The sequence below is a fragment of the Panthera leo genome, chromosome C2 (genome assembly GCF_018350215.1).
Source record: "Panthera leo isolate Ple1 chromosome C2, P.leo_Ple1_pat1.1, whole genome shotgun sequence".
In the NCBI taxonomy this organism is placed as follows: domain Eukaryota; kingdom Metazoa; phylum Chordata; class Mammalia; order Carnivora; family Felidae; genus Panthera; species Panthera leo.
Genome location: NC_056687.1, coordinates 122,336,811 through 122,480,989, shown reverse-complemented (window position 1 = coordinate 122,480,989; position 144,179 = coordinate 122,336,811). Strand labels below are relative to the sequence as shown.

The following is a 144,179-nucleotide window of genomic DNA, read 5'->3' as shown; positions in this document are numbered from 1 at the left end:
GATGTCCACTCTAACCGCTGTTGTTTAACATAGTGTTGGAAGTTCTAGCATCAGCAATCAGACAACAAAAGGAAATCAAAGGCATCAAAATTGGCAAAGATGAAGTTAAGCTTTCACTTTTTGCAGATGACATGATACTATACATGGAAAATCCGATAGACTCCACCAAAAGCCTGCTACAACTGATGCATGAATTAAGCAAAGTCACAGGATACAAAATCAATGTACACAAATCAGTTGCATTCTTATACACTAATAATGAAGCAACAGAAAGACAAATAAAGAAACTGATCCCATTCACAATTGCACCAAGAAGCATAAAATACCTAGGAATAAACCTAACCAAAGATGTAAAAGACCTGTATGCTGAAAACTATAGAAAGCTTATGAAGAAAATTGAAGAAGATATAAAGAAATGGAAAAACATTCTGTGCTCATGGATTGGAAGAAGAAATATTGTTAAAATGTCAATACTACCCAAAGCTATCTACATATTCAATGCAATCCCAATCAAAATTGCACCAGCATTCTACTCGAAGCTAGAATAAGCAATCCTAAAATTTGTATGGAACAGCAAAAGGCCCCGAATAGCCAAAGCAATTTTGAAGAAGAAGACCAAAGCAGGAAGCATCACAATCCCAGACTTTAGCCTCTACTACAAAGCTGTCATCATCAAGACAGCATGGTATTGGCACAAAAACAGACACATAGACCAATGGAATAGAATAGAAACCCCAGAACTAGACCCACAAACGTATGGCCAACTCATCTTTGACAAAGCAGGAAAGAACATCCAATGGAAAAAAGACAGTCTCTTTAACAAATGGTGCTGGGAGAACTGGACAGCAGCATGCAGAAGGTTGAAACTAGACCACTTTCTCACACTATTCACAAAAATAAACTCAAAATGGATAAAGGACCTGAATGTGAGACAGGAAACCATCAAAACCTTAGAGGAGAAAGCAGGAAAAGACCTCTCTGACCTCAGCCGTAGCAATCTCTTACTTAACACATCCCCAAAGGCAAGGGAATTAAAAGCAAAAGTGAATTACTGGGACCTTATGAAGATAAAAAGCTTCTGCACAGCAAAGGAAACAACCAACAAAACTAAAAGGCAACCAACGGAATGGGAAAAGATATTTGCAAATGACATACCGGACAAAGGGCTAGTATCCAAAATCTATGAAGAGCTCACCAAACTCCACACCCGAAAAACAAATAACCCAGTGAAGAAATAGGCAGAAAACATGAATAGACACTTCTCTAAAGAAGACATCCAGATGGCCAACAGGCACATGAAAAGATGTTCAACGTCGCTCCTTATCAGGGAAATACAAATCAAAACCACACTCAGATATCACCTCACGCCAGTCAGAGTGGCCAAAATGAACAAATCAGGAGACTATAGATGCTGGAGAGGATGTGGAGGAAGGGGAACCCTCTTGCACTGTTGGTGGGAATGCAAATTGGTGCAGCCGCTCTGGAAAGCAGTGTGGAGGTTCCTCAGAAAATTAAAAATAGACCTACCCTATGACCCAGCAATAGCACTGCTAGGAATTTATCCAAGGGATACAGGAGTACTGATGCATAGGGGCACTTGTACCCCAATGTGTATAGCAGCACTCTCAACAATAGCCAAATTATGGAAAGAGCCTAAATGTCCATCCACTGATGAATGGATAAAGAAATTGTGGTTTATATACACAATGGAATACTACGTGGCAATGAGAAAGAATGAGATATGGCCTTTTGTAGCAACGTGGATGGAACTGGTGAGTGTGATGCTAAGTGAAATAAGCCATACAGAGAAAGACAGATACCATATGGTTTCACTCTTATGTGGAGCCTGAGAAACTTAACAGAAACCCATGGGGGAGGGGAAGGAAAAAAAAAAAAAAAGGTTAGAGTGGGAGAGAGCCAAAGCATAAGAGACTGTTAAAAACTGAGAACAAACTGAGGGTTGATGGGGGGTGGGAGGGAGGGGAGGGTGGGTGATGGGTATTGAGGAGGGCACCTTTTGGGATGAGCACTGGGTGTTGTATGGAAACCAATTTGACAATAAATTTCATATATTAAAAAAATAATAATAATAAGGAAAACAAAACAAAACAAAACAAAAACCTCCCAATAAACAAAAGTCCAAGATCAGGTAGCTTCACAGGGAAATTCTACCAAACATTTAAAGAAGTGTAAATACCTATTCTTCTCTAACTATTCTGAAAAATAAAAGAGGAAGGAAAATTTCCAAATTGATTCTATGAGGACAGCATTACCCTATTACCAAAACCAGATAACTACCAAAAAAAAAAAAAAAAAAAAAAAAAAAAAAACTATAGGCCAATATCTCTGATGAACACATATGCAAAAACCCTTAACAAACAAACTGAATCCAACAATGCATTAAGGAAATCATTCACCATGATCAAATGGGATTTATTCTCAGGATGTATGAGTGGTTCAGTATCTGCAAACTAACCAATGTGATACATCACATCAATAAGAGAAAGGATAAAAAAACATGTGATCATTTCAACAGATGCAGAAAAAGCATCTGATGAAGTACAACATCCATTCATGATAAAAACTCTCAACAAAGTAGGCTCATGGGGAACATATCTCAACATAATGAAAACCATAGAGAAAAAATATCTAGCATACTCACTGGTGAAAAACTGAGAGCTTTTTCCTTAAGACTGAGAACAAGACAAGAATATCCATTCTCACCACTTTTATTCAACATAGTACTAGAAGTCCTAGCAACAGCAATCGGGAAACAAACAAATAAATAAATAAAAGGCATCCGAATTGGTAAGGAAGAAGTAAAACTTTCACTAATTGCAGATGACATGATACTGTATCTAGAAAATCCTATGGACTTCACCAAAGAAACTACTAGAACTGATAAATGAATTCACTGAAGTCACAGGATACAAAATCAATGAACAGAAATCCATTGCATTTCTACAGACTAATAACGAAGCATCAGAAACAGAAATTAAGAAAATAATCCCATTTGTAATTGCACCCTAATAATGAGATATCTAGAAATAAACCTTACCACAGAGGTATAAGGTCTCTACTATGTAAACTTTAAAACACTGATGAAAGAAATGAAGATGACACAAACAAAGGGAAAGACATTCTGTGCTCATGGATTAGAAGAATATTGTTAAAACGTCCATACTACCCAAAGCAATCTACAGATTTAATGCAATCCCTATCAGAATACCATCAGCGGTTTTCACAGAACTAGAACAAACAATCCCAAAACTTATATGGAACCACAATAGACTCTGAGCAGCCAAAGCAATTTTGAAAAAGAAAAGCATGGCTGGAGGTATCACAAGTTATAATTCAAGTTATATTACAAAGTTACAGCAATCAAAACAGTCTGGTACTAGCACAAATACAGACATAAAAGAGCCCAGTAATAAACCGACAACTGGATGGTCAATTAATCCTCAACAAAGAAGGCTAGAATATGCAATGGGGAAAAGACAGTCTCTTCAACAAATGGTGCTGGGAAACTGGTCAGCAACATGCAAAATAATGAAACTGGACTACTTTCTTACACCATACACGAAAATAAACTCACCATGGAATGTGAGACCCGAAACTGTAAAAAATCCTAGAAGAGAACACAGGCAGATATGTCTTTGGCATTGGCCATAGAAACATTTTTCTAGTTATGTTTCCTGAGGCGAGGGAAACAAAAGCAAAAATGAACTTTGATAATACATCAAAAAAATTTGTTGCACAGGGAAGGAAATAATAAATAAAACTAAAGGCAACTTATGGAATAGGAGAAGATATTTGCAAATGACATATCCAAGAAAGGGTTATTATCAAAATGTATAAAGAACCTACACAGCTCAACACTCTCAACAACAAATAATCCAACTAAAAGTGGGCAGAAGACATGAACAGACATTTCTCCAAAGAATACACCCAGATGGCCAACAGACTCATGAAAAGATACTCAACAGTCACTCATCATTGGGGAAATACAAATCAAAGCTTCACTATTGCCTCACACCTGTCAGAATGGCTAAAATCAAAAACATAAGAAACAACAAGTGTCAGCAACCATGTAGAGAAAAAGAAACCCTCTTACACTGCTGGTGGGAATGCAAACTGGTGGGGTCACTCTGGGAAAGAGTATGGAGTTTCCTCAAAAAATTAAAAATAAAAATATCATATGATGCAATAATCACACTACTGGGTATTTACCAAAAAATCACAAAACACCAAATCAAAGGGATACATGCACTCCTAGGTTTATAGCAGCATTATTTACAATAGCAAAATTATGGAAGCAACCCAAGTATCCATCCACAGAGGAATGGATAAAGAAGATATGGTATGTATGTATGTGTATATACATACATATATACACACATACAATGGATTATTCAGCCATAAAAAAGAATAAAATCTTGCCATTTGCAATAATATGGATGGAGCTAGAGATTATAATGCTAAGAGAAATAAGTCAGAGAAAGACAAATACCGTATGATTTCACTCATATGGGAGCATTTAAGAAACAAAACAAAGGAGCAAAGAGTAAAAAAAAAAAGAGAGAGAGACAAATCAAGAAACAGATTCTTAACTATAGAGAACAAAGTAATGGTTAGCAGAGGGGAAGTAGGTGGAGGCATGGGTCAAATAGGTGATGGGGACTAGGGAATGGACTTGTTGTAACGTACGCAACTGACAAATCACTACATTGTATACCTGAAACTAATATAACACTGTAAGTTAAATACACTGGAATTTTTTTTTTTAAAAAAGAGCTGTGTGCTAACTGGGGTGGAACGCCTGAATTTTCCTGGGAATAGGGGCACATGCTCACCCTGCACTGTCAGTCCCTCTTAAAGGCCACCTGGGCTCTGCAACAGGACCCCAGGAGGATTTGATCTGTACACAGGGAAAATTTTAACCCAAGACAGATGGGTTTGAATATATTCTTCCCCTGAAATAATCTTCCTGGGCAGAATGCTAAAGCAGACTGCCCTGAGGGTGCTTCTCCCATGGTGGAGGGGAAGTGTGAAGAAAGAGCCTAAGAATGTGCCCACCCAGGATGATGGCACAGTTTATATGCACATCGTATGGTATCCAGGCTGTACATTTCCTGGGATGAAAAAAATACTTCCCCCAAACAGGGCCTTCACTTTTAAACAAAATCATGTGCCTTAAAACATCCCCCAAATCACAGAACTCAGGGCTTCCAGACTCTCATTTTAACTAATACAGTAAAGAGAGAAGGAAAGAGGGAGATAAGAGGGGAGGGAGGTAAAGGTAAGAAAACCAGCCCTCTACCTTCTTTGGCTTTTTTACAGATTTGACTGACTAGAAGATGGTAATTCTCATCCAGAAATGGTAGATAACACTATACATTTTTCTAGATTTAGATGTAAAAAATATTAGTAGTAATCACAAAGAAATAAGTGAGAGATGGGAAGACAAAAGCAAAAGCAGGTACTCCAAAGAAACTCTCAGTTAAAAACTAACTGGATAGGGGCATCTGGGTGACTCAGTCGGTTAAGTGTCCAACTTCAGCTCCTATCATGATCCCATGGTTCATGGGTTCAAGCCCCACATCAGGCTCTGTGCTGAGAGCTCAGAGCCTGGAGCCTGCTTTCCATTCTGTGTGTGTGTGTGTGTGTGTGTGTGTGTGTGTGTGTGTGTGTGTGTCTGCCCCTCCTCCACTCATGCACTCACTCACAAAAATAAACATTTTTAAAAAGTTAAGAAAAAAACTGGATGGGATGTTATATAATCTAAGTGATCATTTCTCCAAAAATACTTCATTATAAAAAGCAGTGTGTGTGTGTGAGAAAGAGAGAGAGAGAGAGAGAGAGAGAAGAGAAGAGAAGAGAAGAGAAGAGAAGAGAAGAAAGTTAGTTAACACTTGAAATATTCTGAACAGGAATCCCCACTCCAGAGAAAGTTGCTTAAACTCTTTAGATATCTTTATTAAAATCTATACGGGAAGTTTGTTTACCAGCTAAAAAGAGACCAGAAATATTTTTTTTTCAGAACCCAATATAAAAATGGACAAAGAATATGAACAGACAAGTCACAGAAAAGGAAACCCAAGAGGCTAAAAGGCATATAAAGATACTCTCAAACCCATTAGCGATGATAAAAATGCAAATTTAAACCAAAATCAGACTCACAGACCCATCACTGGCAAAAATTAAACAGCTGAATCCTACCGATAGTTGCTGGAGTCCAGAAATAATTGTGCATCACTGGTGGGAAACACAGCAGGGACAGCGCTCTGGAGAGCAAGTTAGCACCATTGCCTGGGCCCCAGGAATTCCCTGCCCATGATCCCAGACACTCGCTCAGATCTACACAGGAAATGGGGGCGCTGGGTACAACATCCTTCCCTACCAGGGAGCTGAGGCTGTCTGCAGACACAGATGAGGAAGTGAGGTGGGATGTGAAGCAGGGTGGGAAATGTCACACTGGACTTAGAGACCAACTGACAGATAGCATGTGTGCTCTCCAGCCTCTGTCTCCCTGCTCTTTCAGGATAGAGGCAAGCACTCATTCCTCCAGCTCCTGGAGGTACTGACCACTGATGCTCTTACCTGAGTCCCTCTTAGAAAACTGTTCTCAACCAAAGCAGCCCCTCACTCCTGTCCACCACCTCAGCACTTCCAAGGCACCTCTGCCTCAAATAAGATGTTGATGGCTTGCAGTCTGGCCCCTTGTCTTAGGTCAGGAAAACTTTGCTGAATCACCCCAACTCCAGAGCCCCCCACTAGATCACTGAGATTTGCACCACAAATCAGGGGCTCCCTCTGCCCAGTCCTGCCTCCGTCCCCTCCAAGGGGTTGACCCTGGAGCATAAAACATTCCTAATAAACTCCCTTCATGTTAATCTCTATCTCAGAGTCTGTGCCCTGGGAAACCCAACCTAAGACACATAGCAACACAGGTGGATCATGTAAAAATAGCAAAAAGGGAGGGAAAAAAATAAGTAACAGAATGAGATCCTAAGCCACTAGAATAAATGCAAATTAACAATAGCTGCACACAAAAATATATGTGCTTTTAAGAACATGTACAGATAAGAGAACACACATTTACACATTAGACGACTTGCCTATGTGAGGAAGGAGGGATCCAGAGTGGGAATGAAGCCTTGAGCCGAGACCAGTGAAGACAGCAGGACATGAGCTGTCGGGCTCACTAAGTCAACACTTTCACACCTGCAGTTCACATTACTACTATTACTAATAACAGTAAACTAATTTGAAGTGATGAAATGAGGAGTGGTTCTTGATATGTGACTGCCTACAGAGATGGTTTGGGTCTCCATGGCCCCTGTGTTAACAGGTAAGCAAGCAAACGCAACAGCCTGCTTTCTTCAGAACAGCACTGAGGTCTAGAGTCCCATTGTCTCTGTGAACCCCCACTTTCCAGAGCACTCCATCCAGTTGCTCAACTCTATGGCTGGCTGGTTCTGCCACTGAGTATCTTGAGTACCTCTGGGCCTCCCCTGAGGTGAACGTGCCACTGAAGACACTCATAGAAATCACTAAGGATAAGGAGGGGGCACTTCCTTATGTATAAGCATAGCTCATGTGACTGTTGTCTAACTTCTTATACATTCACTGGAATTGAGTTTAGAAAATTCTTGTTGTGATAGTTCTGCAACAAAATTGTGAGGGAGAGAAATATAGCCCCACTAAACTCTAATTACCAGACACAACCAGTGTTTGTCAAAAGGACCTGGTAAATACTGAATAGCCTAATCAGCTGTGTGGCAAAGACAGGCCATTTCCCAAATCCCTTCTTCTTCCTGGCAAGCAGTTCCCAGCACCCCCTCCTCACTACAGGGCCCCAGTTAGTGTGGTCCTGTGATGAAGTTCTAGCCAATGGCACGTGCACAGAAGTGATGCCAGCCACCCCAAGTCTGGCCCTTATAAACCTGCTGTGAATAGTTTCCTGAGTTCTTCCCCTCCTGCCACCAAATGCAGATTAACATGCATCCTTGGAAGCAGAAGTGGCCAACAGCAGAACTAGAAGATGGAGCACTAGACGGAGAGCTGCCCACTGATCAAGAACACGTGCTTAGCCAAATGTCCATTGACTGATGAATGGATAAAGAGGATGTGCTATGTGTGTATGTATGTGTGTATGTGTGTGTGTATATATATATATATGCACACACAATAGAATGTGTATGTGTATATATATATATTCATACACAATAGAATATTACTTCGTTATTAAAAAGAATGAAATCTTGCCATTTGCAACAACATGGATGGAACTAGAGGGTATTATGCTAAGCAAAGTCAGTCATCAGAGAAAGACAAATATATGACTTTACTCACATGTGGAATTTAAGATACCAAACAGATGAACATAAAGGAAGAGAAGCAAAAAATAATACAAACACAGGGAGGGATACAAACCATAAGAGACTCTTACATACAGAGAACAAACTGAGGGTTGCTGGAGGGGTTGGGAGTGGGGGGATGGGCTAAATGGGCAAGGGGCATTAAAGAGGGCACTTGTTGGGATGAGCACTGGGTGTTATATGTAAGTCAAGAATCACTAAATTCTATTCCTGAAATCATTATTACACTACATGTTAACTAACTTGGATGTAAATTAAAATAATAATAATAATTAATAATAATAATAATAATAATAATAAGATGAGAACACATGCTTTGGCTCTTACATGAGCAAATTCAAAAGGAATTAAAACATAGAACAAAGCTAGGAAAGTTAACATTTCATTGTCTATTAATCATTCTATACGCTTCAGCTTGTGTGTTAAGGCTTCTAGCATTTCCTTAATTAGGTCTGTTCACCTCGTCCTTCTCACCCCACAAATTAACCAAAAGAGTCCTCATTTTATTTTAAAATAACCAAAGCTCCTTTTACTTAAAAAGAGAAAAAGGATAAATACTCAGGTGTCAAACAGAGAAAGCTGTAAGAACAGAGCTGAGAAGTGCTCTAAGATAGCTGTCTTTTTGGGATGAAAATCCTAACAGTGGCCAATTATAAATAAAATGAAGAAGGTTACTCATGCACTGGTCAAATAAATACGTGCATGTGAAGTTTTAAATTACAGAAGTAACTTTAATTCAGGTAAGTTCAGCAGCCCTTGCTAACTGCCTCTTCTGTATCCAGTCCCACATTCTCACTAACAGAACAATTCAAACCATCCAGTCTCCCAGCCCGGGCTGCTAAACATGACTACTTCACTCAGTTCTGGCCAATAAGATGGAGCTGGGGAAGACCCTGAGGAAGATATTCTTGCCTGAATCTCAAAACAAGGCTGTGGGGGCCCATGGGTGGCTCATTTGGTTAAGTGTCTGACTCTTGATTTTGGCTCAGGTCATGATCTCACTACTGTGAGATCGAGCCCCACACTGAAGCCTGCTTGGGATTCTCTCTCTCTCTCTCTCTCTGCCCTTCTTCCATTTGCTCATGCATGCACATGCTCTCTCAAAATAAACAAACATTTTTTAAAAACTTAAAAATTTTTTAAAAAACACAAAAAAATAAGGCTTTGTAAGTAGGTAGCCTTTGCCTTTCCTGTTCTTCCTGACTGCTGCCAGAACATGAGTGAGAAGCTCTGAAGGACAGCAGCCACCTTGTAACCACACAACACCCAGCTCACGGCAGAGGCGGGCATGCCGAGGATGACAGTATGGAGCCATGCAAAGAAGCCTGAGCTCCTGGCAGCTGTGCTGAGCCACAGCTACAGCCTGGATCCCTACTGCCTTCCTTTTGAACCCCAGCTTTTTGTGATCTGTTCAGCCAACTCAGTTGAGTTTCTCTTATTTGCTGACAAATGGGTTCCTGATACCATATATTAGTCTTTCTGCTCATTTTCAAATACAAAGAATACTGTTTTTAGAACATAGCTGTGAACTTAATGCTCTATAATTTACATAAATGTTCTATAATTTATAGTTTTAAAATGATATTAAGAGATTATAAGTCTCAAAGAGAGAGCAAGACATTGTCTGATAAGTAAGGGCTTCTCCTATATATGCAATATAAAATATAGGTAATTGAAGGTCTAAAACCTCATTTGTAAAAATGTATTTTAAGAACTTTTAGAAGAGATTGCTGGGAAGATGGCAGAGTAGGACAACCCTAAGCTTACCCTGTCCTATGGATACGACTAGATAACACTCATATCAGTGTCAACAACCCCACACACTAAATGTCAAGAAGATGTCACACTGAACAGAGTAGGAAGGGTGGAGATGCACTGAGAACTAAAGGGACCCCGGGGACTGTTCCCAAGAGGGAGGAACTCATGGGCAGGGACAGTGGAGAGAAATAGACTGTCACACTGGAAAGCCCACAGAGGGAAGACAAAACCCATAGCATTTGGCCATGAAAACCAGAGGAGCTGAACTTAATGAGCTCTTAAAGCCGGCAGGACTTAAAACCTGGAATTTTACAAAAATCACCCTTGCTCAGCTCTGGGAGAGCTGGGAGGGCAAGAAGAAATGGAGCTGCTGCTCTTAAAGAGATAACAAAACAAATATCCCCACAGAAATGCAGCACAGAAGTAGCAGTTTGAAAAACGTGTGGGGCAAGAGAAGGGAGAGTTGTTTATTAATCTCAAAGCTAGTCCTAGAGGGATAAAGATCATTAGGAGACTCCTCCGGGAACAAAGGAGAAGGCCAGTTTGATTTCCCTCCCCTGCCCCACAGTATAAACACAGCCAAGTGCAAGAACCATCACAGTACCAACACTTGCTATCTAACTTTGAGTCCTGCCGCACCCCACCCTACTTTGGTCCTCCTCCAATCTGGCTTGCCTCAGCCCTGGTGCTGCCGGTTCCTTTCCTCAGAACACCAGTGCAAATCTTTCTAACACCACACTTCCCTCCCCCACACACTTTGCAGAATGATGCCCTCCAATATATTCTTGGCTGGAGCCCATCCAAAGTGGTTGCATACCCTGGCAGTGTGCAAGCAGCCCCAAAAGTGACTAGACTGCTTCAAAGTGACTCCTACCCTGGGGAGAGGGCAAGAACCACACATACCAGTCCTACTCCTGCCCCAGCAGTGGACTGCCCCAGCAAAAAGCTGGTCTGACTACAGGCCCTGCCCACCAAACAAACTTTCTCAGACAACAACACAGGGCAAATCCCCTGCAGTTTGGTTCTACTGCACCTCTGGAAAATGCCTGGTATGACTCAACTCAAGGCCAAGGAGGCCCTAGACTGGTCTACTAATACCACAGAGACCAAGACTGCACACAAAGGCAAAGAGAGCCACTTCAGACAACTGGACTGAAGGAAAAAAAAAAAAAAAACAGTTCAGTCACAATAGCAGGGCACAAGCAACACATAGAAGTGACACCCCCAAAGCACCAGGTCCTGGTGAACAGGGGACACTTCACTGTAGAGCACTACAGGACCTCTTTTTCATAAGGCCAATACTTTCAAGAGGAAGAGACATAGCTGACTTTCCTAACACAGAGAAACAGACATAGAGATTTAGACAAAATGAAGATACAGAGGAGTATGTCCCAAATGGAAGAACAGGACAAAAACACAGCATGAGACCTAAGTGAAACAGAGAGATGTAATATGACTGATAGAGTCATTAAAATAATGATCACCAAGATACTCAATGGACATGAAAAGACAGTGGAGAACATCAGTGAGACTCTCAAAGAGATTAAAAAAAATAACCAATCAGACACAAAGAATACCAGAAATGAAACTAAAGATACACTGGATGAAAAAAATAGTAGACCAGAGGAAGCAGAATAAAGGGTCAGCAACCTATAGGACCAAGAAATAGAAAGTAATCAAGCTAAACAGATGAGAGGAAAAAAACTGCAAAATGAGAGTAGACTCAGGAAATTTTGCAACACCATCAAGCATAATAACATTTGCATTATAGGGATCCCAGAAAGAGAAGAGAGAGAAAAGGGAGAAAATTTACTTGAAGAAATAATAACTGAAGTTTTCCCAAACCTGGATCTCCTCCAGATCCATGAGATAGAAACCCAAACAAAATCAATCCAAGGAGGTATACTACAAGTCACAGTAATTAAAATGGCAAAAGTAGTGATAAAGAGAAAAATTTTAAAACAGCAAGAATAAGAAAACAGTTACATACAACAGAAAACCCAAAAGGCTATCAGCTGATTTTTCAGCAAAAAGTGTGCGGGCCAGAAGGGAGTGACAGGATATATTCAAGGTGCTAAAAAGAAAAAAAAAAACACACTGCAACTAAGAATTCTCTATCCAGCAAGGCTATCATTCAGAATAGGAGAGAAAGAGTTTCCCAGGCAAACAAAAGTTGAAGGAATTTATGATGACTAAACCAGCACTACAAGAAATGTGAAAGTGGATTCACTGAGTAGAAAGTAAAGACCATAAGTAGAAGTAATAAATGTAGGAAGCACAAAAGTAATAAAAGTAAGTATATCTAATAAGATCAGTCAAGGGGCTCACAAAATACAAGAGTGTGAAGTATGATACCATGTACCTAAAATGGGGGGGGGGGGGCGGGGAGGAGTAAAGAATGGGTTCTGACATAAGGAACCATTAACTTAATATAGATTACTGCATGCAGAAGGCATTATATATAAACCTAATGGTAAACACAAATCAAAAAACCAGAACATATACGCAAAAAATAAGGAAAAAGTAATCCAAGTATATCACTAAAGAAAGCCAACAAACCATGAGAGAAGAGAGCAAGAGAAGAAAGGAACAGAAAATAACTACACAAACAACCATAAAACAAGTAACAAAATGGCAAAGAGTATTATCTATCAATGATTGATATCAATAATATCTACTGTAATTATTATCTATAATTATCTATCAATAATTACTTTAAATGTAAGTGGATTAAATGCTTCAGTAAAAAGACACAGGGTGATGGAATGGATTTAAAAAAAAAAAAAAAAAAAACAAGACCCATCCATATGCTGCTTACAAGAGACTTGTTTCAGACTGAAAGACACACACAGTTTGCAAGTGAAGGATGGAAAATCATTTATCATGCAAATGGAAGTAAAACGCAAGCTGGGGTAGTAACACTTATATCAGACAAAATAGACTTCTTTTTTTTTAGTCTTATTTATTTATTTTGAGAGAGAGGGAGAGAGTACAGTCTGGGGAGGGGTAGAGAAAGGAAGAGACAGAATCCTAAGCAGGCACCCTGTCATCAGCACAGAGCCTGATTCGGGGCTTGAACCCACAAACCATGAGATCGTGACCTGAGCCAAGCTCCAGAGTCAGACACTTAAATGACTGCGCCACCCAGGCACCCCTTGAACAAAACAAACTTTGAAACAAAGACTGTCGGGGCACCTGGGTGGTGCAGTCAGTTAAGCATCTGACTTTGGCTCAGGTCATGATCTCATGGTTCTTGGAGCTTGCTTCATATTCTGTGTCTCCCTCTCTCTCTGACCCTCCCTCATTCTCGTTCTCATTCTCTCTCTCTCTCTCTAAAATAAATAAACGTTAAAAAATTATAAAACAAAGACTATAACAAGGGACAAAGACGGACATTATTTAATCATAAAGGAGATAATCCAACAAGAAGATAGAACAATTGTAAATATTTATGCACCCAACATAGAATCACCCAATACATAAAGCAGCTAATAACAAACATAAAGGAAATAATGTAGAGTAATAGAAAAATAGCAAGGGACTTTAACACTCCTTTTACCATCAATAGACACATCATCCAAATAGGAAATCAACAAGGAAACAGTGGCTTTGAATGACACATTGGACCAGATGGATCTAACATATATTCAGAACATTCCATCCTAAAACAGCAGAATACACATTCTTTTTAAGTGTACATGAAACATTCTCCAGAATAGATCATATACTAAGTCACAAAGAAAACTTTATCAAAATCAAAAAGATCCAAGTGACACCATGCATCTTTTCTGAGCACAATGTTGTGAAACTAGTAATCAACCACAAGAAAAATTCTGGAAAGACCACAAATTCCTAGAGGTTAAATGCCATACTACTAGGAGTGTCTGGGTGGCTCAAATGGTTGAGCATCCAACTCTTGATTTCGGCTCAGGTAATGATCATAGGGTTGGTGAGATCGAGCCCTGCGTTGGGCTCTGTGCTGACAGTGCAGAGCCTACTTGGGATTCTCTCTCTCCCTCTCTGTCAAAATAAATAAACAAACACTTAAAAAATACCATACTAGTAAACAACAAATGGGTCAACCAGGAAATAAAAGAATAAAACTATACACAGAAACAAATGAAACATAATGCTCCAAAATCTTTGGGATGCAGCAAATGCTACTCTAAGAGGGAAGTTTATAGCAATACAGGCCTGCCTCAAGAAGCAGTAAAAATCTCAAATAAACAACCCAACATTACACCTAAAGGAGATAGAAAAACAACAAACAACCTCAAACCAGCAAAAGGAAGGATAAAATAAAGATGAGAGAAGAAATAAATTAAATAGAAAATAAAAAAATAGAACGGATCAATGACACCAGGAACTGGTTTTTTGAAGAGATCAACAATATTGAAAACTTTTAGCCAAACTCATCAAAAGAGGGGGGGGGGGATTCAAATAAAATCAGAAATGAAAGAGGGGAAATAACCAACAAAATAAAAATACAAAGGATTGTAAGAAAATATTATAAAAAATTATATGCCAACAAATTGGACAACCTAGAAGAAACTTATAAATTCTGAGAAATATAGACCCTCCCAAAATTGAATCAGGAAAATATAATTTTAACATGCCAATTATCAGCAAAGATATTGATTGAATCAGTAATCAAAAAATTATCAAAATTAAAGTCCAGGACCACACAGCTTCACAAGTGAATTCTACCAAACTTTTAAAGAAGAGTTAATACTTATTCACAAATTATTCCAAAAAAAATAGAAGACAAAGGAAAAATTTGAAATTCATCCCATGAGCACAGCATTACCCTGATACCAAAACCAGTTAAAGATACTACAAAAAAGAGAACTACAGGCCAATATCTCTGATAAACAGAGACATAAAAATTCTCAACAATATATTAGCAAACCAAATCTGCCACTACAGATTAAAAAAAAATCATTCCCCACAATGAGGTGGGATTTATTCATGGGATGCAAGGGTGATTCAATATTCACAAATCAATTTATGTGAGATGATATATCACATCAACAAGTGAAAGGATAAAAACTATATTATCATTTCAATAGAAGCAGAGAAAGCATTTGACAAAGTACAATATCCATTCACAGTGAAAAACCCTCAATAAAGTAAGTGTAGATGGAAGATATCTCAACTTAATAAAAAAAACCCACATCTAACATCATACTCAATGGGAAAAACATGAGACTTTTCCCCTAAGATCAGAAATGAGAAAAGGATGTCCATTCCCACGACTTTTACTCAACAGAGTACTGGAAGTCCTAGCCACAGCTATCGGATAGGAAAAATGAATAAAAGCCATCCAAATTCGTAAGGAAGAAGCAAAACTGACACTATTTGCAATGGCATGATACTATACAGGAACCCTACAGATTCCTCCCAAAAACTACTAGACTGATAAATGAATTCACTAAAGTCACAGAACACAAAATCAATGAATACACAGAATACAAACTGCACAGAAATCCAATGCATTTCTATACACTAAAAATGAAGTGGCAGAAAAAGAAATTAAGAAAACAATCCCACTAACTGCATCAAAAAAACTGGAGATACCTAGGAATAAACCAAGTAGGTGAAAGACCTGTCTGAAAACTATAAAACACTGAAGAAAGAAATTGAAGAGGACACAAAGAAATGGAAATACATTCCATTCTCATGGGTTGGAAGAATAAATATTATTAAAATGTCCATACCACCCAAAGCAATCTACAGATTTAACACAATCCCTATCAAAACATCTACAACATTTTTCACAAAACTAGAACAAACAATTCCAAAATTTACATGGAACCACAAAGGACTCTGAACAGCCAAAGCAAGTTTGAAGAAGTATAGCTGGAGATATCACAATGCCAGACTTCAAGTTATGTTATATTATAAAGCTACAATAATCAAAACAGTCTGATACTGGCACAAAAACAGACACATAGATCAACAGAACAGAATAAAGAGGCCAGTAATAAACCCACAATTAGAGAGTCAATTAGTCATCAACAAAGGAGGCAAGAATACACAATGGGGAAAAGGCAGTCTCTTCAACAAATGGTGCTGAGGAAACTGGTCAACTACAGGCAAAAGAATGAAACTGGACTACTTTCTTATACAATACACAAAAATAAACTCAATATGAACTAACAACCTAAATGTGAGACCTGAAACCATAAAAATCTAGAAAAAAACATAAACAGTAATTTCTCTGTTGGCCATAACAACATCGTTATAGACAGGTCTCCTGAGGCAATGGAAACAAAAGCAAAAAACAAGTATTGGGACTACATCAAAGTAAAAAGTTTCTGCACAGCAAACAACCAACAAAACTAAAATACAACATACTGAATGGGAGAAGATATTTGCAAATGATATCAATAAAAGGTTAGCATTAAAAATATATAATTAAGATATACCTCTCAATACCCAAAAAACTAATAATCCAATTAAAAATGAGCAGAAAACATGAACAGACATTTCTCCATATTCTTCTTTTAGAAGATATAAAGATGGCCAACAGACACATGAAAAGATGCTCGACATCACTCATCATCATGAAAATGTGAATCAAAACCACAATGAGATACCACCTCATACCTGTCAGAATGACTACAAAAAACTCCACAAGAAACAACAAGTATTGGCAAGGTTATGGGGAAAAAGGAACCCTCTTGCACTGTTGGTGGGATTGCAAACTGGTGCAGCCACTGTGGAAGATAGTATAGAGGTTCCTCAAAAAAAGAAAAAATAGAACCACCATATGAGCCAGTAATTGCATTACTGGCTACTTACCCAAAGAATAGGAAAACACTAATTTGAAAAGATATATACAACCTTATGCTTATTGCAGCATTATTTACAATAGCTAAATTATGGAAGCAGCCCAAGTATCCATTAATAGATAAATGGATAAAGATGTTGTATAGATACAATGGAATATTTATTCAGCTATAATAAGGAATGAAATCTTGCCATTTGCAACAACATGGATGGAGCCAGAGAGTGTTCTGCTAAGCAAAGTAAGTCAGAGAAAGATAAATACCAATGATTTCATTCATATTTGGAATTTAAGAAATAAAACAAATGAATAAAGGGAAAAAAAGACAAACCAAAAAATTATTAACCACACAGAACAAACTGATGGTTACCAGCGGTGAAGTGGGTGGGGGAATTGGTGAAATAAGTGAAGGGAATTAAGAGTACACTTATCTTGATAAACAATGAATAACATACAGAATTGTTTTATCGTGACATTGTACACCTGAAACTAATAACACTGCACATTAACAATACTGGAATTAAAATAAAGATTTTTTTAAAAACTTCATTTAAAGAGTTTCCTTAGATGGGGCACCTGGGTGGCTGTTAGTTGAGCTTCTGATTCTTCATCTCAGCTCAGGTCATAATCTGACATTTCATGAGTTCAAGCCCCATGTTGGGCTCTGCACGAATAGTGTGGAGCCTGCATGGGATCCACTCTCTTCCTCTTCCTCTATGCCCCTCCTCTGCTCACACACAAGTGCTCTCTCCCTCTCTCAGAAATTTCTCTCTCTCTCTCCCTCCCTCCTTCCTTCTCTCTCTCTCTCTCTCTGAAATAAATAAACTTAAAACAAGTTTCCTTGAAAATAAATATATTCTGACAGGAAAAAAAGAAATACATGCAAGTATTTGTAAAGAGCTGCAAGTTCCTGACACAGGGTTCCTATACCCTTGTATTTTCTTAATAAGAGCATGTTTTGTTCTTTTTTTCTTTTTAATTTATATCCCAGTTAATTAGCATATAGTGCAATAACGATTTCAGGAGTAAAATCTAGTGATTCGTCCCCTACATATGACACTCAGTGCTCATCCTAACAAATGCCTCCTTAATGCCCTTTGCCTGCTTAGCCCATCCCCCCACCCAAAACCCCTCCAGCAACCTTCAGTTTGTTCTTCTGTTTTGTCTCCCTCCATGTTTTTATGTTATTTTTGCTTCCCTACCCTTATGTTCATCTATTCTGTATCTTAAATTCCATGAGTGAAGTCATATGACATTTGTCTCTCTCTGACTTATTTCATTTAGCATAATACACTCTAGTTCCATTCACAATGTTGCAAATGGCAAGATTTCATTCTTTGTGATTTCCAAGTAATATTCCATTGTATATATATATACCACATCTTCTTTATCCATTCATCAGTCAATGGATATTTGGGCTCTTTCCATATTTTGGCTATTGTCGATAGTGCTGCTATAAACATTGGGGTGCATTTGCCCCTTCGAAACAGCACATCTGTATCCTTTGGATAAGTACTATCCAAATCCTTTGGACAAATTGCTGGGCCATAGGTAGTTCTATTTTTAATTTTTTGAGGAACCTCCACACTGTTTTCCAGAGTATCTGCACCAATTTGCATTCCCACCAGCAGTGCAAAAGTGTTCCCCTATCTCTGCATCCTTGCCAACGTCTGTTGTTGCCTGAGTTGTTAATGCTGGCCATTCTGACAGGTGTGAGGTGGTATCTCATTGTGGTTTTGATTTGTATTTCCCTGATGAGTGATGTTGAGCATTTTTTCATGTGTACATTAGCCATCTGGATGTCTTCTTTGGAGAAGTGTCTATTCATGTCTTTTACCCATTTCTTCACTGGATTATTTGGTTTATTGGGTGTTGAGTTTGATAAATTCTTTATAGATTTGGATACCAGCACTTTATCTGATATGTCATTCTCCCATTCCACTGGTTGCTTTTTAGTTTTGCTGATTGTTTCCTTCAATGTGCAGAAGCTTTTTATCTTGATGAGGTCACAAAAGCTCATTTTTGTTTTTTGCTTATCTCTGGAGACTTGTTGAGTAAGAAGTTCCTGTGCCCAAGGTAAATGAGATTTTTGCCCACATTCTCCTCTAGGATTTTGATGGCTTCCTGTCTTACGTTTAGATCTTTCACCCATTTTGAGCTTATTTTTATGTATGGTGTAAGAAAGTGGTCCATGTTATTATTTTACATGTTGCTGTCCAGTTTTCCCAGCACCATTTGCTGAAGAGACGGTCTTTATTCCATTGGATATTCTTTCCTGCTTTGTCAAAGATTTGCTGGCCATATGTCTGTGGGTCCATTTCTGGGTTCTCTATCTTGTTCCATTGATCTGTGTGTCTGTTTTTGTGCCAGTACAATACTTTCTTGATGATTACAGCTTTGCCATGCCTCCAGCTTGGTTTTCTTTTTCAGGATGCTTTGGCTATTTGGGGTCTTTTCTGATTCCATACAAATTTTAGGATTGTTTGTTCCAACTCTGTGAAGAATGCTGGTGTTATTTTGATAGGGATTGCTTTGAACACGTAGATTGTTTTGGTTAGTATCAATATTTTAATAATATTTATTCTTCCAACCCAGGACCATGCACTATTTTTCCATTTTTTTGTGTCTTCTTCAATTTCTTTCATAAGCTTTCTATAGTTTTCAGTGTATAGATTTTTCACCTCTCTGGTTAGGTTTATTCCTAGATATTTTATCAGTTTTGGTGCAACTGTAAACTGGATCAATTCGTTGAGTTCTCTTTCTGATGCTTCATTATTGGTGTATAAAAATGCAACTAATTTCTGTACATTGATTTTATAACCTGCTGTTTTGCTGAATTCATGAATCAGTTCTAGCAGTTTTTTTGGTGGAATCTTTTGGGTTTCCCACATACAGTATTTGTTGTCTGTGAAGAGTGAAAATTTGACTTCCTCCTTGACAATTTGGATGCCTTTTATTTCTTTGTGTTGTCTGATTGCTGAGGGTAGGACTTCCAACACTATGTTGAATAACTGTGGCGAGAATGGACATCCCTGTCATGTTCTTGACCTTAGGGGGAAAGCTCTCAGTATATCTCCATTGAGGATGATACTAGCTGTGGGTCTTTCATATATAGTTTTAATGATCTTGAGGTATGATCCTTCTATCCCTACTTTCTTGAGGGTTTTTATCAAGAAACGATGTTGTATTTTGTTGAATGCTTTCTCATGAAAAAGCATGTGGATCATGTGGTTCTTGTCCTTTTATTGATGTTATGAATCACAATGATTGTTTTGTGGATATTGAACCAGCCCTGCATCCCAGGTATAAATCCCACTTGGTCACGGTGAATAATTCTTTTAACGTATTGTTGGATCTGTTTGGGTAGTATCTTGTTGAGAATTTTTGCACACATGTTCATCAGGGAAATCGGTATGTAGTTCTCCTTTTCAGTGGAGTCTGTCTGGTTTTGGAAGCAAAGTAATGCTGGCCTCATAGAATGAGTTTGGAAGTTTTCCTTCCATTTCTATTTTTTGGAACATCTTCAAGAGAATACATGTTAACTCTTCTTTAAATGTTTGATAGAATTCCCCTGGAAAGACATCCGGCCCTGGACTCTTGTTTTTTGGGATATTTTTTTATTACTAATTCAATTTCATTCCTGGTTACAGGTCTGTTCAAATTTTCTACATCTTCCTGTTTCAGTTTTGGTAGTTTATATGTTTCTAGGAATTTGTCTATTTCCTCCAGATTGCCTGATTTATTGGCATATAATTGCTTATAATATTCTCTCATTATTGTATTTCTGCAGTGTAAGTTGTGATCTCTCCTCTTTCATTTGTGATTTCATTTATTTGGGTCCTTTCCTTTTTCTTTTTGATCAATCTGGCTAGGAGTTTATCAATTTTGTTAATTCTTTCAAAGAACCAGCTCCTGGTTTCATGGATCTGTTTTTGTTTTCTTTTTTCTTTTTTTGTTTGTTATCATTGATTTCTGCTCTAACCTTTAGATTTCTCATCTTCTGCTGTTTGGGGGCTTTATTTGCTCTCCTTTTTCCATCTATTTAAGGTGTAATGTTACACTGTGTGTCTGAGACCTTTCTTCCTTCTTTAGGAAGGCGTGGATTGCTTACGACCACCTTTGCTGCATCCCAGAGGTTTTGGGCTATCATGTTATCATTTTCATTGGCTTCCATGTACTTTTTAATTTCCTCTGTAATTTCTTGGTTAACCCATTCATTCTTTAGGAGAATGTTCTTTAATCTCTAAGTATTCATGGTCTTTCCAAATTTTTTCTTGTGGTTGATTTCAAATTTCAAAGCACTGTGTTCTGAAAATATGCATGGTATGATCTCGGGTTTTTTTGTTGTGTTGTTTTTTTTTTTTTTTTTTTTTGTATTAGTTGAGGGTTGATTTGTGTCCTGTATGTAATCTATTCTGGAGAATGTTCCATATGTGTATTCTGCTACTTTAGGATAAAATGTTCTGAATATATCTGTTAGGTCCATCTGGTCCAGTGCATCATTCAAAGCCATTGTTTCCTTGTTAATTTTCTGCTTAGATGATCTGTCCATTGTTGTAAGTGGGGTGTTGAAGTCCCCTACTATTATGGTATTATTATCAATGAGTTTATGTTGATTAATTTATGCATTTGAGTGCTTTCACTTTGGGGCACAAATGTTTACAATTGTTAGATCTTCTCATTGGACAGATCCTTTAATTATGATATAATGCCCTTCTTCACCTCTTGTTACAGTCTGTATTTTAAAATCTAGTTTGTCTGATATAAGTACGGCTACTCCAGCTTTCTTAGCATGATAGATGGTTCTCCATCCCCTTATTTTCAATCTGAAATTGTCTTTAGGTCTAAAATGGGTCTCTTGTAAGCAGCATACAGATGGGTCTTGTTTTCTTATCCATCCATTTCTGATACCCTAAGTCTTTTGATTGGAGCATTTAGTCCAGTGATATTTAGAGTACTGAAAGATACAAATTTATTGTCATTGTGTTGCCTGTTGAGATGGAGTTTCTGGTGGTGGTCTCTGGTCCTTTATAGTCTTCCTTGCTTTTGGTCTTTTTTGTTTCATCCTTTCTCCTCTCAGAGAGTCCCCCTTAAAATTTCTTGCAGGCTGGTTTAGTGGTCACAAACTCCTTTAATTTTTGTTTGTCTGGGAAACTCTGTCTCTCCTTCGATTTTGAATAACAGCCTTACTGTATAAAGAATTCATGGTTGCATATTTTTCCAATTCAGCACATTGAATATATCCTGCCACTCCTTTCTGGCCTGCCAAGTTTCTGTGGATAGGTCTGCTGTGATCCTGATCAGTCTTCCCTTATAAGTTAAGGACTTTTTTTTCCCTTGCTGCTTTCATGATTCTTTCCTTGCCTGAGTATTTTGTGAATTTGACTACGATATGCCTTGTTGATGGTTGATTTTTGTTGAATCTAATGGGAGTTCTCTGTGCTTCTTGGATTTTGAGATCTGTCTTTCCCCAGATTAGGAAAGTTTTCCACTATAACTGACTCACATAAACCTTCTACCCCTTTTTCTCTCTCTTCATCTTCTGGAACTCCTAGGATTCAGATGTTATTCTTTTTTAATAAGTCACTGAGTTCTCTAATTCTTGCATTGTGCTCTTCTGCCTTAGTTTCCCTCTTTTTTCTGCTTCATTATTCTCCATTATTTTGTCTTCTATATCACTGATTTTCTGCTCTGCTCCATCCACCCTTGCCACCATTGCATCCATTTGAGACTGCATCTCAGTTATAGCATTTTTAATTTCATCCTGACTAGATTTCACTTCTTTTATCTCTGCAGAAAGGGATTCTATGCTTTTCAACCCCAACTACTATTATTATCATGATTCTAAATTCTAATTCAGACATCTTACTTATATCTGTGGATTAAGCCCCTGGTGGTCATTTATTCCTGTTCTTTGTTTTGGGATGAATTCCTTCATTTTGTCATTTTGGAGGAAGAAAAAGAATGAAATAATATAAAAATTAAAGTTTCAAAATTAAAAATACATAAAATCAAATACAGGAAGGTAGATCCTAGGTCTGTTTTGTTCTGGTTGTTGAAAGAAGCTTGATAGAATAGAGAAAACAGAGAAAGAAAAGAAAAAGAAAAAAAGTAGAAAATAAGATGAAATGAGGTAAAATAGAATGTTAAAAATTACCAAAAAATTAAAAGTATAGTACAAAGAATCCAAAAAAATTTTAATGGAAAATAAAAATGTTTCTCTTTCTGTATCCAAGAAAAAAAAAACAATTTAAAAGCAAAAACAAAAACGTATAGATGAACTAGCAAACAGAATAAAACCTGAATGAAGTTACATCTAGTTTCCCCTAGAACTCAAGCTATGAAGCACCCTATAGTCTATACAATACACAGTCAGAGAGACTTGTGGTGCTCCTCTAGGGCATGTGCTTGGAGAGCACAATTGGGTGGGGCTAGCTGTAACAGTTCCATTCTCCACTAGGTGGTGCTGATTAGCTTACTGGGGTATACCAGTAATGAGCATGTGCGCTTGTATGTGCACGCCCAGGAGAGGTGAAAATGCTCACACCCAGCTTCCTAGTTTCTGGCCCAGGAACTCTGTGCTCTCACTGACCAGCAACCAAGCACCCCACCCCTGTCTCAGGCCTCTGTTCACTCCACACTTCTACACTCTCCGTGTCCAAACCATCAATCACCCTGCCATGCAGCACCTCCCTCCTGAATCCTACCTCATATGGGGCTCTCACTTCTGGGAACCCTGCAGCTTGGACCTGCTCTGACCCTCAGGGGGAGTGCCTCTCTGAGCAATGGCCAGATACCAGCTTGCCCCAGAGAATGCTCGTGCAATCTGCCTGTGGCAGAGGTTCAGAGACTGTGGTTGGGTGCTGTGGCTTGCCTCACAAAACTTTCATGCCATCAGCAGCGGCAAAGGTTCAAAGATTATGGAAAATCACAACACACAGCCAGCACCAGGTTTCACCACACCGAGCATCTTTGTAGAAATACCAGCAAATGTGGCTGTCCTCTAGGGTCTGCTGGGACCTCTGCCTGTGGGGAGGCTGAATGCCCTCCAAGCAGGGAAACCACTTCTCCCTGTGTGGCCCATGAACCCCTCAAACCTCGCTGCCTGCTCCTGGGGATTTGCCCCTCCTTCCCACCAGGGCACTGCCAGGTATTGGGCTCTGGAATTTCTGACTCTGCTCTTGTCTATTTATAGAGTCCTAACAGTATTGAACCCCCCTGATTTCTCCTCATCAATGGTTTTAGGGAACAGATTTCTTATTCAGTCCCTGTGAGTGTTTCCATTATTTCTTTCCAGTTACTTTTCGGGGGAGTTCTTTTCCTATACTCTTCCAGTGTGACAGAGTCTCCCCCCCTTCTCTGTCCTCCCTTTGCAAAAACAGCTCTCAAACCTCAGTGGCTTCTCCCTCCGCCCCAGCTCACCTTTCTGTACTGCATACCTGCCAAGTTCTATGGCTCAAGTTATGCAGATTATTCAGATCAATTTCTGAATTGGTGCAAAATGGTTTGGTGCTGATCTAACTGCATTTCAGGGATGAGAGAAGCCAAGAACTTCCAAAGCATGTTTTGTTCTAATATTCGGTCTTGGACCCTGGTTCCTGACACAGGACTCCTAAATCCCTCGGAATTTCCTGGGTGAGAGGATAGTCTTTTGTTCTACTTAGGTAACTTGGTGGGCTCCTGGATGGGAGCTGCTCACCAGAAAGACCGAATAATGATTAGAAGCTTGGAATTTTCACCCCAGTCCCCATCCTCTGGGAAGGGGAGAGGGGCTGGAGATTTGAGTTAATGGTCAATCAAGCTTATGTGATCCTCCATAAAATTCTCAATACTGGGTTCAAAGAGCTTCTGGGTTGGTAAACACACCTGCATGGCAGGAGAGTGGCACACTCCAATCCCAAAGGGCTAAGAGCTCCTGTGCTCAGAACCCTTCCAGGCCTCACCCTCTCTCTTCATCTGGCTGTTCATTTATATGCTTTTTATATTCTAATAAACCTGTAAACCTAACAGTTTCCCAGAGTCTATGAGCCATTCCAGCAAATTATCAAGCCCAAGGAGAGGGCTATAGGAACCCTGATTTATAACCAATCAGAAGTACAGGTGACAACCTGGGACTTGTGATTGGCACCTGAAGTTGGGCAGTCTTATGGGACTGAGCCCTCAGCATGTGGGATCTGATTCTGACTCCAAGTAGATGGTGTCTGAATTGAAATGAATTAGGGGCACCTGGGTGGCTCAGTCGGTTAAGCATCCAACTTTGGCTCCGGTCATGATCTCACGGTCGTGGGTTCAAGCCCTGTGTCAGGCTCTGTGCTGACACCTCAGATCCTGGAGCCTGCTTCAGGTTCTGTGTCTCCCTCTCTCTCTGCCCCTCCCCCACTCACGTTGTCTCTCTCTCTCAAAAATAAATGGATATTAAAAAAACATTCGAATTGAAATGAATTACAGGACACCCAGCCAATGTCACAGAGAATTGTTTGATGTATAGAAAACCCACACATGTGATCAGAAGTCTCCTGAGTGTGTGAGTAAAGGAGACCCAAAGGTTGGGGGGGGGGGGGGTTCTCTTTACATAAGGCCAAAAATCTTTTTTAAAAATGATCAAAGTGTCACTTTCAATATTGGAAATGGTAGATTCTGGGCCCAGAAAAGTAAATGAAACTATCACCTAACTTTTCTTAAAAAAAAAAATCTTACCTATGAGCTTTGTTTTCTCTAAATGATTAGGAATTCCAGACATAGAACTTGGTACTGAATGCTTTTCCTTCCAAATAAAAATGTATTGTATAATAAAACTGGGAAATTTAACATTTCACGGTCTAGTAATTTCCTTATAAATTAGAATGAGAAAAAAAATCTGTTGGTGAATTAAGTTTTTGTTGAAACTCAATTTCTTATAAGTGACTGTGTTTTATCTCTGTAGTATTTGTGCACTTATTACAGAAAGCAAAGATAGAAACATATCATGACATATATAAATTATGCTAAGATTGGGTTTTACCACAAAAGCAAAATAGCTAAAACTTTTTTTCTGTAATTTTCTGAATTTCCTATACTTATTTTCATATAAAAATGACAATAAAAAATCCTCTAGTTACTCTTAATTAAATTAATATTGGAAAATATAGAAGTGGAATGTCAATGTGGTATTACAATTAATATTACAAATATGATGTCAAAATTTAAATTAAATTACTAGGGTTTTAAAAAAATAAATTGCTTCCAATGAAACCAGACATTGTAAAATGATACAGATGCATTTCCATTTGTATTTGTTTAGATAATTTGCAACGAAAGTATTTCATGAATACTTGTTCATATTAATTGGAAGGTATTTTCTTATTGTTTTGTTTCTATTTTCCGACCTACATTGGTTTGGGGGACTTTGGATTTATACAATATTGGGTGTGGCAGAGATACACCGCCCACCATATATGGATGTAATCCTCCACATCCCAACTCCTAGGCAGTTAGATGGGGTTGTGTGACTTGTCTGGGCCAAAGAGCTGGTCATCAAAGCAATACATGCCCTTCCGGGACAAAGCACTATAGAGCCAGGGCATGATACAACAGCTCTCTTTTTGTCTGTCCGGTGCTTGAGGAAGCCAAGTGTTCCAAATGGTGGAGCTTCAAGATGATGTACCTTCTGTCAGCCTGGATCCCTGAATAGCCTTAGGGGGCCAAACTCCAACGGACCCTATCCCAGATAGGAATTATGACTGGGAAATAAACTTCTGCTGTGTTAAACTACATAGCATTATTCTAATTAACTGAGATAATGAGTATCTATACTCCTCTACACAGAATACAACACAAAACTATTATTCCAAGAGTTAAATATTGTCATTAGTAAATTCAAATGCATGTGCAAAGTAAATTCACATTTTAGGCCATAGAGATACCTACAGGATCATTGTAGGCAAAACCTCAACATTTTGTATTTATTCACATTCTCTGCTAGTTTCAGGAAATGTCTGCCTTAGGTACTGAGAACACTATGGTTGTGTAGTCCCTCTGAGACAAAAATAAAAAGAGAATGCAAGTGGTGGAAGTAGTTGGCCCCTCCAATCACCAGATGCTGCCAATGTGGAAAATCACGTGGAACTGTAAAAAGGAAAACATGCTTGCTGTCATCTGGCTTTCCCCAAGCTCTGCCTCATCCTCTCCTTTTCCAGGTCATGCCCAAATTCAGGAAAACTTCCCTGGAGACTGATCTTTCTCCTACACTTTACCATTTTCTTCCCAGTGTCTTACAAACGCTTCTCTTCTCTGCCTTCAGTATTAGTGTTTTCAGGGTTTGGTGCTATGCCCTTGATTCTCTCACCTCCCACTGACTCCTTCGAGGAGCTCATGCCTGCTTCTGGCTTCACTGACTTACAAAAGTCATCACTAGGGCAGATTTCTCACCTGTGCGGTGGGTGTATTTGAAGACCCTTCACGGGGCATCTTTACTCTAAGAACCTCAAGCAGCTCATCATCTTATCTGCTTCTCTTCCTCTGTCCCCTCATTTGACATCACCATCAACCCAAACACGTGGGTTGTTACCCTTGGAAATCCCCACTCATCCAAAGGTATTTTCCCCCCTCACTCCTTATTTTTTTTCCTAAAAAAACAAAAAACAAAAAACTACTACTCTACTCATATGCAGCCACTCTCCCACAGGCTACGCACCAACCTAGTCTCTCCCCACTCCAATTCCACCCTGCTTCAAGTGAGCCTTCTAAATGCAAATCACACCTGCATCTTCCAGTACCTCCCAGGGCCCATCCTCCCTTTACCATGGTCTCTACGTCCTTTGCCATCCCCCCTCTGCTTTTCTTTTGAATCTCTTTCTTCTCCTCTCCTGGCACTCTGAATTCCAGCCATACCAAACTGCTTGTTCATCTCTGTACTCTGCAAACACCCATACCTCTGGGCCCTTGCTCTCAATGTGCCCTCTACCTGAAATGCCTCTCTCGTCTTTTTATCCAGCTAAGCACTAGCCACCATTTGGGTTTCAGCTTGGACACCATAGCCTCAAGGATGCCTTCCCTGCCCTCTCTCCTGAGCTAGGTCCTGCCTCTCTGACTCTCCACTGCCCTGGCTTCCCTCTGACACAGATCCATCTTATCACCCTGCGTGGCCTGTCTCCTAGCCTGGCTCCCTTGCTCCTTCCCTCCTGTATGAGCTCCTATGGGCACCTGAGGTGGATTCCCCAACAAAGCTGAGGGTGCTTTCCTCAATGCTCCTCACTTGCCTAGCCCCTTCCCAAGACCCTGACAGCAGCCCCAACAATGTGTTCTCATGGTCACATGATTTGTCCAAAATAAGATATGTGAACATAATCAGTTAATAATGCTATCATTCACCAGCTGACTTCCTCTCTGGGTCATTTCCCTTCCTGTAGGTGGCATTGGAGCAGCTGTGCAATCAGTTTAGTGGGTATTTTACAAAAGGGCTGGGTGGTCACTTACTGCCCACTGTGCTGATCCCTCCAGCATCTTGTACAAAGGCACAAGTCCAGAGATGACATGTATAAACATGATCCACAGCACCTGGGGGTGGAAGAGAAACCAAGTTCAAAATGCATGGAGTCAGAGCTGGTCTCTTAAACACTCTTACCATCACAGGAAGATTACAATTATAAGTAAAGGCTTCATTGCCTATCCACCCTCTCCTAGGCAGTGCTATCCTAGATAAAGATGTCTCTCTTCTCAGAATACACCTAATAATGTTGTATATACAATGATAAAGTTGGCATACATTTTAAAATTATTTGTTATGGGAATGTAACAAAATAAATTTTATAATTCTTGTGCTATAGGGCACAAACCTGCAGCAATAATACAAACAGAAAACATGTCTATGTAGAAAACAGCTTTATTTAAATGTCCCCGTGTATCAGGGCATATCTTAGTATATCTGACACAATTTCTCCTCTAAAAAATCAGGAAGTTTCAGATAAAATTGCATACAAATTTACCACGGATGCAGGAAAATGGCCTGAAGAAATTTGCCTGGCTAAACTCCTACACAGTCAATGTAGATCGTATAAAAATAAGTTGATTTCACAATTATGCAAATACAAAGTACTAGCATTTAAAAATATATTTGTATTTCTTTGTGTTCCTTAATTACAGATTTTGTGTATTTTTTGAGAAGTAATGATCATTCCAAAACTCATACAACAGAAAGGAAGTATCCTAACAGAAGCCAAAAATATCAACTGAAAGACTAGCAGAGGCCTCAAAACGTCTAAACTTTTTTTTTTTTCAGCTGGAGAGAGAAAGAGCACACGTGTGCGCACATGCACGCGCAAGTAGGGAAGGGCACAGAGAGAGAATCCCAAGCAGGTTCCCCACCGTCCACACGGAGCCCAATGCAGGGCTCAAACCTATGAGCCATGAGATCATAACCTGAGCTGACGTCAGATGTTTATCTGACTGAGCCACCCAGGAGCCCCAAAATGTCTAAAGCTCTTACACCGCACTAGATTGAAATGCTGACGTTCCAAATGAAGATAAGGAAGGCATCATGGTATCCGAAAAGTGCAGATCATGGACTAACAGAAGAGATTAAATATATATATATATATGAGGAGGATCAGAACACTACCAAACAAGAAATAAGCAGAAGGAAATACGATCCATATACTGGACATAGAGAAGTTTTCCAAATTTACAACAATCCTCACATTTCCATGACATACTCTAATGATTCATGAGGATGAAAAATGTTTTCCTAAACTACCGATAACATACAGCAATGTCTGATAAACTATGCAAGAGGGGAGACTGAATCACCTTTCTGTCCTCACAGAAAACATTACAAAATTGTCCCCATCTGAATTGACAATCAAAGAATACGCAATCAAAATAGGTTAGTAAAAAAATTTCCAGAGCTGCATCTGGCTGTTAATTCAAGCACATTATTATTTGCCTGTTTTTGTCAGCTTTTAAAATCTGCAATGTCTTTCTTCCTCTAAATAAACATGTACTTTTTACCTACTTTTGTGTTCATCATCTTGTATTATTTTCACCAAAGCTGGGTCCACTGCCAGGTGCATTGGGACTCTGTTTCCATGTTTCTCTCCACTGCTTCACCCTGTGCCTCCCTCAGGAAAGCAAACGGCCGGCTTTGTGAGCCAGCTGTACTGTTACTGCCCTAGCTCGAGTCTCCTTAGGTCACTCCTCAGTTTCCCACTCTGCCAACGTCCAGTCCTTTCTTGCCCCAAGGGCTGTGATACCTGGACCTGGGGAAACGCCAGGTCAGAGTGCACACACAGCTGTACAACAGAGAGGAGCAAATACCCTGGGAGCTCTGGTTTTCATGTCCAGAGCCCAACAAAGAGCCCCACCTCCGGGACTGAATCACTGCAGTCAACCCAGCATCACAGAATTGAATAATCGCCTGTAGAACCCCCCTGCTCTGTGCTCCCACTCTGGACAGTCTACAAGCTCGTCTGCTTGTTCATGAAACAGGGCTCCTCACGGTTTGCTAAAGAGGGAAAAACTCTCTCCCCCTCTCCCACCACCACTTCCTTGGAAATGTAAGCTCAGTGAGGATGCTCAGGCCTGCATCTGGCCAGGTCCTCAATGCCACTCTTCCTGCTGGCTGCCTGAGTCCAAGACAAGAGCTGTCCTCCCCCTTGAAGGGCTTTTGGATATTGTTGAAACCATTTTCTCCTGGGTGCGTTTAAAAGGACCCAGGGCATTGCTTAATGGCTTGCCTCAAACAGTATCTTCCAAAGGGAGGATACCGCTGAGCAGAAGCCATGCGTGGAGCCAGGCCTCCACTACACGGACCAGTTCCACAGGCCAGCACAGAAAAGGCCTTTCACACGGAGTATGCAAACGTCAGAAGGAGCTACAGCCTGTGCACGGACTGTGCCTCGCCTTTCCTGCTCTGCTAGTAATTACCAGGGGGCACTTCTAGTAAGAATAGCTCTAGGGCACAAGCACAGCGTAAGTGCCTTATTTTTATGCTTATTCTTCTCAACAACCTTTGAGTTTGTACTATTATTAACCCCATTTTGCAGATGTGGAAATTGAAGTCCAGACGGACTAAGCGATTTGCCCAAGGACAAGCAGCTGGGGATGATATTAAAACAGACATTTAGACCCTGTGTTTAACATTATTTTCTTAATTATAAAATAACAGTGATCACAGCAACCTCATGACCACACGTGTACTTGGTGCCAGCCCCTGGGCAAGGCGATGGCAAGTCACAGTGAGAAAGATATTTTCTTTGCCCAATGCCTGTAAGGAGCCCATGGGGTGGCAGGTGGGGACAGACACAGACATTTGAGGAGGGGATTTACAACACAGGGAAAATGCAAATACAACGTGTGTTAATGGAAGGAGGCCTGGACAAGTAAGGAAATACTCCTAATGCAGGTCTAAAAGAGAGCTATTGGGGCACCTGGGTGGCTCAGTTAAGCATCCAAAACTTTTTTAATGTTTATTTATTTTTGAGAAACAGAGAGCATGCACAAATGGGAGAGAGGAAGAGAGAGGGAAACACAGAATCCTAAGCAGGCTCCAGGCTCCAAGGTGTCAGCACAGAGCCTGATGTGGGGCTCACACTCCCGAACCGTAAGATCATTACCTGAGCCTAAGTCAGATGCTTAACCTACTGAGCCACCCAGGCGCGCCGAGCATCCAAAACTCTTGACTGCAGCTCAGATGGAGATCTCACAGTTTATGGCATGCAGCCCCTCCTCCGGCTCCAAGGCTGTCAGCACAGAGCCTGGTAGGATTCTCTCTACCCCTCCCCCACCCCTTCCCTGCCTGTGTGCTCTTTCTCTCTCTCAAAATAAATAAACTTCTAAAAGAAAATAAAAGGGAGGCGCCTGGGTGGCTCAGTCGGTTAAGCGTCCAACTTCGGCTCAGGTTATGATCTTGCCTTTGAGCCCCACATCGGGCTCTGTGCTGACAGCTGAGAGCCTGGAGTCTGCTTCAGATTCTGTGTCTCCTCCTTTACCCCTCCTGTGGTCACGCTCTGTCTCCGTCTCTCAAAAATAAATAAACGTTTAGAAAATATATATTTTTAAAGAAAATAAAAGGGAGCTATTTTGTTTCCCATAGTAATTCTCTACAGAAGTCCTTCTGAATTACATCTACAATTGAGCTGATTTTATAGAAGGATGCGACAACAGAGAGGTACAAAACCAGCATCAAATCTTCATTTCTATGTGTCTTTCCTCATTATTCTTCATAGCAACTCCCATTTCTTTTATTACACCCATTCAATTACCACCATTTCCCAGGCTAAAAAAAAAAAATACTGAAGCTCAAAGAGATAAGGGGACCAGGGCCAGGTCACACAACACAACTGACATCTGAATGCCCATCTATAAAACTGCCAGGTCCACCCGTTCTCCAGCACCGGCACTGTCTTTTTTTCCAGAATACAGCCGTTACACCACCAAGGGACCAATGCAGGGCCTGGGACACGACAAACTCCAGGCTGAATCCGGAGATTTTGAGTCCTGCCCTCCTCCTGCTCAACCACAGCTGTTTCACCTCACCAGGCCCAAGATTCATTGCCACCGGCATTTGGGCCTGAGCTCAGCTCTCTGGGGACCATGCTGGAGGAGCTCAGTGACTCAGGGCCTCCACTCTAAATTCCTATTAAGTACTCTAGATTTAATAGCTGCTATTAATACAAATTATGCTTCATTAAGCGTGAAGCTAAGGAGAACTCAGCTCGGAGGCTCCAGTTCAATACAGGGCTGAAGGACAAACAGAGCAGCTATTTTTAATACTGGCAATGTCAGTGGGGAGAGAGCAGACTGACATTGCATGTGCCTGTCGCTACTGCTGAAATTGAGTTTTTCACATTTTCACATAAATATCTCTTGTTTTCAGCTCAAGGTGTATAACAGAGGTAAACCTTTCCAATTCTTGAGGGATGGTAATACCCAGAACATTCTTCCTTTCAGAAAACATTTTTCTAAGAAACCTGAGAAGGAGGGGGGAGGGAGGAGCTCTCAATAGGTCTTCTGGCAGACCCTGCCCCACACCTCCCAGCAGGCTCCACCTGTCACAGGCTGGGGGATTAGCAAGGTCTGTCCTGCTGCCCTTGCAGTCACCTTGCTGGTTGTGTAGGGGTCTCCAGAGGCAACTCAAGAGTAGGCAAAAATCATACCCATGGCATGCTTCTAGATTAGGGTCAACAAAGATTTTCTGTCAAAGGCCAGAGACGGGGTGCCTGGGAAACTCAGTCGGTTAAACTTCTGACCTCAGCTCAGGTCGTGATCTCACAGTTCATGAGTTTGAGCTCCACGTCTGGCTCTGTGCTGACAGCCCAGAACCCACTTCGAATCCTCTGTCGCCCTCGCTCTCTGTCGCTCCCCCTTTCTCATGCCCTCTCTCAAAATAAATAAACCAAAAAAGCCAGAAACAAACTATTTTAGACTTCATGGGCCCGGCGATCTCTGTTCCAACTATTCAACCCTGTCATTGTAGCACAAAAGCAGCCACAGACTACCATAAAGGAATGAATGCCCATGACTATGCTCCAACAAAACTTTATTTACAAAAATTGGGGGGGTGGGCCAGATTTGGCTCCCAGGCTATAGAGTCTCCTACCTCTGTTTCAAATTTTCTGTTCCATCCTAATGTTTTTGCAATGGGTCTAAACTTAGTCTTATATAAAGTTCTATCACCTCACCTAGATCTGTTTACTCCCTACAAAGTTGCAACCACTGGAATTCATTAATAAAAAACTCTCTACAGGGTACTAGTACAAGATTATGGCATAATCATGTTTGGATTCGTTGAATTTACTCATTATCTCCATTATGCTCAATGAAGTCTGAGATACACATTCACGGGGGTGCAATTTGCTTTTGCTGAGAAGTCAGGGTGCATGCTTTTATATTTTGTATAGCACATGATCATTTTTATTTGTTCTAAGAACCTGCAATGGGTTCTGCTCATGAAATTCTCCAGTTCATTCACTGTAGTAGGTGTATTAGTCACGGTTCTCCAGAGAAACAGAGCCAATATATATAATGTTGGTTCATGCAATTAAGGAGACTGAGAAGTTCCATAATCTTCCACGTACAAGCTAGAGAAGCCAGGAAGACCAGTAATGTAGTTCAAAGGCCTGTGAGCCACAGAGCTGATGGGGCAGATTTCAGCTGAGTCTGAAGGCAGAGGACAGAAGATTGATGTTTAGTTCAGCCATCAGGCAGAGAAAGAATTCTCCCACCCTCTGCCTTTTTGTTCTATTCAACTCCTCAGTGGATTAGAGGGTGCCCATCTATGCTGAGGAGGGCCATCAGCTTTACTCTACTCATTCAATTTCTTCTAGAAATGCCCTCACAGACACCCCTAGAAATGTTTAACCATCTGTCTAGGCATCGAATGGCCCAGTTCAGTTGATGCATAAAATTAACCATTTAATAGGTTAGATACTTGTTCGGGTAATATTTATTTCCACATCCTTTGGAGAAGTTCATTGCCCTGGAGTTTGATTTGATCTGCCTTGGCCAATGGGAGGTCAGAGTACATTAAAGGACAAGAGGCTTAAAATCACAGAGTTGTGCCTGCCTTTCACTAGAAGGATGTGCCAGTAAGGTGGTAGAGTATGTGAGGAACAGGTCTACATAATCCTCAAAAGGTATTTTTTTAATGTTTGTGTATTTTTGAGAAGGAAAGAGTGAGCAGGGGAGGGGCAGAGAGAGAGGGATAAACATAATCTGAAGCAGGCTTTAGGTTCGGAGCTGTTAACACAGAGCCCAGAACGGGGCTCAAACCCACAAAATGGGAGATTATGACCTGAGCCGAAGTCAGATGCTCAACTGACTGAGCCTCCCGGGTACCCCCTCAATAAAAGGTATTTTAAAAAAGAATGCTTCAATAAGATTTCCAGGAAAAAACAAAAACAAAAGAAATTCTTTAAAAAGGACTGCTAGGCCAGATGCAAAACTAGTTACTGTTCTACAGAGCAATAAAACCATAATCTGTGGGGGGTTTGTTTTCTATCAAGCAGAACTCAAGTTAGCAAGTAACTTTACAATGTCTGAGCTTTAATAAATGGTAAAACACAAGGTCAAACACAGGAACATCTCATAAACAATAATTCTTGGTTGAGCCTGTTAATTTAAGATGTCCCATATTTTTGCCTTATTTTCAAGCTTCAAGAAAACTTTCTTTACCCTTGTTTGAGGGGTACACTGCAATCAAGGAGAACAGCCTTGGGTTATAAAGGAAACACGGTATCCTGAACAAGGAAGCCCAGGAACGCCTTAGGTAGAGCAGACCTGGTGATGCTCCTGCTGATACATCACACTATGCAGATAAACTACGCTTGTTGCCTTGGCTATTCCACCAGGAGCAGGGGATGGATGGGAAGAAACCCTAAGGAGAAGGAAGACCAGACTCATTCTCCTATCCTCATGGCTTTTGAGGATTGCCCTGGACTGACCACTGTGGTAGCCTGCAGCTCTGCTGGGTTCCTTGACCTTGGGGCCACCTAGAAGGATGTGCTGATACAAATGTGTTAGGATGAGTGGTCAGCGGCTTTTACTGGCTTTACTCTAACTAGATGTCACCAAAGCAAATAATGTAACACCCCAAAACCTTCACAAAGATGCAAATAATCACAAATATTTTATTGTTTCTAATATTACACTATCTTTAGTTCTTTCCCTTCCTAGTGACATAACATCTCAGAGGGAATTAATGGGGCACACGTCAATGCTGAACCTCACTTAGCCTGTCAGACCCAGGCAAAGTTAAGTGCACTTAGATTTATCTTGGTAAATGGATAAGCATCATGAAGACCTCACACACCCAGAACAGGTATAAGGGGTGCAGGGAAGTTTCCTGAATCTCTCAGGGCTCTACCAAAATTCATATGTTTCTTCTCAGTAAACTGAAGACCAAACTTTTACTGCAAAGGGTCAGACAGCAAATATTTTGGGCTTTGAGAGCCACACCATCTCCAGTACAACTACCCAATTTTGGCGATACAAAATGTAAACCCACAAATAACTGTAATTGAGGTCCAGTAATTCACAACAGGTGGCAGGCTAATCTGGGGCCATAGTTTGCCAACCCCTATTCCAGACTATAGCAGCCTCCCTAAACCAACAGGACAAAGCCGCCTCCCGTGGTTGCACAGCCCTGATACGCCCACTTCCTACACCTCCGTACCTGTGTCCCTAAAGCTTAAAGCAAAATCAACTCATGGTTGCTTTTCCCACCATCTGTGGGAGCTCATCATGTACAAGCAATTAGCACAGAGGTGAGGGGCTGCACACAACATTACCTCCTTAAAAGTGGCCAAGGGAAAGGAGAAGGCTCAGAAACTGCTGCAGCCTGAGTGGCTGGGAGCTACAGCCCCACTCACCAGAGGGCGACTGGACCCAGTTATGGCCCCCAAGGCCAGGCTCAGCGGCAGGTGCATGGGTGGAGCCCCGAGGGGCTGTAGGGCGGAGGCAGTCCTCGGCCAGCCCTACACAATGGGCCAGCGGCGACACTGACGGGGACGTGAAGGTGGAAGCAGTCAGAGGCTGGGATCGGGCTTGAGCAGAAGCCCAAAGCTGACCGTCCTGGAAGGACCCCTGGACTGTGAGGAGGGGGTAATGCTCCCGCGGCAGCAGCCAGAGCCCCTCTTCACTTAAACAGCAGCAGACCCGAAGTTGGAAAAAACTGGCAAAGGAGACGTCACACAGCCCTATCACTACCTACCTTCAAATATCCTTAAGGGTGCCTGGCTCAGTCGGTTGAGTCTGAGACTTCCCCTCATGTCATGATCTCATGGTTGATGGGTTCCAGCCCTGCGTTGGGCTCTGTGCTGACAGCTCAGAGCCTGGAGTCTGCTTTGGATTCTATGTCTTCTTCTCTCTGCCCCTCCTCCATTTGTGTGCTCTCTCTCTCTCTCTCAAAAGTAAATAAGCATTAAAAAAAACTCTAGTAAATTGCACAAAACTAACTTGTCTTGGGGGAAGTGGGGTGGAAAGAAAAAAATTCTGGAAACAAGGCCTTTGAAATGCTGAACTCCAATTCCCTTGGAAAAACTGCTAGTAAACAACGTGTACAGAACTTTCTTTTAACTTTGAAGGAAAAGGGAGAAATTAATTCTGAAAACAAAGCCTTTGAAAGAAAGTCTTGGAAACAGCCTCACCTCTGCTCCTAAAACTCAGCCCGCCAGTCTACAAAAGCCAGGGATCAACAAATACCAGCAGGTTAAACTAAGTAAGTGCCTTGTTGTTCTGATCTGTAACATAGGCCTTCCCACGGGAAAGAGACAAAGCTCTGATTCCCCTCACTCTCCAGCCCCCTCCTCACCCCATGCCCATGAAGTTCCTAATGGGCAAGCAAGGCGGGTTCATGGGTCAGTGTATTCGTATCCTACCTCTGTCATTTCCAAGTAGGAAATCACGTACCATTTAAATTAACCAAGACTAAATATTGATCCTCACAACTGCCATGATGAAGCCAGTTCAAGTTCTAAGTGACGAAAATTCATGGTTTTAGGGGTGATTTTGGAATTCTAATCTTATGGAAGGTCCATTTGCACTACAGTCTCGGACCTCAAATGTTAATAAGCTGAATGTACAAGTGTGGTCTTGTAACTTGAACATTATCTTGTTGAGAGTGTTTGTGTCTTGTTGATTGGAGCTTCACCTGTTTTAAAACTAAGTCCAATGTGTATCTTGTTGAGGGTGTTTGTGTCTTGGTGATTGGAGCTTCAGCTAGTTTAGGCCCGAAGTGAACGTGCATCTTGTTGAGGGTGTTTGTGTCCTATTGATTGGAGCTTTGGCTGGTTTAAGCCTAAATTGAACGTGTATCTTGTTGAGGGTGTTTGTGTCCTGTTGATTGGAGCTTTGGCTGGTTTAAGCCCGAAGTGAACGTGCATCTTGTTGGGGGTGTTTTTGTCCTATTGATTGGAGCTTTCGCTGGTTTAAGCCGGAAGTGAACGTGTATCCTGTTGAGGGTGTTTGTGTCCTGGTGATTGGAGCTTCAGCTAGTTTAAGCCCAAAGTGAACATGCATCTTGTTGAGGGTGTTTGTGTCCTATTGATTGGAGCTTTGCCTGGTTTACACCCAAAGTGAACTGTATCCTGTTGAGGGTGTTTGTGTCCTGTGATTTGAGCTTTGGCTGGTTTAAGCCCGAAGTGAACATGTATCCTGTTGAGGGTGTTTGTGTCCTGGTAATTGGAGCTTCAGCTAGTTTAGGCCTGGAGTGAATGTGTATCCTGTCGAGGGTGTTTGTGTCCTGGTGATTCAAGCTACACCTGGTTTAAGCCTAAATTGAACGTGCATCTTGTTGAGGGTGTTTGTGTTCTATTGATTGGAGCTTTGCCTGGTTTAAGCCCAAAGTGAACGTGTATCCTGTTGAGGGTGTTTGTGTCCTGGTGATTGGAGCTACACCTGGTTTAAGCCTAAATTGAACGTGTATCTTGTTGAGGGTGTTTTTGTCCTCTTGACTGGAGCTTTGGCTGGTTTAAGCCCGAAGTGAACGTGCATCTTGTTGATGGTGTTTGTGTCCTATTGATTGGAGCTTTGGCTGGTTTAAGCCCGAAGTGAACCTGCATCCTGTTGAGGGTGTTTGTGTCCTGCTGATTGGAGCTTTGGCTGGTTTAAGCCCGAGGTGAACGTGTATCCTGTTGAGGGTGTTTGTGTCCTGGTGATTGGAGCTTTGGCTGGTTTAAGCCCGAAGTGAACGTGCATCCTGTTGAGGGTGTTGGTGTCCTGTTGATTGGAGCTTTGGCTGGTTTAAGCCCAAAGTGAACGTGCATCCTGTTGACGGTGTTGGTGTCCTGTTGATTGGAGCTTTGGCTGGTTTAAGCCCAAAGTGAACCTGCATCCTGTTGAGGGTGTTTGTGTCCTGTTGATTGGAGCTTTGGCTGGTTTAAGCCCTAAGTGAACGTGCATCTTGTTGATGGTGTTTGTGTCCTCTTGATTGGAGCTTTGGCTGGTTTAAGCCCGAAGTGAACCTGCATCCTGTTGAGGGTGTTTGTGTCCTGCTGATTGGAGCTTTGGCTGGTTTAAGCCCGAGGTGAACGTGTATCCTGTTGAGGGTGTTTGTGTCCTGGTGATTGGAGCTTTGGCGGGTTTAAGCCCTAAGTGAACGTGCATCCTGTTGAGGGTGTTTGTGTCCTGCTGATTGGAGCTTTGGCTGGTTTAAGCCCGAGGTGAACGTGTATCCTGTTGAGGGTGTTTGTGTCCTGGTGATTGGAGCTTTGGCTGGTTTAAGCCCAAAGTGAACGTGCATCCTGTTGAGGGTGTTTGTGTCCTGGTGATTGGAGCTTCAGCTAGTTTAGGACCGAAGTGAACGTGCATCTTGTTGATGGTGTTTGTGTCCTATTGATTGGAGCTATGGCTGGTTAAAGCCCAAAGTGAACGTGTATCCTGTCGAGGGTGTTTGTGTCCTGGTGATTCAAGCTACACCTGGTTTAAGCCTAAATTGAACGTGCATCTTGTTGAGGGTGTTTGTGTCCTATTGATTGGAGCTTTGCCTGGTTTACACCCAAAGTGAACGTGTATCCTGTTGAGGGTGTTTGTGTCCTGGTGATTGGAGCTACACCTGGTTTAAGCCTAAATTGAACGTGTATCTTGTTGAGGGTGTTTGTGTCCTATTGATTGGAGCTTCGGCTGGTTTAAGCCCGAAGTGAACGTTTATCCTGTTGAGGGTGTTTGTGTCCTGGTGATTGGAGCTTCAGCTAGTTTAAGCCTCACATTCATATAGGTTATAAATGATGATGCTCTTCTTTATCCTTCTGGCCCACATCTGTGAGTTAATTTGTGTTAGTTTGATCATTTGCCCAAGACACAACTCACATCCCATAATTCCAAATAGACAGAGGACAGGGACTTGGATCCAGACAGCATTATAGGGGTTCCTGGGTGGCTCTGTCAGTTAAGACTCCGACTTCAGTTCAAGTAACGATCTCACAGTTCATGAGTTTAAGTCCCATATCAGGCTCTCTGCTGTCAGCACAGAGCCTGCTTCAGATCCTCTGTCCCCCTCTCTCTGCCCTTCCCCTGCTTGTGCTCTCCCAAAAATAAATAAATATTTTTTTTAAAAAGATAGCATTGTACAAATTGGTGTGGCCACTCTGGAAAACAGTGTGGAGGTTCCTCAAAACATTCAAAATAGACCTACCCTATGACCCAGCAATAGTACTGCTAGGAATTTACCCAAGGGATACAGGAGTACTGATGCATAGGGGCACTTATACCCCAATGTTTATAGCAGCACTCTCAGCAATAACCAAATTATGGAAAGAGCCTAAATGTCCATCAACTGATGAATGGATAAAAAAATTGTGGTTTATATACACAATGGAGTACTACGTGGCAATGAGAAAGAATGAAATATGGCCTTTTGTAGCAATGTGGATGGAACTGGAGAGTGTTAGGCTAAGTGAAATAAGCCATCCAGAGAAAGACAGATACCATATGGTTTCACTCTTATGTGGATCCTGAGAAACTTAACAGAAACCCATGGGGGAGGGGAAGGAAAAAAAAAAGAGGTTAGAGTGGGAGAGAGCCAAAGCATAAGAGACTCTTAAAAACTGAGAACAAACTGAGGGGTGATGGGGGGTGGGAGGAAGGGGAGGGTGGGTGATGGGTATTGAGGAGGGCACCTTTTGGGATGAGCACTGGGTGTTGTATGGAAACCAATTCGACAATAAACTTCATATATTGAAAAAATAAAAAAAATTTTTTTTTAAATAAAAAATGAAAAGATAGCATTGTAAGTACATCATTTGAAGCTTTCCTTACCTCCAATCTGAGCACATGTTAATGACAGATGAAATATAAAAATAAATATAAAAAAATTATAGCCAAAATCAAGATGACTGTGTCTATGGATGTGAATTGGAGGAGAAATCCAGAGTGGTGACTAAAAGCTGGAACCGCTGTCTTGCTAAGCTCTCAATGAGTCTGGGATGTCTGAGAGTTTTGTTCTTGCACAGCAGGCAGGCAATATATGCGTTGAACACCAGGTGAAGGACCCAAATCAGGCTCACTGCTCAGGGCTTCTGGGAAAGGTTTTCTTCCAAATAAAGCATTTGTGGGGGAAAAAACTGCTGTCTTCTGCTTATATCTCCCATGTTACTTGGGATGTTATTATGCAATGACATGATGCCAGAAGCTGAGACAGCCTCTTGCAACTGCTGAAGAAAAGGAAAGATACTGACCTGGAATCCTGATGTTGTTGGACCACTTAATGAACCTGGGACCACCCATCCTCTGTACTCCTAAAGTCAGTAATACATTTCATATGGTTTAACCAGTGTTGGTTGGATTTCCTCCTACATGAAGTCAAATGCATCCTCATTGAAATACCTTCCAAGGATAGGGAGGTGGGGCAAGACCTCCCTCTTAAGATGAGCCTGCAAACAAAAATTCCAGTACAAATGAGGAAATCAAATTCGATAAAAGACTCAAAACAAAATACACTAATAAATTACCAAACATGAATTTACTCCAAACAAAACTAAAATTATAATCTAAAAATGGCTTTAAATAATATGTCTAGGATCCTCCGTGAGAAGAAATGATCAATAAAGAGACAGAAATTATGAGACAAAATCAGGCAGAAATTAAAATAACAATAAACTATTGAAAAAATAATTTGAAACCCTGAAAATGAAATCTATACTCATTGAAATATACTTAATAGGCAAAGTGTACAAGAGACTGGACACAGTGTGAAAATGGACTCAGAGGAAGTGAACTGTAGGAAAACCATAACAAGGATAATTATCAGAAAAATCTGTTAAGAGACATGGATGAGAGTGAAGAAGCAATACTTGAGAGAGAAAATTAGAACATTTCTAAGATTTAAGAGAGACATAAATTCTCAAAAGTTTGCTCTGAGCACAAAGCAGGATTGACACAAATTAATCCAAAAGTTGATAAGAAAAAGATAAAGAGAAAAATCTTTAAAATACCCAGACAAAAAAAGATCGCTAACTAAATAAGACATGGTGATTAGACTGCCCTGGGGTGTGGCTGCAAACTCTCCTTCCTCATCCTGAGCTGTCCTCACTGCTCTGATTTCAGTACATTATCTTTGCTAACACCCTCTCAAATCTTGATCCTGTCCTTAATTTCTTATCCCTCCCCCCACCCTGTTCCCCACATTTCTTCAATATTCAAAGCCCACTTCCCTCCCATTTCAGCTTTTTTGTTCATATCCCCTCTTGCTCAACTCCACATCAGCCATGCTCCCTCAAAACATCATCTTTTTTTTTTCATTTATATCTCTATTATTTTTCCAAATAAGATTTGTGGTGCTTTGAAATCTGTATACAATAGACAAAAACTGAGTAATTGATTAGCAACCATCAGAATAAGGCACTGAAGCCACAATTCCTAAAAATGGACATTACATGGTCCTTCACTCTTACTAAGGTCACACAATTCGATGGGAGATTCCAAGTGTCCAAAGCAAAAAGAGAAATATATTCAGCACAATATTTTTAGTTTCCATAAAATACAAGTGTACTAGTTGGTAAGGAGAACTATTTCCATACAAAAGTCAGGCATATGGGACCATGTTACAAGCCCTCTCTTGCTCTCACCCTCAATACCATTTCTGTGGCACCAAGCAGGGTGGGCAGGTGTTAAGTCACAGAAACGCAATTCAATTCCTATTGAAGCCTCTGAAGGACTCTGGCTGGAACAAGAGCATGATTTGGCGATCATGTCTTCTCCCACCAAGCAAGCTGCAGCTGACCAGAGCACGCAATTCCTCTGAATGTGCATCTTTGGCAAATAGATATTTATCACACGTGTAATTCTTCATATTCAATGTATCTGTGTAGCTCCTTTAAAGCCTTTTAAATTTTTCACTTTTTTTCTCATTCACTTATTTTTAAGCATTTTAAATATACTTTGGTCAATTCCTCTCAGGGCATATCAGTTGGATTGGGTAAAAATCTTTGACATATTAAAGAAGACAGGAGATAAAATGATGTCTCAAAGAATGTAGAAATTATATACAGGACCAGTTGTAATACTAATTACATACACTGTCCAATTTTGTGATGTTAAGCACGAATAAATTTAAGCACATATGTCATTAGATGACACAACAATCCTAAAAATTTACGTGACATTCCAAAAATAAATTATTAAGCCAAAAAAACATATCTAAAATTATCAATAATAAAAAGGAAATTTGAATCAACCATGCTAGAGGAAAGACTGAATTACCATTTAATTCTGTCTGTAAACAGTGATATTACAAAATTATTGACATGTGAAAAGTCAATCAAAGAGTATATAGCCAAAAAAGCAGCAAGAAAACTCCCTTCTAACTTACAAAAGTTTTGCTGAAAAATCAGCTCATAGTCTTCTAGGTTTACCCTGGTAGGTAAACTTTCTGTTTCTCTCTTGCAGCTTTTAGGATTCTATCTTTAACCTTTGACATTTTAATGATTATGTACCATGGTGTGGACATGCTTGGGTTCATTTTTATTTGCCATTCTCTCTGTGCTGCTTGGGTTTGGACATCTATTTCCCTCCTTAGGCTAGGGAGTTTTCAGTTATTATTTCTTGAAATAACTTTTCTATACCATTCTTGCTCTTCTTCTGGGACCCTTATAATGTTTGTTCACTTGATGTTGTCCAACAGATCTCTTAATCTATCCTCATCTTTTTTTTTTTTTTTTTTTTTTTGCATCCTTTTTTCTTTTTGCTGTTCAGCTTGCATGCTTTCCATTACCCTGTCTTCCACATCACTGGTACATTCTTCTGCATCCTGTAATCTGCTGTTGATTCCCTCTGGTGTGATTTTTATTTGTTATTGTATTCTTTGACTCTGATTGGTTCTCTTTAACACTTTCTATCTCTTTATTGACAGTGTCATTGAGTTCTTCCATCCTCTTCTCCAGCCCAATGAGTATCTTTATAATCATTACTTTGAATTCTTTATCAGGCATATTGCTTATCTCTTGCATTCAATTCTTTTACTGAGGATTTTTCTTATTCTTTCTTTTGGAGCACATTCCTCTGTCTCCCCAATTTGCTTGGCTTTCTATGTTTGTTTCTATGAATTAGGAAAAGTGACTATTTCTCCTAAAGTTGAAAGAATGGTCTTGTATATGGTGACCCCTACAAAGACTGGGTATACTTGATGACTTTTGGTCGCTGGCTGGAGCTATGACTATATATATGCTAGTTATTACTCTTTTAAACCATGACTTTTTACACAAAGAATAAAGAAATAATAATAATATAGAAAAAATAAAATAATAGAAAAAAAAGAAAAAAGAACAAGAAAGAATAAAGCCAAAATGAAAAAAAATAAGAACAAAGCAAGATAAATTCTAAAAAAGTCAAAAAAATACAATAAAACAGTAAAAACAAAGCAAAACACAAAATCACAGCTTCTTTGTGCCCCAGCACCACAGGGTGGCTAGTGTGGACTTGTGGACCCCAGACTCACTGAGGTCACAAGCTTGCCAGGAGCTGGACCCTGCTAAGGTAGAGGAAAAGAGAACATTCCTGCAGTTCCTCAGCCCTTTTAATCCACAGCATTTATCTATCTATCTATCTATTTATTTATTTATTTATTTAGTGCTTCAGTGTGACTAAGGCTGGTGTGAGACTGCAGACCCTGGGCTTACTAAGGTCCCAAGCCCTCTGTGATGATCTGACCTGCCAGTTATGGCATCGGGACCCTCAGATTATGGCCTCTGAACCTGCCCTTTATGGCAGCCAGACCCTGCTCTGGTCTGAACTCTTGATGGAGGGAGAGACCACAGTTCCCCAGTTCCCCAGCACCTCTAAACCACAGCTTTTCCTCTGTCCAGTGCATCTAGGACTGGTGTGGGCCTGTGGACCCTGGGCTCACTAAAGGTGCAATTCACAGACACACCTGGACCCACCCGCCGGAGTGTCCGGACCCTGCTCCAATCCAAGCTTTGCAAGTGAGGCGGGAACAGAAACCGTGTCATTCTCCAGTCCCTCTGACCTGCAGAGATTTCCTGGGGCTCCTCCGCCACTTGGCAGAGTCCTAGTGTTATCTCTGTTATATGCTAGTTGTTCTTTTAAACTGCAGCTTTTTTCTGTGCCCAAGGACAGAAGAATCTCTTCTGCTCCTGTTCCCTCAGTGTTGTCCCTCCCCACTGCTGCTCGCAGCACTGGGGGTGGGGGGTTCCCTTTGTTACCATATGTCCACCTCTCTTGCTGTTCTTTTGCTGTTCTGTCTTTGGTCCTTCAACAGCAGTTCAGTCTGCCCTCAGTTCTTCATGTTATTATTTGGCGTGTTCCATGGAGGAGGTGAGTTCATAGTCTTCCCATGACACAATCTTGAACTAGAATTCTTACCTTGAAGCCTGCATTCACAAATGAGGGATATGCATGCAGACTAAGGTATTCTGTCCATTCACTAAACACTACCAAAGACTTGTAGCCAGGTGACATTTCCACTCACTGACTCAAAAGTTTTAGCCGTCAAGGTCATTAGCCTTTTGGCTTTTAACCCAGAGGCCTGTTGTCCAAGCAGCAGCAAATGGCCCAGCTTCAGCCTTTCCCTTGAAAATTATTGTGTTAGGGCTACAGAGTCTGAAACAAAGGCTGCTCCCCCCCATTTCTCAGTTCGCTGGGTGTTTGGTGGGGTTGTGTTCTAAAGACAACTCATATGGAATATAGTCCCCAAATGTAGGACAGCTAATCATAGCTCAGACAATCAGTGCTCAAGACCCCAAAGGAAGTTACTTCTCCATTATAGGCCTTCAGACTCCAACCATAATCTACACCATTGGATCTCTGGTTCACAGACCTTCAAAGTACACCACTGGCCTTCCTGAGTACTCCAGTTTGCAGAGGATCATGGGACTTTTCAGCCTCCCAATCTCATAAGCCAATACCTTCTAATAAATATCTTTATTCAGTTATTCATTCTTATTATATATAAAATAGATATATATTCTTATTGTATATATGATAGATAGATAGATAGATAGATAGATCTTCTACTGACTCTGTTTCTCTGGAGAACCCCGACTAGTACACCTACCACAGTGCATAAACTGGGGCATCTCACTACTAGGACTCATTGTGATGCACTCACTGCCAGATTCCTAGAATAAATAAAAATGATCATATACTACATAAAAAAACTAAATTCCACCCCTAGGAATACATAACACAGACTAGGTTGAGCATGTGGAAATAATAAGGAAATTACCAATTTCCTGCAATAGTTAATTTTATGTGTCAGCTTGGCTGGGCTACAGTGCCCAGATATTTGGTCAAACATTACTCTGGATGTTTCTATGACAGTGCTTTTGAATGACAGTAACATTTAAATCAGTAGACTTTGAGTAAAGTACAATGTCCTCCTTCATGTGGGTGGGCCTCGTCCAATCAGTTGAAGGTCTCCTCTGTGAAAGACGGCATTGTGCAGCAGACAGCCTTCAGACTTGAACTGCAACACTGGCTCTCTCCTGGGTCTCTATAGCCTCATCAACCAATTCCTTAAATAAATCTCCATCTCTTTCTCCTACACACACACACACACCCTATTGATTCTATTTATCTGGAAAACCCTAATACACCAATGAAAATGGTTTAAAGTAGCATATGATCCAAAACTCCAATACAATATGTCACATCTTTGAACATAGCCTATGGCAAATTCCTTTTTGTTGTTGTTGTTCTTCTTAATATCACATTACAATAAAATTATGTAGACCAGATGTTGCAAATTTTGGGCCTAATCTAACCCACAATGTGCTTCGTTAGACCCTCAATGCAAAGTTTTTGTTAATTTTGAAAGTATTTAACAATTAAAACTCAGAATATTTCACTGCTGCGTTCACTTTTAGATTCAGATTTCTGCTTCTCTTGGAAAACCAAGGGAGCTAGCCACATGGAGCTGGCACTCGTGTTTGGCAAAACTTGGCTGGAGCTGAGGAGCTGCTGATTTAGACGGGGTACATCCCCCACAGCCCAGCCCCCCACAGCCCCACCCTCCTAACTGTCTGACACTCTCTATCTCCCTCTTCTACAACACCTACCTGGCTCCTGCAGGCTTTTAGGTGTGTGATCCCGGATAACAACAAGAGGATAAGGAAGCCAGGGGTAAGACTAAGAGGAAAAAGGAAGACAGGGGGTCCTGCCTTTCTGTCCATCTTCCATCAGAATCAGTGCTCACTGGCTGGGTGACTTTTGACAAGTCTATAACTTTTAGGAGACTTGCTTTTCTCCTGGGTAAAATAGGGCTAATGGTATAGATCCTGCACGATGTTTATGAGGATGAAATTGTATAATGTTTGCACAACACCTGGTAGCTATTATTATGATTTAGTTTATTCAGACGCAAGCCATATACTCCATCCAGGAAATATGGGGCTAAGCCAGCCAGAGCCTCGCACAGATCAGAAACATGCTGTGAATGCTGCTTCCTTATGCAGCTTGAGCAATGTGGAGTTGGAAAATGCAGTGTTCGATATTCTGTTAGTGCCTCACAATGATCTTGGGAGGTTGCTATTGCTGTCACCCACATTTAATAGGTGAAAGTGCTGAGGTTCAAGAGTCCTGGCCCCTGTTCTCTCCTGCCTACATCTTTGTATCACAGCCCTCACCAAATGCGTTATGACAATTACTTATGCCCATGTCTGCTTTCCCCACTGGGCAGTGAGAACCTTGAAATGAGTCGCACCATAGCCCTGGCGAGTCACAGAGGGCCAGGCTCAGGAAAATACTTGGCCAAATCAGTCAGTCCATCGACAGAGGAAGGGGCCCAGGTCAGACAATCAGCACAAGTCCCCGGGGCAGATGCTGCCCTGGCCTGGCTCTGAGACCACTGTTCTCTCTCCTTAACAAAAACAGCAATATTTTCCCTTCCGCCCCTTTCCATCTGCTCTGGGGCTCACTACTCCTTAACCAGCTAGCCATTGGGGGTTTCACCTGGGCAGTCAAATGTGGATCCCAGGTAGTGATGGGGACTCCAGCAGAAAGAAATGTGACATCACACTCCCATGATGTGCTAGAGAAGTGGGAACCTTCCAGAGAGTTGTTGGCACCTGGGCAACCCAGGCTGCCGACCTGACCTCCAACCTCACCATACCCCACCACCTCCCTAACCCAGGTCCTACAGCACTCCTCCACCCGATTCCCTGCACAACAACACAAAAACATTGTATCAACACAATAGATGCTTCAACAATTTTAAAAATCAGATTTATTGCAGTGTAACTTACAAAAAGTCACTCATTTTAAGTGCACAGTGTGGTGAGTTTTGACAAAAGTGTGCAATCTTGTAACTACCACCATAGTCAAGATATATAGTTGACCCTTGAACAACATCGGGGGTTAGGACTGCCAACCCCCGCCCACAGTTGAAAATCCCAGTATAACTTTTTACTCCCCCAAAACTGAACTAATAGCCTACGGTTGATCAAAAGCCTTATCAATAACATATATGATAACATCATAACAGTCAATACCACATATTCTGTATGTTATACACATTATATACTGTATTCTTCCAATAACATAAGCTACCGAAAAGAAAATGTCATTAAGAAAATTGCAAGGAGGGGCGCCTGGGTGGCTCAGTTGGTTAAGCAGCCGACTTCAGCTCAGGTCATGATCTCGCGCGGTCCGTGAGTTCGAGGAAAAATTTCAAGGAAGAAAACATACATTTACAATATTGTAATTTATTTATTAAAAAATATCCGTGTATAGGTGGACCCCACAGTGCAAAAGTTCCTTGCTTCAGGCTACTGATGTGCATCCTGTCGCTACACTTTGGCTCTTTCTAAAATGTCATAAAATGGAAGGTTAAAGTATATAGTTTTTGGAGTCCTCCTTCTTTTGCTTACCATAGTGCTTTTAAAATTCAATTCCATTCTTGCATCTACCATTAGCTTGTTCCTCTTTATTGCTGAGTAGTACTCCATTGGGTGAATATACAACAGTTCATTTCTCCATTCACCTGACAGACATTTGTGCTGTTTACAGGTTTTGTCTATTTTGAATAAAACTGTTACAAACTTTATGTAAAAACATTTATTCAGAATATGTTTTTATTTCTCAAGGATGAATATCCAAAACTGCAATGGCTGGGTCATATGGTAGATGTATGTTTCACATTATAAGGAATGTGAATTTTCCAAAGTGGCAACGGCATTTTGCTCTCCCCCTAGCAATTGACAAGCAGGCCGGTTGTTCCACGTCCTCTGTGGCACTTGGCACAGACAGTCTTTTAAAAAAAAAATTTTTTTTTTTTAAGTTTATTTATTATTGAGAGACAGAGCATGACCATGGGAGGGGCCGAGAGACAAGGAGACACAGAATGGGAAGCAAGCTCCAGGCTCTGACTTGTCAGCACAGAGCCTGATGCGGGGCTTGAACTCACAGACCATGAGATGATGACCTGAGTCAAAGTCAGATGCTTAACTGACTGAGCCACCCAGGGGCCCCTCTCAAGCAGTTTTAATTTCAATTTCCTTTAGGACAACTGATGTTAATCATCCTTTCATATGTTTATTTGCTATACCTATATCTTCTTTGGTAAAAAGGGTCTTACTAAATCTTTGTCCATTTTTTTTTTAACTGGGTTGTTTGGATTCCTAATACTAAGTTTTAACAGTTCTTTAAATATTCTGAATCCAAGTCCTTTACCCAATATATGGTTGACAAATATTTTCTCCCAGTCTGAGGCTTGTGTTGCCATTTTCTTAACAGGGTTTTTCAAAGGGCAAAACGTTTCATTTTCATGAAGTCCAATTTATCAATCTTTTTCTTTTATAGTTTCTACTTTTTTGTGCTTTATCTAAGAAATCTTTACCTAAGCCAGGGTCGCAAACATTTTCTGTTTACTTCTAGAAATTTCATATAGTTATAGCTTTTATATGACAGTATGACCCATTTTGGGTTCCTATTTATATATTATATGAGGTCAAGATGAAGGTTCATTTTTTTTCCCATATAACTATCCAATTGCTTCCACTCCATTTGTTGAAAAGACTAGATTTTCTCCAGTGAATTTTCACAGCACCTTGTTGAAAATCAATTGAACATGTATATATGTGTCCATTTCTGAATTTTTCCTTCCATTTCATTGCGTTATATGTCTATCTTTATGACAAATCCACACTACCTTGATTACTGTAGTTTTACGTAGTGAGTTTGGAAATTAGGTACTGCGCATTCTCCCCTGTTATTCTTCTCTGCAAAAATGGCTTTGGTTATTCTAGGTTTTTTGAATTTCTATAAAAATTATAGAATGAGCTTGTGAAAGAAGCTGTAAGGAGCCTACTATGATTTTGATTAGAATTGTTTTGTATCTACAGATCAATTTCAGGAGAATTGACATTGTAACAATACTAAGTCTTCAAATTCATAAACCTACTCATATTACTCTATTTCTTAAATCTTTTTTAAGCATGCATAAGCATATATATACATATAAGATACATACATAGGCATGTATAATCAAATACAATAGAAATCACTTTTTAATATTTTATTTTTTTTCTGAGAGAGAGAGACAGACAGAGCATGAGTGGGGGAGGGGCAGAGAGAGAGAGGGAGACACAGAATCCAATACAGACTCCAGGCTCTGAGCTGTCAGCACAGAGCCCGACACGGGGCTTGAACCCACGAACCGTGAGATCATGACCTGAGCTGAAGTCAGATGCTTCACCAGCTAAGCCACCCAGGCGCCCCTATGACACAAGTCATTTTAAATGAACTGTTACCTATTAGATCAATTAAAAATAAGAAAAATAAGTTTTTACTTTACCTTCATGTATTCCTTCTTCAGTATTTTCCTTCCTCAGTATTCTTGTTTAGATCCAAGTTACCGACCTATGTACTATTTTTCCTCTCTCTAAAAAACTTCTTTTAACATTTCTTGCAAGGTAGGTATACTGGAAACACATTCTCTCCATTTCTGTTTGTCTGAGAAAGTCTTAATTTCTCCTTCACTTTTGAAGGATAATTTCACAGGGTACAGAATTCTAGGTCAATTTTTTTCCTCAATATTTTAAATATTTGACTACACTCTCCTTGCTCTCATGGTTTCTGAGAAGTCAGATATAATCTTGTTCTTTTATAGATAAGATTTCTTCCCCCTCCGGCTTCTTTCAGAATTTTTCATTATCTTTGATCTTCTGTAGTTTGAAAATAATATGCCTATGTGTAGCTTTTTGGCATTTATCCTGCTCGGTGTTTTCTAAGCTTTCTGGATCTGTGGTTTGATGCCTGACATTAATTTGGGAAATTTTCTGTCACTATTGCTTAAAATATTTTTTCTGTTCCTTTCAATCTCCCTTCCCTCCTGGTACTACCATTATTTGTATTTTATACCTTTTGTAGTTGTCCTATAGTCCTTGGATATCCTGTTCCGTTTTTTCCAGTCTTTGTTCTCTTTGCTTTTCAGTCTTGAAGGACTCCACTGAAATTGCCTCTAGCCACAGATTCTTTCCTCAGCTGTATCCAATCTACTAATAAGCCCATCAAAGCAATCTAAATTTCTCTTAGTGTTCCTCATCTCTACCATTTCTTTTTGGTTCTTTCTTACGACTTCGATGTCTCTGCTTACATATACCATCTGTTCTTGCATACAATCTATCCATTAGCTTCCCTTAACATAACATAACATAACATAACATAACATAACATAAAAAAATAAAATAAAATAAAATAAAATATCATAATCATTTTAAATCCTTGGTGTGATAATTCCAACATCCCTGACATGTCTGGTTCTGATGCTTGCTCTGTCTCTCAAGTGTGTTTTTTGCCTCTTGGTATGCCTTGTAATTTGTTCTTCATAGCTGGATATGATGCACTGGGTAGAAGGAACTGCTGTAAATAGGCTTTTAGTAATGTGGTCATGAGGTGTGATGGGAGGGAAAGCTTTCTACAGTCCTGTGATTAGGTCTTAGTCTTTTCCTGAGCCTGGGCCTCTTGACTTTGAACTTCACATGTGTTTCTTGGTTTTTTCTTCCCCACCTGAGGTGGGACAAGACTGCTACAGCCAGCTAGAACTCATGCTCTCCCTTTCCCCCAGTCAGTCTGAAAAATACCCCAGCAAGTTAAGCTCTGGTTAACTAGTTTCCCCTGAGTGCAGACCTTGTTAAGAACAGAGTACCCAGGCATATTTCAAAATGATTCCTTTTCCCTTCTGCCTGCCAGAATCACAAGGGGACTTTTCCTGGATATTTACTGTGGGAAAGTAGTCTAACTCCTAGAGATAAATCTCATAGAATTATGAGATCCTCCCCTATGACTGGGGTCCTCCTGGAGCTTTTAACTCTCATACTTGTCCACACTGAGCCTCCAGCAGTTTGTCAATTATAGTTCAGGGATTCCTACCCCGGCACTGGTTCCTGTGCTGCTTTCTAGTCGTGACTCCCTGCATTTGCATGTCTGCCTCACAAGTCTTGGGTGTAGTAACTGGCCCTGTGTCCTGTGTCCTCCCCTCTCCTATGGATCTAAGAAGAGTTGTTGATTTTTTGCTCATTTAGCTTTTTACCTGTTGTTAGGACAGAGTGGAGACTTCCAATATCTTTACTACAGAACCATAAACTGGAAGTCTCTTAAGTATTAAAAATTTTTCTCAGCAAATATTTTTCAGTACACTAAAAATATATTCAATATGTACAGATTTTGTGTGTAAATGTTTTCCATAAATATTTTATATTTTCTCTAAATGATTTTATATTTTTGATGTTATTTTAAAAGGCATTATTAATTTCAAGTCTGATACTTTTGTTGCTAATATAGGGAAATACAATTTATTTTTGTACATTTTGTACATTTTGACCTTATGTCCTATAAGCCCATAAAATTACTTAGTTGTTCTAATAGCTTTTTAATAGATTTATTAAGATTTTCTATGGAGACAATTATGTCATCTGGGAATACAGTTTATTTCTTTCCCAATATATGTTATCTGTTACTTCTTTTTCCTGTCTTATTGCACTGGCTATGACTTCCAGTACAATGTCAAATAGATGTGGTGAAAGTGGTCATGCTTTCCCTTATTTCCCAACCTAGAGGGAAATTATTCAATCTTTCACCAGTAAATATGATGTTAACTGCAGGTCTTTCATAAATGCTCTGTCAGGTTGAGGAAATTCCATTTATCCCTGGTTTCCTGAGAGTTTTCATCACATGTTGTTGTATTTTCTCAAATGTTTTTTTCTGTATCTACTGGGATGAATAAATTTTATTTCTTTGTTAGTCTTTTGCAATGGTGAATTATAGTGATACATTTTAAATAATAAACTGACATACTGCTTTATTTCAAACTGAAATGGCCCATATATCAATAGGACAATGGTTTAAAAAATGTGACTTACATACATACACTTCTTTATTCTCTATTGTATCAGCAACAAGAAGCCAAGAAATCTAAAAAATACAAACAATATATATGGGGAAATCACAGGAAAGGAAACCCCAGGTTATTGATGAGTTTATGAATTTTTTTTTTTTTTTTTTTTTTTTTTTTTTTTTACCTCACTGGTAACCAGAGATTGTACAGTGAAAAAAAAAATGCCATGTTTTATCCAGTGATCTCAATAGTCATGAGCTTCTGGTTACTTCCCCCTCAGGAGGACACAATATTTGATGCCATGATAAAACACCCATTTATTGACAAAAAATTAAACAATTACTATCTAATGCCTGGCTGAGAAAAGAGTAACTGGTGTTGCTGTGTTTGAGGGGGCACACAGCAGACATGATTGACAAGCAGCGGCCCCACACCTTCGTCCTTACCTGGAAGAAACTCTTACACAATCCAAGGACAAGGATAACCATGCAAGAATGTTTATCACTGTGTTGTTTGTGATAGTTATGGCACTGAGACCCTGCATCTACTGAATAGAAGTTTTTCATGGGAGCTTGTGGAATGAATTGCTTACTTACTTGGATCCATTCCTCCATTGCCCTGCTTTCTGGTCTACACGGCATGGCTCCCTCTTCCCAACACTCTCAGATCACTCACTGTCCTAGAACAAATTCGTCATTCTATGTTCACTCTAAAATATGTGAAATAATAATTAATATTTCATGATTAATAGTTTGCTTTCCTTCTTGGAAATTTGATGAGCTTTTGAGGAATCACTTGGTTAGCCTGAGTCTGTTAATAAAAGATGCCCAAAGAAATTTATGCTGAAATTTATTTTTCACCCTGTAAAGTTTTGCACTGCAAGAAGAAGCAGTCCAACATCTTTGAAGCTATGGGTATTTCCCTTAGAATTTCAATGATGAAGGTGGCGTCTCTCCCACTGAAACCATTAGTAAAAGGCTTGCTCAGCATTTCATGCCTTTATCCTCTCTTACCTCCTTCCTCAGGTCAGGTGCTCAGATTCAGATGGAAAGTAAGCTAATGGGAAACAATAATGTATTTTCCAAAGGTTTCTCTTCCTTTTTCTGTCAGTGGGCTGACTTGGCATTTTGTTGGCAGCCTTCAAAGCACTTCACACTTCCCTGGAAAGTGTTGAAAGCTTATAAGTTCTCAGCACATATAATAAATAGGTTTTCAAAACAATCTCTTTCAAAATTGCCAACAATATATAGACTGGGTGAGACACTGTTTCTTCTCTGCTGGTTTTCCCTGGGAGATATTACCAAATAATTATAAAGACCATAGGGATTGAGGTAGCAGTTCAGCCACGATAAATCACTGAAGTTCTATGACAGGCTTGTCATTGCACAAAGAAAAATATGTTCCAGAAATGACAATACACTGACATGAAATTACTTCTCTCAAGCTGGTTTTAGGTCTAGAAGTTCAAAATTTTTGGTCAGATCAGGTGTGGTGAATACCTACAGCTTTTGCCCCACCCTCACCCCCACCACCCATTTGCCACTCTGCTCCTCACTAACCCCTGCCTCCCTCTGGAGAACTAGCCCCTCCCACACTCAGACCCCATCCTCTGAGTGGAGCCAACCCCAGCTCCAGGGTTGAACATAAAACTTGAGTCTAAGCCAATCAGCACACTGCATTTCCATGGCCCTAGCCATTTGCTTAGGAATGGTCACATGACCCAACAAGAGCCAATGAAAATGTAGTTAAGTTTCGGGGAAACAGGTATTTTCATTTCTGGATTTAAACTGTGGGGAGGAAAGCATTGGAGATTTGTTCCCACCATCATGTTATACCACATGAAACCTGAGGCTCTAGTCAAGACAGAAAGAGGCAGAGCAGAGATGTGGAAAGAAACTGAGTCCTTAAATTCAGCAATGTCTGAAACTATAACTGTATGGTCCTGTTAAATGAAACAATTTTTTTCTTTTTTCTACTTAAGCAGGTTTTTTTAAAGCTTATTTATTTATTTTGAGAAAGAGATAACCAGAAAGGATGGGCAGAGAGGGGGGTTGACCGAGGATCTGAAGCAGGCTCTGTGCTAACAGCACAGAGCCAGACGTGAGGCTCAAACTCACAAACCCTGAGATCACGACCTGAACCAATGCTTAATGGACTAAGCCACCCAGATGCCCCATAGCAGGTTTTGATATGATATTCTTTTACTTCAAAATCAAACCAAACAAAAACCCTCAGTGTTCCACCATATACCCTGATTTTAGGTTTGAAAAATATATTCAGTGTAGGTAAAAGTATAAATTAAGTGATGTGATAAAGAGCCTGTATTTCTACATTTCCCAAAGCAGCAAGCACATCCTGGCCACACTCTAGCTTTCCAAGATGGGGTGTGTGTGTGTGTGTGTGTGTGTGTTGGAATGACTGAGTGGGCCCTGAAAGAAAATTCTGTCGGGAATAATTCATGTCAACTGTTAGGGAATCCCTGGGTTTCAAAGCAACAATCACTGGAATTTGGAAGTTCTCTAGTAAATATGCAACTGCCTGTCAATGCTCAATGAGTAGAACTCACTAAAAGCTGAGCCACAGAATAAAATGTCTGTGAGCAAGAAGGCTCTCACTGACCATCTCCTGGCAAGGCCACCTATCTCCCTGAAACAGGAACTCTGACAAACCTGAGAGAAGGCCCCTCCCATCCCCACCTCCACATTGCAGATGCACCCCCGGAGCAGTGAAAAATCAGAGTCAGGGCCTCAGAATGCCTTCCACATCAAAGGGATGTGAGGGTGAGAGCTGATATGGGCAGCACGAGTTTACAGAAGAAACTCATGCAGAGCCTGAGGTCCATAGCAGGAAGAAGCTGGCTTTCTCCTGACAGTGCAAGTTCAGCATTCTCAGCAATTCAAAACTCTTTTTAGGCAGGGAAGGCACAGGACTCCAGAAAGAGGAGTCCTCACAAGACCTAGAATTGAAGGAAGAACTGAGACTTTAACAGGAATGGCTTTAGAAAACTATAAACTGAGCAAAGTTCTGTTCTCACTACTGAAGCCTGTGTCCCTTATCAGCACCTCCTTCCCAGAGGTCCAGGGCTCTTCCATGGCTTCAGTCACTGAAGAGATGAGTCAGAGACTTCTTTGTACAAAGGAGTTAGAAATCAGTGTGAGCAAAGGGACACGAAGGAAGGAAGGAAGGAAGGAAGGAAGGAAGGAAGGAAGGAAGGAAGAAATAGAGTGGGGAGGAAGGAAAGAAGGAAGGAAGGAAGGAAGGAAGGAAGGAAGGAAGGAAGGAAGGAAGAAATAGAGTGGGGAGGAAGGAAGGAAGGAAGGAAGGAAGGAAGGATGGAAGGAAGGACAAATAGAGTGGGGAGAGAGGAAGGAGGGAAGGAAGGAAGGAAGGAAGGAAGGAAGGAAGGAAGGAAGGAAGGAAGAAATAGAGTGGGGAGAGAGGAAGGAGGGAAGGAAGGAAGGAGGCAAAGAGGGATGCAGAGGGTATAGTGAGTCTTCGGATGAACTCAAGTGGTGCAACTTCTCAGGCATTGACAACATTCTCAGGCACTTCCCCAACTTCCTTCTCTATATAAGGAATGAAATTCCACTGCTGGAGTTGTATTCCTTTAGCTTTTGACTTTAATCTCATTAAGATACAGATGTCTTCGGAAAGAAAGTGGTTCAGACATTAAACTGTTGCTCCTCTGTGTGAAAGCTTTTTTATTACAGAAGAAAGTGTGATATCTAGGAACAAAAATACAAGAGGAAGACAAAGAAATGGGATGCCAAAGAGGGGAAATGGTATTTGGGCAAGTGGTACCCTGGGATGGGCAAAGCACAGACTTTGGAGTCAGAAAGACATGAATTCAAATCTTGATTCTCTTACCTACTAACCTTTACATTTGGCTAGTTACTTCACTTCTTTGAAATTCTACTACCTTCTTTGTGAAATAGATATATATATATATGCCATCTCTGTGTCTTAGATCATTGCATCCTCTCTGTCTCGAATGCCCTCATAGTCCTTGCCATTTGCCTGCTGACTCCTATCCAGGCTATATTTGATCCGTGTCTTCCTCAGGAAGACTGGACTACAGCATCCACTTATACAGAACAGAGGCAACATCAGTTGTAACCATTGCTATTCCACACTGTGACCTCTCCCTTTGACTGTCTCCACTACAGTGAGATGGCTTTGAGACCCAGGGTCTGTGTGTTACTCACTGGTGCATCCCCAGTGCTTAGGAAATCTGAAAACATCAGGGAAAGGGATCTGGAGAGCTCTCTCCTAGGAGAGATGGAGACACTGGTCTTGAGTGAGCCAGGGGAGAAGCAGGGACCCCTGTGGAAGGCTGTTCCTCCACCACATGGGGAAACAAAAAACAATGTCGACAGAGCTGAGAAAGGGATAGGCAGCCATACCACTTTTCCTTTCCCCAAACCAGCTTCTTAACCTGGAGCAGAAGCCTGAACAGAGACAAGGCAGGAATTGTGACCACTGTTATTAGACAAAGTTGAATTCAAGGTCAAAAGCACTGTGTGCGGCCACTTCACAATGATGAAGGATGCAATCCACAGTGGAGATAATACTGTCATGATCCATTAGGAATCAAATAACAAAACATCAACATCAGTGAAGTAAAACCATAGGAAATACAAAGAGAAATTGACAAAAATATGAAAGTAATAGAAAGTTTTAATACACACTTTAGATCTCTGACAGATCAAGTATATGAAAATAAGTAAAGATATAAAATATGTTAAGGATATAATTAAAATTATGTCTTTCTAGGTTGCTATGGTGCATTTACAAAAGTTATCATCTTTTGGGCATAAATTCCAAGGTGTTATAATGCGAAGAACTACATTCTAAGATTGCAATACAATAAAACAATAAATAAGTAGCAAACAGAAACATAGAAAAGTCAAATACTTGCAGATTTGGGGGAAAACATCTCTCCTAATTAACTATTAGGTCACAGGTAATAGATAAATTACAACTATCAAATATTTAAAAAATAAAATAATAGCATTACCAATTAGAACTGGGAAACGTTCAGGGTGCCTGTGTGGCTAAACGTCTGACTCTTGGTTTCAGATCAGGTCATGATCTCATGGTTCGTGAGTTGAGCCCATGTGGAGCCCCTGGTGGAGCCCTGCTTTGGGTTCTGCTCCAACACTGCAGAGCCAGCTTAGGAATCTCTCTCTGCCCCTCTCCCACTCGTGCACACTCTATCCCTCTCTCTTTCTCAAAATAAATGAACAAATTTAAAAAAATAAAAAGAACTAGGATACATTCAAAATTGTACTTACAGGGAAATTCACAACTTCAAACACTTATACTATTAAACAAACAAGAATAAAAATAAATAAGCATTCAACATAAAAAAGTTCAAAGATAAAGAAAAAAAGAAGTTGAAAAATATAAACTCAAAAGACCATGAATCTGTGATCAACAAATAGTAGAATTAAATTAAGAGCAGTTTCTTTGGGGGAAAAAAATCAATACAACGAATACATCATTGGGCAGCCTAATCAGGAATGAAAGAGAGAAAGCACAAAATTATAACCTTAAGAATCAATAAAGGAGAAAACACAAATGCAGAGAAAAATCCAAAGATACATAGGAGAGCATTTTGCCCAACACTGTATTAGCAACTTTGAAAATATGAATAGAACATATCTTTCCTTATCCCAAAATGTCATATTAGTTTTCTTTACCACAGGCTTGCTGCTTCTGGATGACAGTCTCACATCATAATGGTGACTCCTCACAGACCAGACATCGTGGGAAATTCCGCAGCATCTCACTGATATGTAAAAATGGCCCATGAGGTAGGCATTCCTATCATCATCCTTCTGATTTCACAGATGAACAAACAGTAACTTTGAGAAATTAAATGGTTCATCCAAAACTACATAGCTAACTAGGAACCATACTGAAACTTGACCCCAAGCAGCCTGACTCAAAAGCCACACCAGCGTGCCTCCAGCTGGATGCACTGATGCTGCTGGTCCAGAGCCCACACTTGCAGCACAACGCAAGGCTCCATCCTGCCTCCCAGCAGACTGTCCACCGACTGGCACCTGCCACAAGACCGACAGGGCACAAGACTTTCTACAGATTGTACTTACTTCATTGCCATGACCATCCTAACGCTCATAGGTATTATTATAATTCCCATTTTACGGGGGGGGGGGGGGGGGGGGGGGGGGCGGAAGTGAGGCCTAGAGTTAAGTGCTTATCTAAAGTAAGACAAATCTAAGAGGCAGAGGCAGGATTCACACCCAGATCTGGGAAACCCCCAAACTGGTTTTTTTTTTTAAACTTCACCAGGCACTCTGATCTACTTGTCTCCACTGGAACTGCCAGGTTTATTCACAGTGTGGTAGTTCATGGGATCAAGAAATGAAACACTGCCCAAGAAAATTAGGAGGCCACGGCCAATAATAACTACATAAGAAATACTGCCACAAACTGTGATGCTTTTGATAAGTCTCTCAAGAGAAGATGCATTATGTTAGTTTATCATTTTAAATAAATTCTCAACAAGCTCTTTACCTGTCAGTCTGTATCTGTGGAGACGGTTTTTGTAACATCAGATAAATGAGCAATTAGAGACTTTAAAAGGCTCTTAAATGTGGTGGAGCTTATAAACCTAAACTCCCAGGGACAGTAAATGTCACATCAAATGGCTTCAGTACACATTGCCTACCTACCCTTTGTTTCAACAGCTGTAATATGGCACTCCATATCCCAGTCTGAACACATCTGCCTTTGAGCAGGATGTAATGGGAAAATTGGGGACCTGGGACATAGGTCACCTGGACTCTAGACCCACCTGTCCTTGGATGACCTTGACCAAGTCAACATTTCTCTCAGTTATTTGCTAATAAAATGAGAGGGTTGCAACTAGAATATTATGAACAGCTCTCCAAGCTCCAATGGTCTTTAGCTTCACAAACCTATGACTTTGACTATGCACAGCATCATTCTTTATACTTTTCTATGCAGAATCCTACACAAAGGCGAGTTTAGCCCTTGGTAAGTATTAGTTATCATTGTCATCATCATTATTACCTGATGAAGTCATAAAGTCTATCCATAGCAAAAGAAGCAGAACGAGGATCTAAAATTCTACCATTACAGACTCATTCCTTTGGTTTTAAAAGGTTCTAAAATATCTCAAATAGGAAAAATGCTCTAAAAATTCATTGTTTTTAAGAAGCAGTAATCTTTTTTTTTTTTTTAAGTAAAACTCTTTAATGAGCCCCGATATACAAACAATGGATACTGAGTTTTTCTGGATGAAGTGGGGAATGGAGCAGGGACAGGGCGGGAATGGTCACGGATACCTGGAAGTTTCTCCACTTATTTCTTTCATTCACATGGACACCAAGGCACTGCCTCAAAAACCTGTGATTCCTCAGAAGACCATTTACAATTCATTTCTTTAAGCCAATACCACTTTCCCTCTTTACAGATTAAGGAGCCAGTAAAGATTAAGATGAGTGATTGAAAATGGAGAACAGCGGGGCAGTTGCAGAGGAGGCCAGACTCTAGGACGGAAGGGAGAGGAAAGAAGCTAACCTTTACTGAGGGTCTTCTGTCCGTTGTGTATTTTGCTAGATCCTTTAAATATGCAATAAGGGGAAAGCATTTAAATTATACATATTTACCAAGGCCCGGTTCCCATGTCAATCCCTTTTCTTGTGTACCAGATCCCATCCTCGCTTCTCTACTCAGGACACTGCTCTCTTCTAAATCAGTATCTCCCACCTGAGTCACAGCTGTGGCTTCCTGCCTCCCACCAATCCGCAGTGTGCTGTCAGTGTGGCACTCTGACCAGAACCTGCAATCCCTGTGCTCAGAGTAAAAGCCAAAATCCTCCACTGGCCTCCAAGGGATGCGTGGTCTGGGCCTGATGCTATCTGGCCTCATCTCCTGGTTCACCCCTCACACTCTGCTGCAGGCACGCTGGCTCCCTGCTCCTCTGGGAAGATCCCAGGCACGCTTCTGCCACAGTACCTTTGCACCAGCTGTCCCCTCTACCCGGGACACCCTTCTACAGACATCCACATGGCCCTCTCTCTACCTCCTGCAAGCCTTCTCTCCAACCCCCTCTCAACAAGTTTCCCTATTTAACACGACTGACCACTTACCCGCTTGGGCACTTCAACCTCCCCTCCTGTTAAGCCAATTCATACACTGAAGTCTGAACCCCCAGTAGCTCTGAATGTGACCTTATTGGAAATAGGGTCATTGTCAATGTAATTAGTTAGGATGAAGTCATGCTGGAGTCACGTGGGCCCCTGATTCAACATAACTGGTGTCCTTATAAAAAGAGGAAATTGGGACGCAGAGATGGACATGCCCACAGGGAGAAAGCCATGTGAAGACTGAGGTTTTGCTACCACCAGCCAAGGAACAACCAAAAGCCAGGAGAGCCACCTGGCACAGATCCTTCCCAGACCCCTGCACCTCAGACCTCTGGCCTCCAGAGGTGAGGGCAAGGAATTTCTGTTGCTTGTACTACTCAGTCTGTGATACTTTGTTGCCACAGCCCTGGAAACTAACTCACTCCTTCTGTTCTGCTTTTCCTATTTCCCATGGGACTTTCTAATTGTCACACAGTATCATTTCTTGCTGTTTTTTTTTTTTAAATATATTGTCAAGTTAGCTAATATGCAGTGTATACAGTGTGCTCTTGGCTTCCGGGGTAGATTCCCATGATTTGTCACTTACACCCAGTGCTCTTCCCAGCAAGTGCCCTCCTCAATGCCCATCACCCATTTTCCCCCTCCCCCTTCAACCCTTAGTTTGTTCTCTGTATTTAAGAGCCTCTATGGTTTGCCTCCCTCTCTGTTTGAAACTATTTTTTCCTTTTCCCTTTCCCTTTCCCTCTCCCCATGGGCTTCTGTTAAGTTTCTCAAATTCCACATATAAGTGAAAACATGTATCTTTCTCTGACTGACTTATTTCACGTAGCATAATACCCTCCAGTTCCATCCACGTTGTTGCAAATGGCAAAATTTTATTCTTTCTCATTGCCAAGTAGTATTCTATTGCAAATATAAATCACATGTTTTCTATCCATTTTTCCTAAAATTTGTGTGAAACCACAAAACACCCTGAATAGCCAAAGTAGTACTTAAGAAGAAAACCAAAGCAGGAGGCATCACAATCCTAGACTTTAGCCTCTACTACAAAGCTATAACTATAATCATCAAGACAGTATGGTATTGGCACAAAAACAGACACATAGACCAATGGAATAGAATAGAGAATCCAGAAATGAACCCACAAATGTATGGCCAACTAATCTTTGACAAAGCAGGAAAGAGTATCCAATGGAAAAAAAAAAAAAAAAAAAGGCAGTCTCTTCAGCAAATGGTGCTGGGAGAACTAGACAGCAACATGCAAAAGAATGAAACTTGGACCACTTTCTTACACCATTCACAAAAATAAACTCAAAATGGATGAAAGACCTAAATGTGAAACAGGAAACCATCAAAACCCTAGAGGAGGAAACAGGTAAAAACCTCTTTGACCTGAGCCACAGCAACTTCTTACTCAACAGGTCTGCAAAGGCAAGGGAATTAAAAGCAAAAAGGAACTATTGGGGCTTCATCAAGATAAAAAGCTTCTGCACTGCAAAGAAACAATCAACAAAACTAGAAGGCAACCAACAGAATGGGAGAAGATATTTGCAAATGATGTATCGGATAAAAAGGGTTAGTATCCAAAATCTATAAAGAACTTACCAAACTCCACACCCGAAAAACAAATAATCATTTCTTTCTTTTAATGTCTATTGTCTTATCTCCTCCTTCTGGATTATAACATAACCTCTAAAGGGGCACAGATCTTGGTCTACTTTACTCACTGATGTCTAATGTAAGTGGATTAAGCAAATGCTTCCAAATGAATGATTAAACAAATACATTTACCTCCTTTCTTCTATTTCCTCCAGAAACTAGCATTAAATTTGACCTTACTCTTGTGTGCCTTAGTTCTCAGACTTATCTTCCTGACCGACAGCACTCCCCCACCTTACCCACTCTCACTACCCATCTTCCCACCTGGAGGGACAATAAGAACATGTTGAGAGGGATGCGGCCCAGGAGGGTGCAATTACACTGATGTTGCACATATTTAATCCTCATGTGAGCCCTGTGAAGCAGACATTGTAATCCCATTATATGGATAAGGAAACTGAGGTTCATAAAAGTCAAGTAATATGCCCCCAGCATCCTGTGTGGAAAACACTTACACATGTTGACCTACTCTCTTCCTTCTTTAGCATGGCAGCTTCCGAGGGGCAGGAACAGCAATGGTCATCTCTGTGTCGCAAGCACGCAGGCCAGACCGGCACACAAGAGGTGCTTCGTGAACACTGCTGGACTCTCCACTGTGACACCACTGGCAAGCGGCAAAGCTGGACTGCAGCGCAGGCTGGCCCCACGGCCCATGCTCCTGCCATATAGCCCACCCGGCCGGCAGAACATGGGCACATCACAGCTGCCTTTTATTTTTCCAAATTTTTCAGCGGCCCCATCTCCCCACCATCCACCCAAAGCACTTTCCCACTCCCCCCGGCCCCAAGTAACCATGTTAAGACCTGCTGGACACCCTCCCATATACACAAATGCAAATGGGCCTACGTAGAATTTTTGCCTGTTTTCTTTTTTTTTTAATGAGGTCTCCTACATTCATGTGTGCATCTTGCTTTTCTCATTCAGCAACAACATTCCTGAAAACTCATCTAAGGTGAACTGGTTTGCCTCTAAATATTTCCTTGTAATGACTGCATGGTGTCACAATTTATTCAACCATATGTCACTGTTGGGGATTCGGCTTATTTGCAGAATCTTTTTTCTCTTGTGTTAGTTTTGCTACATTAAACATTCATACATGGATAATACCTATGGATAGATTCCCAGGAGTGAGATTATTATATTAAAAATTAAATGTATCAGGGCCCCTATGTGGCTACGTTGGTTGAGAATTCAACTCTTGATTTCATCTCAGGTCATGATCCAGGGATGTGGGATTGAGCCCCATGTCAGGCTCCACACTGAGTGGGGAGCCTGCTTGAGAATCTCTCTCTTTGCCCCCACTCGCTCTCCCTCTCTCTCTAAAATTAACTAATTAATTAAAAATGTCTCTCTAAAAAAAAATTAAGTGTATACATGCTTCTATTACTTATAATGGAAATTCTCAAACATATAAAAGTAAAGGAAACCAAATAATGAGCCCCCCTAAACCTAATGCTCACAGCTTCAGTGGTTATGAAATCATGGCCAATCTGGTTTCATCAAATCCATTACCCACAGTCTAGAATGTTTTGGAGGAAAACTGATATTCTATCACATAATCTGTAAATATTTCTGTCTGTATCTCTAAACGTTGAGGACTTTTTAAAATAATACTACCAGAATATTATTATCAAACCTAAAAAATTAACAATTATTTCTTCCTATCATCCAGTCTTCAGGCAGTGTTAAAATTCCCTCGACTGAACCATAAACAATATTTTTACAGTTTGCTCAAACCAGAATCTTATTAAGTTTCAAGAATTACAATTGGTTAATATGTTTCTTGTCTCTTAAGTCCCTTTAATTTATAAATGTTCCCCTTCATATCTGTGTGTGTGTGTGTGTGTGTGTGTGTGTGTGTGTGTCCCTTGCAATGTCTTTGTTGAAAAAACAATGGTCATGGGATGCCTGGGTGATTCAGTCAGTTAAGCCTCTGGCTGTTGATCTCACAGTTCGTGAAATCGAGCCCCATATTGGGCTCTGTGCTGACAGCAGAGACTGCTCAGGATTCTCTCTCTCTCTCTCTCTCTCTCTCTCTCTCTCCCTGCCCTTCCCCTACTTGTGCCCTCTCTCTCTCTCTCCCCCTCTCTCTCACTCATACACAATATAAATAAATAAACTTTTAAAAAATGTTTAAAAAAAAAGAGTCACATGCTTAAATGCAGGCCTAGGCCGCTCTCCCCTATTATGATTTTACCCTGCATGCTCGCTCTCTCTCTCTCTCTCTCTCTCAAAATAAATAAACATTAAAAAGAAACAAAGAAAGAAAAAAGAAAAAACAGTCATTTGTCCTAAACAGTTTTCCACAGTCTTCATTTTACAAATTGCCTCACCCCAATATCATCTTGTCCCCAACAACTGGTATTTAGATCTAGAAGCTTGATCAGATTCAGGCTGGAACTCTTTGCAAGAACACTTCATCGGTGGTGCTGTATACTTCCATCCGGAGCACACAATGTCTGGTCGTCCCTCTTGTGCTATTAGCAGTCACCGATAATATTGCCTAGATTCATCTTTTCTGTAGGAGATAAATGTAAATGGATGGAATCTTACGTTCATCATTCTTCATTTCTCAGCTGGCATACTTCTATAAAGAGAAAACTCTCCTTATCAACTCATTTATTATCCTAAGGCACAATCCATATAACCAAGTCTGGATAAATTATTCTTTCCCTTTATTTGCCAGGTTTCAAAATAACAAGGTAGTTTTCTAGTATCACCTAAATGAGGGTTGTTGGGATTTTTGTTCTGTTTCAATTATCTTTACAAACTTGCGGGTTTTCAAATGCAAATATAGGGTTAACAAATTCATTCTCCTTTTCTATGGAAAACTGACCTTGGGTTAACTTTCTAGCTCTGTTCCCCTGGAAACCTAATAAAGGTGGAATGCCATCAATGTTACCAGGCAACATTGCTCATGGTAAAAATGACCTCTAATTAGTAAACTATACCTGGCCTGGGAGGACTGTGAATTAACCATAAATACCCAGTGAGAACCCATAGTTTGAACTCCTCTGAATGCAGTGCATTCTTGTAACTGGGTATGTCCCTTGCTAGGCCTCCTGAAAGCTATTCCCGTGGGAGGAAATAAAACATATTGGCTCATATGGGGAATGGAGCTTATAAACCAGAATAGCACCTATACTCATTCACGTGGGCCAGATTCCACCAAGAAACAGACTATGAAATGGAGATTTGTGCACAGGAGGTTTATTGGAGAGGGTTCTCGGGGAGTGAGGGAAATCAGATTTTGCAGAGGAAAAAGCTAAACTACAGTATAGTTTCAACTGTAAACCTCAGCCAATCCAATCGGACTTCCTCAGTAGCTGGGATGGCCATTTAAAGTCCTAATTTAGGAAGGTCTGCTCCCTGAATAGGGGCGTACTCTTGGGCAAGGCAGCTTTTCTCCACAGAACGCAATCCCCAGAGATTGGTTCAAGTGTGAACTGTGAGCAGCCAGCACTCATACAACTGGGGGAACGATTATTTGGGTCTTAACAAGGATCCCCAGGCTCAAGTACCACAGCATCACTACACCTGCTCATTTGGTCTCATTCCTTCACACCTGAGCCATCACACCTGCCTCTGCCCTGCTGGAAAGCTGTCCTTCCTGTCCTACCTCCACCAGCTAATAAACAGATGCCAGAGGGGACCTGTTCAGTTTTGGGAAACGTAGATCTAAACCCACATTTACCTTGTACATTTTCTGCCCCACATCTGGTATCATCCATTTCTCCAAAGAGCCTGGCTTCTTTTCAGTAATATTCAGGACCACAATCCAGGAGACGGAGGGCTCATTACTACTGGTTAAGTCATGGTTTCTGGGACTTTTCAGTGGCTGGAGTTAAGAAATATGTTGCTGTTTGGGTTTTTTTTTTTTTTTCCCAGATAAGATACGTCATAAGTTTCATATTCAGGACTACATAATTTTCTAAACTTCATCAGTTGTCCATCTGTATGCCCCTTCCCCGTTGTCCAAAATGGTGATTGTCACTGACATCAACCTAATTCCTTGTTTGCTTTACTATACAAACAAAGCCTTACCCGCATAAGATTTCCAGAATAAGAATACCAACACTACATTACTGAAAGAATTTAACTTCTCTTTGCTTTGTTTTATTTGTTTGTTTTGTTTCCCCTTAGGGATTAATGCCCCCTCCCAGGGATATATCACCAAATTACTGTGTTTTAAACTAACTTAAAATAATTCCTCTTCGACTGTTAAAAACTCAGAACAAACTGAGGGTTGATGGGGGGTGGGAGGGAGGGCAGGGTGGGTGATGGGTATTGAGGAGGGCACCTTTTGGGATGAGCACTGGGTGTTGTATGGAAACCAATTTGACAGTAAATTTCATATATTAAAAAATAAAAAATAAATAAATAAATAAATAAATAAATAAATAAAAAATAAAAAAAAAATAATTCCTCTTCATATGTGCCACAAATTCACTTCACAGATTCGTTTGTTTCATTTTGCTTTAATTTTTAGGATTGGGCTGTTTAGTTTAATTTTGTCCTATAATTATGTAAAATATTTAAGTAGTTTCAAAATCAATTCTATAAATTAGGTCGTATAGGCCCCTCAATCTTTTTTCTGCCCTCCCTCATAAATCTAATCTTGTGGTTTATTTTTCAATATCATAGGAAAAGATTAACCAATGACTTAAGACCTTTCTTGAAATGAATAGTAGCATATTACATGCACATTTCTACACCTGGCTTTTTGTACTCAACAATATATTTGAGAAATCATTTTGAAACAGTCAACAGAGGTCTTTTTCATTGGTTTATATAACTGCATTAGACAGTGGATGTACCTGTGTGGATATGTTTCGGTTTGTATAGATATATGTTAGTTTATTTGATCAGTTCCCTATTGATGGGTATTTGGATTGTTTCTCATTTTATGCTGTCAAAATAGTGCTATTATAAGTAACACAATGAGTGAAACTCTCTTTTTTTTTTTTTTTTTTTTTTTGCCAGTATATCTTTGGGAGAGATCCTTATCACTGGAATTGCTAGGTAAAGAGATGTAATTTTGAGATTCCACTTTCATGCCGACTATGATGGCTATAATAATAATAATTTTAAGAGAACAATAACAAATTTTTGCGAGGCTGAGGAGAAATTATAACTCCTATATTGCTGACAGGAACGGAAAGATGTAAAATCCATGTGTTTTGGATGCATAGTTTGGCATTTCCTCAAAAAGTTAAACACAGAGTTACCATATGACCCAGCAATTCCACTTCTAGGTGTATACTCAAAAGAACTGAAAACATGTTCATACAAAAACCTGAACACAAATGTTCACAGCAACATTACTCGTAATAGTCAAGAAGTAGGAAAAACACCTATGGCCATCAATGGATAAGCAAAATGTTGCATATACCTACAATGTTATTCAGCCATAAAAAAATACAACATCGATACATGGTAAAACATGGATGACCCTTGAACACATTATGCTAAGAAGCCAGATACAAAAAGCCATATGTTATAGGATTCCATTTATATGAAATGTCCAAAATAGACAAATCCGTAGAGACACAAAGTAGATATATGGTTGCCCAGAGCTGTGGGAAGGGGGCATAGAAAGTGATGGGTAATGGGTACAGGGTATCTTTTTGGGGTGATGGATTCTGGATTTAGCAAGTGGTGATGGTTGCACAGTCTTGTGAATATACTAAAAACCATCGAATTGTTCACTTTAAAATGGTGATTTTCATGGTAATTAAACTATATCTCAATAAAAAAATTTAAGAAAAAAAAAAAAAACTAAAACAACAAGGAGCCTTACACAGACCAGTGATGAAAACGTACTATAAATCCAGGAGTAAAACTCAAACCTCCGTGCCTGGAGGATAGAGAAGAATATTTGAGAAAATTGGGAAAATGGGGGCGGGGGGGAAGCATCTCCCATGCATTGTTGGTGTCAGTAGAAACTGACACATTCATTTAAATAAGTAATTTAGTAGTAATCTATCAAAAAATAATAATAAAACACACACCCTATGATCCAGAATTTTCATTTGTAGGAACTTAAAATCAATGTGTGGCTGGCACAGTTAGCACTCAGTGAATGTTCTTTCCTAATATAAAGGTGATAATCACAGGGAGAGATAATAAATTACACAATAAACTCCTACAGCCAAATTCAGCTCTCACTTCTGCTCCCTTTTGGAAAAATACTGAGACAGTGTTTATACCATAGGGTAGTATGATCATGAAACCTTTCTCTTTTAATCTTTGCAAGCTGCAAAAAGTAAAGGAAAGCGAAATTCTCCCTTAAAATATAAGGCAATTTCTAGAAATACTGAGCATATACTAAAAGCAAAGTTAAAGATGATCATGTAGAGTTCCAGCCTCTTGATAAAAGGGAGGTCACGGGGAGGAAAACAGCTTGAGCCTCAGCCAAACATCATGAAGCTACAAAAAAGCCAAGAAATATCTAGAGTGACATATGCATGAAGCCTCCTGAAACTCAGCAATGACTATGCAGCAATTGACAAACTCAATGACTACTGAAAGGCATGCCTAACTGAACTTCTATCTTTTTTTCCCTTTAATTCTTTCTCCAAATGTTGATATCCCTTAAATGTGGCATTGCCATGATTTGTAAATACAGTGCTTTGTTCATTGCATTAAGAGTTTAATCAACGCAGAAAAGCCCAGGGAGAGGAACATCATGTCAGTCCACTCCCAATTAACCATTCCAGACCTTTCAGTCCATGAAGACATACCCTGAAGTCAACTAGCCCAAGTGGCAGGGAAAACCTCAAGCAAAGAGAAATAGCTTCCTGAATCCACCCCATAACCCAAAAGGTGACAAACCTCCAGGATGCTCTTTGCAGCAACCCTCCTCTGGACCTGATCCTGTGGAAGCATGGAGTGTCCATCAGCGGCCCCTGCCACTAGCCCCAACATCTCACCCACCCAGCATGGTGAGACAGGGTGGGGAGACAGGGATTGTGACATAAGCAAATGGCCTCAGGCTGATATAGGTAAATGCCAACCCAGGAGCTTCCTAGTAGGGACGCCGCCTGTAAAGGTCTCACGACAGCCAACCTCTTGCAACCTCCAAGCTGAGGACCTCATCAGAGGGAGGAGGGACTCCTGCCTGGGAGCCCACAGGATTCTGGTAGAGAAGGCGTCAAGAGCTCTGGGCAGCCGGTAGCCATCATGTAGGTGCCATGGAGACGGCCATGTGTGTTTGCTCTCCATGTTGTACATGGCAGAGATGTTGTCCTCAACTATGCTCCTGTCTGTGCTGCAAGTTCCTCTTCACCTCAGAGCGGAACTGCACCTGCTTCCCCTGCCCTTACAAAGATGAGCGCAATTGCCAGTGCTGCCACTGCACCTGCTCTGAGAACCCCAACTGCCACTGGTGCTGCTGCTCCTGGGCCAATGACCCCAACTGCAAGTGCTGCTGCACGACCAGCAGCAACCTCCAGTGCTACTACTACGAGAGCCGCTGCTGCCGCAATGCCACCATCACGTTCCACAAGGGCCGCCTCAGGAGCATCCGCACCTCGTAAGTGCCGGGCGCCCGACGGGTTCCTTGCCAGCTGTGGACTCCATACGTACCCCCGCCCCAAGTCCCTTTCTCCCTCTGAAAAAAGGAGGCCAAGAACTTTGTAGCAATTAAGCCTGTCCTGAACAGCCAGTGACCACATCTAGCCCTGAGTCCCACATCCACGCCCCACCAGCTGTGCGAATAGGCACTGGGCTCTCTCACCTGCACTAAATAGTAGTGGCTAATACTCAGCGTGTAAGCCACTTGCCAGGCACTGCATGTGTGACCCCCAGCAACCCTCACAGCACGCCCACCACACCAACGAGGAAACGGAGCCTTTGGAAGGTGAAGTTGCCCAGGATCACACAACTAGTAAGACGCAGCCAGATTTTGAACCCGGAATCTGTGTCTTAACTTAAAAATGTTGCACTGCAAAATGGAGAGTATAGGATCTGTTGTGATTCGGTGGGTTTGGGGATTAATGTATGCACCTTGTAATCTGTTACGGGATTTAAAAATATAAGCTGCCCTGTCTCTTCCTCCTCTGAACTTTTGATACCTTCAACACTTATTGGAAAAGTAGTAACTTCCACAGGCCACTTTTGACCCCTATGTCCTTTATAAGTACCCCAGACCAACTCCTGCCAGCCTTCTCATTCTTCCCATCTGGAAGTCATGCATCTCAGGGTCTCAGTTACTCACGTGGGGCATGAATGCTCTGTGACAAGCAATTGCATATTCTCTTCTTGCTCTGTCCAAGGCAGTCCTTTTATGTCACATGTGAGGGGAGTTTGGAGTAGCAAGGGCAGACTTCTTAGAGAAGGAAAGATCACAGCTCAGAACCATAAGAGGAGAGCTTTTGGAGAGGCAGAAAAATGAGACGCAGGTTTGAAGCCTTCCAGGCTGGAAAAACAATTCTGTGAGTAAAGTTTCAGTGAATTCAGGAGAAGGATATGATCCAACTTGCAGTTCAGCACCTAGGAGATGCTTAACAAATACTACTCTCCATTCAGGGAGCTCTTGCGGTGTTTGCATGAGTAGAGGATCCAGGGGTTCTGGATGCAAGTCCAGAGGTTCTCAGGTGCAGAAAGTAGCATCCACATTCCTCTCTCCTGACTCAACGCCCCATTTCCTGCATATCAGCCATGGAGAGTCACTGGCCACAGTTCAACGGAGGAGGGATGACATTGGTGTTGTGGGAAGATGCCTTAGGTCAGTAACTCCCAAACTTTGCTTTACAGGAATCACCTGGGGGTCTTTACAAAGGTCCTCACTGCCAGACATTCTGATTTCATTGGTCTGGGGGATCACCTGGACATCAGAATTGTAAAAGCCACCCCCAAGTGATACTAAAATGCAGATGGCCTGGAGGGATCAGAGGGAAGCCAGGAGACCTTCCGGGTGGCACAGTGAGAACCCAGGTGCTAGGGGAACAGACCTGAATTGAAGAGAGGGTGTGTGCAGAGGAGGAGAGGCCAGATATCTCAGCAAGAAGGCAAGGCTGCTGGGTCTGGTGGCTGTTTGGGGATGGAGCCACAGCCACTGAATGCCCGGGTCCAAGCCTGAGGCTTTCAGAGGATAGTCAGAGATGCTATTGCAAGTGTCAGGAGGTGGGCAGTGGGTACACTGAGGCTTGTCTTCCATCTGGCCTCTCTCCTGGTTTCTGAATCCCTGCCTCCCCCTGCTCCTCATCGCCACTTCCTGCTCAACACCTTGCTCATCCAGCCCACTCTGGTCTCAAGTATCTCTTTCTGACTTTCTCATTTCTTTCCCACTTCCTTTTTGACCTCCACCCAAACTCCCTGGGCTGCCTCTCAGCCCTGCTGTTTCTTCTACCAATGTCACCTTCCCTCCCGCTTTATATTACACCATGCCATCTCCCTTTTTATATTACACCATGATTCTCAGAGTCCTACCTTATTGAACTAAAGAGGTTCATCCAGCTACCACGTACACAACTCACTGTCCCTCCAGTGACCCCTTTAGGGCCCAGGCAGGAGACTGAGAAAGCAGAGAGGGAATGGGCTGAGAAAATCGAGGCCAGCAGGCCTAGGACCCAGCATCCAAATCCTTAAGGGATGAACTTTCCAGGAGCCTGAGTGCCACAAAAGGCATTCTCTGCCACCACAGGGCCATTGCCATTCAGTATGCTTTGGCAACACCTTTGACTGTCTGGGCTCTGAGACATAGGTCCATGGGGAAGGAGATAGGAGCATATAGGAACCTCAAGAAATCAGAAGCAGAAGAAAATACAGCCACAATGTCAAGATCAACACCCAAATATCACTAACGTGAACAGAAGATAAGAGACAGGATCAGTCACAAATTGTGTATCTGTTTACCTCCATCCCCACAGCTAATTCATTTATTTTCATAAGCTGCTTTTGCCCTGATTGTAGCTTCTCAAAATATGCATTTGAATTTTACAAGTATGCTTTTACCTCATCCATGGTTCCTACAATTAAATACATGAAATCCACCTCAGACAAATAAAGAATCAACACACACACACACACACACACACACACACACACACACACACACAAATAATAGAACCATATACTTCTCATGGACGTGACCACTCTTTTCCTCTACTGTGGACATTAGCTGGCCAGTACCAGAGGGGACTAATTGCCGAGGCCACATTTATTGAGTCCTTACTATGTATCAGCAGTTAGTCACTTTATCATGGATTACCTCATGTAGACTTTGTAAAATTCTCATGAAGGAAATAGTATCGTTAGCTTTGACCATTGGATTACAGATGAGAAAAGTGAGAATGGGAGGGATTAAGAAATTCGTCTCAAAGGTGCAGCTCTAAATGGGTACATTCCATCATGAACAATCTGTCCCTAGAGCCTAGACCCTTAACTCTTACCTGTCGGTCTGCTGGTTCTAGGCTTGGTTCTAGGGACTGACCTCTTGGTGTCCTGAGGACACTTTACCCACCCTCTTCTGTGTTCTACCCTATATACCGTAATACTGATGATGCCAATGCCTGCCAAGCAAGAACATGCTTGTAGGTGGACAAGATTGGATTTACTGAGTCACTGCACCAAGTGAGAACATACACCATGGTTAAGAGTAAGGTGTCTCAGTAAGAAGGCATCTGCAAGTTATTATGAAATTTAGGCTCATTTCAGGTCAGAAAATGGGGGTAAATCTCCTATCAGGTATCTTAATAAAAATCTGGTTTACAAGATGGGAAGGTCACAGGGCACCAAATGCTGCAATCGGTGAAAAAGCAGCAGTCACTCCCATGAACTAGGATAGGCGAGATCTGGTCGTTTTGTGGTTTGGACGATGTTCTTGTCTTGCCTGCATTCAAACAGGAGGAAGTGGTCTTATTTCTGCTTTGCTCCATCACTGTCCCAGAATGGCTTTGTAGGGTGTTGGTGTTCTGTGACTTTGCTGATGGGCAACAGAGCACTGAGGCCCCACTGATGGTGCCAGACCAGTCCGTCCTGCTTTCTCTTCTTCAAAATTCACAATGTGCAGTCGTTCAGCACTTACTGTGTTCCCGGGACTGCTCTCAGTCAAGCTTTGTAGGTATTAAATGTAGTTTTAGTCCCCTCAAGAAACTATAATGTGACTACTAATTTTATAACGACGCACAAGGCAGAGAGAGGTCAATTAACTGCCCTGAGGTCACCCAGCTAAAGGATGTTGGAGGCAGGCTTAGAACCCCAGTGCCCTGGCACAGAGCCTGTGCTCCCCACCATCACACTGGCCTGCCTGGCAGTGACCTCCAGTTCTTCCAGAGGCCAGAAACGGGGTGAGTTCTGGAGCCGGCCGGCTTCCTGAAGTCCTCCCCGTGTCCGCTTCTCCTTCCAGCTCCAAGACCGCGCTGCGCATCGGCAGCAGCGACACCCAGGTCGATGAGGTGAAGACGATGCCCGCCAACAGCAACCTGGTGCACCATCTCTCGTGCCCCCTGTGTAACCGGCTGCACCTGCACTCGTTCATGCTGCCCTGCAACCACAGCCTGTGCGAGAAGTGCCTGCGGCAGCTGCAGAAGCACGCCGAGGTCACCGAGAACTTCTTCATCCTCGTCTGCCCCGTGTGCAGCCACTCGCACTGCATGCCCTACAGCCACAAGATGCAGCTGCCCGAGAACTACCTGCGCGGGCGCCTCACCAAGCGCTACATGCAGCAGCACGGCTACCTCAAGTGGCGCTTCGACCGCTCCACCGGGCCCACCCTTTGCCAGGTGTGCCGCAGTCGGCGCATCGCCTACAAGCGCTGCATCACGTGCCGCCTCAACCTCTGCAACGACTGCCTCAAGGCCTTCCACTCGGACGTGGCCATGCAGGACCACGTCTTCGTGGACACCAGCTCCGAGGACCAGGACGAGAAGATCTGCATCCACCACCCGTCCAGCCGCATCGTCGAGTACTGCAGCCAGGACAACCAGCTGCTCTGCACCTTCTGCAAGACGGCATTCCACAACGGCCACGACACCGTCAACCTCATCGACGCCTGCTCCGAGAGGGCGGCCGCCCTCTTCAGCGCCATCGCCAAGTTCAAAGCAGGTCCTGGTCCCCTCCCCTCCCCTGCACAGTCACCCCTAGTTCAGGTACTGATGGGGAGAATGGCTCCAGGCAGTCCACTTGGTGAGAGCCTCCCCCACCCGGTGGGCCAGTCCAAGCACTGGGAAACACTGAGCCAGGCTGCCAGGCACTGGGCTGGTGTGCACACCGGGCAACCATCACCAGCCTCCTAACCTCCCTGGGCCTTGGCTTTCTCATCTATAAAATGGGCATAGCGGTAGTAACTCCGCTGGGTGATTGTGAGGATTAAATGGGTTATTCTATGTGAAGCAGGCAAAAAAAGTATCTGGCACATAATCAGTGCAGAAAGATTCTATAATCTTGGTTATAATCTTCATGACCTTGGGCCTCATTTCCTCCTTTGGAAAATGATGAGTTTGATCTTCCAGTATCCTGAAGTTCTGTGAGCCTTTCTGAAGGGTTTTGTCACAAAAGTTGAGTATCTTCGGTGTTTTCCCAACTTGCAGAGGGAAAAAATTAAATCGATGTTGAGAATTATTTCAATTTAAAATTTTCCCCGACAGCATTTTCCCCAAAACTTGCAAACACCAAAGTAAACAAACTGGTAACAAACACATAATAACAGAAAAACTCAGAAATAGCCAATAACATTCTGATCAACAGCTGGTTTTTCCTCTGCATGCCTGCTCAAGGTTATTTTATATTGGTTACCTATAAAATAGTACATTTTGGTTAAGGGAAACTGAGCCTAGTTTCCATGCTGGAACCCAGTACAACAATATCTTGCAGGGTTCAGTAAAGAGCCTCATAATTTCTGGGTGTGGATCCACTTGATTAGACATGAGGATCTCCGGCATCCTTTTAGGGCTCTTAGCCCCTGGGAATAGCTTCCTTGAATAGAGGCCTACTTTGCCCAGGCCCTTTAGAAGAAGTATCCTGGTCTCCTCACTCCTCCTGCAGTACAGGAACTGAAATTCCCTCCATGAATAAGACAATGGGGATTCCACGAGTTCACTGGCACAAGGCAACGTGTAAATGGCAGACCCAATCTATCTGACTCCAACATCCATGTTAAATCCATAACATTCCTTTGACAACCTTCTCTGTGCTAAACAGCGACCAGAATCTGAAGACTGGAGGACTGGAACACAACAGAAACCACCACCACCACTACCACCCCCACAATCTGTGGTCTATCTCATTTCCTTAAGGACTAGCCTGCATCAAGCGACCAAAGTGCCCCAGATCACCCCAGCCCTTTCCCTTTGTGTCCATGTGTAAATATGCCTGAACATATGAGTGGGAGAGTTTTTCTCTGAGCTGCACATAAAGGTCCTATTGGATGTAGAGATGGGTCAGAGATGGACTTTGCTAACTCTGTCACCTAGGACCTCTCACCAGCATGGATGTTTCAGGAATACCTTCATTTCTCAATTGCTTATACTAGGAAACATTGTTTGTCGATTGATATTTACTCTGTTTTGGAACCACCATCAGGGAAGTCTCTATATTAAAGAAACTCTATAGGAGCCACATTACCAAGCAAATGGGTAGTCCCACTGGTTCCCAGAGGGTTTTCTTAAGGTGGACTCACTGCCTGGGCTTGGCTGGATTCTCTGGGGCCTCAGCATGGGAAGGGGTTGCTGCCTATAGTCTGCTGTGCCTCCCATGCAACCATAAGAAGCCTGGGCCTTTAACACAGGAGAAACCTAGAATAGTTTTCTCAGAGTCCAGAGCACCTAGAAGCCAGACAATGAAATTCAATTCAATATGAGGGGACATCAGTTCAAATTCCAAAGAGCCCAGCAATTGGAAGGAGATAGGGATCACCTTCATGGCATATCCATTTATTTATTTTTTAATTTTAATTTTTTTTTAAAATTTACATCCAAATTAGTTAGCATATAGTGCAACAATGATTTCGGGAGTAGATTCCTTAATGCCCTTACCCATTTAGCCCATCCCCCCCCAACACCTCCAGTAACCCTCTGTTTGTTCTCCATATTTAAGAGTCTCTTCTGTTTTGTCCCCCTCCCTGTTTTTATATTATTTTTGCTTCCTTTCCCTTATGTTCATCTGTTCTGTGTCTTAAAGTCCTCATATGAGTGAAGTTATATGTTTGTCTTTCTCTGACTAATTTTGCTTAGCATAATACCCTCTAGTTCCATCCACGTAGTTGCAAATGGCAAGATTTCATTCTTTTTGATTGCTGAGTAACACTCCATTGTGTATATATATATACCACATCTTCTTTATCCATTCATCCATCAGTGGACATGTGGGCTCTCTCCATACTTTGGCTGTTGTGGATAGTGCTGCTATAAACATGGGGGTGCATGTGCCCCTTCGAAACAGCATACCTGTATCCCTTGGATAAATACCTAGTATTGAAATTGCTGGGTCCTTAGGTAGTTCTATTTTTTATTTTTTGAAGAACCTCCATACTGTTTTCCAGAGTGGCAGCACCAGCTTTCTTTGCCACCAGCAGCGCAAAAGAGATCCTCTTTATCCGCATCTTTGCCAACATCTATTCTTGCCTAGTTGTTAATGTTAGCCATTCTGACAGGTGTGAGGTGGTATCTCATTGTGGTTTTGATTTGTATTTCCCTGATGATGAGTGAAGTGAAGCATTTTCTCATGTGTCTTGGCCATCTGGATGTCTTCTTTGGAGAAGTGTCTGTTCATGTCTTTTGCCCATTTCTTCGCTGGATTATTTGTTTTTTGGGTGTTGAGTTGGTAAGTTCTTTATAGATTTTGGATACTAACCCTTTATCTGATAAGTCATTTGCAAATTCTGTCAGTTGCCTTTAGTTTTGCTGATTATTTCCTTTGCTGTGCAGAACCTTTTTATTTTGATGAAGTCCCAATAGTTCATTTTTGCTTTTGTTTCCCTCGTATGGAATATCCATTTATATGTAGGTAGAGAATTTACCCTGTCCATCCTTTCTGAGGGAACCTCCTCCCCCACCCCTCAAATTTTTTTAATTTAAAAAATTTTTTTAAATGTTTATTTATTTTTGAGATAGAGAGGGAGAGAAACAGAGCATGAGCGGGGGGCGGGGGGCGGGAGGGAAGGCAGAGAAAGAGGGATGCACAGATTCCAAAGCAGGCTCTGAGCTGTCAGCACAGAGTCCAATGCGGGACTCGAACTCACACACCATGAGATCATGACCTGAGCTGAAGTCAGACTCTGAACTGACTGAAAGGTGCCTCCACCCCTCAATTTTTTTTTTTAGGATGTTGAAATTAAAGCTTTACTCAACATTTTACCTTTTCTCCAAAAAATTCAAGATATTTAATTTTTTTTTAAATCAAGAAGCAAGGTATGAATTTTAACACTCATCCTTAGAAAGGAGAAAGTCCATTTTGGGGAGATATGAACCTTCTTAAACACTGGAGGAGTTCCCACAAAATTCATATAACATTAGTTAATGGCATAATTTCATACACACAAATTTCATATACACACAAATTTTCTAAATTTCCTCACAACTCCTCTGTACCCACAGGAGTCATAAATAAACAGTGGATTGCAATAGTTAGCACTGATATTATCTTATCATCTCTTTTTAAAAATGGCAAATGAATGCTGTTTTAGACTTTGGCGAGTTGGCAAATTTTCATAAGAATGTATGTATTCCCACACATACGTATTGGTCTTTATTCTAGATGGTTTACTTTCCCTGGTGCTAGATGCATAGGTATATAATTATATGTTTGCATAATCATGATGCCAATTTATGTCATTCTAAAAGAATCTAAATAGTATTTTATGACATTGGGTAGACGAAATAATCAGGTTAATTTTAAATGTTTTATTTATATTTAACATACTTATTTATTAAAAATTATTTTATGGTTATTTGTCCAACTGCTTTATGAACTGCTTTTTCCTTGGGCCTCTGAAGAGTAAGCATGTTTCTCTATTTGTTGTCAATGAGATTAGTGTGATCATTTTGGCTACTTGAAAATTAACTTCAATCATACCATTATGTATTCTGTAGTCTGGTTTGGTAACTACATACAAAAACATCAGCATCTGACGTATATCAGCATCTGTTCACTACTGTATAATTCATAATAGCAAAATATCGTAAACGTCCTCAATGTCCACAATATGGTAATTCTTTTTTTTTGTATTGAAAATGTTTTCAGCTTTATTATGAAGTGAGCTGGGTATTAAGTGAAGTGTGATGGATATTAAGGAGGGAACCTGTTGTGATGAGCACTGGGTATTATATGTAAGTGATGAAACACTAAATTATACTCCTGAAACCATTACTACACTATATATTAACTAACTAGAATTTTTTTTTCAATATATGAAATTTATTGTCAAATTGGTTTCCATACAACACCCAGTGCTCATCCCAAAAGGTGCCCTCCTCAATACCCATCACCCACCCTCCCCTCCCTCCCACCCCCCATCAACCCTCAGTTTGTTCTGTTCTTAACAGTCTCTTATGCTTTGGCTCTCTCCCACTCTAACCTCTTTTTTTTTTTTCCTTCTCCTCCCCCATGGGTTTCTGTTAAGTTTCTCAGGATCCACATAAGAGTGAAAACATATGGTATCTGTCTTTCTCTGTATGGCTTATTTCGCTTAGCATCACACTTTCCAGTTCCAACCACGTTGCTACAAAGGGCCATATTTCATTCTTTCACATTGCCATGTAGTACTCCATTGTGTATATAAACCACAATTTCTTTATCCACTCATCAGCTGATGGACATTTAGGCTCTTTCCATAATTTGGCTATTGTTGAGAGTGCTGCTATAAACATTGGGGTACAAGTGCCCCTATGCATCAGTACTCCTGTATCCCTTGGGGAAATTCCTAGCAGTGCTATTGCTGGGTCATAGGGTAGGTCTATTTTTAATTTTCTGAGGAACCTCCACACTGTTTTCCAGAGCAGCTGCACCCATTTGCATTCCCACCAACAGTGCAAGAGGGTTCCCGTTTCTCCACATCCTCTCCAGCATCTATAGTCTCCTGATTTGTTCATTTTGGCCACTCTGACTGGCGTGAGGTGATATCTGAGTGTGGTTTTGATTTGTATTTCCCTGATGAGGAGCGACGTTGGGCATCTTTTCATGTGCCTGTTGGCCATCCGGATGTCTTCTTTAGAGAAGTGTCTATTCGTGTTTTCTGCCCATTTCTTCACTGCATTATTTGTTTTTCGGGTGTGGAGTTTGGTGAGCTCTTTATAGATTTTGGATACTAGCCCTTTGTCCGATATGTCATTTGCAAGTATCTTTTCCCATTCCGTTGATTGCCTTTTAGTTTTGTTGGTTGTTTCCTTTGCTGTGCACCCCTCAAATTTTTTTAACCAGAGTTCAAACTTGCTTTTAAGGACTCAACTTATTTTGGGGGAAAGTGCCATAAACCTACATTTTAAATAAATCTTCAAGTAATTCAAAATCAGGTGATCTGACAATACACTGAGAAACTCTGGGTCCTGGAGGAAAGATCTAGTTTGGGTCGATTGAAGCTGTGGTGTCAACCCCCAGGTGCACACTGGAACCCCCTGGAGAGCTTTACTAACTAGGGCCAGCAGCAATGACACCATCCAGGAGCCCGGTAGGCATGCAGAACCTCAGGCCTCACCCATACCGATTTTGTGGGAATCTGCACTTTTAACAAGATCCCCAGAAGATTCCCGGCAGCTGCTAACTGCCTCACCTGGATTCCTGAGCCCCAACTCAGGCCAATTCAGAATCTCAGCAAGTGAGGCCAAGAGGAGAGTTTTCTTTAAAGTTCTCCCAGAAGATTCTGGTGCTCACAGAGGACTGAGAACCACGACTGGAACAATTAAGAACATAGGCTTTGGACTCAGATAAATAGAATTAGAGACAGGCCTTGGTTTCTCCCATATACTTGCTGTGTGACACTGGACAGTAACTTAATCTCCCTGAGCCTTAGTTTCCTTATCTATCAATAGGAACAATATCTTCCTCATAGGAAGATACATGTAATATATTATAATAGAGAGATATGATCCATAATATGTGAATTATATAGATCTGGCCCATAATATTTAATAAATAATAGCTACTTTTAGTGTACTCCCTGAGAGAGATCTAGACTTAACTTTGCTCTAGGACCAGCTCTTGCAAAGCTGCCATATTTGTAAGATGGGAGGAGGGGTGCTTCTGGCCTCCTCTTTCTTTTCTCGTGGTGCTGCCTCTTTCCCCCTCACCTAAGGAATTTTTATGCTACCTCTCAGGACTTTACATAAACTTAATTAATCTCTAATGAAGCAAGGAATTTCCTATGCAAGATTCTTTAGCAGTGAATAACTATTGAATAGTCAAAGAAATTAATGAACAAAGTGGAATTTCAGCTGCCATAAGCCACAGTAGGGCTTGCATTGGGGAGGGCGGGAAGCATTTCTCAGCTCCTCTGCAATCACCCTGATAGTCTCCTGTTCAGCCCCTGTCTGCATTGCTTCCTCATCCCTTCTGTGCCAGCCTGAGGGAGGAGGTGGGCAGAGGAAATAGCGGTTTCACAAAATAGGCTGAAGAGTAACACTTACCCCAATGATGTCAGAAAACAGGACAGAATGGCTTTCACTCAATAAATACCTTTCAAGCCCTTCTACACACCCTAGTCATAGTGATAACTAAAAGAGCCATGCTCCCTGTTCTCATGGTCTGACAGGACTCCTGGGTTTCTCTTACTCAAATGCACATCATTGTTAAAATGGCCACAACCCACAAAGGTCCAGCTGACTGTGCACCTGGGAATATGTTAAGAACAAAGTACAAAAAAATCTTGGGCACGCCTACTCCTGAGTAAAATCTGATGAGGATTATAGCCCATCAATTCACTACAAAGTTGGCCTATCAAGGGAGGACCTTACCTTTAGACTAGGCCACAGAAGGTTGACATGTCTTCACATCACTGTCACAGCCTGATGCCTAAATCACTGTAAAGCCAACAAAGGTACTCATTTCAGAGAGATGTACCACCTACTCTCAATCATAGCATCCTCTATACTATAGTGTCCTTGGATTTATGAGTGTCTTGAGCATTGGTGCCCTCTCATATTCATATCTGTATCCCTAGTACCTTGGAAGGCATGTGACATAGGTATCCAGTAAATGTTTGTTGAATGACTGAGTGAACTTAAAATCCAAAAACCATGTAAGAGGATCCAGAACAAACTGGGTTCTCTTTGAAGTGCAATAGCAGACTCTTTTTTAGAAAGAAATGAGGAAAAGGCAAGAGAGGAAGCCCAGCTGATTTCCTACTGTTGTCTAGGTCTGGGTTTTGGTGAATGAGGCAAGGCAGCATTTAGAAGAAGTCATCAGAAATTTAGTTCTTTCTCTTGCCCCTGCAGAAGCTTAGCTTTCCCACAGGGAAAACCAGTCACTTTGAGACATCACCTCTTCTCAAGTCCAACATGCTCACAAGTGATGTCTGAAACTCATATCAAGGGTGGCCTTGAACTTTCAATTCCAACCCAGGGCCGCAGGGATTACTATAGCTATAACTATGCCAAGGAAAGAAAGGCTGGGACTCCTGAGGGAAGTATTAGACAAGGAGGCGGCGGTGGGGGGGGGGGGGGATCCTGAGGGAGGCCAGATGCATCTCATAAACCTGTTCAGGCCTATTGCAGTTCAACTACAAGTGCCCTCCCTCCCTCTCCACCCACTTTCATGGAATCTGAGGGAATTCCCTGCAGTCAGCTTTGACATCTGGGGAGATGAAAATTTTAACCAAAGTAACTAACCTGGTTGTTTTGCAGTCCGCTATGAGATTGATAATGACCTAATGGAGTTCAACATTTTAAAAAATAGCTTTAAGGCGGACAAGGAGATGAAGCGAAAAGAGATTCGAAATGGATTTCTCAAGCTGCGCAACATTCTACAGGAGAAGGAGAAGTACATCATGGAGCAGATAGAGAATCTAGAGGTGTCCAGGCAGAAGGAGATTGAAAAATACGTGTATGTCACAACCATGAAAGTGAACGAAATGGATGGTCTGATCGCCTATTCCAAGGAAGCACTGAAGGAGACAGGCCAGGTGGCATTCCTGCAGTCGGCCAAGATTCTGGTGGACCAGATCGAGGATGGCATCCAGAGCACCTATAGGCCTGACCCACAACTCCGGCTACACTCCTTGCACTGCATGCCCTTGGACTTTGCTGAGCTCTCCAGTGCCATCCACGAGCTCTTCCCCACAGGGCCCAAGAAGGTACGCTCCTCAGGGGAGTCCCTGCCCTCCCCTTATCCCATGCACTCAGAAATGATGATCTCCAGGAAGGTCACTTTCAGCACTCACAGCTTTGGCAACCAGCAGATATACCAGCGAAGTTCCTCCTTGCTGTCCTTCAACACCACCAGTGGTGAGAAGGCCAAAATGGGTCTGGAAGCCTATGGGCGAGCCCAGTCAGCCACACCTGCCAAACCCACAGATGGCCTCTGTACCTACTGGAGCACAGGGGCAGAAAACCAGCCTGTGCAGAACAGCAGCAGCTTCCACAACTGGTACTCATTCAATGATGATTCTGTGAAGACCCCAGGCCCAATTGTCATCTACCAGACTCTGGTGTATCCTAGAGCTGCCAAGGTAAGGAAGGCTCTGGGCCCATGAGGAAGGCAGGAGGATGGGCGGTATGGAATGGAGGTGGGTAGTCAGCAAAGGTTGCACTTACCTCTTTGACCTCTGGGGTTCAGTCACTCAAATCTGCTCCTAAATTCCTAAAATCTTAAGTAGCACAATACTGGCTTAAACCAAATAATGTATTTAACTCATAGTCAAAAATCTATCTGAAGGCCCCAACCCCATTTCAAATGCAACCCAATTTGGGAACCAAAGTAATTTGAAGAGACTGCTTGGAGGGTGTAATGTTTCCCAGGGGCAAAGCCTGTAATTGTAGACAAAACACAGAAAATCCAATTAGAAATATAGGCTCCATTATCTATCAGCAGTGATTCCTCTAAATTGCTACCTTTTCTAAAGAAAGTATTCATACTCTCTATGATTTGGAAAGAATAGAAGGATAATCCCCAATGGAATTCCAATTCTAATCTCATAAGATTCAGTTTTAGAGGGAGGGAGTGTTGATCTCTCACAGACCTCTACAACTGCCATCATCTGACTTCAGGAGACATGACTCCTCCTTGACCCTCTTGACCTAACACGGACAAATAACCTTTCCCTTAACATTCCATTCAAATCCAGCTGAACCTAAATCAAACTGTTTATAGAATGTGTTATTAAAGTTCAAGGAAGGAAAAAGATTAACTTGCAATTAGAGATCCTGTTAGAGCATAACTTGCCTCTCTTGGGGTTCCCTACAGGGACATCTCCCAGGCCAGCCCATGGCCGGCTTTCATGTGGCAGGGCCCATCTTTTGCGCTCATAATCTGAAAACATTCCCAAAGACTTTTAGCATCCTTGAAGTCTAAACCATTTGTTCTCAAACATTAATGTGCACCTGGAGGTCTTGTTAAAATGCAGATTCTGTTTTAGTGGGTCTCAGGGGGCCCTGAAATTCTGTTTCTAACAACCTTCCAGGTGCTGCCATTGCTGCCAGTCTGCACACCACACTTTAGTATCAAGGGTCTAAAAACAAGAAAATGAAAGCCAGACACTGACCAAGCTTTACTTTGCTGTTCTCCTGAGACATCATAATCTATGTTTTAGAGTCTATAATCAACAGCAAGAATGACCTTACTCTGAAAAGTAGAATATACCTTCCCATGGGCTATCAGACACAGCAAAGTATCTCTACCCTTCATGTAAGAGACACCTACAACTGAGTAACCGAACCTTCATTTCCAAATGATACCAGATCAGCAAAGCCTCCAGTGTATGTGACATTAGCTCAGTGATGGCATTAGGTCTCTCCATGCGACTTAGACCTGGGAGATTGGCAGTTTCTCGCTCTGGTGATGTCTGCCCCATAATTGGGCTTGGAAAACAGTCACCCCATGCCACTGGTTAGTGGTCCCTGCAAGAGCCCAAGAAAGGGGCCTAGGAAAGTCAAGTCATTGCCTGTCAAGAGAGGACACCTAAATCTACTGCCAAATAGTGGTATTTGATGTGAAGATATCACTGATCCCTATTAGGATCATGGAATGGAAATCATACAGGAATCCTAGTGTTTAGTGATGCCGAAGATGAAATCTGTGCTGACTTCTCTTTCAAATTATGGTTGACTAATAACCCACTTTAGGCTTTTGGCATAGAAAACATTCTCAAAGTTAGTCTTATAACTTGTCAAATATGTATCTTAAAAATCCTAAGGATTTTTTCCTAAAAACTCAATTTTATTTCTAGAAAACTTTCCCAGAGAAATGATTAAAAATTCAGGTGAAGATTCATGCCCCCAAAGTCCTCACTGCATCATTATTTATTGGAGTGTAAAATTAGAAACAACCTAAATGTTTGACTACTGAAAGATTAAATCACTTATGGGACAGCTATTAAAATGGTGCTTTACTAAGTTTTTAATAATATAGGGAAATGTATAAAATATAAAAAATGAAAGGAAGCAGGAATCAAAGCAATATAATCCAAATTGTATGCATTTCTGTATTTGTGAATGTTCTAAAATTGGAAGGAAATGAATTTTGAACTGAATTTTGGGATTATAAGTGATGTTTATTTTTGTCCCTTGTATTTTTTCTGCATTTTCGAAGTCTTTTATAATGAGTATGTTTGTTTTGATACTCAGAAAAATATAAGTTAATTTTTACTGACAAGTTATACAAATTTATAAAAAGTTTTAAAAGTATAAATATATAAAAATAACTACAAATTAATTATAAATTCACAAAACTTTATGCACTTAGGAGTAATTTTAAATTAACTTTATAAACATAATAACATTTAAATTTGTTAAAGCTTAAAGAATACAATATCTGTTTAGAAATATAATCATTATAAAATATTTATGTGCCAGACACAATCTGCTAATTGATATTTGTTAATATATCTCTTTCCGAAAGCTGATATATTATGTTTTGAGTGTGAATATATATTCTTCATGCCTTGGGTAAGCCATTGCACCTCTCTGGTACTCTACTTCCTTATGTGTAAAATACAGGCTTGGAACAGATACACTTTTCATTGTCTAGTAGTCTGTGGTTCTATTGGAATTTGCTAAATGTAACCTTTCTGAGCCTCAACTGTAAAATGGGATAATAAAATCTCCCTTCCAGGGACTTGTGAAGACTAGGTGAGTTAGGCAATGTCTGACACAGAATCTGATGCATAGAAGGTATTCAAAAAATGGCAGCTACCTTGGTTAATGGTGTCAAGAGAACAATGGTCACTGCCATGTTGGCTGATGGTAACAGAACCCAGAGGAGCATTCTTCTGTTCTTGAAATGCATTATGAGCATCATGTCAAGTCTTATCAGGTAGCCTTTCAAGACTGCTGCACATAGTCCACATTGAAGTCCTCAGCAGCTAGAGGAGATGGGGTCAGCTTAAATCTGCCCCACTGATAGTTAATGGCACAAATCTTTACGGGAAAGAAAGCTGAATGGTGTATATTAGTACCACACCCATATGTTCATTGCTTCATAGGTTTATTGGACATGCCCAACAGAAGATGTGGACTCTTTTGAGATGGAATTTTATGAACTCGTTACTACCCCTCCTAACAATGTACGGACAGAACTCTGTGGGCAAATTCGGGATATAATGCAGCAGAATCTGGAGCTGCACAACCTGACCCCCAACACTGAGTATCTTTTTAAAGTCAGAGCCATCAACAATAATGGTCCTGGACAATGGAGTGACATCTGCAAGGTACTGTGCACATTTTTTTTCTCAGACTTTCTTTGTAAGTTCTGGATGCAGCTCTGTCAGGATGATCACAAGATCACAGAACCCACAGTGTGACTGCCCCCTCTAATCCCAGAAAACTTGTTAACTCAGAGTCAAAGAGAGGGCTGCTGGCCTCAACCCACTTGGCAAATGAGGCCTAAGAATTGTTAGTTCAGTTTGATTCAAAAAACATTTGGGCCAGGCATTCTGTTAGGATGTAGACATTCCGAGGAAAATAAGGCATAATCCTTACCTTCAAGGAGCTCAGGGTCTATTAAACAAATAATTGTGGTATGAGAAGGACAAAAAAAGAGTTCATTGTTAATCCCAGTGGTGATTCAAAGCAAGCGTAGGGTGCCAGATTTAACAGACATAAATACAGGGCACATACAACAAATAATTCTTAATGTAAGTATGTCCCATGCAATATTTTATTTGTTGTTTATCTGAAAGTCAAGGAGTAACCACTGAGCATGTCAGAATGGTATCCCCCAGAAAAAGGGACATGATTATTCCTATCTTTCTTTGTGATTCGAAGCTGGCTCTTCTTTATATCTCTGGGGGATATACGTTCATGAGTATAATTTTATTGATACTCAAAGGAGAAAAGGAAGAAAAATACCAAGAGCTATCATACTGTAGAACCATAATGATGTTCTTTGGGATACCAGTAGATTATGGCTTAATCAGGAATTCTTTAGAGGAAAGACAGTAAGTTCATTCATTTCAGCTTTTGAAAAGAGAAATGTATGGTACAGAGAAAGAGGAGTCTCATGAGACCACTTCCAGCCAGGACAAACATCTAATCCTCAAGGGAACTAGAAAGCCATCAGTTTCTCTCCCTTCCTCTGTCCATCTCTCTGTCGCTGTCTCTGTCTCTCTGTCCTCCCTCTGCCCACACTTCCACGTCTGCTTCTGTCTGAATCTGCACCACTTTCAGCTAGTTTGTAGTATTTCCTCCCTAAATTCAGCTTGCTTGTGGCTTTGGATTGTCCTGGCCCAACTTCTGTGTGACCAACACAGTCTAACTAGCAACCCTCCCTTTGTCTCAGGTCAAATGTTTGCAGAAGAGAATCTGATTGGTTGCTACTTCCAGCGATGAGGGAAGCACAAGGTAGGGTGGGGGCAGGATTATGCTGTAGGTCATTGTACCAGTAGCAAATCAGCTGAAGGCAGAGGCTCTCTAGTCCATCTGGACTGCTTCTGGAGCCAGCACCCACATGAACCCCTTCCCACTCTCATGGAGGCCAGATACTCACCTGGGCAGGAGGCAGAAGGAGAAAGTCGGCCTGCCTGCTCCTCTCACTCTACCCCAGCCAGCTACCCTGTCAATTGCCCAATTCTTGTTGCCACCCTTCTTTCCCAAGCATGGAACACCCACAGCTGCTACCATATTTTGCAGCATGTCCTTTCAACTATGGATTTTTCCTTCATCTAATTCCATCTGCCTTTTCATTTTTTAGAAATTCCTCAGAAATGTCTTGCCCATGAAAGGCACTCAGTGCTGTTACTAATATTTTTAAATGTATCTCCTGTCGTTTTTACATTCTAGGCACAAGGACAGGGAGTGGAGAGACTGAAGTGTGTCAGCCTGTCTTAAGTAGATGTTTTGTCCTCCCTCTTAAGCTCTGAACTCCCTGAGAACAAACTTCACATCTAATTCATCTCTCTTTCTCCCACAATGCTTACCACAGCAATGTGCATATCACAGGTTCTTAATGGTTATTGAATGAATACATGACTGAAAATGTGATCAAACAAATGAATATATGAATGAATGTCTAAATTAAAGAGTGAAGAAATAAATGGATGAATAAAATTAATAATTACAAAGTACCATAAGATGCCCAAAAGCTAAGTGTTTTATGCAATCAGTCAAGAAGTAACATTCCCCCTAAAATTGTGTTTATGCGATTAATTTGTACTCCCTATATGGGAAGGAAACTCATTCCAGTTTCTTTGCTTTTTAACACAATTTCTAAATGAGCAGAGCACTAATTAATGAGGTTTTCTGGAAGCTTCATTTTTATCTGACTTGCAGAGCTGCAATATAGATTTTTCCTTCAGAAGTAATTCTTCCTCCCTCTTTGTGATTATATTAGCATTCCAGGGGAAACACTGGTTTCCTTAACATTTGTCATGATTTGCATAAGTAAAGGCTTCAATAGCAAATGAAAATAAGATGGTGTGTTTGAATGACATTTATAAAGCTTCATAAAAGTAATGACTTCAGTTCTTTCCCATAAAATCGAAATACTTTTCCTTTGGCATCGGTCCTATGCAGGTATTCCTGAAAGGTTTCATTTAAAATGCTGTAATGAGGTAGCAGAATCATTTCTTATCCAAAATACAATATTTCCATCATACATACTTTTGAAAAGGAAGCGAAATAACACCTTTCATATTTGATTTTCATAGTCTGTGACTTGCTGATTTTTTTAAGGGATTTTATTTGAAGTATAATATACAAAGCATGAAAATTAACGTGAATGCATTTTAAAGGTCCCATTTATTGAAGGCCGACTCCCTGTCAGATACTGTGTATTCGTTACCACTGATCATGCCAACCACCGGAGGTGGGGAATTATTGCCTCTATTTTACAGATGAGGAAACTTAGGCTCAAGAGGGAAAGTGCTCTCATGTAACTGAAGAAAGAGTTGAGTGGGAACTCAGTTCTCATCCAAGGCTGGAGCTCTTTGTTCTCCTGCACCACAGTCAGATTCAGCTAAATCTGGGCCAGTGGGCCCCACCCTGGGGACCTGGCACCTCATTCTGGGAGAATATTGTCAAAGCCAACAGCTGTGAGAGCAGGACTTTTTTTCTGAGAGGCAAGACTGAGCATTGGACTTGACCTGGTGTGCCATGGCCCAAGGCCCAACTCCCCTAGGCTGTAAGCCCAAAGTGGACAGGTGCCTTGCTGGCCTTCCTCACTCCTCTCGGCCCACAACCTTCAGCCAAGAGCCTCTTACATCCAAGAGCCTGATAGTTTTGAAGGAATGAAGAAATGTATTTTTAGGCAAGTCATATATCCTTTATCCTCAGTTTCTCTTCCTGTTCTTCCTTTAATCCTCAGGGTACCTCCTGACCACCATCCACATTTCTGAAAAGAGCCTCCTTACTTTGCCTCCTTACTTTGAAATCTCTGCTAACTTCCAGGAAGTCTTCCCATGACAAACCTAACTTTCTATCTGTGCATTGGTTTCCCATTGCCACCATAACAAATCAGCAGCTTAAGCAATACAAACTTACTTATTATCTTACAATTCTAGAGATCAGAACTTCAAAATGGGTGTCACCCAGTAAAATCAAGGTGTGAGCAGAGCTGTGTTCCTTCTGAAGACTCGGAAAAGTTTATTTTCTTGCCTTTTCCAGCTGCTAGCAGCAGCCCACATTCCTGGGCTCATGGCCCCTTCCTGCATTTTCCAAGGTAGCAACATCAGGTTGAGTCCTTCTTACACCTTCATCTCTCTGGCTCTCTTCTGGCTCCCTCTTTCTTTGAAGGACTCTTGTGATAACATTGGACCAACCTGATGATTCAGCATAATCTCTGTCTTAAAGCCAGCTGACTAGGAACTTTAATTCCCCTTTACTGTGACACATAACACATCCACATGTTCTCAAGATCACAACGTGGATATCTTTGGGGGCCAAAATTCTGCCTACCGCAGTCTATAAACCAGATATCCCCAGCTACATCACATTTGGAGGTAAAAATTCAGGCCTAACAATAGTCACAAACTGCTACTTTTCTGGGCTTTTCCTGATTACCTCTTCAGGAAATGCACCCATTCCTGCCCCCACTCATCCCCGCAAATTCCTCCCCAGTCTGTATTGGGGGTCACCTCTGGTGTCTCCCATGTGCTCAGGAAACAGCCCTGCCAACTACTCTCAGTCTCTGCAGTGCTGACCCCTTCCTGCCCAGGCTGGAACTCTAGGCACAGAGCCAGGCTGCCTGGCCTTCCTGGGCATCTTACCTGGGTTTCATGAAATCCCCCTACTGGTTTTACCTCTGTCTCTACTTCAGACCTCCTGTCCAGGCTGAGATATGCATCTTCAGGAGGTGGGGTTGCAGGGCAATCTGAGAGACCAACACTATCCCACACTATCATACACTCAGAATAACTGCCCCAAACCTACCTCACCCACCCACATACTCACAGCCACCCCCTGCCCTGAAATGAGAGAAAAATGGTTTGCACTCCCTATCTCCTTAGGATTTATTCTTTTCCAAATTGCTGCTTGATCCTTCATGCAAATAGAGAATCCTATCACCTGCTCTCTACTTGCTCTGCAGAAAGACATGAACCCTGGAGTGAGGATAATTTAGATCAAGCTGGACCTATTACTTTTAACTTCATACACAGAGGGTTGAATTAATCATACACTTCAGTTCATGGTCCATTTTCAACAATGGCCTATGCAAGGCCCTTTTCTTGTCTATGTATGTATTCCCTTCTGCAGCCATTCCTTCCCAGACATCCATTCTAATACGTTTCATGTATATCTTATTGCTTTTATGAGTTCTTACATGGTATGTATTGTTTTGAATGTGCTGGTAATTTGCACAAATAGTGTTGTGCTACTTAACCCTACTTTGTTTCTCACCTTTTCTCCCAGAACACTGTGTTTTTTATGCTGTAGCAATGTAGTTATACACATTTAGTCCCTTACTCCTAATGCGGCCTCATCTTTCACAATGTGCATTTGGGCACCATATTTTACCTGTTCACTTAGCCAAGACAGACACCCAGATGATCTCCAGTAATGATGCAGTGAAGAGCCTCATTCGTGGCACTTTGTGGGCAGGATAGGGGTATGAGAATTTCTCTGGAACATTGTATTTGTTTGCTAGGACTGCCATACTAAAATGCTACAGGTTGGCTGGCTTACACAACAGAAATTTATTTTCTCACAGTTCTGGAAACCAGAAGTCCAAAATCATGATGTTGGCAGGTCTGGTTTCTTCTGAGGCCTCTCTCCTTGGCTGGAGACACTTGCCTTTTCCCTGAGTCCCTCACATGGCCTTTTCTCTATGCCAGTGCACCTTTGGCAGGTCTCTGTGTGTCCACATTTCCTCCTTTTATAAGGACACCAGTCAGATTGGATTAGGGCCCTCCCTAATGACCCCATTTTAACTTAATCACTTCTTTAAAGGGCCTCTCTCCAAATACAGTTGACCCTTGAACAACATAGGTTTGAACTGTGTGGGTTTACTTATACACTGACTTTTTACAGTACAGTACTATATTTTCTCTTCCTTATGATTTTCTTAATAACATTTTATTTTCCCTATCTTACTTTATAGTAAAAATACAGTGTATAATACATACATAAAATATGTTAATTGACCATGTTAATGGACCAATTGACCAAGTCATCAGTATGGCTTCTGGTCAGCAGTAGGCTAATAATAGTTAAGTTCTGGGGGAGTCAAAAGTTATACATGGATCTTTGACTGCACGGGGGTCAGTGCCCCTAAGCCCTGCATTGTTCAATGGTCAACTATACAGGCACATTCTGAAGTACTTGGTGTAGGACTTCAACATATGAATTTTGGGAGGACATAATTCAGCCCTTATTAGAATATACCATGAGTGAAATTGCTGGATCACAGAGTATGTGCATACTTGATTTAAATGTGTGCATGAACGTGTCCATAAGGAATGAATGAGGGACCCTAGAGCCTAAGCCCCACCTGTATGTGGCATGGTCCAGCTTTCTACTATTTTGTTAATCCAATGAGTACAAAGTGCGATAATCTCCTTACTGTTTGAAATTTCATTTCACATGCTTGTTAGTTTTCAGGATTTCCTCTTCTGTAAATAGCCTGCTAAATATCTTTCACCCATTTTTCTATTGCATTTGTTCTTTTTCTAGGTGATTTGCAGTATGTTCTTAAATATTCCAGATAATGCTTTTAGACATTGCTAATATCTTCTCTGTTCTGACATTTGCCTACTAACTTTGTTCATAGTGTATTTCATGAAACAACAGAAAACTTCCATTTTGATATGACTGAAGTCATCAATTGTTTTTTTCTTCTGGTTTGACCTTTTGAAGTTTTATTTAAGAAAGTCCTTCCATAGGCTTAGTTCACAAAGATAATCTTCCTCATATTCTTTTATTATTCTTTTATTAACTTTCATTTTACCTGTCAAACTTAGGACCTTAATCCATCCAGAGTCCACCTTTGTGTGTAGTGCCAGGTAATGATGCACATTTTTGACCGTCTAGTGAGGCAGTTTTTCCAATAGCATCTACCAAGCAATGTCTTTTCCATTAGTATATGGTAAATGTGCCACTGCGATCTTATATTAAAGTGCCATATATTCAAAAGTTGTCTCTGAGCTCTCTATAGTCTCCTGTTGGTCTATGTGTCTGTTTTTATGTCAATACCACACTGGTTTTATTGTTTAACCTTAGCTTTCTGCTTTGTCTTGATGAACTGCTAAGGTAAGTCTACCCATTACCCTTCTTTCTATTTTAAGGTTTATTTATCTAATTATAGGAATTTGTTCCTTCATATAAATTTTGGAGCTAGTAAATTGAATTCCTAAAAAAAAAAAAATCCAGATAGAATTTGATTAGGATTAGCATTGAGTCTCTAAGTTAATTTGGAGACATTTGATATTTTTGTAATAGGTCTGACATTTATTAAATCATCTTCAATGTGCTTTACTAGGGCTTTTAAATTCTTCTCATAGAGGTACTATATGTTCCTGGTTAACCAGATAGTTGACAGACTTTGTAGATATTATGAATGTTATCTTATATTTGATTATATTTTCTAATGTATTGCTGGTTTGGAATAAAAGCCATTGGTGTTTGGAGGTTAATCTTGATTCTAGAAATCCTGATAAACTCTCTTATTATTCTGAGAGTCTATCTGTTGATTTTGCTTGCTTTTCCAGGCTATAGTCCTATCATTTATGAATAATGATAGTTATATCTCTTTCTTACAATCCTTGAACCTCTATTTCTTTTCTTTCCCTATACCTTTGGCCAGGGCCATGAGTCCTACAGAAAATAGGGGCTGAAATACTTGATATCCTTGTCTTATTCCTAATCTTAATGTTTCTCCATTGAGTTATGAGGATTTTTAATTTAGTTTTTGTGGTGTATAATTCTCATTGAGTTAAGGAAATTTCCTTCCACTTCTGAATTGCTGAGAGCTTGTACAACCTTATGCAATTTTTTTTATTTATTTGAGACAATCATATGATTCTTCTCCTTTAGGCATTAATGAAATGAATTACATTGATTTTCTGATGTTAATCTTGACTTGCATTCATGGAATTAACCCCATGTGATCATGCTGTGATTATTTAATATACTTGGTTTTAGTTAGCTCATATTTTATTTTGGATTGTTGTATCTATGATCATTAAGTGAACTAGCCCTATAATGTCTTGCCTATATTGTTTTTATCTGGCTCCAGAATCAATATCTTATTAGCTTAATAAAATGAGGTAGGAAGCTTCTGCTCTTTTCCTGCTTTCTAGAACAAACCTTTCTTAAAAGTTTCTTAGAATTCATTTGGAAAACCATCTGAGCATTTTGGGTAAGGAAGGGGATGTCAATTATTTCAATTACTTCAGTATCTCATAGACTGTTCTCTGTTTCTTTTGTCCTTTTTCATATGATCCCCTTGTTCATAGACACGCCCCAATCCTTACTGCTCCATCCACACATCACACATGATCTTTGTCTCTGGAGACCCTGACTATGACAAAATTCAACTCCCCTATGTTGTACGAGTCAATTCCCAACTCTGCCACAACACTGTTATTCCTTCATTATCACCCACCCCCATTGCTCAGTGTGTTTCTTTAACACTATTTTTATTACCCTTACCAGGGCTGTCTCTTTGTGTTATCTCAATTTTTATCCAGCAATGGGTAACATAAAGACTTACTAGCTTTGTATATAGGGACATTGTACAAACATCGCTCTTTGCCACCCAAACCACACCTCCACCCCATCTGCCCTGTGAGTCCTGATTCATCTAGACAGAGCCTACTGATCCAGTGGGCTCTCATTCCTGGATCTCAGCCTCACTCCCTAACCGCCTCTTCAGTCAATGTGTACAGGGAAGGAATGGGAATGCTGCCAGACCAGAGGCATGGAGAAACCTAGCACCTTCAAAGAAAAGCAGGGAGATCCACGTGTAAAGCTGAGTCGGTTAGACTTGTAAGAAACTTGCTCAGTGCAGTCTCCCCTTTCCAGGTAGTTCTGACCACTCACTGCGATCACAGACAGTGTGAACCATCAGAGGGAGGCAACTGGCAGATATACATTTGTGGTTCTATTCACCTTTCATCCACTTCTCTAAGAAGCTTCTCTTTACCATAGCCAATGTTGGGATTACAGAGATGAAAGATGGTCACTTCCCCCACACCCCAGTCAGAATGCTCAGTCTGTTAAGAGCCAAACACATTTGATGGAATTTACAAATGATAAGAGCTACGACAGAAGCAATTTCCAGGGGCTGGGGGTCACCTGGAGGGCTATTCTATGGTGAAGCCCACCTGGGGTCACAGCATGCAGTTAAATGAGGTGCCTTTTAAGGAAATGGAACCTGGTCTGTGAAATCCCAGTCTCACCACATATTAGGTATGTGACTTTAGAAAAGTGAGAAGTTACCCAGTCCTTCTGAGCCTCAGTTTCCTCTCACTCATACAGTGGGGTCAGTGGCACCTGCTTCGTGAAGAGTTAATGAGATGATGTGTGTAGGGTCTGGTGCACAGCAGTGGCCAAGCTCCTGGAAGCTGCTGTTTCCCTTGTGACTGGTGCCATGGTTCTCTGCTTCTGATTGCAGGTGGTAACCCCAGATGGGCATGGGAAGAACCGAGCTAAGTGGGGCCTGCTGAAGAACATCCAGACTGCCCTCCAGAAGCGCTTCTGAGCTCCTCGCAGAGCAGGAAGCAACCTCAGCAATGTACCACAGATAGACATATATACACACATACATACGTATTTTTCTCAACACATGCTTCAGTGAGGCTATCACTGTAGGCGATGTTCCCGGGACCTCTGAGTCTTCTAAGAGCTAATAAAAGGAAATGCCTGATGTCATGGCTTGCTATTTGCTGATTACTTTGAAACTAAGATGCAAAACAGTCCACAAGTCTCTATGCCTCCAGTAGCTCTGAGCCTAACCCTTGGCTCAGAATTCTGTGGTGTTGTGTACATGGCAGCCACCGGACCTTGGGGTGGTAAAAGGGGTGGTCTTTTTGCAGTCAGTTCCTGTGGGTATACATTCTGACCCTAGTCTAACTAGATTTTAGTGTTTGAGCAAGTCAATGATTGATGAGAAGCTCATTACCTCACCCTGTTGTCTATTTCAACAATAAGCAGCCAACATTGTTAGAATGCTCTTCCTAACTATGGAGTCTGGACTTGCCTTCCCATAACTTTCCCCATGCTCTGAAGCTTGCCCCTGACCCATAAAGAATGAGAGCACTCCCTCCCCTCCATACTTCTGCTGGTCCCCAGAGCAAAGAACAGTAGAATGCTTGGTTGGAGGCTCCTCTATGGTCCTTGAAAGCAAGGTAAGAAAGAATGGCAGAGTCACAAGTCAGCTCCAGCCTGTCAGAACTTGCCCTGGCCCTTCAGACAACAAGAGGCCTCCAGGGTCTCTTGACTGACAAGGCCCTATCTGCCTAGAATGACCTTCTCCTGAACCCCACCTCATTTCTGCTGGTTAAACACTACCAGTCTTTAAAGACCCAGTTCAACCATTTCTGGGAAGCCTTTGCTGATTTTCTAGGTAGGGATGACACCTCCTTCCTCCCCTGGATCCTCACTAAACAAATTCTCCTCCCCCACTCTCATCCCCCACAGAGATATCTATTCCAGCCCTTGAAACTCAGGCACTTGCATTTGTCCCCAGTCTGTAGGGCAGAGGTGGGACCTCATTAATTCTGTTCTCAGTGCCTGGCTTGGTGAGGCTCACATTGCACATCAGTACTGGGGAGGGAAAGAGTATGGCTAGAAGGCAGGCACATAGAATAACCCTCCTCTGAACCCCACATGTCAATCTGCATGACGAGGGTCTACACACAGAAGTGGGAGTGGGGGTGGAAAGGCACATGCAGTCACTGGTCTCCACCTTCTCTAATCCCATCCTTTTCATGAGCTGTTCCATAAAACAGGTGTGGCCATCCCATCTAGCTTCACCCATAGGACCACTGCTTTGCAATCCTTTATTTTGCCCTGAACCTCAGCATCAAAGGCAGAAAAGGCCCTTTCCCACAAGAGGTGCCCTGTGAGGATCTTCTAATAATGTAGGATAAAGTCGAGCAGATTCCTGCCCCGCTCCATAACAGTATTACAAGAAGAAATTCCCCAGGGAGCTTCGTTATGATCCTATTACTGTAAATGATGGCTTGAATCCACCATCAGATTTGGTATTACCATATAATCATTTCTGTAAAAGGCTTCAGAATCATCATTAGCACAGGGAGCAAATTAAATGACATGCCAGCAGGGATTTTACTACTGATAAACTAAAATGAAATTAAACTTAAAAAAACAGAGTGGTATGAATATTGCATTACAATGATCACACCTACACACAGAAAAGCAAGTACAGCCAGAATTGGATAAGCCACGGCACCCAGACCTTCCTTCTCTAGAGGACACATAGCCTTGCCTTCAGTGACCACAAGAGTTGGCTGGATTCTCTGAGAGGTCCACTTAACCAGTAGCCAAGCCATTCTACCAAATGCAAGGTAGGATTTCTAAATGGCATCGAATCCCTTACACGTCATGCAGAGGCTCCCTTCCCAGGACCCTTCCTGGGGTACAAAAACGGAGGCAAGAATCTGGTTTTAACACCAGCTCTTCCTGAACTTGAGGAACATATGAGGAAGTCTCGCTCTCACACTGGGTGTCAGCTTCTTTGTCTGTACAATGATGTGGTTTGATGTGAGATTTTACAAGTGATCTTTAATAAAATGAGAATAATGCTCCTTTCCCTGACTCCTAGGATTGTTGTTAGATTCAAATGAGCAATATAGGTGACAGCATATTACAAAGTGGAAAATGCTGGTAAGAGGAAGAGGTTTTATAAGATGAAACGATGTATATGCACCGAAGTATATATACATAAACATGTATGCCACTTATAAGCAAGAAATTCACAGGTATATGCCACTGTGTTGAGCCATAATCTCTCTGTATATCTACCTATTTCAACATCCCTATTAGTCTTTCCTCAGAGAAGAGTTTAGGGCTACACGAACAGATAATTAGTGGTCACATCTATTCTAAAACAGCTTGTAGCTGTACAGTTGCTAGCTAAGTAAACTGTGATTTATTTACACCTCTCCTCTTTTTCCTTTTTTTTTTTTCTCTTCTTTTTTTCCTTTGATAGCCACTCTACATTTATTCATTCATTAGGCACATCTGTACTGAGACCTGGGTGCAAGGCGTGGGAATACAGTGGTGAATTAAGCAGACACAGTCCCTGCCCCATGTATTTTACACTATAATGAGGGAGGACAGATAAAGATATAGATATGTTGATGACTGGAAATAATGACAATTACTACGAAGGAAAGGAGTATGGAGCCTGGGAAGTACCAATTCTAAAGAGGGTCCAGTGGACTAAGTATTTGTGCCCCCCTCCAAATTCGTATGTTGAAACCCTAGTCCCAAGGTAATCGTATTTCAAGGTGGGGCCTCGATTAGGTTGTGAGGGTAGAGCCTTCATGAACAGGATTAGTGCCCTTTATAAGAGAGCTAGCTCACTGTCTTTCTACCATGTAAGGATATAAGAAGCCAGCAGTCTGCAAGCCAGAAGAGGGCCTTGCCTGGATCCTGACCATGCTGGCACCCTGACCTTGGACTTCTAGCCTCTAGAACTATGAGAAATACATTTCTATTGTTTATAAGACACCCAGTCTATGACACTTTGTTATGGCAGCCCTCGCTGTTAAAACAAAGGATGTCAGTGAATGGTTCCCCAGGAGGTAAATTTAAAGTTATTTCCTTAAGAATGGGGAAGAGCCAGCCATATGACAAACAGAGGAGAAAAGCATTCCAGATAGAAGGCAGTAGATGCCAAGGTCCTAAGGCAGAAAAGAGCTTGGCATGTTCAAGAAACAGGAACACAGCTGGGGAAGCTGGTGTGTAGGAAAGGAGGAAAAAAAGACAGGAAAGTGGCCTTGGCAGGATCTATGGGTCATCACAGAAGGTATGTGCCTCAGGAAGCTGTTGAAAGATATTAAGCTACACAATATAACATCCTATTTATATTTCAAAAGTAGTAGTACTTTTGATTCTGGGTAGGAAATGAGTTGTGAGGGGCCAAGAGAAAAGACAAGAGGACTGTTAGTACAAGCATGGATACCTGGGCTGGGGGAGATTCAAGGTGGAATCAGAGCCCCTTCTCACCAATGGAAGGGCGGGGATGGGGTGGGTGCAGGTGAGCAGGAGAGAGGAATTAAGGATGGTGCCCAAGATTCTGGATTAAGCACTGAACGGATGGCAGATCCAGGCAGCGGAAACTGGACAAGCTCTGGAGAATATCACAGTTCTGACTTGAATGGGTGAAGATCTTGAAGGACTGGTGAATCAAAGAGCAGCAGCTATGTGTTGTTATCAGTTGGGTTCAGCTTGGAAAACAAACACCACACCAGTCCTTTTAACAGAGAAAACTGAACATAGTGGCTAGTTGAACAGACTGGAGGACTGATGATAGGAAAGGGACACTGAAAAGACACAGGCCAAAGAAAAGGCTACCATGAGGATGGCCTGCAGAAGAGCAAGAAGGAATGGCCCCTAATAGGTACAGAGAAAGCGCTCACTGGTTTGGGTTGTTAGACTCTGAATTTGCCATGTATGTATTTCCCTCTTTTTGTTTTGAGAAATAATAAGAAACAGGGTATGTGGGGAAATGTTGATATAATTTAAATTGCTGATATCATTTCAACAGCTGCTCTACCCCAAAGTAAATACGGAGGTATATGCAGAAAACAAAGACAGATAATACAACTAGCAACGTGCTGGGAGAACACCTACATACAAGTGTCCCTAATTCTGCCTACTGCCATGACTTCCTAGTATAAGCTATCACCAGTACCCAGCCCCACATATTCAGCTATGCCACATACACACACACTCAGACACACAAGCACATATGTACATATATATCAACATACACAGGCACACACACACATACACACATATGCTTGTATACATATATCTGTGTGGACACACATATGCTCATGCACACACACACTAGTATGCACACATACACTTGTATGGACACGTGTACACAGGTCTGTGTGTGTGTGCATACACACAGGCACATTCCACATTCATTGCCTCTGAGCCACATCATCCAATCTGAGGTCAGTGAAAACTTCCTGAACTAATAGGGACTTGCCTTGAGGCCTGAAGGACTAGAAGATCAAATAGACATGGTTCTGAGAGAACACTTCAATATCTGCTACAGGAAGTAGGCCAGGGAGGAAGGGTAGGTGACAAGAAGGAAGGGGGTAAGGTGAGACATTTCCTCGGACACCCTGGTCTCCAAATGATCCGTGAGGACATTCTGGTTTGACATCAAAGGGTTTCTTTGCCAGCAAATGACCAGAAGAATCCAGTTTTGTAGAGGTTCTCAGAAAAACTAATACAGTCCAAGGCAAATAATTGACTGAAACCAGGAAAAAATGCAATTTGGGGAAAAGCCCAAGGGACACGTGTTACTGCAAAGCTGAAGTGGGCCCAGAAGCTTGAATTTTTTATACCAAGTTGTAGAAGTGAGCAAAATAGGGTCCAAAACAGAGTTCTTCAGATGCTGTGAATCTATGCATGACTTCATTTCCATTCCTTTAATTCCACCAGGAGCCACAATTTCTAAATTTTCCTTCAGGAAAAAAATCATTTAGCTCAGAAATAATGCTTTCTATATAAAACTGTAGCAGTTTCAGGGTTTATTTCTTTGATTTTGTTTCCTTCCAAGAAAATAAGAATAAAAGGAGTATTTCATCTTAATAAAGAGAGATGTGGGAAGTTTCTCTCTGAGCACTGACGCAGACAACAAATTCACTCAGGAAAACATGACCAAGTGCTGCGCCCATCTGGCCGTGGGCACATGGAGTAGACAGGTGTGCCCTCCATGGGTTTCCACACATGAAACCGCGGGAGAAAATCAAGTCCTACCCCTATGTGGACTTTGGTGTCCAGGCCAGGTTTCACAGAAGGAGTGGGGCCCTTCATGATGTCCCTAGGGTGATGAAGATTAAAGGGAATTGAAGTAGCAGAGAATGAAAAGTAGGCATAGTAGGTAGAGGAACAGTGTGAATAAAGGTGCAGAGGCTGGACTAGCATGTCAGATATATGAACGCAAGACAGTAAGAAATATGTATCGGTCTCTGCCCCGGGTTCCTGACACAGGGCTCCTAAACCCCTATAGTTTCCTAAGCAATAAGAGCACTAGGAACACCTTTTGTTCTAATATTTGGTCTTGGACCCTGGTTCCTGATACAGGGCTCCTAAATCTCTTGGAATATGCTGGGTGATAGGAGTGTCTTTTGTTCTAATGAGAGAGTTCAGTGGGCTCCTGGTTGGGGGCTGACCACCAGGAAGACCAAGCTATGATTCAAAGTTTGGAATTCAGTCCCACCCCTCATTCTCCAGAGTTAATAACTGATCATGCCTATATGGTGAAGCCCCCATAAAAATCCCAATAGCTCAAGGAGCTTCTGGGTTGCTAGACACATCCGCATGCTGGAAGGGTGGCACACACCAACTCCATAGAACCAGAAGTTCCTATGCTTAGGACCTTCCCAGACCTTGCCCTGTATACCTCTTCACCTGGCTATTCTTCTGTATCTTTTATCATATCCTTTATTATATCATAAACTGGTAAGTATAAGTATTTTCCTGAGTCCTGTGAGCTATTCTAGCAAATGACTGAACCCAAGGAGGTGTTGTAGGAACCCTGATTTATAGCCGGTAGGTCAGAGTACATGTGACCTGGGATGTGTGAGTGGTGTCTGAAGTGGGGCGGTCTTGTGGGACTGAGCCCTTAAGACTGTGGGATCTGATGCTGATTCCAGGTTGATCACGTCAGAATTGAAGCAAGTGACAGGACACCAGCTGATGTCACAGAGAATCACTTGGTGTGAGAACTGCCCCACACATGTGGCATCAGAAGTGTCAGAAGTGAAGCGTGGCAGCAGTGTGAGAGAGAAGGAGAAATACACAAGAGCATGTTTTTCCTCTTCAAAAGTGATAAGCCTAGATAGGATTTGAGGCACATTATAGGAGTCAATGAAAAATAGATTTTGAGTTTATCCTATCGCTAATGAGAAGCATACATAGGTTGTTGGGTTGGAAATGAATAGTAATTATAGTAGTAATGGCTAACATTTATGACAACATTACAGGCACTGTACAAAGCATGTCACATGTACTGGCTATGTAGTTCGCACAAAAGCCCTCTGAGGTAGGCACTATTAGGATCGCCACTTCACTGATGAAAATGAGGCCCAGAGGGGTCAAGTAATTTGCCCGGGGTCACACAATTTCTAAGTGGCACAGAGAGGTTGAGGTAGAATGCAGCCCCTGTCCTGGAGGCTGTGATGGGTGATGGTCCCACTGTACCTTCCCTCTGTGCCCTGTCTCACAGAGAGCTTGTCTGAGGATGAGGCTGAAACACGAGAGAAGCTGAGGTGAGAGGTGGCGGGGGTGGGGGTTGGCGATCTGGGGTCTGGATCAGGATCAGGATGCACCCTTGCCTTCTTGAATCCTCTCTTGTGTCTTAAGCTAATTGGAGTAGGGGTTCTGCCACTAACAATATGCCTTCCCTTCACCTTTTATAAGTACCAGATTGGGGCCTGTCTGTACCTTCTTTAGCAGCACCTTACTAAGTACTTGCTAAGTGCTGGGGACACTAAGATAAGGGAGACAGTGCCCCACCCTCAGGATGGAAACCATGTGGAAAGGGGCACAGCATTCAGGGCAGGGTGGGTCACAGCGGGACCAGGAGGGCCCAAGATGCTCCAGCGAGTCAAGGAAGTCTCCTAGGGGAAGCAACATGTGGCAGCACAGAGGGTGCATGGAGTTTGCCGGGTGGCACAGGGTAAAGACACTGGAAGAGAGACCCAAGTGCTCGCCTAGGCTAAGGGACACCCAGCAAGATCCTGTGGCAAGGTCCAGACAGCCCCTTCCCTTGCATGGTTGCCTCATGTCAGTAGAGGCTTTTGGGGCCCATCTCCCCACAAAGAATAGTAACAGAAAGGCCACTGATATCCAAGTGCCAGACACTCAGTGTCCCTAACTAAATTGTCAGTTTCCCAGTTAAAAAAAAAAAAAAAGCTGCAGGTCTTATGCAGTTAAAAGTGAATGGCTATAGTTTAGAGAACTACATAAGCTTCTCTCTGCACCAGCCCAGAACCTCTGTAGGGTTAAAGGCAAGACTCTACCTGTCAGGTTGGAGGGACCTCACCTCAGGCCTCACCTATGAATACTGGGTTTTCTCAGTGGATCAGCTCTAACTATGAAAACAAGGTCTTCCCCCTGGCCCCAGCTCTCCAGGAACAGCCAGGAAGGGAAAGTGAAGTCCCTGATGCATTTGCAGCATCGCCAGGAGGACACCTCCTTTGAGCAACTGTCACCTTCCCAAGGTGATACCCCAAGAGAGCACCAGCATCAAGGAAACCAGACCTGGGCCCATGTCCCTTCTCTACCACTCTGTTCCTATATGACTCTGTCCAGGTATTTACACTCTCTGGGCCCCAGGACTTCACTCTGTAAAAGAGGATATGAACTCCCACTGGGAAGGATAGTCATGAAGACTACAGGGGTGTAAAATGAGAATATATCCCTACAGTCTCAAGCATAGTGCCTGGCCTGTGACAAATGCTCAGCAATTGAGATTTGTTATTATAATTGCAGTGATAATCCACACGATTGCCATTATTCCATTCAACTATGTCTTGATGCAGCCTGCCTCTTTTAAAGCAGAGCAGTTCTAACTTTTTCCAAATTACTGGGCTCCTTTTGAGAATCTGCAGAAATGACAGACCCTAATGAAAGCACAAACCCACGAGATTTTGCACAGGATTTCAGTGAACTCAAGAAGCCCCAAATTCTAAATATTTAAAAAAGAAAAAAAAATTAACAAGCCCCAAATTCCACGTCCACGCCTCACCCTGCAGGAGTCCAGGGCCACAAGTTCTGAGGCCCCACATCTGGAGACCTAGCCTATCTCTGATCTGATTTATTTTGCACCGAGATAAAAGTGAGATGGACTCTGCACTTTCCCAGAGCAGTGCTGGGCGATTGGTCGTTCATCTGCCATGAACGGCTCACAGAGATCTCCTGGCCCAGAGAGGCCCAGCATTGGGCCACCGAGCAAACAAGGAGCTCCAGGAATCAGCATGTACACCAAGCACTGTTTGCAGCCTGTGAAAAATAGCAGCGCCTATCCCATGCATGAACTTGCTTGCGTTTTTCAAATGTGGGAAGCTGCTGCGGCAATGAACAAAGAGTTACTACAAGCACAAGCACCAACCTGTGGAGATACCAGAAATATTTTGCCATTTATGAAGACCCTCAAACTTGACAAGGTCAGAAATCCCTGCTGTGGTCCAACTGCCCTTCCCCAGCCCCCAGTCCATGTCAGCATCCATGACAGAAGGTTGCCTAGGCAATGCCTGCATGGTTGGCCTGCTGTGCCAACTAATATGATTAAAGTAGAAATCTTTTCCAGCACAGTTTAAACAGAAGTGAATCATGCTACAACCAAGGGCCCCTTTATTTAGCTTCTGCAAATAAACCCCATTTCCAGGGTCCCTGGGTCACGGTGTCTGCTCAGAACCACTTGGCCAGTTCTCCACATCTAGCCTCTCACACACAAAGAGAAGGTTTAGGTTGAGTTGTTTGTCTTTGTTTTTTCTTCTATATTGCTCTCTTAAAGTCACAGAAACTAAAGTTAGATAAGAAGAGTAGTTTTGCCTGATTCTCAAATTCAAGAAGCCTGTGTTCCACTTTGCTCCCAACTGCTACTCAATCAAAATAGCAGGTTTAAACTGTCTTCCACCTACTATGCTTTAGCTGATGAAAACATGTTTTTACAACTGTAACAAGTACAGATGCCTTACGGCAAGAGAGGTGAATGAATAAAACTCTTTCAAAGCCCCTCCATCACATCTGTGTTCTTCCTCTGATCCCAAGCCTATGCTTCTTCCCTCCTCCCCCACCCCTCTTCCTCTTACTTAATATCCAAAGGCTTTTGTCTTGAAATAAAGTTGAACAAATCTATCATTCCCTTTCCTTCATTTCTTCCTTTGAAATGATTGGTCACCTGTATAACCTGCAATTCAGGAAGGCTCCACCAGGGGATGATACTCCATTATTACAGACTCAGCAATAACATTTGTCTAAGTCAGAGTCAAAACACCAACATTTGTTCTATAAGCTTCTAGGTGGTAGGATTATGAGGTAAATATGTTTCTACACCTCCGTGCTTTCCCTCTACTTTTGAAAAAGAATATATTTCTTTGATAATCAGGAAAGAAGTTTATTTAAAACATTTTAAAGTTATTACAATGTAATAGTATTATTCAAATACAAAGAGCAAAACGAATGCTGGGGCATTACCTTTTGCTACTATTAAATATAATGGTGTGCATATGATGAATTCAGGGACTCTGATGCAACCACAGTCTATAGCTTGCCCACCCTATTAAGAGGCTATTTATTATTTGAATGCTCATCCTTGTCACCCCCTGCACTCAGCATGTTAATTTGCCTCTGAAGAAAGACACCAAATGCTGCTATTGCAAAGAATGTGAATCACAGAAACTCCAATGACTGGTCTCACCTTTGGCCTTAAGACATCTTTTCAATCTGTCACTGTTGGTCAGTGTGTGCACAGCAAAATTAAGAGAAAGGAAAAGGGACAACTGAGATGTCTCTCTTGCGTTTATCTCCTTAACTCTTCTCAGATTTATCATTGGGATTTTCCATTTTCCCATCAGAATTGCCAGTCTGAAAATATTCTAAAGAATAATAATGCTTCCGGCAATAGCAGTTGTAAAGAAATGTTATATGAACATGTTGTGTTGAGTTTTAATTTCTCCACACAAAACTAAAAGACCTTTTTCTGGAGTTTATTGCTAACCCAGCAATCCTGCTTTTAGCAATATATTCTATGGAAATAAAACAAATATATAAAGATGCATGTCAAGGAGGCTTGTTTGCAAAGAGGTTCAAAATAACAAAATAAATAAATAAGTAAAAGCAACCTAAATGTCTACCATTTAAGAGCTTGGTTATTTAAATATATCTTTATACTTGGAAACACTATAAGGTCATTAAAAGGAGTGAAAGTAGCATTTATGTGCTGGCATGGAAAGATGTCCACTGATAGGTATAAGGGGGAAAAACAAAAGGAGCTATTATGAGAAGAACTATAGCATCATCCAGTAGAAAGAGACTAGTTAATTGGACTTTTCCATTGGTTGATGTAAGCTCCAAAGCTGAGAACAAAAGGTGATACACACACATCCATTCTAAAGAGAATTCCTAGACACATCCATACAGGCCTTGCTGAAAGGCAGTAAAGCCAGTCCAGAAACAAATATTCCATCCTGGTTATAAATGAGAAGATGACAGGCGCCTGGGTGGCTCAGTTGGTTGAACGTCCGACTTCAGCTCAGGTCATGGTATCGCAGTTTGTGAGTTCGAGGCCTGCATCGGGCTCTGTGCTAACAAACAGCTCAGAGCCTGGAGCCTGCTGTGGATTCTGTATCTCTCTCTCTCTCCCCCTCCCCTGCTCATGCTCTGCCTCTCTCTGTCTCTCAAAAATAAATAAATGTTTAAAAGTAAATAAATAAATAATAAATAAATGAGAAGATGAGTCATTCAGATAGAGTTCTTTGAACATGAAGTAGGATTAGTGAGTTGGTTTCCTCTCTTCATCTGTAATGGAGAGGGTGTCCCCAGGAAGAGAACTGTTTGAAGAGACTGGGGCTGCTTGTGAGAAGCAGGGCTACTCGTTTGCTTACCACCTAGAAACTGAGTTGTAAAAATGGAGTCCCATCTCAGTGATTGTGGTAAACAAGCTCTCTACTGAGCAAATATTCCCTCCAATCAACCGTCTACATGGGAGTGTTCTTTCCCATCCCAAGTGTTGGGCTTGGTCATGTGACTTGCTTTGGCCCCCAGGTGAGCAGAGTATATGTACCGTTAGACTTTGCACTCAGTCATGGGACTTGCTCAGGCCAACGAGATACACAGAGGTTTGACAGGTACATACATGGTTTAGTTTGTTCCCTTACACTTCTGTCATCTTCTGGGTATAGCTCCCCTAGATAGCTGCTTCTTCTTTAGCTTTGGCCTAGAAGAAACACACATGGAACAAACCTAGGCCAACCAACAACAAGGAGCCAAGGCCAGCAAGAACCACCACTTAAAGCCAAGCTTCCCAGAAAAGGCCAACTTGTCAATCAGCTGAATTGCAGCCCAATGAGGATGAGAAGAAGAACTTATTCTTCCACACCACTGAGTTTAGGGGTGGTTTGTTATATAGTGCTATTGCACCAAGAGCTAACCAGTACAACAGTGGGTTCTTCAGACCTTTGATAATTGAAGAGTTTGTGACTTAGTAAACCTACAGAATCATGTTTGATTCCTGCCTGGAAACTTATGAGGACAGAATCTAGCAGAAGTTGCCCATAATGTTCATACAAGAAGAGTTGGGACAGAGCTGGACAAGAACAAGTTTGTATGTCCAGGGTGACACCCAGGGTGTCAAATGGACACAGAGGTTAGTGGGTTTGAGCCATCCTGATAGAATTTTACTCAAAAGTAGAGTCTACCAGGTGGGGAAATCCAATGAGAAGAGGCTGTGGGTATACCTTTGAGGGGCAAGAGTAGAGGGCACAACAGGCAGCAATCAGGGATGTGGAAACACAACAAGGAAGAGCAGAAAGGTAATCATTCCCCCTTTTCCACTGTAGATCCCAAGCCTGGGTCATTGTAAACTGGACAAACAAGTGAAATGGGAGATAACGGCTTTTATTTAGATTTGGCTAGATTTGGCCTTTTAATACCTGAAAACAGAATTCTTATAACAGAATGACCAGAAAGCTATGGAATTTTGAGGTTACATTATGGGGAAAGAAACAAATCTGACAGACCATATGAGATGACAGTGACAGGAACTTTATTCAATAAAATGGTGACACCCACTATATAAATTATGTAATACATACAATATATTAAGCATGTCAATAGACAGATTTATATTCTTATTTCTATTTTGGTAAAACAAATGGCCAGGGGTGGGTCTGAGCCAGCGCTGTTTGTCAGGTAGGGGGCTCCTGCAGTGGAAACAGACTGCAGGCTTCTCCTCTCCTTAGTTCCCTTGGCTCTAACAATACAGCTCATTCCTCAGCAAATTTCCCTTCAAATGTTCAGCCTGTGGCAATGAGATATTTTTATAGCTTTTTATTTAACATCCCCCTGAGAATTATCATTTGCTTTTACGCACTATTATCAAGAAACAAAAGCAACAAAAACGCATTTTAATTGTTCAAACTATTTGGCTCTTCTTTCAGACAGTGGACAAATCAGAACCCTGTAGGGCAGAGAACTAAATCCCAGAGGCAGAAGACAGGGATTCCTGTCAGGTCGGTGGCCTGAACTCCCCCATGGGACCTAAAGCAAGGCTCTCAACTTTCTGGGCTTCATTTTCCTCTCATGTAGATCCTCTGCAAGATATGCCCCCAAATCCTATGTGTCAGGGTATCTTTTGTTATGGAAAAATCTGAAGCTACATTAATTAGAACATCTGTGTTCTAGTCCTTCCTATTTTGCCAAGGAGCACTATGATCTAAGCAAAGGATTTAGTGTCATTGAGCATCAGTTTCTTATCTTTAAAACAAAAAAATAAGTCATGCCCTCCTTCTCTCCTTCCCTCCCTCCCTCCCTCCCTCCCTCCCAGGTTTTACTGTTGTTTTTATGGTTTGGTTATCTAGTGCTGTGTTACCGTACTACCACAAAAGATAGTGGCTAAACACAACCATCTATTTTGCTCATGAGTATCTGGGTCAAAGATCTGGGGAAGGATGCAGCTGGATGGTTTATCTTAGCCTTGCATGGAATCGGCTGGGGCTTCTGGGGCTGGAGGATTCAGTTCCAGAATTCTGCTTGATTCATGTATCTAGCACACTTCTTGATCTCTCTCTCTCTCTCTCTCTCTCTATCTATCTCTCTATCTCCCCTCTCCCCTCTCCCCTGCCTCCACATGGTATCCCAGAGCCTAAACACAGCAGTCAGGAAGCAGAAACTTCCAGCCAATTAATAGCTACTCCCAGAACTAGCACAACATAATTTCCACTGTATTTATTCTATTGGTCCAAGTATTCACAGTCCCACCTAGAATCCAGGATGGAGAAATCAACTTCATCTCTTGATGGAGGAACAAGAGCATCACATTGCAGAAGAGCAAATGGGATGATAGATATTGGAAAATAGAATTTGTCACATATTGTTTTTGTTGTTATTCTGAACAAAAATTATTATATAGAAACTCTGAAAAATAAATCTCTGTGCATCTATCAAGTGCCATTATGATCCCTACTTCAATTTTCCATTTTTAATCTACTCTGGTTAGTGTTACTGTGAGGTAAGTAATAGATCCATTCCAAATCTGGCCACAGTGGCCACCAAAGCATTATCTGTCCCAAAATCAAAGCCAATTAGAGACCCAGGTAATTCCTTCAATAGGAGACACAGGGTTCCTTTGATTGAACAGAGACATGACAGATATGCCCGATTATGATCTAGTAACTAACAACCCCAAAATCGATGTCTTAAGATAAGAAAGTATAACTCTCTCTTGCTGCGTACCTGTCACAGGTCCTCTGGGGTTCTGGGGTTCTGAGACACGGCTGATAGAGCATGTCCTATCTGAGCCTTGTTGGGCACCTCAGCAAAGGGATGGAGCGTGGCTTCCACAAAGTAAGACATGTCACTTCCACTCATATTTCATTGGCCAATGCAAGTCACATGGCCACATGTTACCTCAAAGGGGCAGGTGTGTAAAACCTTGCCATGCCTCAGAAGGAGGAAAACCAAGATTACTGGAGAACTGCATTCCTAATGACCACATCTGGATTAGAGTTTTTCAGGATTCTGTTCAAGGACATTTTCAGAGCCCTTTCTTAATGCACAAGCACCTATATGAAGATGAAGAGAGAAAATGCATGGTGTTATCCTATATTCTTCTGCTCTAATATGTTGTATTTTTTTTTTTGCCAAGCTTTTCGTTGCTCCTTCTTGTAAGGACATTTCCCAGGGAAGTGACAGTGGTTGAAATCCTGACCTTGCCTAGAGATTCACAGAGAACAAAACGCTCCCCAGGGTATTCACAATCATATCCATCTGCTAGCTCTATAGAACACATGGAGATGCCACATGTGACCCATATCAGTAAGTTTCTACCCAGAGGTTCATTTTCTTGGCTTAGACTATGGTGTGTTAGTAAGAGTCAGCACAGCAGAGTGGAAAGAGCAGCGTAGTGGGTATCACAGTGTGTGGGTTGAAAACTACCACTTCTAGCATGTGACTATGAACAACTTTTTCAACTTCTTTGAGCCTCAGTTTCCTCAGCTGTAAAATGACAATAGTAATAGTACTTCAGAGACTGTCATGAGAATCAAAAGACATAATATGTGTAAAACACTTAGAACAGTGCCTAGGACTTTTTACATTGCTCTTCTTGCTGTTGTTGGTGTTGTCATTTGGCCTGGCTCTGCAAGCCTCTCTGCCTGCTGTTCAATCTCGTGCAGGAACTAATGGTCATACTCATATCGCCAGGTGCTCGGTGCTGACAAAGGAGCACACGGCCAGTAAGTGCTATAAGAACAAAATGAAAAAAGGTGTGAACATCAGAGATCCCCTGCATTTGTGATAGGATGAGACAGTTTTGTGCATGGAACAAGGTGGTAGTTACCCTTCTTACCCAAAATATCTCCCCTGCCAAGCTGCCAAGATGCCTGATATTTTGTCATCAGAAATTAATTCCCTTGGTTTAACCATTATCTGGTCTAAGTGCATTACAAACATCACTAAGTGTAGGAGGCTTAGAGGGAAAGGGCATAAAGGGACTAGCCAAGGTATTTCTAACATAGAGTTGGTGAAAAGGGTTAGAAAGTTCTCCTTCACAGTAATTTCCTAGCCACCCAACAAGACTAACTAAGATTTCACCATGTGTGATGACATGTTAAATTCTTATTAAATGATTTTTTTAACTGTATCACTGAAATCATTTCTGAACCAGCTTATTTCCAATCAACCTCCTCTAATTATAGCCTCTAAATTACTGCTAGGGTGGGAGAGGGGAAAGTGGGTGATGGACATTGAGGAGGGGACCTATTAGGATGAGCACTGGGTATTGTATGGAACCAATTTGAAAATTAATTAATTAATTAATTAATTACTGCCAGAATAATCTCTACAAATAGATGTGATCATATTGTATTGGGTTTTGGTGAGGCATGGGAGGTTTCAATCATCACACTCTTGGCCCCCACTTTAGCCTTGTATTTCACTGCTACCACTACCCCCAACTCTTTCATACCAATCAACATTCTAACCCATACACACAGACTGACTCACCTGGAAGCATCACATTCTTACTTTACCTGTGACCTTTATCAAAGTTATCCTCTTTGCTTCCATCACATTAAATGGAAATTGCAGTCTGGAGGGTACTTTCCTCCCTCAGCATTATCACGTGATTCCTGTGGGACCTATGATCACAAGACTCATTCCTTCTAGATATAGGAATGGGCATGTGACTCAGGCTCAGTCAATCAGAGAAGTATGTTTCCCCTGGAAATAACATTGGGCCAGGTATGGCCAAGTGATCCAAATAAGGAAAATCAGAGCCTTGCCTTTTGATGTTATTAAATGAAGAGAAGTATGTCTTATCTCTTCTGTCAGATAGAATAATGTACACCAAGGGCTGCCAAAAGCCATCCTTTCCCCCCTGCCTCCAAGGTGGAGTGATCATTAGCTGGAGAAACTAAAGTGGAAAAGTTAGCAGGAGAGAGAGAGAGAGAGAGAGAGAGAGAGAGAGAGAGAGAGAGAGAAGGAATGACAGACCTCATTTTCATCCCTAGATCTGGTGAATGTAGAATATGTTAACAAATTATCTGACACTTCTCCCTTCAACAGGTGGAGCCCAACTCCCCTCTCCTTGTGTATGAGCCAGATTTAGTGTCTTGTTTCTGATGAATCAACTGAATGGGATTGAAATTACAGAACATGACTTTGAGTATAGGTCTTAAAGGCATTGGTGGCTTCTATCCTGCTCCCTCTTGGATCATTTGCTGTGGGAGAAGCCAGCTGCAATATCAGAAGACATTCAAGCACCCCTCTAGGAAGGCCCACATGGTGAGAAATTGAGGCCTCCTGCCAACAGCCAGAGAGGAACTGAAGGCCTTTGCCCATAGCATGAGAGTGAGCCATCTTGGAAGTGGATCTTGCAGCTGTAGTCAAGCCTTCAGATGCCCCAGCCAATGTCTTATCTGCAACCTCACGAGAGGCTCTGAGCCAAAACCACACAGCTAAGCTGTTCCCAAAATCCTAACCCTCAGAAACTGTGAGACAATAAATGTGTGTTGTTTTAAGTCACAAAGTGTTGTGGTAATTTCTTTCTCAACACTAGGTAATTAATACATGAAGCATCTCCAGCTCTACCTTAGACATCCTATACCATACTTTTTTCTGTAGTTGGGATTCTATCTTTCACATCTCAAATCCCCCTATTTACAGTATCATCTTTCTCTGCCCTCCCAACTTCTTCACCAGGCTAAGTCCCTACTATGTTCAGATCCTTACTGAGTATCACCTCCTCTGGGAAAACTTACCTATACTGCTCCCCATGCTCTACCTCTCCAAGCTAGGTGAGGATTCCTTCTCTGAGTCCCCCGTGCTTCCTTCCATTCAACACAGCCATTGTCATCTATGTGGGTATCCCCAAGTAGATTCTGGGCTCCTGGAGGCAGAAACTACTGCATTCCCATTACCAAGAAGAGTTTTCCCACATCAAGATCCTCAGTCAATGTAGTAGACACTGTCACTGCCCCACTCAGGTACCTTTACTGCCCAGTATGGTGCACAACTTGTGCCAGACTTCCCAAGACTTTCCAGGTTTGGGCACCAAGAATCCCACATCTGGGAAACTCCTCAATTCTGGGCAAATCAAAATGGCTGGTCACCCTCAAGTGTCATTTACACCAGCTTCAAGAGCTGGTACCAAAAGCTTACTTATGTGACCATCTCCAGTGAATGGCCTTTGGCTGACAGCAGCTGCTTTGTCCAGAGGCACTAGGAGATTACACCACATGCAGGGGCACAGTAACTGGCTGATACAGGGGTATGAACACAGAGCTCTCTTGCCTCAAGATAGGGCAACTCTGTGAAGCTGTTTATGTTCCAGAGCCCCCAAAGTGTTTTAGGCCAAGGCAAGACTACACCTGACACACCACATCATTGCTCATTCCTTTCCTCTGCCTATCCTGCTTCCCCCACTTCCTTGTATGATTCTCCTGAGAGCATTCCCTCAATACATCACATATGTCCAATCCCTGCATCAGGCTCTGCTTCAAGGAACACAAACTAAGACGGTAATGGTTGTTGAATGAATAAAGAGAATCTTAGTCACTTAACATCTCTGAGCCTCAGTTTCCTGACCTATAAACAGAGATAGTAATACTCAACTTACAGACCTACCATGAGAAGTAAAGGAAGGTCTCTTTGCAAAGTACTTGGAGCTGTGCCTGCCCTCATGAAGAGTTATTCAATAGCAACTCTTAAGCAACCTTCCCCATGTGAAAGTCCACTGCATGGGTGGTCCCCCCACTCTGCCCTTTGTTAAGCCAGTCCCTTCCCTTTGCCCACAGTGAACTACAGCTTTCCTGAGTCTAACCCAATCCACAGGAGATTGAGGTTGTTCCTGAATTTAAAGGAGGTGCTGTCTCTGAAAAAAGCTAGACAGGTAGACAGGGAGTGACTGTCAGGCCATCTGATAGCAGGTTTAGGTTGAAAGCTGTTTTGGTTGAAACACATCTCATTTGTTCCTTGAAGATAAAGTGAGCCTGCCAAGAACCTACTAGCAGGGAAGTGTAAGTTCCATCTTGGAGAGAGGAGATGCCCAGACTTTTCCCACTTTAAACTTCTCCAAGTTTATTGCCTCTGTTGGTAAAGAGACATAGGATGTACCCAGGATCCTGGTGACAGCAGCAGGCTGCATGTAGAGTAGTGGATGGAACCCAGCCCCCACCCGGCTGCCCCAGAGGCACCTGCCTGCCAGACTATGGACCTGTGGTTTGCCTCCCTGGGAAAATCCATTCTGATTGGATGTTTAACAGAGGAAGACCCCTGCCCTTGCTCTGGACCACAGGACTCTGAAGAGATGGACAATGGGCTCTGGTTATGGCCCTTCAGGGGAAATTGCCACTCCTCCACCACCTAAAAGTGTGTGGCAGGTCTCTGGTGCTAACTCGTGAGATGGGGGAAGAAGTAGCCCCAGAAAAATGCTTAGGTCCCAGATAAAAGAGACCCCACTCAGAATCAAGCAGAAATGGACACAAACCTGGCCCTGTTCTATTGGCTCTCTGACCTTGGGTGAAGTCACATCTCCATATCTCTGAGCCTTCGTTTACTCATCTATAAAGTGGGTACAATCAACTCTGCTTCAAAGGCTGTGGTGAAGATGAGCAAATGCCACAGCTATGGAGCACTGAGCTCACCAAAGGCACTCATGATGCAGAAGCCATGCCCTCCTTGAGCCTGACAGCTGAGCCAGGGCATTCAGGCTGCATTTTCAATCCACATGGTCTAACTTCAGAATCCCCCAAGCTATCCCCCTGCCCATCCCCTTCCCTCATCCACATGTGCAAGGCTTCAGGCAACAATGGACCCTAACCCCAGTAAAACCTGAGATAATATGGACCTCATATTTTAAAAGGGGAATCCAGATAGCTTAATATCTAACCCAAGGAAATAAATTTGTCCATGACGGAATTTCCACACAATAATAAATGTTGGATCTTGATGGTTACCATTATTTATTACTGCTTAACAAACAAATGCAAAATATAAGTGCTTGAAACAAAACTCCCTATATATGTGTGTGTGTGTGTGTGTGTATATATATGTATATATATATATATATATATATATATATAATATATTATAATATATACTATATATATAATTATCTTCTTGGTTCTAAGGGTTGACTGCAGGGGCGCCTGGGTGGCTCAGTCGGCTGGGCGGCCGACTTCGGCTCAGGTCATGATCTCGCGGTCAGTGAGTTTGAGCCCCGCGTCGGGCTCTGTGCTGACAGCTCAGAGCCTGGAGCCTGTTTCGGATTCTGTGTCTCCCTCTCTCTGACCCTCCCCCGTTCATGCTCTGTCTCTCTCTGTCTCAAAAATAAATAAACGTTAAGGGTTGACTGCATAGCTCTCACTTGGGGTCTCTCACACAGTGGCTAGGGTTAGAGCCATCTGAAGGCTTAACTATGCCAGATGTACAAGATAACTCATTCACATGGCTGACAGTTGATGCTGGCTTTGCCTAGGAGTTCAGCTGGAGCTGTCATCTGGAGCAACTACATATATATCCTCTCCGTACAATGATGGCAGCTGGGTTCTGAGAGCCTGCAACCCAAGAGCAAGCCCTTCAGGAGGCCCAAGGGAAGCCGCAAGTCTCTGGCTTCTGGTAACCTAGCCTTAGAAATCACACGGTCCCACTTCCACTGCACTCTGCTAGTCAAGTGCCAGTCACACCCAGCCCAGATTCTAGATGTGGATGTCAGGAGGTCTTACTCATGGGAAGCCATCTTTGAAGACCAATTACCACGGAAATAAATGTTAAGGATGAGAAGAGGAAGATCAGCATTTATGAAGTGCCTGCTGTGTGCCAGGCCTTTAAACAATAGCACCTTATATAGTCCTCACAACAATCCAGAAAGGTGATCTTGCCCCCATTTTAAAGAAAAGGCAACAGAGGTTCAGAGAGGTTATTTGTTTATCCAGGGTCACAAAACCACAGAGTGGCCAGGCCAGAGTTTGAACTCAAGTCTGTGGGCTTCCAAGCCTGTGGCTCTCCTCAGATCAGCCTGGGCTATGGAGATTGCCCAGGCAACCATTTCTGGCCTTCTGCCTCAAGAAACTGAAGATTTCACATGCAGATAATTCTCCTTTCCACATGAACAAGTTGCCCTTTCATTGGAAGGGAAAATGACTTCTGGCTTCATCTGGGAAAGCCCCCAGCTCTGTGCTCTGCCCATGGAGACAGAGAGGCCCATCCATCATTGAGACCTGACTCGCCTGGCCCCTTATTGCTGCATTAGCTCAGACCCCGAGGTCAGCCAGGAGGACAGACAGCCCTGCTGCTGGCTCCTCCCCAACTTTCCTCCTCCCCCTCCCACTCTGAGTCCCCATTTCTCTGTGGATCTCCCAGTCTTCTCTGCTGACTGGCTTCACTAAGGTTCCCTGACTTTCATAGACATAAACCAGAGCTGGGTCATTAAGCCTGAATCTTTTGAAATCCCGGAGATTCATAATCGAATATTATGTCTGTCGTGGGTAAGGAGGGAAATATACATGACCTGGCATTATAGATTCAAAGCCTCTGGGAATATGAAACCCCCTGGGAGGATGGGGTTAACTCCAAGGGACCCCAGAGTCTGAAGACCAGAATATGCTGTAACTCTTTGCCAAGTATTCCTGTGTAACTGGCTATGAGTAAGGCCTGTGGGGGACCCAAGAGAAGAGTCAAGAGCCTTGCCTCCAAGATCTTTGAGTTCAGCAGAGTCTTGACATACAGATATCCGTTGATAAGTGCATGAAAGAATGAATGAGTGAATGAACCTTATATAGCACAATAGCAGATTTTAAAGGAGCATAGGAGAGGCACCTGGATGGCTCAGTCAGTTGAGTGTCCGACTTTGACTCACGTCATGATCTCACAGTTCGTGATTTTGAGCCCTGCATCAAGCTCTCTGCTGTCAGCACAGAGCCTGCTTCAGATCCTCTCTCCCCCATTCCCTCCGCCATTCCCCAACTCATGTGTGCGCTCTCTCTCTCTCTCAAAAATAAACATTTTAAAAAATAAAAATATTAAAAAAAAAATAAATGAATATAGGAAACACCCCTGGGACGTATTATGGTAGGGGAAAAAAAAAACTAATTCTATTCATTTCAATTCGAGCAGCTAGTTTATGTCTCCACCATTAGAATGTTCTTACCGACTTAACGGTTCAAAGTGCAGAAAAGATGGTGGTGGCCAGAAGCTGAGCAAGCCAGCTCTGCCCAAGTGAGCTTGCACATGGGCCACGGGTAGAGAGGGACCCACTGCCTTTGGACACAGGATGTGATAGAGAAGCATGCCTACAGGCCCTCTAAGACATAGTGGCCCTGACCCTACCTACTAACATGACCCCTCTGACCCAGGTGCTAATTAATCACACTAGCAGAGGAAATCAAAGCAGGATGGAGAGTGGGTTTGAAATGTCCCTCCTCAATACCTCCCTAATAGACAAAGGCTGAAATATGAGAAGAATGTGAGAGCTTTCCCTATCCCCTGTGCACAGAAGTGACAGCCAAACCAGGAAGTACCGCAATGCCAAGGACTATTCACAAAGGCACCCCTCCTTGGGTAGAGACCGCGGGGCATGTGCCTGAGCTAAATGGTCTACCTGTGGGTGTAAAGTCATCAGTATCCTCAAGCAGTGTTCCCCTCCTTGGGTTTGAGTCCATGTTCCTGGAACCCATAGGAAAGGCCTAATGGAGAAGAAAGGATGCACATCCTTCCATGGGCTCATTTGTAATTCTGGTTCCAGGAATTACTCTGTTTTCCCCAAATTAGGACACTAATGCCCTTGCCTCTTGCCCTGGATGGCAGGGCCCTGGGAAAATAAAATTACCCTTCCCAGCCTGTTTCTCCCAAGAACACAGAGCACCTTCCTAACTATAAGAACACATGTGCTCATATTATCCCTATTTTATGCTAAAATTAAGCTGTTCTCGTTCACTTGCCTCATCCTCTTGATGAGATATTGAGCTAAATAAAGGCTCCTCCCAGGCCTTAAAGCCATGATTTTTATGTCAGAGTGATGGAGTGAAGTTAAAATGGATTCACCCATAGAGAATTACCTATAATTTTTTCCATTAGTGCTATTCTCTGCTACTTCAATCCCAGGAATCATTATGCTTCACCAGTACTGGTCTCAGTCCCTGCTCCTCCACTGTGTCACCTTGGGCAAGTTGCTTCACAGCTCTGAGGCTCCCCTCCTCGGGTGAACATGGGGCTGAAGTTAGCTGACTCATGATGTCACTACAAAGATCAAATGAGATAATGTCTGCAAAGCACCTAGTTCACAATGTACTCAGAAGATGCTCAGAAAATGTTAATTCTCTTCTAGTCCCTCCAGCATTCCCTGCTGGGAAAGAAATCCCCACAGGAACATTCTCAACCTTGCTATAGGAGTAAGATTTCTTCTGTTCCATCCATGACTGGCTGTTCACATCTCTTCCCAACCCTGCATTCAATGACCTCATATGGGCAGTCTGAGATCGGCCGTAGCAGGAGGATTTATACTACAGTAATCAGCAGTGCCAAAAATCAAAGCCCCATCCCCCTGGAGCCAGTTTAGCAGCACACCCCCGCTAGCAGGCTACACTTCTCCACCATCCTACCCATCCAGGTCCACCAGGGTGCACAGAGGCAAGAGGCTAGACATTATGGGGAACAATAGGCCTAAAGCACAGCTTCCTCTGTACTAAACAGTTTTTCAACAGCTTACATGGGGCACCCAGAGGCCCACTGATAGCCAGCTGCCATTGATTTTTCCAAGAGGAAAAACCAGCAAAAAGAACATGTGCTCAGAGGCCAGTCAATCTTTTATCGGATCAGATGAACCCAAGTGAAAAAGAACTGCCAAAAAGCTTTTGACCAGGACAGCATAATAGGGACTGTTTCTGAAATAAAACCACTTTGTTGTTCAAATGTACTAAGTTGACAGGTTCTTTTCTCTCCATGAACTGAAAAAAAAAAAATTTTCTAAAGAAAATTTAAAAACAGGTAACTCGTGAGGAAATTGCAAAAAAATTCAAGGCCACAGATTGTTTATAATAATAACTCATACACATATCTGGCCTTTATTGCTCACCAGGCCTTGTTTTTAGCACTTTACAAAAATTAACTCAGTAAATCCTCATGATAACCCTGTGAGATACTAGCATTATCCCCATTTTATAGATGAAGAAACTGAGGCAAAGAGAGAAACTCTGTGAATTCGAGATCTACAGCCTTTGACAAGGTAACCCCTGACAGGCTTTGCTGAGCCTTTTGTTGAAGGAAGGGGAGGGGGGATGAGAGGGGCGGCCCTAGCATGCTTGTGACCTCCCTAAATCGTTCCCTTTCTGTAGCAATCTTCTCTGCCTGGACCACCATCCTCCTCTGCAGTCTGGCAAACTCCCATTCATCTTTGCTTTACATTTTGTGGGCTGTGGCATAAGGAGGTGTGCTTTCCCTCTTTTGGCCTTCTTTCCTTCCCACTTACTCCTTCCTGGAGAACAGATAAGTATCACAATATCCCATCAAAGTAATGCTAGAAAATGCCACTGACACTAGGAAGAAAAAGGTTTGCTTGTCTTGTGGGGTTCCCTGGAAGGCCCTGAATGCTCTGTATTTCCTGCAAGTTACACAACTCAAAGTTTTCCAGCAGCACTTCCAGGAAGGGTGTGATGCTATAGAAGACGGCAAAAAAGAAGGAAAGTCTGAGGCAGGAGGGAACCCCTGAACACCCACTGTGACAAACCTGAGAGACTCATCAGTGACTCCATAAGGACAGTGGGGACAGATTTTGCATCAATGCCCTCAAACCCTGAGTGTGAGCTTCATCTGCTAACACAAAGACTCATGGGTGTCGTGACATAGCTGAGCGGTTACAAACAAATCCATCCAAACCCGGATGTAAAGTGAAATGTGAAAATCAAGAATGTATTAAAGATTATTTATGTAAAAAGAAAAAAAAACTATGGAAGGATCAAGGAATATTAAAGAATATAAAACTTTAATAAGTCACCCAAGCATTGATTTTTACGTGAATAGGGAAATTAATCTAAAAGAATAAGAAAATGGAAAAATCAATATTCAATGATCATGCCTAAAAGCTATATTTTAAATACTGAGCCATAAATCAAGAAAAAATGGAATAAATAATCTCATTTGGGCTTTTACTTGATGACTATGCTATTTTCATGAAATCAGTAATATCACTTAAGAATCAAATTTTGGAACAATTATATATCAAAATTGTATTGGGATTGTTCCTATAAAAATATATGTCTCTGCTACTTCTTTTCACTTTTTTTTCACATTAAAAAATACAGTATTCTTTCATTTGAAAAAAATTAAGTCCCTATTTAATCTTGCCCTGGTTCCCAGGAGAATTATAGGACTTTCAGACTCATTTCTTCATTCACATACACATAGTGTTTTCCACATAATAGGAATCATACTCTATATATTATTCTGTGACTTAATGTCTTAAAAAATCTCCCTGTCAATACGCACAGATTGACAGAAGTTTTATTCGCCATTACATTGCATTCCATGATGCAATCATTCCCTATTGAAGAACCATTAAATGGCTTCCAATTCTCTAGTAACATAAACTATTGCAATGAACCTTGTGCTCATTTAAGTATTGCCAGAGGAGACTTTCCTAAACATGGAATTGCTAGGTCAAAAGGCGTGATATGGTAGATACTGCCAAATCTCTTTCCAATAATGAGGTTGCAACAAATCTCACACTAACAGTGAATGTGGATTATTGAATCTGTAAAATAATTTGAGGAGAATTGTCACCTTTAAGATATCATGTCCTCTCATCTAGAAACATGGTATGTATGTTGGTTATTTCAAACCTCTGTCACATAGTCTTTTGATGGGTTTATTCCTCAGCATTCAGACTTCCTAACTTGCTACCAGTTCTAACAGTTTCTCAATTGACTTCACTACATTTTATGTTAAAAATACCCACTTTTAGGAGTGCCTGGGTGGCTCAGCCAGTTAAGCTTCTGACTTTGGCTCAAGTCATGATCTCATGGTTTGTGGGTTTGAGCCTCGCAGGAGGCTTGGGCTCTGTGCTGACAGCTCAGAGCCTGGAGCCTGCTTTGGATTCTGTGTCTCCCTCTTTCTCTGCCCCTCCCCCACTCTCACTCGGTCTCTGCCTCTCAAAACAATGAATAAACATTTTTAAAAAATTGAAAGACTTCCAGCAGCAGCATTTAGAGCAGCCAAAGCAAGATGGGTCAAAGTCAGAGTGGTGATCATGGCCCTGGAGGTGGCAAGAGGATGACAAGGACAAGAATAAGAAATACAAACCTCCTGCACCAACTAGAGTGGGGAAAAAGAAGAAAACAAAGGGACCAGATGCTGCCAGCAAGCTGCCACTGGTGACACCTCACAGTCAGTGCCTGTTAAAATTACCAAAGTTTGGGGCGCCTGGGTGGCTCAGTCAGTTGGGCGGCCGACTTCGGTTCAGGTCATGATCTCACAGTCCGTGGGTTCGAGCCCCGTGTCGGGCTCTGTGCTGACTGCTCAGAGCCTGGAGCCTGGTTCAGATTCTGTGTCTCCCTCTCGCTGACCCTCCCCTGTTCATGCTCTGTCTCTCTCTGTCTCAAAAATAAATAAAACGTTAAAAAAAAAATTTAAATAAAAAAAAAATAAAAAAATAAAAAAAATTACCAAAGTTAGAGAGAATTAAAGACTATCTTCTCATGGAGGAAGAATTCGTTAGAAACCAGGAACAAATGAAGCCTTTAGAAGAAAAGCAAGAGGAGGAAAGATCAAAGGTGGATGATCTAAGGAGGACCCCAATGTCAGTAGGAATGTTGGAAGAGATCATTGATGACAATCATGCCATTATGTCCACACCTGTGGGCTCAGAACTCTACATCAACATTCTTTCCTTTGTAGACAAGGATCTGCTGGAACCAGGCTGCTCAGTCCTGCTCAGACACAAGGTTCATGCTGTCATAGAGGTGTTCAGGGATGACACAGAGACCTTGGTCACAGCAATGAAGGTAGAGAAGACCTCCCAGGAAATCTATGCAGATATGGGGGGTTGGACAACCAAATTCAGGAAATTAAGGAATCTGTGGAGCTTCTTCTCACTCATCCTGAATATTATGAAAACATGGATATAAAGCTCCAAAGGGGTCATTCTCTATGGTCCACCTGGCACAGGTAAAACCTTATTAGCCAAAGCAGTAGAAACCAAACCACAGCCAGTTTCTTGTCTTTAAAAAAATTTTTTAATGTGTATTAATTGAGAGAGGAGAGAGAGAAAGAGAGCACGAGAAGGGGAGGGACAGAAAGAGAGGGAGACACAGAATCCAAAGCAGTCTCCCACAGCCCAGTGAAGAGAAATTCTGTATGGCTCTCTAAAGCCAACGAACTTTGGAGCCACTCTAGAAAAATAACCCAGAAAACTACTAGACAATCAAGGCTACCGCCTAGTCAGTCAAATGCATACACTTTAGACCTGCATAAAGGAAGCCAACTCACAATACTCTCATGAAATCAGCAAAGTGCAAAGACGTCCCTGAGGACTCAGCCTGCCTTGTCACACCTGCCTACTCTCCCCAGGTGCTCAGATTTCTCACATTTCAATCCTTTTGTTCTTCTCTACCATGGCAATAGACTCTCAGGAGAAAGGGCTATCAAGAATTTACTCTGTCAAAGGTTTGAAACCTTAACTTAGTTTTTAATAGTAAGATGAAAGACTTCTCCTCTGCAGAAGGAATTTCCAGCATCAGAGACAAACCGGGGGCTTCCTACAGCTCATGCAAGCAAATAGTGAGGCCCTTTTCTCTTTTTTCTCACAAGGGAAATGTTCAGTGTCAACCAGAGATTTCTTTCCCCAGAAATGTATTTCCATTTCAGGCATCTTCAGCTGAATGAAGATTCTGCTAAAGATTTGTCTTCCCCCCTCCATCTCTTGTTGCTGCCAACACCTGCTATGCTTGCTTAACAACCCATGGCATCTGGGACTCCAGCTGTAGGAGTGGCAGCCTTGGGGAGCCAAGGTAAAGAGGACAGGTGTAAAGCAAGGTCCGAAAGACTTTGTGATCCAAATCCAAAATCTGGACTCTCCTTGCCTTACAGGGGCCCCATCAGTGGCTTTCTGCCTGCCTGTTGGCCTCATCCCCAGCCATGAAGGCAGGAGGGAAGAGCCAAAGTGCACCCAACCCCCTGCCACTTCCAGGCACCCATCCTCCTTCCATATGGCTCTTAACTCATTCCTTGACAGGTTTGATAGATCATGGACAATGTTGAGAGACTGCAAAACACTTTAAATTCAAGGAAAATAAGAACTAATAGCAATATTTGGGAGACCAAAACAGGCCAGAGAGGAAAATAATTCAGGGCAGGGAAGTCTCCCAGGTGACCTCTAAATCATACCAAATAGGCAATGATATCTCTTCTTTGTATGTGTTCTACTGGGCAAATACATTGTCCTTCAAGCCTTGTCTGTTTTTACTGAAGTACAATTGAGGGATTCACTTCAATCAAGGTTCCCAAGATGCACTGCTTCTGGCCACCCACCAGATGACTCCTCCAGGCACATTGCTCTCCATGCCCTTGAGCCCTTCCAGAGTCAGATCTGTGTAGCTATGCATGGCCTCAGGATATGAGTCGTTAGGAGTCTCATAAGGACTGTGGGACTTGGCACCTATGGTAGGGGTTTGGGTTTTCCAAACCCAGCCAACCCTGCAAAGATTGTCTGGCACTAATTTAGAAACTTTAGCAGGTGACTTTATCTTCCTAAACCTTACTTTTCCCATGGGAAACCTGGGAATAATGCCTCTTAGAGATTTTGAAAAACTATTGAAATACATATGTAAAATGCATACCACAGTGACTATTATATATCAGGCACTCAACAAATGTACCTATTCTTATTGTTATTTACAGTAATATTAATACAAATTCATGCTGCTAATTTATAGATTATGATCTAAAATCATAATCTACAGCTATCTGAGAAGAGTAATGACCCACAAAACTCTCTTTTTATGTGTTGCTATTAAACATCTCCCAGCCCTTTGAATATGGAGCAATGTTTTACTTTGTTTGCTCTTCAACACTCACAAATATCTACCAAGTTCTTGCTGTGTGCAGGAAACACAACAAGCTCAAAGTATTGAGCTTGCCCTCAAAGGAATTACCACCTCAGTGAGGAGTCGAGAAACAACAGTACTGAAAAAGGTGGATCACACTCACATCCCTCAGTGCTCACTGGGTCAAAAGCATTTCCAGAATTCAGAGGTCTTTGTCCTTGGGACAGGAGATGGCACAAAAAATAACCTCCTTGGAACTGGACCTTGAAGAAAGGGTAGGTTATGAATATGTGGAGAATGGTAGAGGTGTCCTACATCAAGACCTTGGTGCAAACAGAAGAATTCTTGGGAATTTATGAGGGAGACATTTTCTCTATTTGTCCTTAGCTCCTTTTCTGTCAGACACCAAGATGGCACAGGGGCTGGGGTGCCTGGTGAGCTCCACAGTTCTGTAAATCGGCACCGCAGTGAGCTGTGTGAGAAGCTCAGTCTGCAAGCTGATTTGCCAATTTGTGCAGAAACTACTACTCCTTCCAACATGCCTAGCCCTTCTTAGCCAGCTGAGTGAAGGAAATGTCTTGGAATTTGCTTTCTGAAACAGATTTTCTCAATTCTCAATTCAAATTAGCTACAGTGGTGTTGTTAATCCCCTTGTTATGGGATTAGAATGTATTACTGCATTGAGATTAGAACCTGACAGATATGTTGGAGGAGTTTGGATTCAACTCAAAGTTCCAAGCATGTGGGCTCCCAACAGGCTCTGTGGTCTTTGGCTGGAACAATGGCGCCACCTAGTGGCCAAAAGGGTCTCCATTTGGAAGGGTTTCTTTTTGGGCACGTTTCAACTCTTGAGGCCTTCTGTGTGCTGGGGCCAGAAATGCAAGGATGACTAAAGTAAGCTAACTCTTCCCTCAATGGGGCTTGCAGGTTGGGGCTTACTAGTCCAGATCCCATAGGCTCTATCAAATTCAGCCCCAGGGACTGCCTGGTGGGCAGCATGAGCTAGCCTGTCTGAACCCCAGAGCTGACTTTGAGGTACATGTCTACAGAGTAGGACTTCAGCATTTATAAAGTGGCCTCTTGGATCCACCTACTCTCTAGTGCCTTAATTCCCTTTCACAGTTGAGAAAACCTGTTTCTATGCCTACACATTTATTCAGCACATATTTACCATTTGCTTCTATGAACCACACACTATATTTAGGACTAAGACATAGAAATGTTTAAAGACCAACCCCTACCTTTCACACATGGGCAAAGAGATAAAGACATGCCCTCCCACTATCCCCTGCAAGAAACTTGGAGCCCTCTTCCAGGCTACCAAAGCCCTGCATCACCTTAGCCCTGCATCACTTTCCATCCCACGTCACCGAAACAACACTGCCTCTGCCCCACTCTTTGCTGTTCCTTTCTGGGCCCAGCCCTACCACCATGCCTTTTCATGGCTCTCCACCTGGAGGAAATTATCTTTCCTCTCTCTTCAAGGATGGTTGTGCTGAAGACTCTGGGCAGGGAAGACCAACCTACCACAGTCAGAAAAAAATGACTTCCAACAGCACATACTGACATGAGCAGCTGCAAATAGGCTGCAACTCCAGGTGGACCTGGGGAGAACAGAGACAGCAGCCCCAGGGACAGAGATAGAGAAGGGGGTGTCCCACAGACTAAGGCTCTAGTTCCACTCAGGGACTATAGAGGGGTTGGGAATAACAAGAGGGTTTGCATCCAGCAGCTACTAACCATGAGAAAATGGAAGGACTGTGTGTTTTACTCTGAAACTCAAGAGGGGATAAGAAAGGGAGAGAGGGGCAGATGGTAAGGGGTGAGGGGACTCTGTGGGGTGAAGAATGAGTGGAAATGTCCCTGGATATGATGACCACAGATAGTTCAAGTGTAGGAGTGGCTAATGTCAAACCCTAGACTATCTGTGTCACTGGATGGAAACCCATCTTCTACGTACCTCCAAATCCTCCAGGAAGGCAACTACATTCACATTAGCGTGAATAGGTTTGATTTAAAGTCTGACATTACCTAAGAAATGTGTTTCCATGTCCATGTCAATGTTGTGCCACATGGAGAAAGTATTCAGAGGCCCAAGAACCTGAGTGACAAGGAGACAATGGGCACATAAGCCCCCTGGAAATGCACAACATCCTGAGGAGGGCTATGAGCTCCCACAAAGCCTGGAATACATTCTAAGCCAATCCAAGGTCCTAGAAGCCAAGAATCCTAGAAGATATCAGATTCACCCATATTATTTGTACAACCTTTCTCAGATGCAGACATTCTGGGCCCGTTTTCCTGTCTATCATTTCTGCTTTATCCTTGCTGACAACCTCATCTCGAGATGTGTTGCTATGTGAAGGGACTAGCGTGGTGTTATGAAATCAATAAAGGCTTTAGAACAAGAAATATGGGGATGCCAGTCCTGTTTCCATTCATCCTGTCTACATGGCCTTAGCAAATTTCTCAACCTGTATGAGCCTCAATTCCACTTCTGTAAGATGGGGTTGCTAGAAGGCTGAGAGGTAATGTACAGAAGCAATGTTTTTGATGGACAGCAGTTTCATCATTGTGGCTGGAAGCTCCTGGTTTATGGTGAATACTACCTAGTGAGGATCCAGTCCAAGGAGGGAAAAGGGGACTGGGTTTGGAGGAAGAGGTGATGTCCCCAAAATTAAATCAACAGTACAAGGTCTAAGAATGAGGTGGCAAGCATCTAGGTAGGTCTGGTCACAGCTCCACATGGAATCAGAAATACATGATCTCTGTCCTTCATAATCCCCTTTTCATAAGTATGTATTTACGGGTTTCATTGTCAGAATTTGAATTTCAACATGGCAGAAGTCACTGAGCTTGTTATCCATTTATGGCATGAATCTGAGCTCTCCCTAGCAATGTAATGCCTTTCTAGAAATTGAGCCTTCCTCCGCCACCCATATGGTTGCAGCAGAAGTTTGGTGTGATGATACAACCCACCCCCTACCTACCATGGACTGGTCTAGGGAAGGGCATTGCATTTGGGGAAGAGGTCAGACTCTTTCTGGGTATCTGATGGTGGTGACCATGAGACCACCATGAGAACTGGGAAAGAAGAAGGCTGGGCCACAGCAAGACAGAAGAACGAAGAGCAACATGAATAAATGACACAAAGTAAAGATTCCCAGCTCAGGATAACACTCCAGGCCAGCTCTGGTCCCACTTCCTGGCTTTATCTCTAACACTGAATTCAGCAACACATCCTGACATTCTTGCAAGTTCTTTCTCACTTGAAGTAGATGGAGTGAGTTTCCACAGCCAACATCCAGAAGAGGCCCAACTCACATGCAAAGCAAGGTTTCATTTAGAGGAGAGGTGGGACAATGATGTTGAATGTGTGTCCCCCCAGATGATGAAAAGCTGCCCCCAAGCTCGGCAGTTTGAGAAAACCCACTCTGGGTATTGTACACCTGCAAAGCTGATGCTTCCCCCAGATGATAATTTCACTCAGACACAGCAGTAACATTTTACTATTTAATGGGCTGCTTGTAGAGATTTCCTTCCACAATGAGAACGTTTCCTATTACAGGAACAAAATGAAAAAGGAGTCATTCATTCCACATGAAAAACAGGGACTTTAAAAAATGGAAACACTGTCAATCATGCTGAATCACAAGCTGTGATTAGAGCCCCTAGACTTTTTCCCATTAGTGTGAACACATTTGATTTTAGCCTAACACTGAGCCTGTATTATAGAACATCTGATATATTCAGCTTTGAACATAATGCCAAACATGTCTTAAATGTAAAATACTTATCACCCAAGTTCAAGCAAATTTAGGTCTTTTATTCATGAAACAGTCACAGCACCTCATTTACAACCTTAACTCAAAACTAGGTCTTCCTAATCAGGGAAACGAAGATAAAGCTGGAGTCTATTATTGTTCTGCTGGTGCCTGAAGTATTGTCTGTGAAAGAGAAGCCAGACACTTCTGGAAAAGGCAAGTTTCTCTTCCCAGCCCACACTTCTGTGGCCAGCGATGGATTCATTTTGCCGTATCATTTCAAACAATGACAGAGCCCCCTGGGCTAGGTGCTGGAAATATAAGTAAGACATGGTCCCTGCCCTCAGGTATTCACCCCCTCGTGAAGGATGACCCTTAAAGAGAGGGACATTAACTTTAACCACGAGGCTGTGAACACACAGAGGAGAGGCATGGGATGGGAGGGGCTGCCAAGGAAAGCCTCCAAGGATGAGTAACAATAGTCCTCAGAAGAGGGGGAAGGTCTTCCAGGCCCAAGAGCAGCATGGGCAAGGGCACAAGAGTGAGGAGCCTAGCACACTGGGCATGTCTAGCAGGGCAGCTCTCCACCTGCCCACACTTACTCAGGGGCATGCAGTGACCTGCGCCCAGCACTTGTGAGACCCAGTGGCTAAGGGGGCATTTCTGCCCTGAGAGGCAGGGGTGTCCTGAAGGGCAGGCAAGGCTGAAGACAAGAGAAGCAGACAAGAGCCTCATGCTTCCTTAGTGATCTGATGAGCTTTCAGATATGCTTCTGGTCCAACTGGTGGGACAGCTAAAGAGGAGGTCAGAGGATATTCGTCCAATGTTCAGAAGAATTGAAGGGAGTGACCAGGTAATGTCTCAGCTCAAAACCTATCAGTTTTGACCCCTATGCAGCAGGTACCACTGCTGATTTCAGAGACAGCAGAGTCACCACTTCCTACGAGATCAGGGCATCTTCCCTGAATCCATTCCTCCTTTCGTACCCCTCCCCTAGCATTCATCAGCAATTCATCTCACCTCTACCTCCAAAGTGTTCCCCACCTTTGCCCACGTGTGTCTCCCATTCCAGGCTCCCTTTGCCTCCCGTTCCAGGCTACCATCAGCTTTCATTCGGACAACTGCATCAAATGGACATTGTATTCCATTATAAACAAAATCACAATGTTCCCCTCCTCAACACCCCCCCTCCAAAGATTTTTCTTCCCACTCAGAATAAGTCTAAGCTCTTTTCTGTGGCCTACAGGCCCTACCTGTTCAGGGCCCCAGCCCACCACAGTCCAGGCTCACCATAGAACACCCTGACATGCTCTCCAGGCTCAACCCCATCACCCTCCTTTCTGCACCCATCTGCCCTAGCTCTTTCCTCTGCCTAGAACATACTCATCACCTAACATTACTGCCTCAAGAATCCAACACAATGCCTCACTGTCTTCACACAACTCACCTCCATTTCCTTACTGTCTATTCTCCCAACCATGATACACCAAAGGCTCCCTTAGAGGAGGGTCTTGTAAACCTGCATCCTTCATGACTGTATTCCTAGAACAAGATTCATCTCATAAAGGGTGTTCAATGCACATTTGCTGAATGAACAATTCCATGCCTCTACCAGTACCCCTCAAAGCTTGGGGACTTGTGAAAACCATGTTTCCTGGAATGTGCCAGGCCAGGGAAGTGTTGTTCTTGTGGGGCCTGATCTGACACCAGGAAGGGGTTCATGTGCCTGAAGGACTCCCAAGCACTGAGATCAAAGGCCATCTTTCCTGTCTTAGCAGAGCCTTTGTGATAGCGCACTCAGACCTCTGCCACCATGCTGATCACTCTACTCCATAACTGGGCTATATTAGTCAGGGCTCTCCAGAGAAACAAAATCAACAGCAACAGGATAGCTCTCTTTTCTTTCTCTCTCTCTCTCTCTCTCTCTCTCTCTCTCTCTCTCTCTCTCTGAATGTCAGCTATTGTTGCCACTGGTTTTAGGAAACTCCAAGGAGGACAACCAAACCCTTCTACAAGGGTTTACACCACCAACCCACCCAAATCTCAGAGCTCATCCTCTCCCTCACTCACATACTCATTCAATGTATTTATTGAGCATCTGCTATGTATGCGGTCCTGTATGGGGCAAAACAACATAATCTGTGACCTCATATAGTTTATAGTTCAGTGGGAACATCAACTCTAAACAGATAAAGGTACGAAAATTTTCACTCAACCGTGGTACGTTCTGGGGAGAGAGAAACGTAGAGTATCTATTCATTTGTCCTCTAGATATTGACTGAGCAGTAAAACAGGCAAAACCTTATCCTAGGATAAGGTTATTGGAACATATACCAAGACAAAAGCAGGGAGGTAGGAGATGGTCCCCTGAGGAAATGTCACTCAAGCTGATACCTAAAGAACATGTAGGAGTTCACCTGACAAGAAGATGGGAAGAGCATGCTAGTCAGAGGAACACCATAATGGGGTCCTGGAGCAGGACATGGCTGCAAAAAGGGAAAATGAGTCCAGTGGGCCTGGAGCATGGGGTGGCATTGGAGGGCTGGAGCACGGTGCAGTGCAGCTGGACCAGGGGGCAGCCCCAAGGCTCACCAGGCTCTGTGGGCTCCACTGAGAGCTGCCGCTTCATCCTAAGGGCAGGAAGAAACTTCTGAGGAGCTTTAACCTGAGAGGTACTGTTCCCATCATTAACACTGCATGTTGCATTCTCCTCTTTATGAAAGTCTTAGAACAGGTCAAATTTCAGCATGCCATCGTTGAAAGACAATGTCAGGTATTCATATTTGAGGTATGATGCACTGCATACCTCTGTGCCTTTTAACACGCTGTTCCCCCTGCTTTGTGTTTTGTTCTTTTCTTCCTTGTAAACCCCTATTCACACTTCAAAATTCAGTCTGGCCATTGCCTCATCTGTAAAGCAATCTGATTTCCCAAGGTTTAGATAGCAACTTTTGCTCACTTCCAAATAACAATCGACTCAGAGTATCGGTCTTTACCAGGGACAGTCCCAAACTGTTTGTTACCCATAAACATGAGGCAAGTACAGAAAGTGAGAATAAGCATTTAGAAACTTTCAGAGCAATTACACACAACAATTTTATGGCTGTTAAATCTAATAAAAAAAATAGGGCTTGGATTTTGTGTCTTTTATTTCATTTTTTCTAATGATTCATTTTTATTATATTTCATAAAAGTATTGATCCATGAAGGATTGAAATTTATTAAAAATGAGGGGAGAGGAGCTTGACCACAGTTTGAGAAACGCTTTCCAGAGTGCCTGCTGCTGAAGGCCATCCTCTTCACCCTCGTTCCTCTTCCCCATGTACCTGACCACTGCAAAATAATTCCTTCATTTAAGCCACACAACAGCCTTACAAGGAAAGCAAGTCCTAGCTTGCCTTCCCTTCCCTTTGGAAACGAGCTAACTGAAGCTAAGAGGGGGAAAGCAACATGCTGGTATGAGCTTCCTGTTGCTGCTGTAACAAAGTACCTCAAACTTTCTGGCTTCAAACTACACAAATGTATTCTCCTACAGTTCTGGAGGTCAGAGAGTCTAAATGGGTTTCACTGGGCTAAAATCAAGATGTCGGCAGACTCACACTCATTCAGAGGTTCTAAGAGGGAAATCCACTTCCTTGCCTTTTCCAGCAGCTCCAGGCCTCTTGCATTCCTTGGCTCCTGACTCCTTCGTCCATCTGCAGAGCCAGCAGCATAACATTTTCCAGTATTCTCATTCTCTATCTCCCTCCCTGCCTCACCTCTGCTTTCATCATTCCGTCTCCTTCTCGTCTCTCCTTGTAAGGACCCTTATGATTACATTGTACCCACCCAATCCAAGATCATCTCCCCATCTCACAATTCTTCGTGCAGTCCCATCAGCTAAGTGCCTTCTGCCATTTGAGATAGCGTATTCAAAGATTCCAGGAATTAGGACACGCATTCTTCAAGGGCCATTCCTCTATCTACCACAACGGCCAAATCACACTATTACCAGGGCAAATATTTCCGGGATTCAAACCCAGGTCTTGGTCTCAAAATCCATGTTTCCTCTTTTGTTTTGTTTCCCTGACCAGTCCCCTCCACCTTCATATGTATACATGAAGACACAGTAGCTGTGTCTTCATATATATATATATATATATATATATATATATATATACACACACACACACACACACGTATATATGTATACGTATATATGTATATACATGTATACATATGCATATATGTATATATATATGTATATATATATATACGGATATAGGTAGAAATACTTTGTTTTAAAACATTAGGAAATTGAGAGCAAGCCGTCATCCTGCAGACAGACAGAGGATCCATACAATCGCATCTCCCTCAGCTGTGGAGGTAGCTGAGTCCCTGCGGACAGTCTGGCAAACACCAGGGGCTGCCCCATTGAAACTCCCACCCAGACAGAGCGTCGGGGCCCAGGAAGACCCGTGATAAGTCACCCAGAGGGCACACGCATATATCTCAGAAAAGACAGGATTTTCTCCAGCAAGGACTATGTTCCTTGGCAGTGTTGAATTTTTGTTCCCAGGCAGATAGATAAATAGATATGCGATTCTTATTAGCAAGAAGAATAACCTGCACAGTTTCTCCAGGAAGACATTAAGATAATCCAGCAGTGGCAATCCACTGCCAGCCCCAATCAATTCTTTGTAGTAAACTTGTATAAATCAAACACAGAAGACTCAGAATCCCTCAAGAGCTTGTTCTGTGATGTGTTGGCTGATGCAAATGCTGACACAATACACTGTGTGGGGTTGTTAAATCACAGTGTTTTCCTTGCCCCATCAATTCCAGCTTCTCTCACCTCCAGCCCCAAAACCATCAGCCCCTCCCAGATGCCGTGACCACCTCCCAGGGCAGCACACTGGGGGAGGAGAGCCGAGATGGCTGCTGGAAGCACAGGACCTGCCGTCCCTCTTTGCTCTGCTCCTTAGGCCAGGAACTGAGTTGTCATCCCTGCCCTGCCGTGCCATGCCCTGACTTGACAATTGGGGTTGGGGTCCTGGGGCCTGAGCAGAAGCAGATGTGCCGCGCTTCCTATCTGTGCGGTGCAAGGAGCCGAGGGGCTGCCAAGGGACTGCTAAGCCAAAGCCAGGCCTCACCCCAACAAGCCAGGCAAGGCACAGGACCAAAACACAAAGACAGATGGGGCCAAGTCAGGGCTAGTGGTTGGAGGAGACAGGAGATGGCCATTCCTGACTGTCAGGAAGCCGAAAGCCCTGGGCTTGGGCAGTCCCGGAGCATTTAAAGAGGCCCTCTGGAGCCTCCTTACTGCCACATTCTGCCTCTTATGGCAGCGCTCACTTCTGTCATAACGAATCCTGTTGTTTATATTAAAATGTCTTGTCTGCTATTTATGACGTTCAGACTGTGCACTACAAGGGCACCACATCCTTGCCATTGCAATCTAGACATCTACTCACTTATCTGCTCACTGTGTAGACTGCCACCTCCTAGCCACTGTGTGTGCTGGGACAGTAGCCATGAGCCGCCTCCAACATACACCTGCTATGGGCACAGCCAGTCTTGTACACACTTCCCTGGCTCACCCACATTTGTGCAGCTGTTCCCTGTTCCTGATCGCACTTCAGGCCTTTCCTTACATCACTTCTCTTGCCTATCCATTGCTCTGGGAGATGCAATTCTACTCCCAGAACCCCTATTCAGACTCTGATCCTGACTCAGTTGCTTCCTAAGGGATAGGGGACAGGCAGGGATCTTGGTATCCAGGGTGGTAGGTGGGTGTGGGTGTGTCTGCAGCCACAGGTGCCAGAAAGTTCCCCCAGGTGGAGACACAGCTGCTGGACAGCACCATTCAGGTGGAACAGTGTATACACTTACTGATTTTTCTTTTTTAAAGAAAAAAAAAATGCCTTTTTCTTCATAAAGCAGAAACACTTTTTAAGTTTTCAGAAAGGTGCCTTATGCTGCAGCAGTGACCTTGTTTGTCTCCCCGCCCCCTAAGTTGACTGTGAGTTCGTGGAGTTTGGATTAGGTACTACTTACTGCCTCCAACTACCAGCAGGTGACTGGCTCTTAGATTGACTTATGAGCAGAAGGAGGGAAGAAAAGAGAGAGGAAAGTAGGTAGGGATGGAGGAAAGAAGGGAGGGAGGAGGATGGATAGATGGATGAATTTCCTAAACCCATTAGACACAGAGATTCAGCCTCCTCTCCCTTGGTCCTTCTGTTCTGACCATTTCTGGTCACCCCTACCACTGTGCCCTTCTCTCCTGCCTCTCTCACACCCTCTGGGCTATCCCCTGAATCCACATCTTCTAGACTGAATCATTGCTGGGGTCCGTGAACGGCCCCTCCACACATGTGGCCTGGACTTCTATCCCTCTCTCCTATCTCCCTACTCTGCTAAGGGAGCCCAGCCCTGGGAGCTAGATCCTCTGTCCACAGCACTCATTCCCAACAAGTCAGTGAGTCTTCCTCTCCCATAATCCCTGGGCAGCATGGTACCCTAGGAGGATCTTGCTGCTACTACCTCCCTCCTGGAATAGAGAACTTCCTTTTCTGCCCAGCCCAGTCTACCCAAACCCTACCTGCACCCTCAGCTGGTTCTTTCACTGGGGAGATTTATTTCCCTGAACACTCTTAGTGCCTAGTACTGTGAATCTTTCTTATGCACCCTGTTCCAGAGAACACTGAGCATTTTCAAGGCTCAAAGATGTTGACTGCAAAATTAATTCCCTCAAGGGACTCCCAATGGGCACTTGACAGTCTGAAGCTGGGGAAGGTATTTTTTGAACCTCTAATCTGTGTCAGACATTGTCCTATGCCCTGGGAACTGCAGTGGATAAGAGAGATCCCAATTCTCCTTGAATAAATAATGAATAAATATTGGCACGGGCCACATCATACAGGATGGACAGTGCTTGTGGTGAGGGCCAGGGAGGCTCTTGAACCCAGGTGGTCTCTGCAGAGATGACTTTAGACTTGAGACCTGAGTGATAAAGTGGAGCCATCGAGTGCAGAGGCAAGGGACAGGAGAGGAGGGAACAGACTTGGACACTTGGGAATAAATGGAAGCCAGTGTGGGCTGGGCACCACAAGCGAAAAGAAAATGAGAGGGACAGAGGTAACAGGGGGACAGGCTGAACACAGTTACATTTCTTACATTAATGACTATCCTGTATTGAGTGCTTGCTGTGTGCCCAACACTGTAAGGCCTTCACCAACGTGATGTCATTTAGTTGTCGCAACAACCTCAGAGATGGCAATGATTAGCCCGATTAACAGATACTAAGAATAATAATGTGCACTGAGTACCTATTATGGGCCATGCACTGAGTTGAAAGCTTCATATGCATCATCTCATTGATTCCTCATGACAACTTTACAATGTACAGGTACTCCTACTTCTCCCATTGCACAGGTGAGAAAACTGAGGCCTGAAGCATTTGAGCAACTTGTTAAAGGTCTCACCACTGTGTTGGATTAGAGTGATATGGGCTTACAACTGTCTACAGCACATGGGTTCTCCCAGTCTATGTCACCGCCCTCTTGTCTGCTTATACTTCAGGTTAGCCTCGATGTTTGGCTTTGGAAAAACAAGTGGCATGATTCCCACGAGAGGAAAACATTGGGAGCGTGTAAGGATTTGTCCAGCTGGGCTCTTTCTAGGGCCCTGAAATGGACACTGTAGAAAAAAGCCCAGAGAAGCCCATGGTGGGGGAGGCCCAGTGTCCTCTCCAGACAGCTATGGCTATAGGCCTTCCCAAAAGTGGGCTTGGAGATTCAATCCAATCCACCACTGCCTTTGAGACCTCTGCCACACTGGAGGACTAGTTTGCCTCTGGAGAAAATCTCCAGAGCAACACCATTTTCATTCTTCTCTGTCACAACCCAGACCAAGCCCAATCGACTTTAAAGCGATTTGCCTCCCAGAACTCTTCCAGTCCTCCCCGACAGTGTTCAGTCCAATAGATCATTTGAAATGTTTTTATAACATAAAAATCCAATCCTTTATAGCAGGCAATCATCAGTCTTAAAATAATTACCCATAACTAAAGAGAAACCAAAGTAAGATCAAATGCAATCTGATTAATGGGTGGTGAAGACCAATGTTCTTTAAATAATTCCTTAAAGTAAATTTCAATGGGATAATCTCCCCATGAAGATATTTCTTTAGGGGTTTAAGATAAATAGACTTTTTTTTTTCCAAAGCACCTCACAACTAAATTACATAACATTTTGGGGAGGTTCTGGTTATTTTTCCTAAGTAGAGAATTTTCTGTGTGCTTCTATTTTCCCTCAAGGTTATCACAGAAAGAGAATAAAATTTCATTTTCCTTCTGCAATTATGTAGCCGTGTTATTTTTGTAATAAGCTTACAAAGAACAAGCTCCCAAAACACAATTCTCGATCTGAAGTTCACCAGGATGAAATTGAGAGATAAATCCTCTTTGCTTCTAAATGAACTTTTTTTAAGGTCAGTACTGATGACAATTCAGAAAACTCAACTTCTCCTTAGGTGCCAAGTTTCTAAGGCACACCTGGTAGAAATCTGGGGCAGGGCCAACCTGGTATGAGAGTGAGGTGGAGAGCTGGGAATGCTAATGCACCCCAGCCCTGGCCTTCACTGGCCTTGTGCCTTGAGCTCTGAAGTAATATAAGGTAAGGGTTGGGGACCTTAAAAATAGGGAAACTGAGAAGGAGTCTGGAGCTAATGAGAAGATGAGGGGTTGATGGTGATCAAAGGACCCTTCCAAGAGGTCGAGAAGAATGAATGGTGTTGTTCAGGTAAAGGGAACAGAATATGCAAACACCAGAAGAGGAAACTGAGACCCAGCTGGAGCAAGTGGCCCTATACCACTTTTTCCCCATGAGACCAGAGGGAAAGCGACAAAGCTGGTGGTGATGCAGGTAGGTTTGGAAGGTGGAGCAAGAACCCCCTTCTGAGGATCTACTCTCTCATCTCAGTGGGAGGTCATGTCAGTCCCCAGTGGTGAAGGGAGAGGTATTGACAAAGAGGGTTTAAAGGGAGAGGATAAAGCCTGAATGAGCTTCTGAGAGAAAGAGAGAGAGAGCTGCCAGGAAAACAAGATCTTCCTGTGTGGATTTGAGCACCTAACTCAAGTAATGGACCAGAAGTTTCTGGTGGCCCAATCTGCAAAATTGGGTGTACCCAACAGTGCTTGGCAGCCTATCAATGGAGTGGAGAAGGTAGAGAGCCAGACTGACCCAGTATGGAGGGTGTGCGCCGCATGGGTGGCACCGAAGGGCCAATTAGGTAAAGGGAGGGAATGTATTGGCAGGAGAGACATTTAAGTGATGGTAGGGATAGACTGGGATAGAGGTGACCAAATGTTGAAAGCAGTAACCACAATTCAGGACAACAGAGTGGAGGAGATCCAAGGGAGAACCAGGGCATGGCTATGAGGACAGGTAGCCAAAATAGAGAGAAGACGAAATCTTCTTGTATTATGGAGACCAAGACCCTGAGGGGGGGGCAAAGCAAGGAATGGACCACCCATGAGCAGACTGAAGTCCCCAAGAATGACAGCAGGATGGCAAGGGGAGAAAACTCTGCCCAGTGCACTGGTGGAATCTGGGGACAATCCAATCCACTTTGAGGAGCAGAGACCCACCCTCCTCCCACCCCCAATTCAAACAGGCATTTTTGTAACAGAACTTTCTCCCTTTGATCAACAAACTATATCATAGGGGCACCTGGGTGGCTCAGTCAGTTAAGCGTCTGACTCTTGATTTCGGCTCAGGTCATGATCTCTCGGTTCATAAGATCCAGCTCCAAGTCAGGCTCTGTGCTGATAGCATGGAGCCTGCTTAGTGTTCTCTCTCTCTCCCTCTCTCTCTGCCCCTCCCCCACCCACACATGCGCACACATGTGTACTCTCCCTCAAAATAAATAATTAAAACATTTTTAAAAATGTTTTGGGGTGCCTGGGTGGTTCAGTCCGTTGGGCGTCCGACTTCAGCTCACGTCATGATCTCACAGTCCATGGGTTCGAGCTCCGTGTCAGGCTCTGTGCTGACAGCTCAGAGCCTAGAGCCTCATTTGGATTCTGTGTCTCCCTCTCTCTGTCTCAAGAATAAATGCCCCTCCCCTGTTTACGCTCTGTCTCTGTCTCAAGAATAAATAAAAACATCAAAAAAAAATTTTTTTAATGTTTTAAAACTCTATCATAAATTACCTGAAGCCTCTAGGCCTTAAACTAAAAGCAAGAGCACACAATTAGATTAACAAGGTAGGAGACTCAAATTTAAAACAAAGTGCTATGTTTGAAATGTTACCTCCTAAATATGTCTTAAACCTCCCAGCTTCTCCCAATCTGCATATCCCCTGGTTCCTGGTCTGAGCTACCACCACCTTCTGTTCTTCCAATGGCTTCTCACTGGCCCTCCTACTCTGGCACCCTCACCCAAAAAATCCTTCTCTACACTTCAGTGCGCTCAGTCTTAAAATGCAGGTCTGGTCATCTACCACATTGGTGGTTCCCTAACACCCCCTACCCTGCTGGCATCTTATATGGAACTTACCTAAATAGCATAAGAATGTGAAATGTCTTGGTTGACAAGGGATAGGGACTTTAGAGACCTCTGCGTAAATAGCCCCACCTTCCCTTGCCCATCCACATCCCCATGAGCCTTTATGCTTATTTTTATGTTCACATGCATGAAACAAAAGACCACATAAGAAGAATGGTATTAACACTCGACACAAAATAGTAGAGGAGATACCATCATTTTACAGTATGGGCAGTGCTTCAGAGGTTTGGGATACAGGCACTGGGTTTGAGGTGTGTGATCCTCCCAAGTGACCTAATCTCTTAGTTCCCCATTTTGCACTATAGTTAAATGACAATAAAAACAGTACTTAATAAGTTAATAACTTATACCTACCAACCTTGCTAAACATTCTCAGGCCTTCCTTCCCAGCAATGTCAAAAAGATATTGGCAGCTCTGCTACCTTTGCAGAATGGGATGTGCATGCCAAGAGGGACCTGGTTTGCTGGTCCTTCTCCAGGGTCCCATGATGGTTCAGAGGGTTAACCCTACCTTCTGGACTTTTCAGAGGCCCCAGACACCCAGAACCACCATGAATACGTAAGACGGAGGAAGCCTACACTCAGATCAATGGAACAGAATAGAGAACCCAGAAATGTACCCACAAACGTATGGCCAACTGATCTTTGACAAAGTAGGAATAAAGACGGTCTCTTCAGCAAGTGGTGCTGGGAAAATTGGACACTGACATGCAGAAGAATGAACCTGGACCACTTTCTTACACCAGACACAAAAATAAACTCAAAATGGATGAAAGACCTAAATGTGAGACAGGGAGCCATCAAATTCCTCAAGGAGAAAGCAGGCAAAAACCTCCTTGATCTTGGCCACAGCAACTTCTTACTCAACACGTCTCTAGAGCCAAGGGAAACAAAAGCAAAAATGAACTACTGGACCTCATCAAAATAAAAAGCTTCTGCATAGCGAAGGAAACAATCACCAAAACTAAAAGGCAACCGACAGAATGGGAAAAGATATTTGCAAATGACATATCAGATAAAGGGTTAGTATCCAAAATCTATAAAGAACTTATCAAACTCAAGACCCAAAAAACAAATAATCCAGTGAAGAAATGGGCAAAAGACATGAATAGACACTTCTCCAAGGAAGACATCCAGATGGCCAACAAACACATGAAAAAAATGCTTAACATCATTCATCATCAGGGAAATACAAATCAAAACTACCACGAGATACCACCTTACACCTGTCAGAATGGCTAACATTAACAACTCAGGCAACAACATGTTGGCGAGGATGCAGAGAAAGAGGATCCCTTTTGTATTGGTGGTGGGAATAAAAGCTGGTGCAGCCACTCTGGAAAACAGTAGGGAGGTTCCTCAAAAAACTAAAAATAGAACTACCCTACAACCCAGCAATTGCACTACTAGGCATTTATCCAAGGATACAGGTGTGCTGTTTTGAAGGGACACGTGCACCCCCATGTTTATAGCAGCACTATCGACAATAGCCAAAGTATGGAAAGAGCCCAAATGTCCATCAATGGATGAATGGATAAAGAAGATGTGGTATATGTATACAATGGAGTATTACTTGGCAATCAAAAAGAATGAAATCTTGCCATTTGCAACTACGTGGATGGACCCAAAGGGTATTAAGCTAAGTGAAATTAGTCAGTCAGAGAAAGACAAAAATCATATGACTTCACTCATATGAGGACTTTAAGAGACAAAACAGATGAACATAAGGCAAGGGAAACAAAAATAATATTAAAACAGGGAGGGGGACAAAACAGAAGAGACTCATAAATATGGAGAACAAACTGGGGGTTACTTGGAGGGGTTGTGGAAGGGAGGATGGGCTCAATGCATAAGGGGCACTAAGGAATCTACTCCTGAAGTCATTGCTGCACTATATGCTAATGTGGATGCAAATTTTAAAAAATAAAAAATAAAATTAAAAAAAAAGATGGAAGAAGCCTTGGAGACACATTTCTTGACCCTTTTGAGAGGCTTTTCTCTGACCCTCTCTCCCAAAGCCCAGTGTTGTCAAATCCTGATCACCTCACCCTGTGACCCATCATGACAGTTAACAGACCCACTGCTGTCCAAGGACTGGGATTCACTCTCAGAATTTTTTATCTTTCGTATAATTTCATGGCTGACTATTCCTTTCTGTCTTAGCCCAGGCTGCTGTAACAACATGCCATGGTCTGTGTGGCTCTAACAACAAGCATTTATTTCACATAGTTCTATAGGCCAGTAAGTCTGAGATCGAGATGCTGGCAGTTTGGGTTTGTGGTGAGAGTCCTCTTTCTGGCTTTCAGATGGCTGTCTTCTTTCTGGGTCCACATATGGTAAAGAGAGAAAGAGCTCTGGCTTCTCTTCCCCTTCTTATAAGGACACTAATCCCATCATGGGGGCCCCGTCTTCATGCCCTCATCTAAACCCAATTATTCCCCAAAGGCCCCACCTCCAAGTATCATCACAAAGGGGATTAAAGCTTCAACATATTAATTTGGGAGAACATAAACATTACATTCAGTCCATAATACCTTTCCTTTACCTTCCTTTTCTCCCCAACTCCTCCATTGGGGCGGGGGGGTTACCTCCGCAAAAGGACTCAATTACTAAACCCCAAATTCTGATGAAAACTAGCAAGAATACACAGAAACAAAAAGTGCATCTCATGGAGTGTAAACGTACGGTGGAAGACCATGAGCTAAAGATACAAGGCTGGGTTGGAGCCCAGCTCAGCCACTAGCTTGCCCTGGGTCTTTGGGTAAGTTTTTCATTGGGGCCCACTGTCTCACCTGTGATAGGACAATAAGAATACTTACTTCCTAGGATTTCTATAAGGATTTATAACTAAGCATTTATAAAATGCTTAGAACAGTGCCTGGCATATGACAAGTGCTAGATATATGTTTTCATCATGCTGAGGCTACGAGTGAGCAATGCAAATGTTGGTGAATCAACACAAAAAAGCAAGGAGCGAGTGGCCAAAGTTAGTCCAATCCCTGACTCCCAGAAGGGGCACTATCTAGAGAACTCAGTTCAGGAGGCTAAGCTTGCTACCTGTCCCAGTTTGGGTTGTCCCTAGGGGGTGGGGGGGTGCATGCAGCAGGGGTAGGAAAGAGGGTGAGTGGTATGGGAGACAAGGACAATCCGTAAAGGCACATTATTAAGCCAACAACCACAATGTAAGATTAACACTTAACCCCATGTGGAAATTGAAAAATGACACAAAAATATGACTCAGAATTATCTGGCCAGGGCTCCAGGGGACTGGGAGGCTCTTGCCTGAACATCCAGTGGTTAAGGATGACTCTTGCCAATGGTTAAGGGCTGACCCTAGGGGGAAGTTAATTCATAGGTATTTCCAGCTAGCTGTGCACAGGGATGAGGAGATTCCGGTAGCCTCAGGGCAAACACCAACAAAGATGTAGGTGCTGGCTGCCATAGGTGGAAATGGTGAAAGCATCTGAGTAGATAGAGGCAGGGCACCCACTGCAGCTACACCTGTCAAACTTGAATGGGCGTCCTCAATGGGATCATAATTCTGGTGCAGCTGTCATAAGGTGCAAATGTTCTTAACTATCAGCTCAAACCCTGCCCTCTACTTCCCTCAAGACCCATGTGATTGAATTCAGTCAGTTTTTCCATGTAGTGCTCGCTCTGCCCCAGTTGTCGATACTGCTGAGAACACTCAGTGTGAAAACTCCAGGGGTTTCCATCAGTAAAGGTGAAAGTGTGTGCAAAGAAGTCCTCCGCACGGATGCACTGATACTGCGACTTGAGTGTTCAATGTCAATTCCTCACAATTCCAGTCAGGGGCAAGGTGGGGGAAGAACCAGCAGTAAGAGAAAGGGAATCATACTTGCTGAGCACCTACTATGTGCCAGTGCTGAGCTGGGTCTCCCCACTTCACTGAATCCACAGCCAGCCCGGCAAGTGGCAGTGAAGGGACACCCTTTCCCCCCCAGCCTTGCCAACCCTAGAGCCAGGCAACATGAAGGGTGACAATGGATTTATCTCAGTGCTGTTTTGATTTGAGTTTGCCTGCTTATAAATGAGGTTGAACAGCATTTCAGGATTATTGTTCCCTGGCTTTTTAGTCTGTACATCATCGCCTTCCTCAGCATGCATATGCCACTTCCTCACCTGTTTGTAACAATGTTCTCCTGGGAAAACCAACTTCTGATCCAACATGCAGTTTTGAGAAGCCAGCTATATTTCAAGCCTGCTTGTGCTCACAAAAGAACCAATCCCAAAGGGCAGAAAAGGAGGTCAAGACAGCAGTTTCTGCAGTGCTTCAGAGATTGAGCCCCTGCAACCCCTGACACCGAACTTGAAGACTGAAGCCAAAGGCTGACCTGCCTGTGCTGATTATTCCCCACTTACAACCGCCCTCCCTGCGCTTTCTGCCCTGCCCTGTTCCCGGACGCTGGCCCAAGGGACACAAAGCTGCTCCTTCACTGGCTGGTTTCCAGGTGGGTCTGGCCAGTGAGAGGCACCATCATGAGAAGAAGGCAGGAGGACAGAGCTGAAGGAATTTTTCCATCATCTTTGATTGGTTCCCTAGGGTTGCCATAACAAATTACCATAGATTGGGATGGCTTAAATCAACAAAAATGTATTCTGCCACAGTTCTGGAGGATGGAAGTCCAAAATCAAGGTATCAGTGGGAACCAACCTGTACAGGAGAACCTGTTCTATGCTTCTCTCCTACTGTTGGAGGTTCCTGTTGTCCTTGGTGCTCCTTGTCTCGTAGATGCATCTAATCTCTGCCTCCATCTCCACGTGGCATTATACTCTCTGGGTCTGGGTCTCTTCTCTTCTTATAAGGACACCAGTCATACTGCATTAGAGCTTACTCTAATGACCTCATCTTAACTTGATTATATCTGCAGAGACCCTATTTCCAAATAAGGCCACATTCACAGGTGCTGAAGGTTAGGACTTCAACATAGTTTTTGATGGGGCAGGGGCACAATTCAACCCATACCATACCCCACCTGGCCACCAGTCTGGCTCTGGCTCATTCCTCTGAGCCACCACATCTGTCCAGCAGCCTGTCTTTCATAAGTACACTGTTCCCTCCCCTACCCCTTTGGGGCATGGTGCTGGAATCTAAGAGTCTTGCCATCTTTTGTCTTCACCCTGCCACACCTCTGTCCATAGGCCCTTCACTAAACCTTAGAGTTGCACTCTAAGGGCACACAGCCAAATTGTGAAATCAAGAAAATCCAAAATGGCATCACAGGAACCACTTGGGAAGGCTGACTTGCACCACTGGTGTCTGACAGGTACCAAGACAGGTACAACACCTAGGTCTAAAAATGTGTATGAGAGACTTGGCTTCAAGCAGCCCTCCACCAACAGTGGAGCAGAAATGTGTGTTGTATTTCACCCTCTGGGCTTCATCATAGAAGCAGAATGGGTCATTATGAAAAGACCAAAACTGCCTTCTATCTCAGGACAAGGCAACCTCTGTAAGCAAAAACTTTCAGGTAAGCTTTCCTACCCCTTATCTTACATCCAACTCGGAAGGAGCAAGAGGCAGTCTGGGAAGGAGGGTAGGGGTGGTTAGAAGAGCAATTCAAGGATAAAGAGATGCTGGCCATAGATGCTGGCTGTACCCCTACACTGCAACCCCCAACAAGATTCCCATCCCAAAGCAGGCTCAAAGCTGAAGAAGTCTAACCTAGAAGAAAGTTCTGAATTTTGGTTACTGCTCTGGAATGAACATTGTAATTATTAAGATGAGACTGTTCTTGTGGCTGAACATCAATAAAAGCTGTTTGTCCCTAACGGTGACAAGAAAAGTTATGGAAATTCACAGCAATTTCATTCAAGGCACAAGGAACTATGGTCCACAGAGCAGGTCTGACGGGACAGTGGGAGGAAAGAATA

General features: G+C 42.3%; 1 protein-coding gene, 2 long non-coding RNA genes and 1 pseudogene across 8 annotated transcripts; 2 read left to right on the top strand and 2 right to left on the bottom strand.

Annotated features, from left to right (window-relative positions):
• Nucleotides 1-26,856: 26,856 nt before the first annotated feature.
• On the bottom strand, nucleotides 26,857-69,943 carry LOC122229532. Of its 6 annotated transcripts, none has more exons than XR_006207021.1 (8): nucleotides 69,820-69,943; nucleotides 66,680-66,823; nucleotides 65,319-65,503; nucleotides 54,199-54,345; nucleotides 53,782-53,864; nucleotides 41,076-41,270; nucleotides 28,384-28,464; nucleotides 26,857-27,033 (listed from the first exon to the last, which is right to left on the bottom strand). It is a non-coding gene; the product is annotated as an uncharacterized LOC122229532 (long non-coding RNA). The 6 variants fall into 6 exon arrangements; XR_006207019.1 differs by having other exon boundaries at nucleotides 26,858-27,033; nucleotides 53,782-53,894; XR_006207022.1 differs by lacking the exon at nucleotides 53,782-53,864 and having other exon boundaries at nucleotides 26,860-27,033.
• A 71-nt stretch (nucleotides 69,944-70,014) lies between these two features.
• On the top strand, nucleotides 70,015-95,873 carry TRIM42 (tripartite motif containing 42). The gene is made up of 5 exons (XM_042954753.1): nucleotides 70,015-70,519; nucleotides 74,336-75,033; nucleotides 82,761-83,584; nucleotides 86,555-86,779; nucleotides 95,617-95,873. Exons 1-5 carry the CDS (start codon nucleotides 70,179-70,181, stop codon nucleotides 95,701-95,703), a joined length of 2,175 nt encoding a protein of 724 aa, XP_042810687.1. The 5' UTR covers nucleotides 70,015-70,178; the 3' UTR covers nucleotides 95,704-95,873.
• Nucleotides 75,304-124,576, bottom strand: LOC122229536. The gene is made up of 3 exons (XR_006207029.1): nucleotides 124,137-124,576; nucleotides 81,873-81,938; nucleotides 75,304-75,511 (listed from the first exon to the last, which is right to left on the bottom strand). It is a non-coding gene; the product is annotated as an uncharacterized LOC122229536 (long non-coding RNA).
• On the top strand, nucleotides 121,155-126,385 carry LOC122229531 (annotated as a pseudogene).
• The last annotated feature ends 17,794 nt before the right edge of the window (nucleotides 126,386-144,179 follow it).

Coding starts and splice junctions, on each gene's coding strand:
- TRIM42 (XM_042954753.1), top strand. CDS start 70,179: ATGGAGACGGCCATGTGTGTTTGCTCTCCATGTTGTACATGGCAGAGA. Junction 70,520..74,335: donor CTCAGGAGCATCCGCACCTC/GTAAGTGCCGGG, acceptor TTCTCCTTCCAG/CTCCAAGACCGCGCTGCGCA. Junction 75,034..82,760: donor CATCGCCAAGTTCAAAGCAG/GTCCTGGTCCCC, acceptor GTTGTTTTGCAG/TCCGCTATGAGATTGATAAT.